The sequence below is a fragment of the Chamaea fasciata genome, unplaced genomic scaffold (genome assembly GCF_029207755.1).
Source record: "Chamaea fasciata isolate MVZ Bird 193981 ecotype frontalis unplaced genomic scaffold, bChaFas1.0.hap1 SCAF_31, whole genome shotgun sequence".
Taxonomy (NCBI): Eukaryota; Metazoa; Chordata; class Aves; order Passeriformes; family Sylviidae; genus Chamaea; species Chamaea fasciata.
The window spans coordinates 1,404,511-1,507,884 of record NW_027094116.1 but is presented as its reverse complement, the minus strand read 5'-3'; the positions used below and the strand labels follow the sequence as shown (position 1 = coordinate 1,507,884).

Here is a 103,374-nt window from a genome sequence, read left to right as displayed (position 1 = left end):
TGGGAGTGTCCTCCTCCCAATGCTCACACACTGCTTTTGTTCGAGCCCTAATGTGGATTTCAGTGTTTTCATGGCTTTTAAAATTTTTTTCCCCCTTCCAATTCTGATGAAAAATGTATTTAGGGAAAATAGAAATATTTAGACATTTCCCTGACAGGCAGCAGAGCTGGAAGAGCTGCGGTACAGCACCGTTCACGTGTGCTGATGAAAGCTCAACATGAAGAATCAGGCTGGGGGATGCAGCATCCTTGGCAGCAGGAGACCCACAGGGTGAAGTGTCAGTGCTCACCCATAGGTCACTCCTCTTGCCAGCAGTCCAGCACCAAGCTGTCTTCAAAATCTGGATAAGAAGACGGGTTTGAGCTGGTTTTCGGGAGGTTTTTCATGTGTACATATATCTATATATATATCTTGTGTACACAAAAATATATGTAGTACATTAAAATATACTATATGGCATATTAAACCTCACATAATAGGAGTTTTGTATGAAATAACTAGTGGTATATGTATTACAAATAAGTATTTTGCATTACGTTGTGACTCTGTCAGGGCTGGAAAAGGAGTTGGTGTTTGTGGTCCATACCAGCCCCCCCTTTTCCCATCAGAAGGTGTCTGGGCCAGACATACCTTGAAAGGGCCAGGGAAAACCCCATCTGGAGCTGCAGGATGCTGTGAGGACCTTGGGCATGTCAGTGAGGAACAGAGCTACTCTCCTTTGTGCAGATGGCTCTGGGATGCTCAGACCTCCCTTTCCAGGAGGCAGAAAAATCCTCAGCCCCGGAATCTGCCTTCCACACCCCATTTTTCATCTGCTCACACCCTTGGGTTTCGATGTCACCTGTGTCGTTCTGAGCAGAGGGCAGCCACCACACCCTGTGCTGGGGAAGTGATGGTCCCTATCCTGCACCCCACTCCCTTTGTCCCAGCCCTTTAGGCTTCATCTCATTGCTCTGCCTCATTCCAAGAGGGTACAGAGCCTCCTTCCACACCCAGTGGGGCTGTGCCTTCCCCGGCTGGCCCCTGACCCACTGCTCTCTCTGCTGGGTCCCCACTGCGTGATCTCCCTGGATGTGGATGCCACATGCACAGGGCACCTCTGCAGAACCAGGTGTATGGGGCTCCTGAACTGCTCCTGGGGGAGTGAGAGGGACCAGAGGCCAAAAACTCATAGAATCCTGAAATAGCTTGGCTTGGAAGGCCCTTAAAACTCATCTCATTACACTCCACTGCCACTAGACCTTCCACAATCCCAGGTTGCTCCAAGCCCCGTCCAACCTTGGACACTTCCAGGGATGGGGCAGCTGCAGCTGCTCTGGGAAACCTCTGCCAGGGCATCACCATCCTCATTGTAAAACACTTCTTCCTTATATGAAACCTAAATCAACCTCGTTTAGTTTAAAAATGCTCCCCCTTGTCCTATCCATCCTTTTACTTGGACTTAGGAAGAGGAGCTCAAGGCCTCTGTGCCCAGAGATCTTGCAAAGTCATTTTCCTGCTTGAATTTTGGGAAGTTTTCCTGCAGACCTGTTTGGTTGCCCCCTCCCCTCCCTTTTCTAACTTGTTGCTGGTGTGGGGGGAAATAAATGCTCTTAAAGAGTTCTGTGGCTGCAAAACCTCTGGCTTACACACAGCCCCGAACTGCCAGGGTGGAGACATGATGGTGTAGGCCTGCAGCAGTGGGATGAGTTGCCTCTGTCCCAGGCTCCAGCCCCTGCCTGGTGGAAAGAACAGGGCAGCTGATTTCAAACCACTGGAAAACTGCCTTGGTGTCCTCATGTCCCTTTGAGAGAGGTGGGGCAGGAGGTGCAGTTTTTGCCCCACAGTCTGTTCTGCCTGAGCCACCCTTGGTTTGGGTGGACACTGTGGTGGGGTGAGGGACCAGAGACCCAGACAAACCCAGAGGGGATGGGAAAGTTGGAGAGGGGAGGTGGTGAACCCATGGGATGGGTTCTGTGAGCTGTCCCATTAGTGGGCCAGGCTTGCACAGAGCACAGTACATCCCTGGGCCGTGCACACACCAAGCTGTGGAGGCAGTGCTGCTCCTGGGTCGGGTGGCTGTGACAGGGAAGCAGTGGTGGTTTTCCCAGCTGTCGATGCTGGTTTGGGGGTTGGGGAGCAGCGTGGGGCCATGAGCTGGTGGGAGCACTGGGGCTGGCTGCCCCTTCCCACAGCCCCCACACATCCCAGCTCCATCATCAGCCTGACCCCTGATTACACTCCACAGGCTCTGCATCGCTGCCGTTGCCCCAGCAACGTGTCGTCGCCACAGCAACCGTGACAACCTTATGCTCATTAATTTAAAAAGGTTCGCAGTGTAACAAATGAAATAGTTATAAGCTTGTCAGGGTGTTAAGGAGCAGGGGCTGACAACTTGCCCCCCTTGCCCGTGCCACCAGAGCAGCCTGGCTCTGCCACAAGGTCCTCACCCCAGACCCGGCTTCATCCCATCTTTGAGTGCAGTAATTCCTTCAGGCCAGTCCTTGGAGCATCTTGGCAGTGTGGCATCACTCAGTGACCTCCCCAGGAATGACCAGATGCGGGTGGGGGGCTGTGGCAGAAGTGGCTTTGGGGGGTTTTGAACCAATGACGCTTCTGTAGGGCCATTCTGCTGTGGTGTGGTTGATGTCTAGGATGGAGTCAGAGATGTCCTGTTGTCCTTCCCCAGGGTCAGCGCAGGGTCTGTCATGGAGGATAATTATTTTCATGCAACATGTAGCACGTCAGTATCTGCACTATTAAAATTAATATCTTTGCCTTTGTACCTAATACGATTGAGAGAGGGATGATGAACAGATCAAATATATGACTATACACACATATATTCCTTAGGAAACCTGGACAGATCACAGATACCCTGGATGTCCTCAGCTGGGGGAAGTTAATCCCAGCTGGCTGAGCGTGGCAGCTGAGGTAAATCAATGTTTCCCTTGAAGTCCTGGGCCAGGTTGCTGACAGGTACAAAGAGGTATTGGAAAGCTGAAGCCACTGAAGCCAGGGCAAAGGACACCAGTTGAGGATTTGGCTCTTGCTTCATTATATACCATTTTGCTGAAATCTCAGCGGATTTCAGTTGACCAAACCCCTTTAATCTCAAATAAAGGCCATTCTCTGGCTTTTTTAAAGTGGAAACACGAAAGGGACTGGTTTTAAAAAAAATCCTGCCACTGCAATTCTGCTTGGCAAGCTGAGAATAAGGTCATTTTTCAGCAAGAAAAGTGTCCGTTCAGTTAAAAATAAAAATAGTGAGTTCTGGGCCACATTCATTCCTAATGGAAGCCGGTACTGGGATTGCACTGGTTTCTGTTAGCTGGGACCCAGCATTTCCCAGCTCCAACACAGTCCCTTGTGCCAGACAAGTGTTGGTTTGGGAACAGGGCTTGTCCCTCCTTTCGGCTCCTGAGCCACTCTCCTCATGATCACTCAGCAGTTCCAAAGCCCAGACCCACTCCCTCCATCCCTACATCCAGCCCTGCAGGCCAACACTGAGCAGGCTGGAGCCGGTGTCAGAGGATTCCTGTGGTAAAGGGGAGGTGGCAACTGCTAGGGCTCTGCTCTCTGCCCCACGCTTCAGGAAGGGAAATCCAGTGAGCACCCCGGGTGCTTGTTTCCTTGCCTTCAAGAGATCCTTCAAAACCTTTCTCAATAATTAAACAAGCAAGGCTTAAAAATAGCACCAATATCTATTATATGTGGCAGAATAATTTAAGGGGAGAGCAGGGAAGAAAGTGTCCTCAGTGTCCCAAACTTCCCTCCGCAACCTCAGTGGGCTGGTGATGAGTAGAGGGAGGCTGCTGGATGTCAGGAGCCCCAGGGCCTGGTGGCACGTAGCTGGGATGCCTTCCAAAGCAGCCAGGTTTGGGGATGTTTCATTTCCTGGAAGAGGCTCTTTGGCAGCTTTTTATACCATGGTGGGTTTTGGAAGGGCATGGCAGCCTCAGCCGTGGCTGGAAGCATCTTGTCCACCCTGGGCACTAGCAGGGGGCACCCTAGGTCTACCCCAAAATAAGCTGGTGGCACAGTTGGCCACCCAGACACCGTGCAAATGGCTACTGTATGTGGCAGCCCAGGAACAACATCCCTGGGAGCAGCAGCTGGAGCCTTAAATCTGCACTCTCCTGAGCTCTTGCTTATCTCCAAAGCTCCCAGCACTAGAAGAGGGGCTGTGTTGGAGCAGATAAACCCATTGCTTGAAAAGGACTGCTGGAGCCTTGGCTTGAGAAAAAGGCAGTGAGGGGAGGCCCTAGACTGGGGGATCTTGGCCCTGGGGGGTGCCAGAATTCGGGGCTGTGCCTCGTGGTCCTTGGAGGGGGTTCACAGTGTTCTGACTCATGGGGAGAACCAAAATGAGACTCAGTGTCAGCAGTACCAGGGCAGTGCAGTGTGAAATGGGACTGCCACACTGAAGGCTGGTGATGATCCTGGATGGGAGCTAGCCAGGGTACCTGGGATGGCAGGCTTGGTCAGGATGCCATGGCAGGTTAGCCAGGATGCTGTGCCAGAGATTGCCAGGATGCCGTAGCGGGTTAGTCAGGCTGCCATGGCAGGGCTAGTAAGGATGCTGCTGCAGGGTTAGCTGGGGTGCTGTGGCAGGGTTTACCAGAATGCTGTGCCAGGGTTCACTGAGATGCTGTGGCAGGATTCACTGGGACGCAGTGCCAGGCACACTGTGAGCTTGAAGAAAGCTCTTCGTGCAGCATGGAGAAGCCATGTAGAAAGGGAGCAGGGCTGAACGCTGGGGGATACCTGGGAAGAGGAGAAGGGGAATGGATTAGGAATGGACAACAGTCCCTGGAGCAGATAGAGAGGGCAAACCAGCGTGCAGCTTCTCGATCCCCATTTGGGACATCCCAGGACCTGCCCATTGCCCGGACAGGGTAGCTAGCCCAGCCTCCCAAAACTCCTCACAGAGAAAGGCAAACAGCTCAGCCGTGCGTTGCATAACCAGGAAAAAAAGTGTCCTCGTCCTCGGAGCCGAGTGGCTGCCAGCCAACTTTGGCATTAAAGTGGAGCAGAGGATACCGGGAGGGGAGTGCGGATTAGGCGGGGAAGAGACGGGATCAAGTGAGCAGCAGCGAGGGCAGGCTGGCCGCAGCCTGATGGAGGGTCACGCTCCCCAGGGCCATGGCCAGGAGGGATCCAGCCTCCTTTCCTGGGGCACAGCAGCCGGATCTGCGGTGTGGAGCCCCAGGCACCTCCCATCGGTGCCAAGGATAGGTCGGACCCACAGTGGGGAGGCTGCCTTGACTCACGAGTGATAAGGAACTCACCCAGGAGAGGCTTTTTGTGTGCGATGGGCTCAGTTTGTGCAGGTTTAACTGGCTGGGCGATAGGGAGGCGCCAGGCCCTTTCATTAGGGCCAGGTGTGTGTGCAGGAATCACAGAGAGCAGGAATCACAGGGGAGGAGGGGATGGAGATGCTCCTGTTCACCACTGAGGTTCTGGCTGCAGAGACACGGATCTTTGCTTTCTCTGAACTGCTGAGCATGGAGCTGCTCTGGATCTTGCACTGATTCAGCAAGGCTTGTAACTTTTGGGAGTTCTTGGAAATTGGGCTGCTCCCAGTCGGCAGCTACTCCTACACACGGAGGAGATACACTTGCTTGGGGAGCTTCTGGAGCTCTACCCGCTGGCTGCCGCAGCCACTGCCTGCACCAGAACGGGGCTGCAGTTTTATGCTGGGAAGAAAAAGGAGAGATCAAGTTAATTTAAAATTGCAAGGTGCTCCAAAGTGTTCCCAGTCTCCATTAGCTGATAAGCATTGTGCTGGGCTTAAGCCTTCGGGGTGCTAAAATGTGCTAAAAGATGCTTACCTAGCTGATAAACCCCCAGCAGCAGGAGATGAGGGGTGCTGCTGTGTCTATTCTGCCCCAGGAACTGCTGTTGTCCCAGCTGGAAACCTCCAACACAGACCAGCAAACCTGCTGCCAGCTTGGGCTGAGTTAAACCCCAGCTGGGTTTCCTGCCTGCAGAATCACAGAATTATAGGCTTGTTTGGGTTGGAAGAGACCTTAAAGATCATCTTCTTCTGCGCCCTGCCATTGGCAGGGACACCTTGCACTACCCCTGGTTGCTCCAAGCCTTGTCCATTCTGGCCTTGAACATTTCCAAGGATGGGGCAGCCCAGCTTCTCTGGGTTACCTGTGCCAGGGCCTCATCAACCTCCACAGAAAAGAGTTTCTTTCTAATATCTCATCCTCTGGCCTCACTCCAGCAGCTCCATGTCCTTCCTGTGCTGGGGGCTCCAGAGTTGGAGGCACCTCTGCAGGTGAGGTCTCACCAGAGCCAAGCAGAGGAGCAGAGTCCCCCCCTTTAGGTGCTGCCCATGCTGTGGGATGACTCCCACATATGCGGGACAGCACTGTTTGTATTGGCTGCCAATTTGTATTGCCAGGTCACACTGAGCTTCTTATTCCCCAACAGCCCCAAGTCCTTCTCTTTTGGACATTTCCCACTAGGGTTTAGCCACCCTGTGGGTTCCCCCACGGAGCGTTAGCCTTGGTGAACAGATCCCACACTCTGCAGCGGGACGAAGGCAGCAGCATGCTGGGGTTGTTGGCAAATAGTCCTGACCAGTGGCCAGGCCGAGGCAACACCGATGCTTTGCAACAGCAGCGGGGTCCTCCCCCACCCCCTTGAATTTATCAGGTGTTCTCCAAGCCTAGCAGCCATGGTAGCCCAGCTCAGCACTGGTAACTCTCCGCTTGGCTCGGTGCCCTGAGTAGTGTGTCAGGGAGGATGAGGATGGTCTGTCCCCAGTGAGTGTGCCGCTGGCCCCGGGCATGCTCGTGCTCTGCCTGCTGCCCGCAAGGGGTGGCCCCCACTCAGGGGGTCTGCTTGCTTCCACTTGAGTTACTTTACTTTTTACCCCCTCTCTCGTGGCGTCTCCCGTTTGAGGGCTCACCACGATGGTTCCCACTCACCCATCTGTCTGCCTTTGGAAGCCGAGCATTCCACAGGCTGGGTGCGAGCTGGCAGCGCCGGCGCTGCTGGAGGCACTGGGCGGGGGCTGGGGATGCTCGAGGGGAGGAGATTCAGGGCTGCAGTTTGTGCCATGGGGAGTTGAAGGGTAGTGTGTTTGCGCTCAGCTTTGCATCAAAACCAGGGTCAGAGCCAGGAATCTTTGTCCCCCAAGAGCCCTGCAGTGCCAGCGCCCATGGCATGCTGCCCAGGCTTCCCGGCCTTGGGTCCAGGATCAGGGTGAATCCCGTTTTAAGGCAAAAGGTTATGGGCGGGAAGGAAGCAATCACAAAGCAGACACCACAGCCTTCTCCAGCCCCACACGGCTCTGACACAATAAATAGAAGGAAAGGACAAAAATAGCCCCTCGTGTTGCAGCGTGGACGCAGCAAGGAAGCAGGGCTGTGCTTCGGGGTGGGGGGTGTTCTCCCGCCTACCCCGATGCCCGGAGTCACGGCCAAGAGGACGTCCTGCAGCGCTGTGGCTGCCAGACAACGTCCTGGAGCAGAAACGATGAGCGGCCTTCAGGGAAGGTACCTGAGCCCTTGTAAGAGTCACTGCACTCCGTACCTGAGCCCTTGCAAAACTCGCTGCATCCCACGCCCTGGCAGAGCTCTGACACTTCCCCTGCGTGCAAACCCTGTTCCCAGCCCCCAGGACCCAGCTGAGCTGCACCGTAATTCGGGCAGAGGCAAAGCCCAGATGTGAAGGCACGAGGACTGGCTGAGGGCCCGGCAGCCGGGAAAAAACACGCGAGTCTGGCTCTGGCTTTGGGAGCGGGCTCGAGGAGCTTGCATTGTCGAATGCAAGCCGCCCTTCCTGGCCAACAGAGCTCCCGGTCCCCATTTGGGATGGGTTTGGAGCACGGCAGGGAGGAGGGGAGGAGGCAGGCATGGACCTGGAAGCAAAATGTGTTCACGCTCCCGTGCGAGTCTTGCGAGGGGCCAGAAAAAGCCTCATCTTCCCCCAGGCTCCGCTGATTCCCCCTGGGGTGAGCCAGGAAACACCTCCCGGCGGCACCAGGACCCGGGTCCCGTTTGGGTGGGGGGTTTAGCCGAGCGGCCCCTCCCCACACGGCCCCGCTGCTGGGGTGCGCAGCTGGAGCCCTCCCAGGGCCCTGCCGCTTTAACCTGCCTCTCCCACGTGCTGTCTGGTTGTGCTGGAGACGGTGACGCAGGCAGGACGTCAATGGACGCTGTGGGAGAATTTAGACTTGGAGAGGAAGGGGGGAGGGAGGAAGGGAGCGTTTGCAGGAGCGGGGGCCGGCGGGGGTGCACGGCCGGGGCAGGAGGGACCCCGCACCCAGCTTTGCAGGGTTGCCTCGGGAGCATCGCTGGCGGCTTCGTCCATGCAATGGCCCCCCGCCCCCACCACGGCATATGCTGGGGCCTCCGCCAGATGCGAGGGCAAATAATCCTCCTCCCGCGGCCAAGCCGGGATGGGCGGCGGGGGGGGCCCAAGGGCCACGTGAAGGCGGCGCCTCCCCGGTGCCCGGGCTGCCCCCCCTCCTTGTCACCACACGTGTGCCGCTCTGGTCCTCGCGCGGGTTGGGCACGCAGCGAGTGCGCTGTGCCGTGCCCTGGGCATGTCACCGCAGCACAGGCAGGAGGTCACGGGTGCTCCAGGAACAGGGCTGGCAGAGACCCTGGCGATCACCGGAGTTGTCCCTCAGCTCGGGGCTGGGGAGCTGGGAATGACCCCGTGAGCGCACCTCCGTGTACAGCTCTGCTCCTCTCCCTGTCCCGAGATGGGCTGTGCCACTGCCGAGGCCATCACCCCCACCCCGGACCAGTGTTCAGCTGATGTGGCATGACAGGACCCCCATCCCCTTCCCTCGCTTTCGGCTCTGCATAACAAGGGCACCGGCACTGTCAGGGACAAGCTGGGAGCAGCGCTTCCACTCAGGGAGGGATGAAATGTGCCACAAACTTTGATTCCTCCCTGCATCCAGCCCCAATCTTTAAGAGCTAAACTGATCTCCCCAAAACTCGCCTGGAACTTTGCTCCGACAGAGGAAGGAACACTGGCAGAGAGAGATAAAAAGTTGTGGCAAGGAGGCTGGAGACGCTGCGCCGCAGTACAAGACTCTTCTCTTGGCCTCTTGGCTTTGCCCCCAGCCCTCACCCCACTTCCCTCCCTGAGCTCTGTGCAGGAAAGGAACAAATGTCTTTCCCATTTTAGGTTTTTGGGTGCCTTTTTTTTTTCTCTGTTTGTTTTAATAGCCTGAGGGTGTTGGTGGCTGCATATCTCGGAGGACCCAGGAGTCCTGCCTCCTTCCTGCTGGCATAGGGCAAGGGAAAGCAGTTTCCACTGTCAAGAGGCTGTGCACCAGCTGTACAAAGCAGCAGCCTGGTGTGGGAAGGGAGTTACTCAGCATTCAGTTCCCAAGAGGCAAAAAAAAAAAAAAAAAGAAAAAAGAAAAAAAGAAAAAAGAAAAAAAAGAAGAAAAAAAAGGCAGCTCAAACTGACTTTCCAAAATACTTTGAGGTTCATAGTAATGTTCTTGTCTTTGTCTCATAAATATCCTGGGTTGGATCCTTCCCTCATTTTCATCCCATAACTCATGGAAAGGCACCAGAGCACGGCTGCTGTGTGTTATTCTGACTATTTTTATTTTTTATTTCTTTGGATACATGATCTCAGTTGATTGGAAAACAAACCCCAGAGAATCCTTGAGGAGAGACTGCAAACAGCTCTTGGTGAGATGACTAATCCCATCTCTATCTAAACCAACAGTGTGCTAAAAATAGCCTTATTTCTAACAATAAATATAATAAAATAACTAACTGACAACAAACAGCCCCAAAAAGCCAAACACACTGAAAAGTCCACTAGAAATACATAGTGGGATGGGGGAAGGAGCCAGCAGGAAACTGTGTCACTGAGTCAGAAGGGTGGTGGCGGCCAAGGTGTCCATGCCACCAGTGTGGCTTGGTCAGATCGGACCTCTCTGTTGAGGCCATTGTTGCCTCTTGCCCTTGTGCCTTTGCTTTCTTTGTCCCAGGTAAGTGTGAGGAAGGTACATGGGCACCAGACCCAGGCCCAGAGTCACCATCCTGGCCTGAAGCACCCGCTGAGAGCCCTGGAGTGGGGCCCTTTAGCCCAGCTTCAGGTGCAGGTCCATCACCCCCAGCTTGCTCCGTGCCCACCATCCTTCCTGGGCCCTGAGCTCACCACACACCTCGGATAATTTGGATAATTTGCCTCCTACTTTCCACACACCAGGAGCCTCCCACACCCAGCGTGTTGCAAAACAACCCCCTCAGCTGAGTCACTGGCATCAGGGAACTTCTTCCTGCCCTCCCGGCCTGGGATGGGGCTCAGGGCAGAGCTAGCCATGATGAACAGCCGTGATGGGAGCACATCTCAGCCCCATCCCATGTCACCCCAGGCCTTCGGGGAGGAAATCGGGTGTTTTGGGCTTGTACAGTGCCCTGTGTTGTGGACGCCAGTACAGGGGGACCATGTGCTGCTGCATTAATGGCTACGGGAATCATCTGGGTGAAAACACAATGACTCTGTCCCCATGCCTGGCAGCTTCCCTGTGCTGGTTTTGTGCTCCGGTGACTGGGAGCACTTATATTCCCAGTGCTCCAGCTGAATGTGACCCAACAAGGCTGGGACATCCCTGTCACTGCCCCCTAGCCCCCCTTGAGCTGGGACAGTGGCTTTGTATGTGACAGAGCCATCACTCAGTATTCTTAGAGGGCACTGGAGTTGCACCAGACTTGTACTGGCTCCATGTCACCAGCATGGAAGGTGGGCTGCATTCTGCCAGTCAGGGGAACCCATGAAACACCTACCGTGGAAGCTCTTACCCCTGGCACCAGTCTTTTTCTGCTAGGAGCAGTCCCGCACCAGCCTGATTTTTATTTTTACTGCTTTGTTGGCACGTGGGAGCCTGCCTAGGCCAGCCATGCCACATGTGTCCCTGGGAAAGGAAAGCCTGTGCCCCACGCTGACCCCCAGCCCTGCCATATGGCACTCCTCCACTATTCCCAGCGGTGGGAGAACTCATCTAGTGGGATCACCAGCTCCCACCATGCCACTCAGTGCAGACCTGGGGTGTAGGTGGGTGGTCTGCATCCCCCCAGCCCCAAGGATGCTTGTGCCCACCACCGACACTGCTCTGAGGCTGTGGATAAGCGGCACTGGACAGGGTGGTGAGACAGGAACAGAAACAGTTATCCAAATCCCCTAAAATCCAGATCTCTGCCCCAATTCACAGCCCCAAACTGTCCTGGCACAGAGGTGGTAGTCACTGTTTGACCTGTTGGATTTCTTGCGGGTAGCACGGAGCGATTCATCTGGCTTGCAGCTACTTTAGGAGCTGGGAATGTAGAGCCCCGGCTTGGAGCAGGGTCTGGAAGCCGTGGCCCTACTACCCAGGAGCACAGGGAGCCCAGTGCCATGTACTCGGCTGAGGATCTGGTGCTGTGGGAAGGGCCGGGTCAGGGCCGGGAGCCCCGGGAAGCCAGTGCAGTGAGGACGCCAGAGGCAGGAGCAGCCCCTGGGCTGTGCTCGGCCACACCAGACAGCATCGTGCCCAGGAGGGCTCTGTGCCGCTGCCGGACACAGAACTGGGACCTTCCACTGCATCCGAGCGCTGGATCCAGCGTCCTGGCAGCAGAACTGGGACCTTCACGGGCAGCTGATGTCACCTGCGTAGCTTTAGGGACACGTGGACCCCACTGACACACTGCGCTGAGCCCGACGCCCCATGGAAGCTGGGGCAGAACCCACCATGCCCGCACCACCCCGGCACATCTGCTCCGGCCGCGGGGCTGGGCCGGACATTCCTGCCCACCCTGGGGAACACGAGTGGGGCCAGGCCAGACCCTGAGGGTGGGAGAGGGGAGGTCCCGGCTTAGCACACCCCGCCGCCGGCTGCGATTCCCCCTCCCCGCCTCAGCGCACCCTCGGGCCTGGCTCGACGGCCGGCTCAGCGCCGCTAGGCCCCGGCTCCCCCAGCTCAGCCCCCCTTGGCCCCGGTCCCACCCCGGCCCCGCTCGCTCCCCCCCGCCGCGGCCATTGGCCGCCCGCGCCGCCGCCGCCGCCCCTGACGCTGGGCCGGGCCCGGCCATGGTCGCTCCCCGCCGGCTCCGCCGCAGCCCCGGCAGCGGCCGGTCCGCGCCCCGCTCAGGTGGGTCCCTCCCGCTCTCGCGCTTCTTGGCTGTCGGCTTCCCCCCCCCCCCCCCCCCTTCTAATTGTTATTTTTAATTATTTTTGATTTCTTTTAACGTTTCGCGATTCTGGCGCTACTTCCGAGAACCCCCCCCCTCCCCCCTTCCCCGGGCGGCCTTGGGGCGGGGGCGCGGAGCTCCTCTCCGCCCGGCTGTGTGTGAGGTGGGGGCAGCGCAGGGACCCCCCCGACCCCCGCGCCGCACGGAGCCGCCCCGAGGCGCGGGGATGGGCGGGGGCGGGAGTAGCGGCGGCGGCGGCAGTGGCACATCCTCCCCCCGCGCCCCCCTCTTTCCTCCTCCCCCCTCGGCTTCAAAACAAACCGTCACCAAAATGGTGCAGAGGTGAAGGAGGGAGCGGGAGGAAGGGGAAGAGGTGGCGGCTCGGCCTGGGCGCTGCGGGGACAGGTGAGGGCGGCGCGGGACGCGGGGGGACGCGGGACACGGGGCACCGCGGGGCACGGGGGGACGCGGGACAAGGGGGGATGCGGGTGCCGGGTGCGGCACACGGGGATCGTCCTGCTGGGTGCTGCCGGTGGGGTGGGGGCAGCACTGGGGGTGCCCAGTCCGCTCCGGAGCGGTGGGCAATGTCCCCGTGAGACCCGCGTGGTGACAGACCACGAGCCCACCCGCAACACTGCGTCGACCCCCAAATGGGACCCTCTGTGGCCTGGCGGCAACCAGGGAGAAGCAGGGCCCAGTGGATTTCGGGAGCTGGGGGGTGCCCTCCCTGGCAGGACATAGGGTGATGACATGGGGACTGTGGAGGGACCCGCCGGCGAGGCTGCGGGTGCCGGTGGGGGCTGCGGTTTGATTGGCAAGAGCAGATTTTGGGAGAGCCGGCGGTAACACTAGTCCCGGAGCGTCCATGCCTTGGCCGTGCGCCGGCTCCGGAGCCGACAGCTGGGATTGTTTGTCCGGGGGGGCGGGGGGGTTCAGCGCCTCGGCTCCATCCGACAGCGGCCGGAGCAGGGTGTCGTGGTGGGGCCAAACCGCGTCAGCACTGCCACGGCCTGCCCGGGGTGCCGAGCGCTTCCTTGGCCAGAGGGACGGGCGATGCTGAGCAGGGATGCGGTGACAGGGCATCCGGCATCTGCGGCTGTTCGGCATCTGTGGCCCCGGTTGGCCCGCAGCTTATCCCTTCCCTGCAGCTCCCAAACCCTTCCGGCTTTTTCGCTGGTTTTTATTTTTTTTTTTTTAATTTATTTTGCTTTTCTCCCCTGACGCACAAGAGCAGCACACCGTCAGTGAGACACACGCATATGCCACACACGCGGCTCTTCCCCCTGCACCCGTGGAGCTCCGTGGTACCCCCAGCTCTGCACGGCCACCAGCTGGGTTGTCTCCTCCTCTTCATCCTCCACAAGTGTCGGAGCTGCCACGCGGTTTTGGCTGGCGACTCCCCCTTACTGTGGGCAGGGGTCTGGGCAGGGACTGAGACACCTGTGCTGGTGCAAATTCCCCTGGCACTTCAGCTCAGCACCTCTGCCTGCCCCCACCCCGGGAAGGCCTTATCCTGTCCCTCCAAAGCCCCTCCTCCCGCAGTGTGTGGCTGTGTATGGATTTTTGGGCTGGCGTTGCTTCACCCAGGTGGGTGTTCTCAAACCGCGGTCCCAGGACAGCCAGCCTGAAATCTTGCTGCTGACGGGGAAGGGGCTGTGCTGGCCTCAGTGCAGCGGGGATGCTCATCAGGCCAGGAGGGCAGGTTTTGGGTGTAGGTAAGGGTTATTCTGATATGTTTTTTCCTTCCCTGAGCTGATTTGGTGCTGGTGACCCTGACCTGGGAGTGCTTAGCTGCCCCTGTCTCTTTGGAGCTCCAAAGTGAGCTGCTTGCCCTGCCCTCAGGATCACTGCCATGGGCTCTTGAAGGTCACATACCTCTGGATGGGCCTCATGGGTTCTCCTTTCCACCCCCACCACCTTGCCCTTCAGCCCCTGCAGTTGTCGCAGCTTTGCCAAGCTGAGGCATCTGCACTTGTGCCGGCTCTGAGCAGGTGGCCAATGTCCCCTCAGTGGTGGGGGCCACTGCTCAGGTTTCACTGGTGCCTTCGCCGCAGCAGGGATTTGACGTGCTCATGTTGAAGGGGCATTTAGCTCCCGTGTCAGGTGGCTCGGGGCTTCCACTCCTGCCTGGGCTCTTCCCTGGCACAAACCGGCTTGGGGGCTCCTCATGCTGAGTGGTCACGTCCCTGTGTGTGCTCAGTCCTGCTGGGGGGCTCTTGGGACCTTGGGAAATGCTGGCTTTGTCAGTAGGTGACCTTGGGCATGTCCCTTTGCTTCCCCACGCCTTGGTGTTCTCAGAATGGGGGAGGTGGTTAATGTGTTTAATCCCCCCCTCCTCACTGCTGTGGGGCTCTTGGCTCCTCTTGGGAAGTGCAACTGCAGAGCTGGAAAGGGCTGTTGCTATTTTGTGCTGTCCCTGAGCGGGCAGGGCGGAGGCATGGACGGTACTGGAGTCACCCAGGGTAGATTTTTCCCAGGCTGCCAAGTGAAACAAGTGGGGTCTGAGTCTCATTTAATGCTGCAGCCCTTTACTGTGACTCTGGCAACATAAAGGAGCCTAAATATGGTCATAAACTGCATCCACTTCAAGGTCCCTTCGTGCTGCCAGGGCAGCCTCACGGCGGCTTTGTGAGAGGGAGAACAAAGCCGAAAGTGTTGGATGAAGAGTACGGGAGTGGGACCCAGCTGCCGTGGTGCTGGCGTGTGCCTGGAGCTTGGTGCCGGCAGCTGCCTGGCAGGGAGGTATTGATGCTGGTGCAGGCCCTGGCTCACGAAGGAAGGATGGATGTGAGGGTGGGGGGGAGATGCTGCTTGGCACATCCTGAAGGAGCAGGAGGGCTTCAACTAGGTGTGGAGGGCTCAGCTACAAGCTATGCGTCTGGCACCCTGGGCGAGTCATTCGAACCTAAAAAAGCATCTGTGGTGAGGGGCAAGAAATTGCTTTTCCCAAGCCAGAGTGCTTCCCAGGGTCAGGTTGGCATCGCCTGGAGCGTACTGGGAGGAACCTGCTGTGGGGTGCTGCGTGGCATCTCTCCTCTGTGATCGATTGCAGGGATGTAACCATTTTGGGAACGAAGGGGAAAGAGGGAGAGGGGTGTGGGTTGCTGACATTGACTCTGCTCCCCCGGAGCACTGCTGCCCCCCTGGGTGCCCCCGGCAGTGGTGGTGAGATGCCGTGTGGAGCTATGATGGTGTGAGCTGGCCTGCAAGGTGGTGCCTGAGGCTTAGGAAGTGAGCAGGCAGCATCCCATTAAATCCTGGTAATACTCGGGAGTGCACACAGAGGTGACCCAAGCCACGGTGAGCTGCACGGGTGGTGATGGGGCTGCCGTGTCGATGCTGTGCTGGACTTCCCCATCTGCAACTAGAGCTAAAAATATCCCCCTGCCTCACCCCGCTGCCGTCCCATCTGTTCGGAGGGTGAACTCCTCAGGCCAGGGGCTCTTTCTTATTTTTATCGCTATTTTGGCACTTCCTGGAGGCTGAGCCGTCCCGAGTTCAGAGGTGACTCTATTGTAGATGACAGTCCTGCTCCCGGGAAGGTTTGGCTCTGCTGCTGAGCCCAACGCAGTGAGCAGAAAGCAAGTGAGGAGGAGGAAGGGGGGGAGGAAGAAGGCTGGGGAGGCACGGAAACGTGTGGCCGTGCTGGTGCCATGGGGTGAGCGCTGGGTGCCCCTGGCTGTGCTTGCTCTTCCTGTGCCAGCAGGACTGTGGGGTGCATCACCCCCTCACCTCCCCCCAACACTGGGACTTCACCACTCAGTGTGAATTTTGGGGGTTTGATTTTGTTTTTTCCTTTCCTTTTTTCCTCTAATTAGAGAAGCTTTCAATAAAAAGCTGAGATTTGTTAATCACTTTGTTTGATCAGAGCTCAGGCAGTGCTGAAGACCTCTAGGTTTTTCCCTCTGCCTGTGTGAGCAGCAGTTTGCTTTTGCTTTCAAGATGGATCTCGCCGTCTGCCTGCCAGCAGCTCTGCCTCCCCGGATCTGTCGGTTTGCATCTTGCACTCCACTTTGCTTTGCTTGTGGTTCTTCTTTAATTTTTCCTTTCCCCTCACTTTTGGTGTCTCCCTTCTGTAGCTCCCCACTGCTTGCAAAATAGACAAGAGCCTGCATCCTTCAAAAAATCCTAAAAAAAGTGCCCACGTGGAGAGCAAAATTGATAAATACTCCAGTTTGGAGTGTTTTATTTTGGGGGGGTGGGGTCTAGGTTTGCTTTCTCTTAAATGGGGTCTCAAAATTTGAGGGACTTGAGTCTCTGAGCTGCATGGGAACAGTTTTTTTGGCCTCTTATCATGTGGGTCACGACAAGGTTGGGGGGACACAGCAGCTGCTCTACGATTCCCAGGCTGCTTCTGAGCTATAGGTAAGCACCTTCCCATGTATAAAAGGGGGCAGTGAGATGAGGTGCATGCAGTGGTGGTGGGTCCTTGCTGCCACCATCTGTGTCACCCGGAGGGGCCTGGCCACGGTGATTGTCCTGGTTATGATTGAGTGCTGGAATGCTGGAGCAGCTGCTGGGGCCTGTTCCCAGTGCTGGGTACTGCCATGGTGCCCAATGGGACTTTAAATAGCTTTGTGCCCCTCCAGTCCCCAGCGGAGCGGGCGTGTGGTGCTGCTCCTTTGCTGCCAAAGGCTAAGCCCGAGCAGCCAGAGCACTGCCAGGCAGGTGTTCTGCTGTGCACGGTGAGGACAAGCTGGAAGGGCGGGATGATGCCTGTGCTGGGGTGTGTCAGGCTCCAGCCACCCCCGAGGAGCCACCGTGGTGTCCCATCCCGAAGCAGCTGGACTGGACCGGACCATGGCAGGGCGGCACGTTTCACTCTTTGTGCCGAGCAGGACACGTAGGATTTCCCAGCTTGCAATTAGCCCTTGGTTTTCCCGAAGGCGGCGCACGGCCCTGCCCGTGGCTGCGTGTGGACGGGGTCGGCAGCACCCATGGCCCGGCCCTCCTTGCTTTAAGTGACCAGCACTAGCTGGAATGCAGAGGTGGGGAGCTGAGCCCCTGCCATCTGTGCTGGCTGTGCCCTGACAGCCCAGTCCCGATGGCACAATGGCTCAAGGTCAAAGCCGTGCACAGTGGCTTTGGGCTGCTGCTGGGCATGAGCCGGCGCAGGGTGGAAGCACTCCCACCTCCTGTCCTGAGTCAGTGGCGGTTGGGATTGGAAAGGGGGTAATTAAATGACCTATTTCTGGGCAGGGAGGAAGAGGAGGAGGAATTGTTTCTCTTTCCAGAGCTTCAGACAGCTTCCTGCAAGCGTCCGGCACAAAGCCCAAACCGCTTCCAGGAGGAGGTGCCTGCAGCCCCCCCAGCTGAGCTGCCTGGGGCATGGGTGGGGAGCTGGGGGCTGTGGGGAAGGGTGGCCTCCTACTGCAGCACTGCTATTGCATCAGCCTTTTTTTTGGGGGGGAGGAGGCAAGACAAATCCATGGCTCCTGAATTATTTTTTTACCTTTTTTTCCATTCCCAGAAAGTAGTAATGAGATTTAGGAAGTGGCACCTGCCCGTGGGGCCAGGTCCCTGACCCGAGCCCACCCCAGAGCTGCCAAGGGATCATCTTAGGATTCCTAGTGGGATTCCTCCTTCTCTCTCCTCCTTCTGCCTTAGGGGGATTATCAGCATCTCCTGCGTGATGGATCCTGCAGCTTACGGCCCCGGGGCTGCTGAACCTGTGGGCCTGGGGTTAGCTGCTCCGGAGGATGTGGTGGAGCTTCAGGTGTAAGGTGTTATTGATGGATATAAGCAGTGGTAATAAATAGCCCTGCTTGGAAGTTTTCATCTTCTTTTTTAAATAGAAGTACCTTTTGGAACAAAGTGACTTTCCTCCATCCTTTTTGAAAGCATCCTTTTTCTTTTCTTTTTTTTTGAAGATGAAATTTTTCTTTTTACCCTTAAATTTTTTCCCTTCTAATTATTGGAGGACTTCAGGGAAAAATCGCTAGGCACCATATTCAGGAACACATCTCATGTCATGCAGGTGGGGAAAATATGTGGGGTCAGATTCATCTGGTTTGGTTTTCCTTAAAAAAGAAATTGAGAATTTGAAATATTAATGGCATCAGTGAGAATTTTCTCTCAATGCAGACAAAATTTGACGGGCTGAAAAAGATGGAATTTACTTAAACCTGCTGCATTAAGTGTAAAAAAAAAAAGTTAAATAAATTAATTGGATAAAGAACTTCTGTTCAGTGAAAGACTGGCAACGTTTCTGGGTTTCTGTCTGGAATTTTTCAGTTGTAAAACCTGAAATCCTCCCCCACCCCTAGCAGTAACCTTGAGACATGGTGCTGGAGCAGGAGTTTCCACTGGCAGGGAAGAAAAAAATCACAATAAAGAATGTGGACAAAATATTTTGACCGACCAGCCTTTTTTTATTTTGCACGGGCAGTCACCAAGACCATCCTGCCCCATAGCTGCTGGGCTCAGTGCTGGGAGCAGGAGATAAACTACTGTCATGAGGGGCTGGGGCAGGGAATAGCAGCAATGGCGAAGGACCTTCTGCAGGCTTGGGACGGCCAAGAAATGGGTGTTTTTCACCCATTTTGAGCATACAGAGGCAGAGAGTGGCTGTGTGTCTGTGTAACTATAGGTGAAGGTTGAGCTGTCGTGCTTTGTCCAAGTATCGTGATAAATGTCCCTGTGGACCTGGTACCCGCAGGCTTCTTGCTGGCACCTGAGCGAGCTGCCAGCCCTGGGAGGAACAGCATGCTTCGTCCAAGTGCCAGTGGTTGGGAATGGTGTCCATGCCTGGGTTGCGGTGTCCTGTGGCACCCGTGACACCTCCTCTGGGTGGGGACCCTGGTGCTGCTCGGCTTGATGATGGGTGGCAGGTTGGAGTGGCTGAAGACCCCACAGCTTGTTAAAATCCCCGTGTTGCTGGAGGCTGGCTCTGCCACAAGCACCCTCCTCCTGCTGGGAACGGTGTGCGGATTTTTTTGCCTTTAGAATTCCCCTGCAGGGAGCTCTGGCTTTGGCTCTGTCGGACATGGAGCCTGACACGCAGCGCTTGGACCAGTTCAGAACTTGCTGGAAGAACCACGGGGGAAAGGGAAGTGTTTGTGTGGCACCAAGTGTCTCTGGTGCTGGCACCACTGGGGAGGTCATGGAGATGAGGAGGTGCCTCTAGGCACAGTTATCACAGACTCTTGGAATGGTGTAGGTGGGAAGGGACCTTAAAAATCATCTCATTCCAGCCCTCGGGTTTATCCCAAGGGATACACCGCATGTTCCCTGGAGACATGCCTCTGGCCCGAGGAAAACCCTGCGGTAGCAGCAAATTTATTTCAGTAACTGGAACAGGATGTGGAAGGGTTGGGTGAAGGCAGGGCTTACTTGGATGTGGGCTTGGGGCAGTTTTCCGTCAAGTGTTCCGGTGAGGAGTAGCACTTGGGATCACATGGACAGTGTGTGCATGCCAGCTCTCCTCTGAGAGCATGGACTAGTGTGGGGGCTCCTAGAAGGCTCAGGGGGTTGGCATGCAGCCAGAGTCAGGCCTCATCTCCAGCCTCATCCCTTGGGTGCTACTTTCCCAGAGAGCTCCATGTGCCACTGGACATCTTGCTTTGCATGACTGAGGAGGATTTGACGCCCCATCTCCGGGGTTTTAAGCACAGGGATCAATCACGGATCCATCCTCAACCTTCCCTGACTCGGTATGGCCGTCCTTCCTACGCGCCGGCAACGAGCCGCCGGGGAAACTAGCACCTCTCGGCTCGCTCGATCAAAAATATCCCCAGTCCTGCGTGGATGCTGCTGCCAAGATGGGGAGTGGAGCTGGTGTTACCTCTTAGCAGAAATCTGTCGCCTTGCTCGGCAGTGGGGAGGCTGGGAGGGAGGCTGGGATCTGTGGAGCATTGAGCCCCAGCGCTTTCGAAAATAGAAGCAGAACAAATGGTTGGAGCAAGATGCTGGTGGTGAAGGCAGCCAAGGCCTCTTCCCGCGGCAGCTGGTGGCTGCTTCTTGCTCCTCCATCAGTCCTCTCCCCTGAGCTGGCGTTTCCTTGTGGGGGGGGTGAGAGGTGAACATCTGGCTCTTGGGGCGGCCTGGGGCACAGCGATGCTTTATTGGGTTCGTTGTGATGCCCTGGGGTTTTGGTACGGTTGAGCTTTGAATGAGCTGTGGGGATGGAAGGGCAGGAGGGGATTCAGTTGGTCTGAGATAAGGAGGAGACGGGGAGTCGGGTGGCGCCAGTTCCCGAAGGGACTTTGTCCCAAAACAACGGGACAGGTGCTGGGCTGAGCTGCGGGCACAGCGTGGCAGCAGGTGCTGACCTCGTGTCAGACAGCTGAGCACAGAGCTGCTGTGCCTTCCGCCTGCTCCCGTGGGAGGGGTGGGGGTCCTGCTGGGGTGAGCTCCTGGTTGCTCCTGGGGGCCCCAGGGGTCGTGGGAGCTGCATTCGGGTGGTGCTGGGGGAAGGCCAGGGTCTGGGTTCCTCGCCTCCTGCTTCCCCGTGGGCACTGCTCCTGAGGAGACAAAGCCTCCTGTCCTCGTGCCAGCCACTGGCACCCAGGAGAGGAAAATGGTGAGCCCAGCTCTCAACACAGATTGAGAGAGTTTGGAAAAATCCTGTAAGTTGCCCTCAGGTTCTTCAGCTTTAGGGCCAGATGTGAGTGTGTGCTTCAGTGAGCAGGATTTCACACCTGCCTTTGTGCTGGAGAGCGCTGCTCCAGCTGGACCAGGTGGAAGTGGGAAGGTTGGGAAGATGCTTTCCTTATGAGAAGATGTTCTTGCCTTGTCTTTTCCAGTGGAGAGGACCAGCCACGGTGAGCTCAGCATCTGCCTGGGTGACCTTCAGCGCCTTTGGTTGTCGAGAGAGGCTGCTTTGCATGTCCTCTCCCCTGCCAGCAGCGCTTGCACCGAGCATCATCGGGGTCTTTTTGTTATGCAAATGCAGCTTTGGTTTTAGCTTCTCAGAGATAAATACCTTTGAGGCTAAATTTGGAGCTTGGGGGCACGTCTGAAAGCGCCCTGATGGCCCAAGGCCTGACAGGTCAGATGCTGAAGGTGGTAGTTTGGGGGTTTGGCTCCTCTTCGGGCACGGAAACAAAACAGTCACGATATTTTTTCCACTGGTATACGAGATTTTTTGGCAGCGAGGAGCGAGCGCGTTGAGCCCTGGTGGGGGTTCCTTGGCACTCGCTGCCACCCTGGACCTGGAGCTCCCATTTTGCAGTGATGTGCTGTGGTTTTATTTAGGCTTTTAGAGCTCAGGAGACCCTTTTGTCCCAGCATCACGCTGCCCTTCGAGGATCCGCGCTGAGCTGTGCCCAGGCACCAGGGCTCCAGTGCAGGACTGAGACAGTGTTGCCTCAGTGCCCCTGACACTGTCCACCTGGGTTTTGCCGTCAGGATCTCACTCCCACCCCTCAGAGAGGCTGAGAGGTGCAGGCTGCATGGCCAGAGAACGCGGTGCCAAGCGCTGCGCACCCGACCGGAGCTTTTTCTCACCTCCCCACTTGCGCGTGGTGTGGACCTGGCATCCCCCAGGGCGGCGTGGCTTCCTTTGGGACCCCGTGAGTCCCTGGCAGCCCGTCTTTCTTGTGATGGGGTCATGGGCTGTTGGTCTGGGTTTGGGCAGAGGTGTTTGTGTATGATCTTATATTTATTTGTGCATCTTTCGGAAATTTTTCGTCACAGCAGGTGCCGGTTCAGTGCCTGGCAGTGGGGCGGGAAGGGGTGCAGGCAGGGTGGAAATGTGGCTAAAACTGGTTTGGCTTCTGTTCGAACAGTTTTGCTATTTCTGTGCCACTGGACAGCTTGAGGTCCCTAGGGTCTGGAGGGGCTGAAGCTGTTGGGTTCCCGGTTCCTCCCTCCTGTGGGATCGTAGGGCACCTAACCAGCCTGAAAACTCACAGACACCAGCCCAGGGGCTCTCTAGGACTGAACCAAGGTGTTGTGATGTTAAGAACACCCAGAGGTATATCATGCCCTTGCAAAAACACGGGCGGTGGTGGGTTTTATCCCAGCTGAGAGCTGGACAGGAACACAGCGTCTCCCACATCCTGCTCGCGATGGGATACCTCGGGAGCCTGCTCTGGGCAAAGCAGGGAAAGGAAAGGTGGTAGGAAATAGAGGTACAAAGGGAAGGGCAGCTCTTTTGGAGCTGCTTCTTTGCAAAGTTTTGGCATTGGGTGGGTGCTGAGCTGTGGTGGGCCGGGCTAAGGCCACCCCAAAATAGGGTGTTCTTGCTCAGGGCCGCCTCGGGTTCCACAAGGTTTTCTGAGGGATTTAGGACTCATCACTGTGTCCTGGCAGGGTGGCAGCCTGCATCCCCCAAAGCCCTGTGGGATCTGGAGTATCCATGCCCAGGGAAGCTGCTGCCCCTGTGATGCCCCAAAGTGGGTACTCTGGCTGAGGGACAGGAGACAGGTCCCCATTCCAGGGAAGGGAAGGCTCCAGGTAAACCTTAGAGCCATTTCCAGTGCCTAAAGGGCTCCAAGAGAGCTGGAGATGACTTTGGACAAGGGCCTGGATGACAGGACAAGGGGGGAATGGCTTCACGCTGACAGATGGCAGGGTTAGGTGGGATATTGGGAAGATTTTCCTCCCTCTGAGGGTGGTAAGACCCTGGCAGAGGTTACCTAGGTTGCCTCATCCCCGGAAATGCCAAAGGACAGGTTGTACAGGGCTTGGAGCAACCTGGTCTAGTGGAAGGTGTCCCTGACCATGGCAGGAGGTGAAACAAGACCATCTTTATGGTTCTTTCCAACCCAAACTATTCCATGATTCCATGATCCCCTGCGTCCCATCAGCTGTGACATGGCTCTGCTCCTCCAGCCTCTGCTGCCCAAGCCAAGGTACTGCCTTGGTTCTTTCTTTCTTTTTTGTTTAATTCTTTTTTTCCCCTAGATGCATTACCAGTGCACCTCATCCATATTTCCACCACCTTCTCCCTCCTGTTCTCGCGCTGAAGTCTATAATGCTGAAATTATAGCATCCCCCTCGTCACCATGGCAACGCTCAGGGATGTATTTAAAAAAAAAAAAAAAAAAAAAAAAGACCAGAAGCCCTCCAAGGATTATGACTTCAGTGAGGGATCAGGCTGGAGGGGAATCTGGGTCACGGCTGGAGCAGGCTTTTCTTCCAGCCTGTCTTCAGTAATTCCCCTTACAGCACCCGGGGCCACGTCAGGGCAGGGCAGGGCAGGGCAGAGCTGCTGCTGGCACCCATGGGTGCCCTTGGGGGGGTCCAGCTGCTCTGGGAGGTGCTGCCTCTCTCTATATGAGATTGCTTATTGCCCATGTAGAGTCTGGGAAAGAGCATCCTCTGCAAGCTCAGTGTTCCCACCCAAAGCTGAGGTGTTTTAACCAAGCCTTTTTGATTCCCAAACGGGTGGTGCCTGCAGGAGTGCCAGAGCCTTGCTCCCCCTCCACCCCGCTTTGTGCGAGCTTTTTCTCTCATCCCCCAAAATAAACAGGACTTTTTTTTAATATTTTTTTTTTACTCCTCTTCTTTTTTATTTTTTTCCTCCCTTTTTCCACACCCCCAGAGCCGCTGTTGCTGGTGGCAGGGAGCCCAGACTCTGTAGGAACTCAGAAATGCTGTGAATCCAAGCCCTGGCTGCCCTCTCAGTTTCGCAATTCTTTGGAAAGGGGGAGAGAGAAGGAATAAAATGGGAGGGGATTTTTTTTTTTTCTTTATTAGAGATTTATAGACTTTCCCACCAGTAGGGACAAGGAGCTGGAGCCGAGCGGCCAATTTCCTACAGTAAGTTTCCAACACTGCTCCTCTCTGGCCTCTGCAAAACCCTCTGCAGCCTCGCCTGTGGTGGGTTGGGTTGGTTAAATTTTTGGAAGACCATCGGAAATGCTGGTGGTGGGGGGTTGGCAGGGTGAGGGGCTGCTAATGCCGGGAGTGGTGGTGCAGCTCAGTGGGCCGGCACCTCTCATGGGCTAGGTGATGCTAAGGGCTGGGAAAAATCAGCTCAGGTGGTGTTTTTGAGCTGTTAAAGCCTTTCTTCTGCCTATTTTTTGGTTGCATGCGAACCCTTGGGCTTGGGCTTTGTGGTGGTGCTGTGACGACCGCTCATGGTTGCTGGTCCCTCCAGCCAGGCTTGGTACTGCTGGGGCATGTTCCCTGCCATCCTCATCCCCCTCAGCCGTTTGGCCTCTCGAGGTTTGTGGTCCGTTTATTTTTAGGTAATTGCAGTGTCCGGGCGCTGGAGAGGCCAGTCGGTACCACGCAGCCAGACAAGGGAGGAGTTTGTTGGCCAGTGTATTTTAAGCAGTTGGTTTCTTACAGGCGAGAGTTTGTCCAGCTCCTTGCACTGGTGCGGAGGGGCTCGGTGCGGAGGGGCTCAGCCAATGCCACGGTGGCTCCTGTCCTCGCAGATGCCACTTTACCTGTGCCTGGTGCTGGCCATGGGGCAGCGTGCAAGGGTTCAGCTCCTGGCCCGTCTCTGCACCCTTGTGCAGGATCTGACCCTCTGCCAGTGCTCCTGCTGGAGGAAAAAAATCCTGCCTTAAGCTGTGCCTGGATGAGATCTGAGTGCTGGCAGCTCTGCTCCCAGTATCCAGTGATTAATGGGATTAAATTGGTGCCCCTAGTGAGGTTTTTTTATTTTGCATCTGGTTTTCTCAAGACTTTTTAAGCAGGGGGAGGCTGGGGCCATGTCGCACTGAGATCTGATTAGATAAGGGAGAGCTGCCTGTGAACAAAATTCCTACCGGATAATTATTTATACCTCCATGTGCGTCACTAATAAACATCTGGATCTGCTCCAAACATCTTCATTTGATTTGTTTTGTAGTCTCTCAACAGGGATGTTTCTCAGCTCCCCACCTCCCTCTTGTCGCGTGGCTTCTGAGGACTTGACTGAAATGAGGCTGCTCGTGGGACAAGCCTGTCCCCCAGCACCAGCCTTGCTTGCCCATTTTCCCCTGAGCATTAGCACTCTTGGGGCTGGTTTAGCAAATTCCCACTCCTGGATTCCCGTGATGGGGTGACAGTCACGTTGCCCTTTCTCAGGAGGAGAAAATTTGTGGTGTTGGTGGTTGCAGAAAAAAATATGAGTGGTCTAAACAAGCCAAAAAGCAGCCCCAGATGTGTTGCCTTCTATTTTAAACATCCTCGTTTGATTTGGGGGCGAACCAGACTCCTGACCTTTCAGAGCACGTGGGGCTGGCAGTCACGCCAAGCTCTTCCAGGCCAGGGCTGACTTCTTGCTCTGTTTGCGTAGAGCCAAGAAATTACTATTAATAACTTTCCCTGAATGAGAGTTGAGTACCTGCTTCCCTGGGGCTCCTTGGAAGGCTCTGGCTCGGGCGGATAACATCAACAGTCATTATGAGCGGGACCAAGAGTATTGGGCGCAGCTGGGATGCAGATGGGAAGGGACTGGTGTGGGAGGAGAGAGATGAAGGAAGCCTCTGGCTGGCTGTGAAGCGCCTTGGGCAGGGCTTGCAGGCGCCACGAGCCATTTTTTGTGTGTTCCTCCATCCTTTTTACAGCCCTGGCCTCTCTTTGCACGAATATGATATGTGATGCAAAAACCATCCCGAGTCTCTGGAGCCAGTGGCGAACGCCAGCTCTATCCATGTTGGCTGTAATCTGTGTCTCACCTCTGCTAGGTTCTCAGGAAAAAAATTAAATAAATAAAAAAGTTTCAGTGCTGCACCCAGCCTTAATCTCTTTAAACTGTATTTCGCTAATCCTTCATTAGGATCTCATTGTGAGCTTGTTATCCCGTTAGGGCTGAGCCGTGCGTGGCGGCGCCTGCGGAGCCGGGTGGGAAGGGGCTGTGTCGGCCCTGCCGAGGCCACGTGCTCCACCGGGATGTGCCGGCAGCACCGGTGAGGTGGGCTCAGCTCTGCGGGGAAGTGTGTCTGCTCCATCCTGCTGCTGGGGTGGCTGCTGGGTGCTGGAGGTACAGTGCGAACGAACTGTGGGGAAGTTGTTTTTGTTTACCTTCCCCTCCATGCCTTGGTGTGCCCATCAGGAGCGTTGGAGCTGGGATGGGGGGTATCTTGTAGAAAGTGCTGGTTTTGGTTTGTACCAAGGGTTGGTCAGTCTTTGGAGTGTTTCTGGGGCCACCTGCAGCGCTGGGGCCAGGTGCCTGGGGCAGGGTTTTAATTGGGGTTATTATCCAGGAAGCTGGCGAGAGGTGATCCCAAGAGTCTCACCAGGAGCGGGACAAACTTGATGTGCGCTGAGCCCCCTTCCCACTGCCACTGTAGAGTTGGAAAAGGGCATCAGTTGGACCCGGCATGCCCAGGCAGATTCCTTCCTGTAGTGAGAGGTGCTCTCCTGCTGGGAGGCTGCGCTGGTGCCCCGCTTGGTGCTGCCAGTCCCCTGTCCCAGGGAGCACAGCCGTGCCAGCACTCTGCAGCACCCAGCCTTGGCACCCTCCCCTCCAGGCATGGACCTTCTCGGAGTGACTGGCAGCTCTGCTGCACCCAGAGGGCTGGGATACCTGCAAGCCATGTTTCTTGAAGTTCTTGGAGGAGGAGAGTGGCCCCGCATGAGGCTGTAGCTGGAGAAGTGGGAAGTCCGCCCTGCCAGATAATGGAGCTGGGTCGAGCCTTGCAGGCTGCGATCAGCAAGAGCAGGAGATGGTCTGCAGAGCCGGTGCAGAAAGCAAAACAAAACCCACACACCCACACATTCCCACATGCGCAGGCACACACGGCAGTGAGCAGGCAGGGAGGGGATCTGCCAGCAGCCAGAGTCGAGACTCGAGTTAATTTGCTGGAAAATGAAAACCATTGCGGCAAGCGAGAAGGTTCCTGGCTTTTCTTTTTCCTGTCTCAAAGAAAACATTAGGTGGGATTTTTACCTTCCCCAAGTTTTGTTTTGTACAGAAATGTGGCTCTGAAGAGGTGGTTGGTGGTTAAAAGAGTTGCTGCCTGTTTTGTGCTTTCCTGCCCAGCCTCCTCCCTGCCGGAAGGTCTCGTGGGCACATGTGTCACCATGTCCTTGTCCACTTCTGCAGCGGGTCGGGGGAGGGAGGTGGCTCCTGTGACATTGCTCAGCAAGTGACAATGAACTCGGCTCTAAGCCTGCACGTGGCTTTGCCTGAGAGCCTTGGCTGGCGTTTAAATTAATGCACGTTTATTTGCCTCCAGGTTGGGGAGCATCTCTGCAGGTCGTGCTTTTGGGCAGTGCTGGGGCACAAGGGCACATTGAGGGGCTCATGGCATTGTTCACCTTTGGGAGAGGGGGTCTTTGCAGGGAACCCAAGCCATTCAGGTTCTGGATTTAGAACTAACAGACTCTGGTTCTTGCTGTGGCTGGGGCGGTGCTGTACTGACGCTTGTCCTGTGCCGGGGCAGTGGGGGTCCTGCTCCACCTGAGGGGCTTCCCCTCTACACCAGAGCACTCTGGAATTGTGAAGTATTGCGAGACGAGATTTATGCTGGCTTTCATCTTTCCAGAAAATGAGGATAGTGAAGTCCAGGAGGACTGGATCCCTGGGATTCGCCCTCCTTCCCTGGTTTTGCAGCGCTTTGGGGTGTTCTCCTCAGGGGCTTGGCTGTGGCCGTGCTGCCCTGTTCCCCTGGCTGGGAAGGTAGAGTTTTTCCAAATGCCTCTCTCCCCTTTTCCTGTGCCTATAATTAGCCTTGGCTCCCTGCCACCATATACTGTATGATCCTGGAAAGAGGTCATGGCTTTGCTGAAATTCTTGGGAACAGAGCTGCCTTTGCAGCTGGGAAAGCAGCGCAATTTCCAAGCAGATAAGAAATAGGGCAAATGCAACTCTGTTCCCTGCTGTAATTTATGGGCTCTGGGGATGGCATCCAACGGCCTCCTCCCTCCTCTGATTCTCCACGTGCTTGGGAGAGTCTGGATTGGTGAAGAGGTTCCAGATGGTTCCCAGCTCCGGTGTGCTGTCTGGTGGTGGCGGGTGAGGAGGGTCCTGCCTTCTCCTGGACTGCTGGGTCTGGTTTTCCCCTTCTGCTGGATCCTGTCGAGGTCTTGCCCGGGGCTGGAGAAGGAAACAAATCCATTTTTGAGTGTGCATAGTCCTTTTCACTTCGAAAACTTCTCATTTTTATGAACTTCCCCAGAATGGAACTTCCTTTGCAGCAGGAAAAGGATCATCTTGATGATCTTAAAGGTCTTTTCCAACTAAAATGATTCTACAGTTCTGTGATTACATGATCTCTGGGCGGGTGAGGAATAGGACTTGGATTTTCTCCCAAGGAGGGCAAAACCCACAGAAGCAGAAGGATCTGCAGGGGCTGGGGAGGGTTTTCCCACCTCCAAACCCTCCTGTGCAAATTAGTGAAAAACTCAAAGTGAAAAGAGTATTTTGAAAAGAGAAAACTCCCCTCTTCAGAAAAGAGTGACAGAAACACAGCAAAATCCCCTGTTCAGAAGTTTCCCAAAGTTTTGCTATTGTTTCTCATCCCCTGTACAGTCATTCTGAGAAAAAAACAGGATAAATCCACCCAAAAAGGACAGGACTGGAGAGCAAGGACTTGAGTTTCCATTCCAGCTGGGACTCCACACGTGCTCTATCCCCCTAGCAGCATCCTGCTGCTGAGCTGATTGTTCCTTTCCAAAGGAGAGATTAGCTAAAAAAATCACGAGATTAAAAAGCAAAACACTTTCCATTTGTTGTAACTGGCTTCTGGGCCAGTGAGCCCCTTCCCTTCCCTTCCCTTCCCTTCCCTTCCCTTCCCTTCCCTTCCCTTCCCTTCCCTTCCCTTCCCTTCCCTTCCCTTCCCTTCCCTTCCCTTCCCTTCCCTTCCCTTCCCTTCCCTTCCCTTCCCTTCCCTTCCCTTCCCTTCCCTTCCCTTCCCTTCCCTTCCCTTCCCTTCCCTTCCCTTCCCTTCCCTTCCCTTCCCTTCCCTTCCCTTCCCTTCCCTTCCCTTCCCTTCCCTTCCCTTCCCTTCCCTTCCCTTCCCTTCCCTTCCCTTCCCTTCCCTTCCCTTCCCTTCCCTTCCCCTCTGAACTTTGCCTTAGCAGCTGAAGGGTTTTCAGGGGAAGAGGCACCGAGGATACTGAGGTCCATGCGCTTCTGCTGGGTCCCCTTTGACAGCACTACGAGTTTTTCTGGTCATTCCAAGACTTGATAAACCCCCTTTATTTATTTATTTATTTATTTATTTATTTATTTATTTATTATTTGCATTTGCTGTTGCCAGTATGTTCAAACTGGGAGCAGCATTTGGGATTTGGAACTTTTCCAAGGGCCACTGCTGTGGTTCTGTTGGAGGGAGGTGATGCTTGTAAGCGGCCACGGAGGTTTTGTTGCCCCACGGGCGACTGAGTTGTTTGGGGAGTGCAGGACAGTCTCCTATGGATTCATGCGGTTCGGTTGACTGATTAACCAAATTACGCAAAAATCTTATTTTTTCTCTGTAGGTGCCTATAAACCCCCCTTCTGCTCCCCCCTTGCAATGGTGTACGTGGGGGGTGGTGTAGGAGTTGCTGACGACGGCACCGAATGTGCGAGTGTTTCTCTCTGCACCTCACTGGGGAGAAATATTTTAATCTTTTGTTGTTTTTTTGTTTTTGTTTTTTTTTGTTTTTTTTTTTCAATAGTGGATCTGAAGTTTGGGGAGTAGGCGCTCTCCCCACAGAGGTTTGCCAAGGATGCAAAGGGAGCTGGGGCTTGAACTGGGAGATTTGGGTAACCCCAAGAATGATTTTGTCTCTGGCTTGGGGTTTTCCCCTGTTGGGTTTTCAGAGGCAGCTGGGTGGCAAAGCCTTGCTCCATCAATCTGTGACACCTGCTTTTCTGGATGCAACCCTGCCTTTGCAGCCAGTCAAGAGCCATGCTCAGCCACGGGACTCTGAGTTTGTGTGAGGGGTCAGGGTTTGCACACTGGCTGTGGGGTGAACACCCTTTTTGCTTTCCAAGGCCGAGCAGCCCTGACTCTGGCTCAGATCTGTCTGTGCCAGGTGATTTTCCAGCTGCTTGCAGGGGTTTGTCTGATGGTGCTGCTGTCGTTGGCTGGCACTGCTGGGCTGGGTGCTGGGGCAGGGCCAGGAGGGGTTGTTGAAGGGTGCTGGAGGCAGCAGCCCTGGCCGTGGCTGGCTCCACTGCGGACACACCAGAGGGGCCATAGCACGACCCAGAATGAAGTGTGAGTCTCCCAGGTGCTGGTGTTTGACCATGGAGCCCCTCCCCTCCCCTCAAGGAGCTCTCTTTTCTTGTTTTCGAGTTGCCCTTATAAACAGGTTTAAAAAAAGCTCTCAGCTTCCAGCAAGGGCCACAGGGCTGAGCCAGGATCTGTCCCTGTTCCCTGGAGTGAGCACAGCAGCAAGGGGCAGGGGGAGGTTTGCCTGGTGCCCCTACCTCACATGTGCCCACCTCCTCCTTCTGCCTTTGCAGTGGTGTTGGAAGGGATTTTGGGGGATCATCTGGCAGCCCACACGGGGAAAGCCCTCTGCCAGCTCAGCATGTCACCCAACTGCAGCTGAGAGGTGTCTTAGGACCTGCCACCATCTGTCAGAGCGGGGAGATGGATGGGCTGGAAGTTTTGGACACAGGTGATGGTGTTTGTTTGGTTTCCATGGGGAGAGGCCAGGCCGAGTGACCGGTGGTAGCCTGAGCCACCTGCCGAGGCCGCGGCAATGAACAAGGTCCCCATGGTTGGCGGTTCCTGGCTCAGGTGATGGCAGAGCAAGGCCATGAGGGGCCTGGGTGTTGCTCTTAGTGATGGTGATTGTGTCCTGTGCTCTCTCCCACCTGGCTCAGCACATGCTGCTTGGCCACACCTCACCCTGTGGCCCTGGAGTTTGGACCTGTCTGGCAGAGCTAGGGTTGGGGCTGGGGCTGAGCTGGACTCAATGCCAGCAAGGGTGGAGACACCCAGAGTGGCTGGCTTCCCAGGCTCTGGGAGGGAGAAGTGCTGTGTCTGCCTGGGGCAACTCCCATGGGGTCCTTGGAGACCTGCCCAACGCAGGATCTTTGCCAAAGCGGGAGGTGAGAGGAGCTGGCACCCGCTTGCCAGGGCGCCGTGTGCTTTGCCCATGCTGTGCACACACATGGCAGCTCCTGGTGCCTTCCATGAGCTGCTCACATGGATCCATATTGGTGCTGCAAACGTGTGACCCCTGCCTGCAGCGAGGCCATTGGTGGTGGCCAGGCTGGTGCTGATGTATGTACAGGTGTGCTGGGATGAGATTGTGGGTGGGGTCCCTTCCAGCATCACACACCTGCTCCTTTTGCCTGTTGCCCATGCCAGGGCCTCCCAGTCCTGCTGCCCTCCAGGGACAGTGGCGGCTCTCGATGTGTGTGTTGAAGAACCACACTCTGTCTTGATTTTCCTCTGGCTCTGATTGTGTAACTCATGGGCAGTTGTGTTGGTCAGTGGCCACGGAGTGTCAGGAATGAATTGCTCGTGTATGTCAGCATGTGTGCAGGTGGGATTTCCACTCCCCGTGCCTCGCGTGGGGTTTGTGTGGATGGGAAATGTGGATGGCTGGATGCATGGATAGCTGCAGAGCAGTGGCAGTGGATCAATCCCCCCATGTGACAGAAGAGAGAGCATGGCCTTAGAGACAGGTGGGAATTGGATCCCTGGCCTCTGAGGAGAGGCAGAGCGGACAGGAGAGGTTTTGGGGCATCAGAAAGGCTTGTGGGGACTCTGAGGGGCAAAACAGGTGATGGTGCCGTGTCTGCTTTACCTCTGCCTTGGAAATGCCAGCAGGAGCTGGAACTGCAGATCTGGAGCAGCTGTCACTGCTGCTGTGACGTCTCCTGCATCCCTGGAGCAGCACTTTCACATGGTGCTCCAGAGAGTATGGGGGTGTGAGCACCTGCAGCCCCTCTTGGCACCTCTAGGATGGGTTTGGCTTGCACATGCACTGTCGCAGGTTGCCATGAAGTTGGATAAAGTTAGTTCAGGAAAGTGAGCAGTGGCTGCTCCAGTTTGATGTGGCAGTGGCCCGTTGTACCCGAACCTGGACACAGGCTTGATACCCAGCACAGAGCCACTTGCTGTCCCCGTCAAGGAAGGTGCCAGTGCCCTCGGCCCCCAGGGCTGGTGCCAGCAGGTGGCAATGTGGCCTGAAGTATTGTCACTGTCACCGGGGTGAGGGCAAGCACTAGGTGCTCTGAGTACGGGGCACCCACATCTTGGTATCCCTGTGCTCTCATGGGAGCTCCCGTGATGTCCTTGGGGGTTCTGGGGTCAGTTTTGAGGGTCTTCCTTGTGCTGCTGTGTCAGCAGGTTGGGACAAGGAGGGAGGTGAGTGGCTTGCTTGGGGGGAGGAAATTGGGGTTTGGGGAATGCTTGTGTGTCCAGCTCTGCCGTTTGCTTCCCCCCTCTGTGCCTCAGTTTCCCTGTGCTAGGAGATGCAGGTGGTGCTGCTGGTGCTGGGACCACTCCATGCAGGCAGTCATGGTCCTGCTGAGCAGCACTTGCCCAGTGGACTGGGATTGCACTGTCCTGCAGCAGTGTCAGCCCCTCGACAGGCTCGTGGAGTGGGGACATGCCAGCTGGAGCTTGCCCAGGTGTGGGTATCTGCATGTCCAGGGGTATTTCTGCTCCCACCAGATGTGCTGGGTGCAAGGAGATGGGTGGCCCAGCTGAGCAAAGAGGGCAGAAGCAAGATGGGCACTTGTGAGCCAGAGGAAATCCCTGTCTGCCTCTCGTCTTATGCTTCCCCTGGTTCCCCCAGCACCCCTTGGTCACTGGTGTGGTGGTGCGTGGCTTTGCTCCGAAAGCTGTGCTGGTCCCCAGCCCTCCTGCACCTCCAGCCACCCCCACGTCCATACAGCTGGAGGTTTCAGTTCTGCATCTCTGCTGCCCAAGGGGAACTCAGCCAGCGAGAGTGAAACTCGGCGGCTCCAACGGTTGCTCTTGTGCCGCCCCCCTGACACCCCTTCATGTCCCCTAGGTCCTGGCAGGACCAGCAGCCACTGCTGCAATGCTTGCAGTGGCAGCTGTTCCACTCGGCTGCTCTGACCTTCCTGGAGCGTGGCTCAGCGAGCATGGAGAGTGACTTCCAGCTCCCCTTCCCAAATCCAGAGGCTGGATTTGGTGCCATGCTGGGACCCTTGTGAGGCAACGCCTCTGCAAGGTGGCCTGGTAGAGCAGGGATGGGAGCCCCCACAATTCTTACCCTGCCTTGATCTGGGGTACCTTCACCCCATCCCTGTGTGGGGTTTGGAGGAGCTCCAGTGGTGGAGCCCTTGGCACAGCTGGCCTGTTCCATGGTTCTTGGTCACTGCTCGCCGCTGCACTGTCGCGCTGGGCAGCTGAGCCTCCCATGCCAATGGAGGTGGATTTCCTCCTCCTGGCCCCCACCTGTCCCGCTTTCCACAGCCCCTGGTGCTGTGCTGCTGTGACTCTGGCACCACTGGATGGTTGGGAACTGCGGTTCCTCACTGTGTTTAACTGCCAGCCTGTCCTGCCCCATGCTCCTGCTTGGAGTGAGACCTCTCCCAGTTTATTCCTTTCCACCTCTTGGTGTCAAGCCAGAGGAAACTCAACTAGAAAAGGCTCAACAGGTCTAATTAAACCCTGGGGATATTCCCAGTGGCTGGTGCAAACTGAAGGCTGGGCCATGGCTGAGATGCTTTAGTTTGTCTGCTGCGAAAATGGAGAAAAATGGAGACGGGCTGGTTTTTTTTTTTTTCCCTTTTTTCTTTTTTTTTCTTATTTTAATATTTTATTTTATTTTTGATTTTGTCTGCTCCTTGCTGTTGTTGGGACTCCTTGAGACTGACATGGCACAGCTCTGCTCAATGGGGTCTGGGCTCTGCTTGGTTTGGGGTGGGAGTCCATGAGCACCTGGCAGAAGAGTGGTGGGCTGAGTTGGCAGCCTGAGGTGGGGAAGTTCGGGTTTGGCATCCAAATGTTTGCAGCCCCAAGCCCGTTGCTGGAGGAAACATGAAAAAAGAGGAAGGAGAGATTGTGGTCGCGGCTCTTCCCCTCTGCAATCTGCGCCTCCCTCTTGGCCCCTCTGGCTCCGCAGCTGGTTATTCTGCCCATCCATCTCCCGTTGACTTTCCAGCTGTATGCTTGGAAGTCTCCATGGCAGTGGCCATGGATTATTTATTTGGGAGTATTATATGTATATATGATGTAGGTAGAGGTTGTATCTATTTGGGGTTTATATACATTGGGAATAAATATATATTTGGGGGTTTATCTATACATATGGGAATATTTATGTATATTTGGTGGGTACAGTTACATATATGGGAATATGTGTATTTTGAGAGGACTATGTGTATGGGAATATATATATTTGGGGGAGTTACAAATATGGGAATATGTACGTGTTTGAGGGGGTAAGCAAAAACTGGCTGTGGCACAGGAGTTGCTAAGCATCAGCTAAGCAGATATCTAGGGAAGTCACCAAAAGCCATTCCTGCACATCCTCCAGGATGGAGGATTTGGGCTGGTTGGAGCAGCTCCCAGCATCTGCTGCCTTTGCATGGCAGGTTGTGCCAGCCTAACTGCATCAGTTAAAAATGGGGGTTCCAGGAGGTTCCCCTCATTCTTCTGCCTTCAGGAATTTTGGTTTGTTACTTGTGAAACCAAAGCTTTGGTTTTCAAGTAGGAACAGAATTTCTGCCCCAAAGCTGGACAAAAAGATTGTCTTGTCTTTACCCCTTTCTCGTCCCTTCTTTTTTCACTCAGAAAGGGGATTTCACTTACCTTTGCTTCTTCCATCCCTCCTCTAGGTGTTTTCTTCCTCTCAGCTTATAAAATAACAGAACATTTTGAAAACATAATACTTTTCCTCTTCCCTGGGCAGCATTTCTCTGTTTATAACAAGAAGGCTTTGAAAGCATGTGTGTGGTGTGGTGAGACCTGGGAACTGCCCAGGAGCCCTGGGGGCGGCCAGTGGCCTGACCAGGCCCCCGCCCCTCACGGGGGCCTGCTCTCACTGTGCAGGTCACCTTTTGAAATACTCCAGAGTTTCTGGGAGCAGTGCCAGGATGCTCACTTGGCAGGGCAAAGGACGTGCATGGACAGACAAGGGAGCTGGCAGTGCCAGTTAGTGGGGGCTTTGCTCCTTTGTACCAGCTCAAAATGTTACAAAATAGGGACTTAGGGGTTCACTGGGGTTTGCTGGTGTTGGATGTACCACTAGTTCCAAAGGGCAACAGCTTCTGCAGCTTGGGCAGGGCGTGAAGCAGCCCTGGAGCTGTTGGGCTGGAGAGGGTTGGGGCCTCAGGACTGTCACCCCATGGGTGCTGTTCATCCCTGTCTCAGATGACACTGGGCTGCAACCCTGCAGTCAGAACTGCCTGCAGGCTGAACACCCCAAGACCAATCCTGCTCCCCCTGGAGTTCCCCACCTTGGCCCGACAAGGTGCAGCTCATCTACCGGATTGGGTTGGCAGCGGCACTGCTGGTAGTTGTCACGATCTGGGGACTGAGGCACGGCCAAGGGCTGCGTGGGGTCAGGTATTCTCCAGAAGTCACTGTCCTCATGGCCTGGTGGGCTATGGGAGCCAGGAATGTGGCTGCTGCCAACCACCGGCCATGGGCAGTTCTGTCAGTGCAAGAGTCTGCGAGTGGTGACTGCGTGGCTGTACCGGCTGTCCCATGGCACCATGGACATCCTGGAGCCTGTGGAAATGGGCATTCCTAGCTTATCTAGCGGCGTCTCCCACTGAGAGGAAACAACTCTGTGTACAGTCATATGAGATCTTGCCTGGCCACATGTCCCCCATTGCATCCTAGTGGGCTGTAGAGCTGACCCCAAGCCCTGCAAAGCAGAGCCAGCAGGGGCACAGACCTTGGCCACATCCTCCACTCAGCCTAGCCTGTGGTCCCCGGTCCCCAAGTGGCTCTGCCACCAGCCCTGCAAGGCACTGCGGTGCTGGGACCAGTGAGAGCTGCTCGGACACCAAGAGGAGGTTCAGGAACCCGTTGAGAAACCCTTTGCAATAAACACCACTTCCTTCGACCTGGCTGGGAGTTGTGGCACTTGCAAGGTGGTGCTTCTTCTGTGGGTGTCCCTGTCTCCAGGTGGTCAGTCATTCTGCAGGACACTGTTTTATTCAGGGAAATAAAAGAGTGGTCCTGGGGGGTGACAGGTTGGTTTGGGAGTAATGGGTACAAGTGTAGCAGTAGCTGGAGCTCCCCATCCTTGTCCCTGCTGCTCCCCCGTTGTAGAAGACAGACTTATCTGTCTGTCCTGATGAGGGAATCCTCGTGACTGGTCCGTTCACAGCAACCAGCCCAAGTGCTGTGAGGTTTGAGGCTGGAAAGCTGCTTGCACCTTGGCTCTTCAGGGGTGTCCCTTCTGCTTGGCTCCTCGGGAGCGAGAGGAAGGTGCAGCCCCGGACGGAGCCACGCGCTCCTCACTCCGGATTTGTTCAGGCTGAATTTTGTAATGTCAGGAAATGAGCTGGCTGTGGGAGGGGAGGCAGCCGGGGGAGGAAGGCTGGTTTTGTGGTTGGAGCGGAGGATGAGGACGCCGGAAAGCTGAGCACAATTCCTCGCTCTGTTGCAGGTGCTGGGGGTGAGGCTGCAGCTTGGGAGCTCGTGGTGCGTTTGAAGAGTGGGTGCTGGCCTCTGTGCCTCAGTTTCCCTTTTGTTCAGCATCGTTCCTTTCATGGGAGTGTGCTGTGGTGATGGGGTCTGCACAAGTGCCAGATGGTTGCGACCACCAGTAGATGACCAGCACGAGGCAGCTGAAGCTGCTGGCCTTTGCCCCATGGGTCTCCTCCCATCTCCCAGTGGTGAGTGGGATGAGTTCAGGAGCTGCATTTCCTTCTGAGACATGGCAGTTTCTCCTCAGGCCAAGCACATTTGCTGCGTGCATTCCCTGGGAGAGTGTCCGAGCAAGTGGGTCAGTGCATTTTCTTGTGGGATGTGCATGGGAATCTTCCCAAAACCCCACAAAGTTCACCTAAACTTTGAGCAACTTTCTGCTGGCCACACTGTTGTCCTGGGCCACATCCCCAGTGTTAACTTGGTTTATGCTTTGTTTCATTCCTGAACTCTTTAATTTCTTTCCCTCTGGTGTCACTGGGATGCTTTCCACATTGCGTAGCCCCAGGGCTCCTGGTTCCCTGGATCCCTGTAGGTGCCTGGCCAGGTCCACCCAGGCTGCATGGCCCTTGCAGTGATGCTAAGGATCAGGGCAGTGCAGGGCGGGACCCTGCAGCCCCTGTCCCATCAGCCAGCTCTGCAGGGGATACTGGGCTCCCCTCAGTGTTCCCTCCATCTGGCTGTGCTTGGATGGGACATGTGGGGAGTCCTGTTCTTGCCTCTGTCCCCTCAGCCTGACAGCTGCTTGCTTTGTCTTTGCAGTTGGATTGAGGAGTGGTGGCTGCAGCTCATCCCTGGCAGGAGCAGAAGATGCAGGAGGCTGCGTAGCAGGTATGGGGGAAATCTCAAACTCTGGTTTCCTGCCTTCCCCTTGGGTTTGCTTGGCCGCATGTGTCTCCCCTGCTGCAGGCTGGGAGTAAGCAGAGGGTCCCACAGAGGATGCAGCTGGATGCAGCTCAAGGGTCTCAGGCTCCCACAGTGGTGCCGACTGGACCCTGCAGCCCTGCTCCAGGGACAGAAGGAACAGTGAGGTCTGGTGCTGGAAGGGCACAGGGAACACCCTGCTGCACTGTGCACTGCTCAGCTGCTCTGCACAGGTCCTGCTGTGCGGGATGGGACAGCAGAGCCCCCAGAGCAGGGCAGGGAGGTGGCACCCAACAGTGGGTGCCACTGCTGTTCTCCACTGCCCATCTTCCCCTTCACTTCCTCATCTGGCACAGCTCTGATGGCTCCCAGCTGTAGCCACAGCACTGATTTGGGGCTTTTTGGGTGTTTTGCAACACAGCCCCGTGTATCAGTGCAAAGGAGGGTTTCCCTGCCCTGTTTTCTCCCAGTGTAGCCAAACCTGCTGTTATTTTGTCCCTTGCATTCCTCTGAAATAAGGTGCTGCTGGGAGAGGGCCTCATGTCCAAGTTTTCTTCCTCTTCAACCTTCTTGGCCTGTTTATTGCTCTTACAGTAAATGTTTTGTGTCTCCTGTGTCTGCAGTGAGGTTGTGGTACAGACACTACTGCGGGCTGGTTTATGAGGGCTCTATGGTTTCATGTAATGCATCTTCTGTACCTGAGAGTGAAATCAATAAAAGGAAAGATTTTTAAAAATAATATGCCCAGCTCCTGAACGGAGGGGGCTCTGTCACAACTGCTTAGTGAGCAGTTTTGTGAGGTTGTGATGGCTTTTAGTGCTGGAGAGGGGGCAGGTAATTTATTTGGAGGCCTGGTGATGGGAGATGGGGGCAGCATCACTTTGTCCTCTGCAAGGTCAACCAAGGGCTTCATCTGCCGATAGAAACCAAGAGCAGCTCCCCACGCCGGGTGTGGGGAGTGTTTCAGTGGTGCTTGGTGTGTGCCAGCGATGGGCCATGGTGTGCCAGGGGACAGGAGGGCTGGAGGGCTCGGCCGGGTCTGTCCCACTGTGGCTGAGCTGACTGCTCTGGGAGTGTTCTGGGGGCTGGTTTGGGACCAGCTCTGATTCACTCACTCTGGGCACAAATGAATACTAGCTAAGGGGCTCGTGTTTCCGTGTGGTGAATCATTACTTGGAGTGTTGGGGAGATGGGTCTGTCTGCCGTGGGGTGTGCGTGGAGGGCAGGACCTTCCTTGGCTCGCAAACACCGCGGTCCCGATGGACTGTGCACATTCCGTCCCCCAGCCCGGATGCTGGTGGGTGGTGGCAGGAGCTCTCAGTGACTGCGCTCTCCCCCACATCACTCCTTGCTGCTGGAGACATGGTGCTCAGCTCCGCCAGCTACGTCCTGAGCAGTGACAACAGCTCCTTGTTTTTGAGTTTCTCACAAATTCTTGGGTTTTGGGTTGGCAGTGTCCTCCTGCAAAGCCCTCGTACTGCCACTGGTGCCAGCACGGAGTTTTGAGCGGGGAGGAGCAGTTTAGTGATTTCTGCAACTGCAGAACTGCTCGCTCCGAGGAGCAGTTCAGCAAGTGGTGCGCTCGGGGAGGAGGATTTTGAAAAGCATCTCTGGGGACTGCTTTAAGATCTGTACCCTTCGCTCTGCGAGTGACAGGAGCTGAGCAATTAGAGGAGCAATATCGACCCAGCCTCGGAAGCGTGTGACGGCCGGCACCGGGCGATTTAATCCCAGTGAAGCCACGTCCTCGCGTCCTGGACGTGCAAGCATCGCTGCCTGCGATCAATAGGCATTTTGTCTGAGGCCAGCCCTGTTTGAGGCAAACCAGGCAAACCTTCTTCTGTGACAGAAGACTCTTCTAAGGCCTGTGACCTTAATTGAATCTACTCTTTCATGTCCTGAAGACGGTCGCATCGTCTTGCTGCAGCCATGCTCAGTAAATCACGTGTCCGTCCCTGCATGCAGAGTCTGTGCCACCCTGCTTCTCTCCTGGTGAGATTTTGCAGCCTGAGGCTGATTTCCAGCTGCTTGGGAAGAGCCTTTGGGTCACCAGGTCTGTTCCTCTGCTGTCTGAGGCCTTGTCTGTGTTCTCTTCAAGGTTCATTGGCAGCTGGAGTTTGCAACTTCCAGACTCCCACTGTGCCCGAGGTGTGAGTGTGCCACCTTACCTGGCACCTGGCTCTTTGCATGTGGCAGGATCCTCCCCATCTCCAGGGAGAGTTTGTAAAATCCAGCCAGTGGGTGCACTGAAACCAAATCCCCACTCTTGACCCTTTTGGAAACGGAATACTGAATTTGGTAAAGCAGTGTGTTCCTGCTGTGTTTGCCGCAGCTGAAATGTGGCTGAGTTGCTGGAGGTCACCTTTCCAGTCCCCGTGGAGCCGGGCGGCCTTCTCTGGTCAGTCATGGCTCTGCCCTGCACTTTGGGTTCTGAGCTCATCCGCTATTTTGCCACTGGCGGGGGAAAAAAAACCAAACCTGTCTTCAAAGCCCTTTTCCCTTGGGGAAAAGCCAGCTTGGTCAGAAACGTCCGCGGAGAAATGTCATCTGACCCAGCAGCTGGCTCACGCCTCCCCGGGGGTCCTGCGGCGTCCACTGCCCGTGTCCCAGTCCCGCCGCGGCCCCGGCTTTGGGCTGCTGGAGGAGGCGAGCCCGGCCGCTGGTTTTGGCAAGCTCTGGCCGCTCCCTTCCCCCCGCAGGCTTCACCACCCCGCCTGCCTCCGCATCTGCCTCTGCCCTTCAGCTGCCGCCGTGCAGGCCGGCGGCCCCGATCGGGGTTTTGGGGGGCTCGGGGGCCGGCCGGTGGCCGGGGCAGCGCTGGCGGCGGCCGGGGATGGCGGCTCCATCCTGCGCTTCCTCCCGGCCGCCAGCGCGCTGCAGCCGTGGAGAAGGACGCAGCCACCCTGTCTCCTGTAAGTACCTCTCACTCTTTCCACTGGAGAGTTAAAATTAGCAACTTCTTTTTTTAAAGCAGGCGTCGCTTTAAACCTCGCCAGCCCAACTGGGTTTCCTTTTATTTCCCCTCTCCCCCGGCTCCTTTTCTCTTGAATTTTTTTTTTTTTTTTAATTTTGTTGTTATTGTTCAACGTGTGCATGCACTTTTCTCCCTTTTTATTTCTTTATTTCTTTTTTATTCCCCCCCTCTTCTTTTCGTTCCTTCCTATTTTAAACACGGGTGACGCTGCAGTGTCGGTGCGGAGTTTGGAGCCAAATAAACAGCCCGGCGCTCCCCCACCCCGATCGCCTTACAGAGCCCGGGGCCGGAGCCCAGCGCTGAATTTAGACTCTTATCTATTGTCAGCCTCCGCGGTCGGCGCTGCTCTGCCAGGGGGGGTTGCCCCGGACCCCCTTGTTGCTCCTGACACAGATCCTCGCTGTGAGTTTGCCGCTTGTTGTTTTTCCCTCTCCTTTGTTTTCGTGGTAAAGCACAGAGGTGCCCGTAAATCAGGACCCGTTGCCTTTTTTTGTTTTTTTTTCCTAGGGCTTGGGTGGGCAGGGAGGGAGAGGGGGGTTCTTAGTGATGTGGGGCTCCCATGCTGGTGAGAGGGGGAAACTGAGGCACAGAGGGGAGCATGGCTCCCTGATGGGGAGTGGGTGAGCTGAGATTTCCTCTTTTTAGAATCAAAACAAACATAGACCGGGAAGGAAAAGGCAGCAGGCACGGGCTCATATGCAGGATCAGTGCCTGTCCCGGGGGATAAATCCCTTTGGGAAGCTTGTGCCCATGGTCCCCTGTGGCAGGGATGATTCCGGGGCCTGACGTGCGGGTGGAGGGTGCCACTGCTGGCGCGGTGCTGCGGCCAGAGCTCTGCTGCGCCAGGACGGGATGGGGCCAGCAGTTGGAAGTGGATGTCCCAGCCCGGATCTGCGAAAGCAAACAGGAAGGCGAATGGGGAGCAGCCGCTGTGTTTACTCAGAGGTTATTTATTGTGGTTCCTCAGAGGTTGGTGCTGGGGACTTTTAACACCTTCCTGCTTGGTGCTGGATCCTTTTGGCCAGGGCTGGATGCCTGGCGGGAGCTCGTGGCCACATCGGAGGTGAGCCAGGTACCAGACACTGGATGTCAGGCGAAATGTCACACTGGGGCTCTCTCTCCAGTTCCTTCTCCTCCCTTGACTGTTTCCTAAATGTTTGTTTTGCTCTAAAGCTCAGCCTGGCCTGGGGGATGTGGTGGGGATGGATGTGGTGGGGCTGGGAACAGTGAGCTTGGCTCATCCTAGGAAAATCTTTTTCCATTTGATTTTTCGGGGGTTTTATGCCAGTGCTGGTTTGGGATAACAGTTAATAATGCTGGTAATCTTCATATCCATGTCTGTGAAAATGGAGGTGCAGAGCCCGTAGGAAGGGAATCTTTCAGAAGTGCTTTTAGTCTTTCCCTCCCAGGAGGGAGGGAGGGAGGGAGGGAGGGAGGGAGAAGTGTTTCCCTTCCCAGGCATGTGCTGCCCTAGCTCTGATGCTCATGGATCGGGCTGGAGGATAAACTTCGGGTGTGCTTTGGGTTAAACCCAGCCTTCTACCCATTCCTGGGGGTGGGTGAGGTGGGTTCTCCCCTCTGCTTGACTTGGAGGGACTTGTCACAAGGTGGTCTCCTTTGTTGTGGGGACTACTACAGGGTCCCAAGGTTTCTGCTTTTGGAACTGAGTGGCTGCCCTCAGTACTGCTCTAGGCAACAACAGCTGCAGAGCCCTTTCCTCCTCCTCCTCTTTTGGGCAAATAACTCATTTGGGTAACTCTTTATTGATGTATTTTTACATCCCCACCCTTCAGCAAAGATTGTGACTGAAATATTTTCATTTCGTTCTACAAACTCGTGCCTTACTTTTTCTCGTCCCACCTTTGCATGGGGAGTATTGACAAAAAACTGTGGTATTTGATTTTCTTCCCCAATATTTTTCCTTTTCCAAGAGGAATTGTGACTGGTGTTTATCCGTGACATTCCTGCACTCATAATGGCTCTTACCTGCCCTCGGGGTCCATCTCCTCTGTGTTGCAGGAGCATCCCAGTGGCTTTTCTGCCATCCCTCTGGTAACGTGGCTGGGAACCAGGACAAGCCCTTGGCTTGAGCTATGGCCATGTGCCAGTGATGCTCCGGCACAGGATTTTGGAGTTTGTCAGACCCAGGAGGTAATAGTGCTTCTGGAAACAGCCAAATGTTGGCATTTCTCACAGTGTCTGGGCATCCCCGTTGCTCTCCTGAGCGTCACCCTCATCCTTTGCTGCGATGTCCTGGAGGGGCGTGTGGGCATCATCACCCCTCTGGCATGTGGCTTTTAGTGCAGCCACAGAGAAGGGCTCAGCTGATTGGGGACCTTCCCCCACCACCTAAATCCCCCTTGCTGAAACGCGAGAGTTTGTGTTAAAAAATCCCGTTTAAAGACAGAATGCTGTTCCTGGAGGATATGTGCTGGGAATGGGCTCTGGATGGATCTCTCTCAGTGGGAACTTCCCAGGTCTGTAAGTAGCTGCCACGGGGTTGGCAGACATCATGGCCTCACCGCGGTGGCCCAGCCAGTGCCGGGGAGAAGGAGGACGGGATCTGTGTGCCTGGGACAAGAATGTGCATCCTGTGAGTGAGCAGCAACAGCTGAGAACCAGCTGTCCTGGTGGATTTGAGCTGCCTGATGAGCTGGGGCCAGATTCTCACCCCTCTGGCTCATTGGCGTGTGGCTCAGGATGCATGTGAGTACAAGCTGTGGCTGAGCTAGGGGGTGAGGTCAGTCCTGGCTGATGGCAAAGTCTTTGTGGCGCAGTGAGTATCCCCTGGTCCCAGCAGTCCTGAGTCACGCTGGGGACAAGGGACCTTGAACTGGTTCGTGTCTTTCTCCCTGGCCTGGCTTTGGCTGCAGCAGCTCTGAGCACCCTGGGATGCTCCAGTGGTGCCCTGCTTGGGCTCTGGATAGCAGAGTGCTGGTGGTGGCTGGTGTTATTTATGTGCTGGGTTGGAGACACTGTGTTTCAAGGCAGCACAGGGGAAGAGGAAGTTAAATCAGTCTTTGCCATGTGGCATCTTGTCCCAGTTCCTCCTGTTTGCTTACAGTGAGTTGGGTTGGGGTTCAGTGGCAGCCAGACCATGATCCATGCCCTTCTGGTGGGATTTGGTGGCTCCTCAGCTGTAGATCTTTGGGCCAAGGGACAGGTTCTCATGCCCAGGGCCTTGATCTCTGTTTCTGGTGCTTTTACAGTCCCAAATAACTAATGCTATGTTTGGGCCTTTGTTTCCTTTATTAAATGAAATAGCGATGTCTGGTGGTGAGCTTCCAGCTGTAGTATGGCAGTGTGCTCTGAGCACGAGCCTGTGGCTGTGGACCGAAGTGGGTTTTGGGGAATGTGTAAAGATGGGTGGGCATGTCCACCTCTGAAAGGCAGATGGCCAGGATGACTATTTTTGTGGCTTTGTTTCCAGGCTGGAAGTGCCATGGGCAGGTGGGAGCTGTGATGGTGGAGTCTGAGCACTGGGATGGAGACAGGAGCATGATCCTGCCTGATCCTGTTGGTGTTGGCCAGATTTTTTTCATCCATTTCTGCAAGGGACTCTTCTAGTGAGCTCTGCTATGGCATCAGCCTCACAGTAATTAGCATTGCTGTATGAGCGACAAATTCAGATCTTTTGTTTCTTATGCTTTGACTGGTCAAGTGGAGCTGGTGACCACCATCTCCTTCCCAGCAATGGGAAGCTCCTGACTTCACCAGCTCCTTTGCACACTAGATGAGTGCTGGAACCTGCAGCCCCTTAGGAACCCGGTGCTCCCTTCCCAGGAGCTCAAGACATGTAAACCCTGATGGAGAGTGTGGCATGGGACAATGCAGGAGCAGCATCTGCTTCTACATTGCCTGCTTTGGACCCGATGGAAGTGATGGTTGCCTTGGCCATGAATGTAGTCAGCAGTCAGTAGATGCGAATCAGCTCAGCAGCCCCGTGACTTTGGGCACCACGGCTGTTACTCGCCAGTGCTTGGGGGTGCAAAACCGACAAAGAAATGATTGTGGGAGGCCGATTCGAAAGATCTTGGTGGCCCTTGGGAAAGGGCTGAGCCTTTGGGAAGGGCACTGCTGAGGTTGGGCACTGGGAGGGAGGATTGTGCTCAAGGGCTGAGTTCCGGGGTGGCACCGGGGACCTCCAGCCTCTCGGCAGCCCTGGCTCCCAGGGTGAGCCCACACTGGGCTTTGGGTGCTGGAGGGTCTGCAAAGCTGCTCTGGGGTATCCACTCCTGGGTGGGGATGGGACACAGAGTCACTGAACATGTGTCTGGGCTGGGGATGGAGATGAGATGAAGATGGGGCTGGAAGAGCTGATGGGGCTGTTCAGCCTGAAGAGGGGAAGGCTCCAGGGAGACCTTCGAGCCCCTTGCAGTGCCTAAAGGGGCTTCAAGAGAGCTGGAGAGGGGCTTTGGACCTGGATGGGGAAGGACAAGGGCCTGGAATGACAGGACAAGGGGGAATGGCTTCCCACTGCCAGCAGGCATGTTTAGATGGGATATTGAGAGGAAATTCTTCCCTCTGGGGGTGGTGAGGCCCTGGCACAGGGTGCCCAGAGAAGCTGTGGCTGCCTCATCCCTGGAAGTGTTCAAGACCAGGTTGGATGGGGCTCAGAGCAACCTGGGATAGAGGTTGGAATGAGTTTCAAATTTCCTTCCAACCCAAACCATTCTAGGATTTCATGAGCTGTGCCACAGTGCCCTTGGGCAACGGGGAGTAGGATATCCCAGGCTGGCTGCAAAGGACATATCCCCAGTCCCCATCCCACTGACACAGGAGGGAAGAGCAGAGTTTCCCCGGGACAGTTTCACTCTCAGCTGTGTCCAGTGGGGCTGCTGTGGATTTCCATTGCTCTCACTGATGGCCTGGAGCAGCAGTTGAGTCTCATGGAATTTCCCCTGGGTAAAACCCACCAGGAGGAGAGAGTTGTCCCCTCTGCTACTGGAGGAAATCCTGTCCCCTTCATGGAGAGCCCCTAAATTCCCAGCAGGGAGGGCTTTGCCCTGATGCAGCTGAGCTGCCTCTGGGAGCCCCATTAGGTCCCAGCGCTGAGATCCTGCCCCCTGTGCTGGAGCTGAAGGCAGTGATCGTCCCCCTGGGGCATGTTGTGTTTTGGGACATGTAAGTCATCAGTGTCCTTGGTGACCGCAGGGGTGGCGGTGACCCATAGTGAGGGTACTGGCAGCAGGGTGCTGGCCGGGCTGCACTGGGGGATGGGTGCACCCTCAGGATGGGGGTGCCGAGGAGAATGGAGGTAATGTTGGGATGCTACTGTACGGTTCATTGAGAGAGAAAAGCCCTCAGAGTGAAACATTGCTGGCGTTGGGTGCTGAGGCTTTTCTTGGGCTCTGATTCCCCCACCCCAGAGCAGGGGGCAGCTCCGTGGGGAGCAGAACTGGATGGCTCCAAAATCTGTAGCCACGTCCAACCCCTCCATGCCTCCCCTTTCCTCGCTGTGGCCTCAGCACCAGTGAAAGTCCCTAGTGTGGGGCTGGTTTGGGGTCAAGAACTGCTCCTGCTCCCCACCAGTGTGGGGTCGGCTGTGACAGCCTCCTGATCTGCCGAGTGCAGGATCCGACCTCGAATTCAGCTCCCTCTCCTTCTCGCTCTTTTTTTTAATGAGTCAACCTCTCATCTGTCATATTAAACCTCCTCATTACCAGGTATCTAAATTTTGCTCTGACAATAGTGACAGGGGAAGCTGCGATCTCATTGCCACGGCGCGGGGCTCCGGGGAGCTGGCAGGTGGTTATTTCATGCCCTGCAGGGAGCCGTGGGGGTGGGCAATGGAGCCGGATAATGGGATCTTGCTTCCCATCATTTAGAAAACCCTACTTAGTGCCGAGGGAAAAATTACCCCCAGTCTCTGACTCTGGAGCTGGTGATAGATAGAGAACATGGGGGAAGGGGAACAGCTTTGGGGGTCCGGCTGCTCCTCTCTGGGCATGGAAGGGTGGATTGGGAGTAGAGTTGTTGGGGATGGAGAGTAAATGGGGATGAAGGGTGGGTGGGGATGAAAGGTGGAAGGAGATGAGAGTGGTTGAGAGTGAGGATAGATGGGGGTGGAGGGTGGATGGGGATGGAGGTGGTGCGGGGCTGCCCTGTGCAAGCAGTTGGTAGCAGCTGGGGAAGGGGATGCTGTGCACATACTGGGGAGCCCCCGGGGCATGCAGGGTTCCCAGCTTGGATGGGCACATCTGGGGAAGCTGCTGAGCCACCTGGGAGACCATAGTCAGGCTCAGGGTGGTGAATGACCCCTGCTGCAAGGATGCCACCACCAAGGTCACTGCTCAAGGTCAAGAGGCTTTTTTGGCAGCTGCATCAGCCTTTGGTTGCTGTTCTCAGGGTGCTCTGAAGGTCACTTTAACAGAGGGCTGTCCAAGCCCCCCCGTTTAACACCAAGCCCTGCAGCGACTTGTCCCTGCCAGTCCCTCCCTGTAGCATCTTCAGGAGAGAGAAGCAGCTGCCTCTCTAGGAAGCCACGTGGAGTGAGGGGCTGCAAGTCTCTGCTTGTCCTGGTCCCGCAGGTTTTTCCTTCCTGAAACTGTGTCCTTACCTTGGGTGAGGGTTCCCTGGTGGACTTTTGGGCAGCACCAGGCAGGGCTGTGGGTTTGCCAGTGACTGCCTGGAACTCCTGCCCAGCCTGCTTTCCCCTCCAGCCTCTGCTGTCTTTGGCCGTGCTGGCAGTGCAGAGAAGGTTACCAGCTGTACCTGCTGACACCCCACCTTTGCAGAACATATCCCCAGTCTAGGATGTGCATGCTCCTGTGGTGCTGGATGTGATGGCATCCCTGGCTACGTGTGGTGTGGAATGAAACTGTGATTTGAGGTGTAGGGGGCCAGGGTTGGGTGCTGCCTCCAGTTCTTGTGCTGATGTTGGGACTGTCATTCTTTCTTGAGGGTGTTGTCTGACTCCACGCTGGCACACAAATTGCAGGGGAAGAGAAGATCAACCCCAGTTTAATAATTTCCCCTAAATCTTTTCTTTCACCCACCCTTGCACAGCAAATGCCAGTTCTCCAGCATTATGTCAGGGCTGTGCTTTTCCTCAGCCTCTGCCAGGCTTGGCACGGCGCGAGGTTTTGTTACAGCTCAGCAGAGCTGGTTGCACTGTTGGCATCTGCCTTTCTTCAGAGAGTGCCTGAATCTGGGTCAGGAATATATGTGTCTCTTTCAAATTCCTTCGGGGCCTGACTCAATCCAGCCTCACTCCTGCTCCCCTGAGCTCCCAAGGTTTTCACCTGCAGCTGGCGGGACTGATTCCCTTCTGCAGGCAGGAGGAGCTGAGTGCTGGTTTGGCTGCCCATCCCAGGGAAATCGGGGCCCTGACGTGGGTGTCAGGTTTGCAGGAGGGATGGCAGCTCAGCACTGAGTTGGCACCTGCCTGGCGAGTGGGATTTGGCCCCAGGCAGGGTCAAGCAGCTGCGTTTCTGAGCAGGAGATTTGCTCTGAAGCCACGTTTTGGCCACCTTCCTCTCCCCTCCCCCTGCCTGCATCTGGAGGTTCGACACAGGAACCCAGATAGCATCATCCTGAAACCAGAATAGAAGCTTTGGAGGAGACTTGAGCATGTTTGTGCGGTTTTTATCTCGGTTTTGAGATAAAGAGGTGCTAAACAATGCTAAGCTGGCGAGTTGGAGTCCCTCACGGTGCGTGCAGTGGGGCTGGGGACTCGCTGGCACCTGCCCTTGCTGCCTGCTGTCCTGCCAAGGACGTCCCCACATACGTGCTGCATCCCTCCTGGGTGCCACATTCCCCTGCCAGCACTGCCCCCCATCCCGCAGCAAAGCAGGGGTGATGGCCAGCGCCATGCCAGTGGCTTTGCCAGAGGGGAAGAGCAACATTAACATGAATACTAGCACTGTGTTTTAGGGAAGGGGGCTTTGCAAAAGAGAAGGAAGTCAGTCCTGCTGATCCAGAAACCACACAGAAGGAAACTAAAAGTCCTTGGTGTCAGCATGGAGGATATGTTAAAAAAACAATGATTAACTCACAAAAGGCAGCGAGAAAGGAAACAGGAAGGCAAGAACTGCAGTTAAACAGGCAGGTTCAAGAGGTGACTTGAGCTAAATCTATGTCCTTAAGGGATGGGATCCAGCCTTGGTCATGGGTGGGGAAGCGACTTGGTCTTTGTCAGTGCAGGACTTAGTATCCTCAAGGTGAGGCTCAGAGACCTCAGCTGCAGTTGCTCTTCATTTGCTATTGCTTTTGTAATTCTTTGCAGCAGGCGGAGGGTCACAGCTGTGCTGGGGGCTGCTGGGCCAGTGCGGCCACGTCGCCTCTCAACGCAGCTGCTTCTCGTGGTAAAAGCTGCAGGTTTGTGGCAGGAGCGATGCAGCAGAGCGAGGGCATGCTCTTGCCACCTCCAAAGCATCATTTACCACCTCAGGAGCTTCATTGCTGCCTCCCTTTCTTGGCCCGTTCCCCCCACCCAGCATGGGCAGTGAAGGGCTCGTCAGAGGCTCGGTGTGGTGGGTGCAATCCACTTCCTATTGCAGCCTGAGCTCAGGGGCTGTTTTGCAGCACAGCAGCATTTCCTCACCTGGGCTCTCCTGTTGTGAGTGGACAAACAGGATGAGTTGTGGGTGGACAAGAAGATGGACATGACCAAGCTATCAGCGCTGGTAGCTCAAAGAGCCAGTGCTGTGCCCAGCTGATCCCACAGCATGGGCAACATGTGAGAGGCCGGGATTGGGCCCCTCTGCCCCACTCTGGTGAGCCTCCAGCTCTGGCGTTCCCAAAGCAGGAAGAATACAAATCTCCTGGAGTGAGTCCAGAGGAGACCATGCAGCTGCTTTGAGGGCTGGATCCCCACTGCTCTGGGGACAGGCTGGGAGAGCTGGGGTTGTTTTGCCTATAGAGGAGTCTGGGGAGACCTTAGAGCTCCTTCCAGTGCATGAAGGGGCTCCAAGAGAGCTGGAGAGGGACTTTGGACGAGGATCTGGAGTGACAAGTGAACAAGGCTTCCCACTGCCAGAGGGCAGGGTTCGATGGGATACTGGGAAGAAATTTTTCCCTGTGAGTGGGTGACAGAGAGGTGGGATGAGATGAGCTTTAAGACTCCGTCCAATCCAGACCGTTCTACAGTTCTGTAACACCCTGCACCTTGTACCCCACATGCCTGCTGGTTGTGTGCTGAAGCTCCCTTGCAGTGAACTTTTTCCCCACAGAGGAGGTGCAAGACTGGGGCATGTTATTGCTGTCATTTCTGTATGTGGATAAATCTGACACCCCACAAAGTGTGATGGGGCTTGGGTCAGCGAATTCAGTCGTGTCAGGTGCTCTGTTCCTTGGGGGTGGATAGTGGCAGGGAGGACTCTCCTTTTACTCTCAGCCAGCCCCTTGACTTGATGGAGCCTGTTGAGGAAAAACACATCTTGGGGAGCATTCTGCAAATCTTGGGTAAAAGATGGGTTGGTGCTACAGCGAGAGCATTGGGTGCCTGGGGGGAGCAGATGCTGGGATGGGCTGTGGTCTGCCATACCTGTCACCTGCATTTCTCCCTTCAAACTGGGACTTTCTATGCCTCCATAAGACAAGCTGCATCTTCACAGGGTAGCATTTGTCCTTTGAAGCTCCTTTTGCAGGTTTCCTTGCAGCCGAGGATGTCCCCATTGCAGCAGATCTGTTTTGGGGATGGAGATCAGGAAAACATCCCATGAACTGGTGGCATGTTGAACCCATCCCAGTTTTGCCATCACTTGTGTCTCTGGCTCTGCTGTGTGTTCCTGCACAGGCACGAGTGGACTGGGGAGCACAGTCCCACATGCTGGGAAAAGCAAAGAGCTCCAAAGGAAAATACATTTCTGGAAAGGATGCATTTATTTGCCTTTATTTATCTTCCTAAAGCTTTCAGATTAATCTTTTTGATCTTCCTTCTGCAGCTGCATGGCCAAGGTTTGGCTTCTTTCAGCTGACATTATGCTGAGAGCACACGGCGTTGCAGGGCGGGTGTTAAGGAAGGGCAGCTGAATTCCTTCGCCCTGGGGAGGGGCGGTGTTTCAAGCTAACTTTAGTAAGGAGTGACTAAAAAGGGATGCAATAAAAGTATATTAAAAATAGCAAATGGCTGTAGAAAGTGGATGTGAGACTCTCAGTGTCCCTGCTCGTGCCAAGAGGAATGTGGGGCTGTTCAGTAGGAATGGAAAAGGGACAAGTTATGGAGCAGTGCAGAGCACCCCGCTGCTTGTGCAAAGCAAAGGTGAAACCACTTAGAAGTAAGTGAAATAGATCAGAAATTTGTACAGTAGATTAAAAAATACAGAAATAAAGATGTGAAAGAGAGATCAGCTCCTCTGTGTCCCCAGCTCTTGGAGCTGGGGATGCAGCCCCCCAAATTCCTTGTTTTGTAAAAACATCTCCCAGCTGAGATTCCTCTGCGCTTTTTCTTTCTTCCCCCATTTGCAAAATGCTAACTCTGCTCTCTCGCCTGTCTCTCCAATTTGGAGCAATTTACTGGGAGCCGGGGATGAATTACTCAGCACAGAGTTAACCAGCACCTGCTCGGAGTTAATTGGCATGTGTGCTAATTGCTGTGATAGTCACACTTGTGCGAGCGGAGCGTAGGGAGGGGGAAGCGGGTGCTGGCGGCTGCCTCCATCCCAGAGCTTCTCATTGCCTCCCCGGGCGATGTCGAATTCCCTGATCCTTGTTGAAATTCCTGGGAGTGGAAGAGGATCAGGGTGGCTTTTTTCCAGTGCGCCACCCATCATTTGCTTTCCAGTGGATTTGTAGGTTCTTTTCCACGCCCTTGGACCGTCCTTGTCGGGGTGTAGTAGCTGGGATGCTTGGCGGTTTCCTTGGAAAACGAGGCTTAGGAGAAAGAAAGAAGCTGCTGTCTGAGAAGGAGGAGATGATGATTTAGTGAGTGGGGTTATTGTATGTGAAATCATTTGAGACCCTGAAAGTTAGAAGTTATTTAGGAGTTCAGCTCCTTGTAGCAGTCCTGTGCTCTGTGTGCTTGGCTATGTGTGCGTTCAGGTGCTTAAATTCCACCTGATCATGGAGGAGGGTCATGGGTGATCTTGGTGCCTCAGGCTGGGCAATCAAGGAGCCAAAACCATTTGGTGGTGAAGAAGAGGGAGCTCCAGGGGCACATGGCATCCTCCTGGGTTGGGCGGAGCTGCAGCAGCACTGCCAGCGAGAGGGACAGGAGAGATGAGGGCAGCTCTCCAGGTTTCTTGCTCTTCCAGATGCTGTTCAGAAACTTGAGCCAGTGGTCAGACTTTCTGAAACAGCCACCTGGGCAGGAAACATGAAAATACCTGGGTTTAAAAATATGGTGGGGAAAAAACCCAACCTAAAACCAAATAAGCTCATCCCAAAACCCCAGTTCCATGAAGAGAAAAGGGAGGGGTTTGAAATCACCTCTGTCAGGTGCATTCAGAGGGCAGCAAACATGCTGTGCTCTTCTCCATTGCTCCTCTTCACCCCATCCAAGGGCTGCCCTCCCCGTGGGGTGTTTCCCTTCCCATGCAGGTTAGAGGGGTCAAGAGCATCACATGGCAACTCCTTTTCTCCCCATGATGATGAGCAAAAACCTGTTAAGTCACCTTATTCCTGTGGAAAACTTTATCCAGTGGCATGAGCAAACCCTGAGGCTGCAACAATGGTCCCCATCCTTCTGAAGCGCTGAGGATGCAGAGTCAGGATTTAGAGCAGCAGGAGGAACCTGGTTTGGTGGTTGAAAAAGGGGATTTGGTTTGAAACGCTTGGGGTGTATTTGTGGCCTGGGGAGAGGAATGTGGTTTGAATCCCACTGCTCCCGTGCGAGAAACGCCAGCTCGTGTGGAGCTGAGGGCAGGGATGAGCAGCAGTGGGGTTTTTTCCTCATCCCTACAAACATCCCATGTCTTCGAGCGCTGTGGAGCTTTTGGCTGCCATAGCGTCCTGTGAACAAGTCCCGCAACGAAATCGTGTTAAAATATGTTTCCTTTCACTCAGTTTAAATTTACTGCCTGTTGTTCTCCAGTGTTTATTGTTGCTTCTGGAGAGTTCCTCTCTGGTTTGGACAGTAAATCTGCTGTCTTTCAGAGGGTTTCTCTGTCCAAGAGCTGCAGCACACGGAAAGAATTAGCATCTTGCCCTGGGTCTGATTGCAGAGCTGTTGCTACTTTGTGCTGCTGCTGGTGGTTTTGAAGATGCTGAAGGTGAATATTTTCCAGCCATTTTGAAGAAATGGTAACTCCAAAGAGAAAAGCAGCAAAGCAAACCTGACAAAATTTCCTCCTCTTCCAAAGTTTCTTTGTGTGTGCAAAATCCTCACCTTGGTTCCAAGCCTTTGGGCTCGGTTCTCCCCTGTGTGGGCTCACAGTGAGGGAAACACGGAGCGCACACTCCAGGTGGATGAAATAAAAATCCTTATTTTCCTTCTGGCTCTTCCTGTATCACCGACCTTTGGAGGATACTTCACGTGGTGCAAGCCAGAGCAGTGATGCTGTAGAACCGGCGATGCTGTGGAACTGCTGATGCTCCAGAACTGGCGATGCTCTGGGACTGGCGATGCTCTGGGACCTATCTTTTTGGGGCTGCCCATGGTGGGATGGGGAGCAGCAGCCAAAGGAAATGTCTCTGGCACTGGCCCAGTGTTCTCCATGGTGACAGTGCTCCTCAGAGCTGGATGGTTGCTCCTATTTGCTGCTGGGAGGGAAACATGCACCTATTTTGGTAAATAAGGATTCAGGAATTAAATGCTGTCCCTGTATGGTCTGTCCTTGCAAAGAGTCTTACTTTTGCAAGGGATGTATGTGTAAAAAAGCCAGGTTTTGCTGCCCTTTCTCTCTGGTCGTCTACGTGGCTTCCTTATACCTCATCCTCCCTGGAGGGCAAATTGTGGATGTCAGGATGGGAAAAAGACTCCCCATTCTCCTCAGGGCTCCTTGAACTTGCACTGAAACCACATAACATGATGCACAATGAATAACTTTACCCAAAAAAAAAAGCAGAGAAAAAGATTAAGTGACTCACGTGACTCAGTGAACCCCAAAACAAGTGTGGGAGTGAGACCATTAGGGTTGTTTGTTGTTGCAGCATGGTCTGATGAGGAGGCAAAGTATGGGGCCGAGGTCTTCAGCAGGATCTGGGGGTGGTCTGGGTGGGAGAGGAGCAGAAGAAGCTTGGTCAGGTTGACTGTGGCTGCTGCTTTGAATTTGGGATGATGGTTTGGGAGACGAAGCTTTTGGGGTTTTTTTTTTGCTTTATGTAACAAGACCGAGGGCTAGGGACTGCCAAGTTGAGGCAGATAGGAAGCTATTTTGGGACTGGTTTTTCCCTATGCCTGGGTCTTGGCACAGGCCACCTCGCCTTAAATGCAATGTTATCACTGCTGTTTCCAGCTGCTCCGAGAGAGAGCAGGGAGAAAGACATACCTGAAGTATGTAATGGCTGAAGTTCCCTCTTTGTCTCCTCACTGCAGTGCAGGACATGCTGGGAAACGGGGTGAGATGGGCTGGGGGCTGTGGCAGGAGGTGCTCTGGTACATCTGGAGCCTTTGGTGCTGGGGGATGCAGATTACTGTAGGGAGGCTGCAGTAAGAGCCCCGGAGACCTACAGCACTCGTCCCTTTCGGGAGCGTTTTGGGCACAAGATACCCCTGAGTCAATCGCATGCCCAAGATCCATGGAAACATCCAGTGTCCGGCTGCAGCTGAGCCCAGTGGAAGGCCAGGCTGTCTCAGCTGCCTTTGCGGTCCTCCTTACCCATAAAAATTAGGTTTCTGTGCCTGGTTACAAGGTTTCTTTCAAGTAATCAAATAAAGACATTTTCAAATTCCAAATTGAAGATTAGTGCAGAAACTGGAGACGGATTTAAATTGCCCAAGCTAATCACCAGCCACTCGACTGCTTATGACTTTATTAAGAGAATAAAAAAGTCTGGAGTGTCACAGAGGAATAGTGATTCACTGGCACATTGCTGCCGTCTCTTCCTCCTCGCCCAGCGTTGCAGTGCCCGGCCCACACATGTCCTGTGGCACAGGTGTTCCTGGCCTCCATCCTTGGGCTTCTTTGAGACCAGTTTGGATAAATCCCTCTGCAGCTCTCCTGGCCCCAGAGCTGGGTGGGAGAAAGAACCAGAGACCACCCTGGCCTCAGGGGTGGGATCTGCGCTGGCAGTAGGAGGATGCCGGTGGGGTGCTGGGTCCTGGATGGTGTTTGGGAACAGAGCATCTCACTCCTGTCTCTCTCACTGTGCAGGTTTCTGAGCAGCTGCTGACATCTCAGCCCCACTGGATCTGTCCGCGCGTGAGGGTACCATGAACTGAGCACGGAGCCACGCAAAACTCTTTTTTTTTTTTGTTTTGGCTTTTTTGGGTTTGTTTCCATCGGAGATAAAAAGCCCCCCACGCTCTTTAATGAAAGCGTTTTAAAGTGGGGTTACTTCTCCCCTGAGCCGAAGTCGTCCCGGGTGCGGTGAGGATTTCCGGAGAAGATGGGGAGAAAAAAGATCCAGATCCAGCGGATCACGGACGAGCGCAATCGGCAGGTCAGTGCTGTCTCTCCCTGCTCTCCCACCTTGTCCTTCTCCTCCCAGTGGGGGTTTTAGGTGTCATGTTTCAAAATGTCCCATTTCCATCCCATTTTGGGCCATCAGCGCTGTGTTTTTCCCAATCCATAAAATGAGCAGATGGACAAGACTTGGTGCTGAGGCTGGATCCAGGTGGATCCAGGACCAGGCAAACGGCCCCATTGTACTGCCCCATCCAGGCATTGCTCCTCGCCCTCGACCTCCTTGAGCTGTTTCCATCTAAGTGCTTTTCCAGAAGAAAGTATCTTCTCCACTTAGTTAGTTCCCCCCCCTTTTTTTTTTTATTTTTGTCCTGCAGAAAATATATTTCAGTTGACATTTTCCATGTGGTTTTTCCAATAAAAAACAGCCACAACAAGTATCTATTTTGCTGAACGCAAACAACTCAAATTATTCCTTTTTTTTTTTTTTTTTTCTCAACTGTAAACTTAAATGACTCCAGGGCTTTTTTCCTTGGGCTGTCTTGAAGCCAAGCCCAAGACACACACGCATGTGCATGTGTGTAGGAATGCGTTCATGTATCTCAGAGTAAAAACAAAAACCAACAATTTTTTTCCCAAATTTCCATGTTCCTTAAACTGGAGTGGTGGAGCAGCAGCACTTTGCCAGCCCAGGTTTGCTCTGGGATGGCTATGTCAATGTATTTCCCATAATCACAAGACTTCCAGGCAGGTCCTTTTGCTTTCTGTGCTCCTGGAGATCCAAGCCTCTGCCTTTAGTCCCGCCACTACTGCACCCCAGCATGACCTGCCATACTTCTTTCCTGCAACTTTCACTCCAGAAAAAGAGAAAAAACAGTAAAAAATCATGTGGATTTATTCCTAATCCTTAACAGAACTGGATGAACCACTTTATTACTCTGCAGCAAAACAATAGGACATGGCAGGTTTTCCTCATTATAGCTTCACTTGGTGGTGGGGGCTGGGATGGGCATCAAATAGTTTTTGCTGATGTCCCAGTTGCTCCTGGGGCTGTTTATATCCATCATGAAGAGGAAACAGGACCTTAGGCATTATTGAAGGATCCAGAGTGTATTTTATGGGGCAGTGCTGCAGAGGGGAGTGAGGGATCTGTGGTGACTGGAGCCCTGCTGGAAGTTCAAAGAAATGGAAAATAATTGGTAGTGCTGGAGGAGGATGGCACAGCCTGGCCCTGATGGATAGACCTTCAGGAAAGGAGAGAGGCACTTCTCTGCAGAGGCAGCAGCCGAGTGATGGGACTTTTTGAGAGGGATGAGCTGCTCTTTGGCAGTGGCTGGAGATAAAAGACCGTTGCTGAAGGTCTCACTGCGTTGGGTGGGATTTGGCAGCAGGAGTTGCTTTGCATGGCCAGGTGTCATGGCTTTAGCGCATCTCTGTTGTCAGGTGTCCCCAGAGCCCAGTTCCCTGAGCTGGGGGACGCTGATTTTCCCCTGGCAGTAGCTGCATCCTTGGCTGGGCTGGTTCTTCCAAAAGCCAGCATGGGAGCACTGCTCCCCGCCCCAGTGCAGCACATCTTGCTTTGCTTCCCAGAAACCAGCCCGATCAAATCGGGTGTCAGCAAAGCAGCAGCTGTTTAATTGGTCACCAGCACAGCTTTGCAATCAATTTTCACTGCTCCCTTTCTTGGGGAAAAAAGGACATACCAGGAAAATGGGACATATCATGAAAAAGAACTGCTCCAGGCAGTGGGATCTGCTCTATCCACTGTGGTAGGAGCTGTAAAGAGGGTGAGAGCCCTCTTTCTCCACTCTCCTGGTCCATGCTGTACATGCTCAGTGCCAGGATCCACTCCCCAGGGTCAGAAGTGTCCCATATTGCTTTATCTCATGGAATGATTTGGGTTGGGAGGAAGCTTCAAAGTCCATCTTGTCCCACCTCCCTGCCATGGACGGGGACACCTTCCACTAGACCAGGTTGCTCCAAGTGCCATCCAACCTGGCCTTGAACACTTCCAGGAATTGTGCAGCCACAGCTTCTCTGGACAACCTGTGCCAGGACCTCACTGCACTCACAGGAAAAATTTCATTCAGTGTCCCATCTAAATCTCCCCTTTTTCAGTTTAAAACCATGCCCCTTGTCCCCTCACTATGTGCCCGTGTAAAAGCTGTCTGCTTGATAAGCCCCTTTAAGTGCTGGAAGGCCGCAGTGAGGTCCCCCTGGAGCCACCTCTGGCTTCTCACTCTCCTTCCCTCCCTCTCCTGCTGTTGCTGCGGATCAGCGACGAGGAGCATCCATGCGTGCCTGCCTGCCGTGGCTGCAGGCTGTCGGCTAAGCTGGCTTAAACCCAGCGTCTGGGAGCATCCTCAGCCCACCCCTGCCCCCGCGGCAGCCCTCCCACTCTGGCTGGGGACAGAGGGCACGGTCGGCTCTCCAATGCTGCACCCCAGAGTGGAGCAGCCCGGCATGGATGAATTATGGATGGGGCTTATTCCAGCAGCACTGCTGCTAGAACGTGGGGCTGGCTGCCCTGGGCCAGTGCACACCGTCCTTGGCATGCCCGGGTGGCTCCAACGGCACCTGTGTCTGCTGGGAGAGGAGTGGGAATAGTGCAGGGATGCCCTGAGAATGAGGGGTTCAGCAGTGGTGATGCAGGAGGTGGAGGCAGAGCTGCTTTCGACACTTGCATTTCCGCTCGTGCTGCCAAGTTCATCCTGAGCGGTGGCTTGGGGCTGCTGAGGCATCGCGACCCTCAGGGAGAGCTGAGGCTGAGCTGGGGCTCTCCAGAGCCTTTGCTGTGAGGTGAAGCTCTTTCCCTGCATCTCACACTGAGCTTTCGGCATCAGCTGACCCTGCTCGTGTCCCAGGTTTTGTCTTTCGTGGGGGCACAAACCACGAGCCCACATGGAGGCTCCAGCAGGATGTGGAGCTGCTGGAGTGGGTCCAGAGGAGGCTGTGGATATTCTCTGAGGGCTGGAGCACCTCTGGTCTGGAGCCAGGCTGGGAGAGCTGGGGGTGTTCAGCTTGGGGAAGAGAAGGATCTGTGGAGATCTAAAGGAGGCTCCAGGAAAGCTGGAGAGGGACTTTGGACAAGGACCTGAAAGACAGGACAAGGGGGGAATAGTTTTAAACTGAAAAGAGGGGAATTTAGATGGAATATTAGAAGGAAATTCTTCCCTCTGAGAGTGGAGAGGCCCTGGCACAGGTTGCCAAGAGAAGCTGTGGCTGCTGCATTCCTGGAAGTTTTCAAAGTCAGGTTGGATGGGGCTTGGAGCAACCTGGTCTAGTGGAAGATGTCCCTATCCGTGGACAAGATGGGCTTTTCGATCCCTTCTGACCCAAACCAGTGTGTGATTCTGTGAATTACAGTAGCAGCCAAAACCAAGGGAGGAGAGCAAGTAAGAGTCACTAATGTCATTAGAGGAATTACTGGAGAGGATTTGCCACAGCAGATCAGGCCATCATTTCTTCAGGGCCAGGCTGCTGACTCTGGCAACTGCCAATATGGTTTGCATCAGGGGAAAGGCAAAAAATCCCCTGCTAGTGTGGGGCAGTAATTCCTTCCTGACCCCTTTGGTGATCGGCTTATGCCCTGAAGCATGAGATTTGATTACCCTCTTAGACTTACAAGGTTAATTCTTCTAGATGAGGCTCGTGCACGGTGTGAGGGGAAGCTTTGAGGTTTCTGTCCCATGTCGTGAGTGGATGCACAAGGCAGTGTTAGGTGATGCTTTTGTGTGATATGGTGACTAAATGGCAAATCTTTGCTTTTCTCCGCAAGATGCAGGGGTGCCAATAGAGAGGGATGCTCTTGTGCCCTGTCTGCAGAGGGATCATCCCCTCATCTCTAGAGGGATAATTTGGTGTTTTGTGTTCTGCTCAGCTCTGCCCAGGTTGCTGGTTGATTTGGGGAAGATGACCCCCACACTCTTCACTGCTCAAGGGCAAAACTCAAACTGTGCTTGTCACTGGTCTTCAAGGCCACAAGCTGCCCCATTGTTCAGCCCCCACATCTCGGCCTTGCCCTATTGCCTCCAATCGTGGTGGCTGAGCCTGTCGTGGTGCCTGGCAAGGTGTGTTTTGGCAAAGTGCCCCCAACACCAGTGGCTGCAGAAACAACCACCCTTGGCTTGTCCCTCTGTTCTGGTGGAGACCGTGTTTTCCTCCCGGGGACACCTCGGGCTGCTTGGAGGGTGAGTCAGAGCCCGGAGGCCACCCCAGCAGGGACAGTGAGACAGGTCATGCTGGGGCAGGGGGCACAGAGACAGGTCGTGGTTTTAGAGCCTGTCCTGCCACAGCTGCAGGGGTGGAATGGCAGCTGGATCCCACCTGAAGTCACAGTGCGGCCACAGCTGTGCTGTGGCACTGTTGGCTCCTGATCTTGGGAGCAGCCCTGCACAGCACCCAGCAGCAGAGGTTTTGGGTGGCTGAGAAGTCTGGAATGCTACTGGGGAGAGGGAGTTTTTGGTGACATGGGAGCTGGCCCTCAAGTAATTTAATTTTCACCAAAGTGTGCCGGGGCTGGGGCTGTACTGGCAACGTGAGTGGCCCGGCCACAGCCCAGCCGTGGCCAAAGCAGGTACACGTGGCGGTCACAGCAGCACAGGGTACCAGCCCTACACTTTCCAAGGGATGAGGCGATTAGACCTGAATCTCGTTACTGCTTAATCATCTCTGGGAGATGGTGGGGAGGGGCAGCAGCTCCCCTTGCTAAGTGTGCCCAGAGCTGCCCCTGCTCTGCCCTCCCATCACAAGCAGGGCCATGGTTCTGTCTCAAGGGGTTCAGGACCCTGGGGGTGCATACTGGGTGCTGCTGGTGGCATCAGGGTGGCACTGCTCCTCACCGTCTCTGTGAACTGGGAAGCTCCATGTTGAGCTCTTTGGACCGTGGCTGTGATGCCACTGACAGGCTGAGCAAAGGCAGCGGCTTCATTCGCTCTCCTCCCTCAGCTCTGCAAATTAAAGCTGCTCATTTCAAAAATTGATGATTTGGTGGAGGCCCAGAGTGGCATCAAGCCCTCCCATGTGGAGAGGGAGCACCCAAGGTTCTGGCACCCAAGGACATCGCAGCTCATCTCCAGCCCTTCCCCTGGAGGCTGCTTCACCCCCAGAGCAATGCTTAGCACAAAGCAGTGACCTCCTGCCTCTTGCTTTCTTTTTCTGCCTTTTATTTGCTGAGAGGGCATAGGCCGAGCATCGCGCCTTCCCCATCAGTGTGCGGCGTGTTCCGGGGGGTGGGGGACTCTCAGCTGTCTGCGCTGCAGCCGGGACAGGGAGCCCCAAACCAGCTCCCTCTCCACCAGCTGGGTCCTGTTAGGAGTGTGGTAGTGAGCGCTGAGCGTGGGCTGGGAATCGCAGCCCAGTGTCTGCCCGGCAGCTGGAGCTGGTGTTGGAGCCAGCACCCAGCCCCAGTCCTGGCCCCAGCCCCCAGCCAGCTCTCCAGAATCAGTCCTGCAGGAGCTGCCTCATCAGCCAACAGCTCTGGTTACAGCTCAGGGCAGGGCTGGGGAGACAGGGACCCCAGTTGGGCAGGCAGTGTAGAAAAACACCCCAGTGAGGTTACACAAAGGGGGTCAGCAAGATGAAAGTGGCAGCTGGGCAGGCTCCAGGCACAGGGGGGCTCGTGGTGCCCTGGGGGAAGCACAGCCTACCGAGATAAGTGGGGTCTGGTGAGCAGGAGAGTGGGTCACGGGTGGGGTGGGCACCCCTGGGCAGTTTTGGGGTGCTGAGCCCCAGCTCTATAGCCCCCAGCGTTGAGCAGTCGCAGTGCAGCTGCAGCAAGCAAGGACAAGATCTCCATCACTTGAATATTCCACTTAAAAGCCCGCAGCCCCCGGACAGATGGCAGCTCTGCTGGGGATTTTGCTGAAATTTATTTTCTCTTGATTTGGCAATATGTGATTTCCAACGCTGATAATCATCTTTGTGCTTGTGAAGTGTCTGCCTTTGGAGGATCCCAAAATAGGCAGCAATATGAACTGTTTGGAAGAGGGAGGCGAGCTTGGGGTTGGGTCCAATTGGGGAAACTGAGACAGAATATTCCCTGTGCGTTCCCCTTCCTTTTGCTCTTTCTCCAGTGGTCATTCCATTTTTCTCTGGAAGGTGTTGGGTCTGTGGCAGCATGGACACAGCTTCTCACCATGGCTGTCCTTGCTTTCAGGTGACCTTCACCAAGCGCAAGTTCGGCTTGATGAAGAAAGCCTACGAGCTGAGTGTCCTGTGCGACTGCGAGATTGCCCTCATCATCTTCAACCACTCCAACAAGCTGTTCCAGTATGCCAGCACCGACATGGACAAGGTGCTGCTCAAGTACACAGAGTACAACGAGCCCCACGAGAGCCGGACCAACGCAGACATCATCGAGGTGAGGCTGCCCATCCGCTCCCCAGCTTTGCCACTGTGGTAGAGGCAGGGCTGAGTCTGGTCCCACACTGGATGCAGGAGGTTGGTGCAGGGTGAGGATGGAGCAAACAGATCTCCCGCACTCGGTGCCAGATGGATTTTGCATGGTTTTGGTTCAGCCTACAAAAAGACTCTGTTCTGGTAGTAGAGCGGAAGCTGTGTCCAGTTGTGTGTTGACCTACTGCCTTGAAACTTGAGGTGCGGGTTTGCTTTGTGGGACTCCACTGTGGAATCCAGGCAAACCACGACAAGATGGATTTGGAGGCAGCTCCTGGGACTGCTGCACTGGAGTGCCTGGTGCAACTGGTGACATTGTTCTGAAGTGCCTGGTACAGCTGGTGGCATTGCCCCAGGCTGGATATTCAGACAGGCACAGTGAGGTTGTGGGAGGGCACCAGAGGCTGAATCGCAGAGGAATTCAGGTGGGATGGACCTTGTGCCTCTGGTCCAGTGCCTGCTCAAAGCAGGGCCAAGCTCATGGGTTGGTGGGTTTGCTCAGGGCTCGTCTGGCTGCATTTTATGGGTCTCCAGGGATGGCCCAACCACATCCACTGTTACCCATCCCTGCAACTGGCACCATGCCCAAACTGCACTCACTTCAAGGGTGCACTCCTCCAGCCTGCTGGCATCGCAGGAGATGTTCAGATGCCATGTGGTGGTGGTACCCCCACGCTGGCCCTCTCCTAAGCTTTGTCCTTGTCCCTGGTGCTGGCAGAGCATTGCTGGGCCGGAGCTCAGGGTCCATTTGGCTGGTGTGAGGGTGCCAGCAGTGCCTTGGTCATCAGTCACATCTTCTCCCTCAGCAGTAGCTGTGCAGATGGAGCTGTGGGGTCCTCAGCATGGGGGCAGCTGCCAATAAACCTGGACAGACAGGCAAATGAAGGGCTTGGTTTTGTAATTAGTGGCATTATGGGCATCAGTTAATGCCCTCAGAGCCACTGGTGGCAGAGTGGGGCAGCACGGCCTGCACTGCTGGAGGAATTGGGCTTCTGCTTCTGCCTTTTGAGTCCCTTTGGTGCCCCTTGGCCAGTGTGCTCAGGCTTTGATTTCATGAAGGAGAAGGGAAAAAACCCAGACTGCCTTCGCCCCCAAAAATCTTTCTTTTTTTTTAATAGTCTGTAAAATGTATCTTTTGGAGAGTTTTGGACTCGAGGCTTTCACCCCATGGCTGAGCCATGGCCAAGCATCTTGCAGCATCTGCCGTCCTTTGCTGGGGTTTGGAAACTCTTCTGCCACAGCACACTTTTGTAGGGGCCTTCAAAATGGTTCAAAAACGTCCTTTTTGGCCTCTTTGAGTCAGGTAATGCAGGGGCACTTCACTGTGCAAATGCCAGCGGTTCCCTGCCACGCTTGGAGGCGCAGCCTCTCCGGGATGCTCAAACTGCGGCGCTCACAGCATTGAACAGATTTGTCTTGGCCTAAAAATACCGTAAACATTTTGGGCAGCGTTCTCTATTCCCTTATGGTCCAAGATGCAAACACTCCCAAGCCGACAAGTTACACACAGTCCTTGGCACCCAAAGAAACACTGTGTTTGCACCACATGAAAAGCTGGATCTGCATCCAGAGCCAAGGAGAGGAACATCGGGAGCGGAAGGATATTGGTGGATGGCAAGAAAAAGAGCCCAAATGCGCTGGGCTCGGCATGTCTTGCTGGCAGAGCTGTCATGGAGCAAAACCTGCTGGGGTGCAGGGAGGTTTGGAGGCTGCTCAAGCATCCCTCCTCATCCTTGTCTTGTCTGGGAGCAGGGTTGAGGCTGCTCTAAGATTTTTACTGTTTTTTGAATCCATGCCCCCAGGGAGACCATTGCTGCTCTTGGTGCTGATTTCCATTTCCCCTCACCCAGATCAGGTTCCAACAGCCCAGATGTGTCCCCACTGCACACAAATCCAATTTATCTCACGTTTGTTGGTGGCTCCCAGTTGAACTTGACTCACAAAAAGTATCTTCTCATTCTGGAAGCTTCCCCACATTGAGTATTTAGAGACTGTGAAAACCCAGACTGGGAATTTGCCACCAAATATGATTTTAAGTGGATTTCAAGGAGCTGCTGCATCAACCCATCTTCCCTGCGATGCCCATGGCCCCTTCCTGCTGAGGGACTTAGCCCTGAGTGGCTCTGGCAGTATCCCAGGAAGGATGAGGAGCAGCCAGGACCTGGAGGAATTGAGGCAGAAGCCTCTTGATTTTGTTTTTCTGGTGGAAGGGGAGCGAGCAGTGGCTCCAGAGGGCTAAGCCAAGCACTGCCTGGAGGATGAGTTGCTCTGTCCAAATTATGTTTTAAAACAGCATGAGATCTCCTGGTTTTTGGTCCTGGGGAAGTGCATCTGATGGTGGGACTGCGGGCACCCCGTCCTATGGTGCACAGGAATGTCCTTGGGGAGTTTATCCCCTGGATATTTAGTGAGGGGCAGAGCTGCTCCATGCTGAGCACACGCAGCCCTAGTTCAAGAGGGGTTCCACACCCCGGCTGCCTTTTGGGGTCCATTCCCTGTGGGGACACCCTGTGTTTCAGCTGTTCCAGGGCTCAGCAGCGGCTGTCAGGGGTGGGATTCAGCCACGCAACCCCCGCGGCTTCTCTGTGCCCGGCAAAGTCCTGGTTATTGCAGGCTTTTAAGTCCGAGAAAATCTCTCTAATGCAGAAAGGGGGGTTTCCTTAATCAGGCGGGGGACAGCTGAGCCCCCAGACAGGCACGCTGGGTGCCACGTGCACGCCCGGCCTGGGATCACGCCGGCTTTGGTCCTCGCTGTCGCTTCTCGTTTCCTCACAGCCTGGCTGATGTGCCAGTTCCTGATAAGGGACTTGGAGGGAGCAAAGCTCGCCGGGCACCAGGATGCTCCACAGCCAATTAAAGCCACACAGCCGTTTCTGCCCTTTCCTTGGCTGAATGTCCTGGAGGGGCTGATGTCCCCCTAATTCTCCTTCCTGGGGTTGTCATTACCCAGGATGTGTTAAATCAGAGATTTTGCAGGATGCTGGGGAGGTGGTGAAATGCAGAGGCAGCTGCCAGTGTCATGTCTTCATCCTCATCCTTATCCTCATCCAGACTTCTCCAAAGCCCCGAGTGGTTAAGTCTCCCTCCTCTAAGGGAAGTCAACTGCATCCTGGTTGAGCATCGTTTCCTTTCACATGTTCTGCATTTCCTGCTGCTCTCTTACCCTCTTTGGGTTGGAAATCTGCTCCCGTGTGAGCTGGGATCATGGAAGTGAGAATGCTGCCTGGCAAAGCAGGATGTGCAGTATGTCCTGATAGAATGGGGGACCTGAGTGTGTCAGGGAGAGGGGCAGGTGATAACTGAGGTGGGTTTTTGCTATGGGAAGTTCACACTCTGGTTTTCTCTGAAAATTTTCTCCTGGAAAGGAATTATGTTTAAATCTCTTCCATATGAAAAACTGTTGTGTTCCACTGGCTGCAGCCCAGTGACAGAAAGGTTTCCTGAAAACCTCTTTGCATTTTCTGTTTTTTCCCTGGCAAAAAGAAAGAGGAAGAATGAGAAGGAAAGTTCTTTTCTAAAAGACGTTGCAGAGATCCCCAAAACAGGAATCTTTGGGTTTGATTCCCACTCCAGCAGAATTGTTTTCCTTTTGCATCATCTTGACAAAAAGCAAAAAATGTGGGACACACTTCTTTTTTGGTAAAAAATCCCAAAAGAACCAGCAGCCAAACGCCTGTATGGCTGGAAATGGCATTTTGTTGTCCCAAACCTCTTGTTGAGCAGCAGATTGCTGCAAGCCACGCTGCCTTGGCTCATGTCCTGCTGCGACTCCGGCCCGCTCACTCCCCGCCGCCGGTGCTTCCCGTCCCACCGTGCTGCAGATCAGCCCCATGCTCAGCACTGCCAGCTCTGGAGCTCGTCCTCATCGTCTTCCCTGCAGCTCTGGCAGCCCCTCACAGTGTTACAGCTTACAATCCCAGCTCCAAGGTCACAATTCCAGTTTGGGGGTCACAGTCCCAGCTCACAGGTTTACAATCACAGCTCACCCTGCTGCCTGTAGCGTCTGGGAAGGGCTTTTTCCCCATGCACAGCTGGCTTGACACTTCCTGGGGCTGCTGGCAGCTTTCCTGCAGGAACAGGGATGGTGGCATCACAGCTGCCCCTCAGAGCTCAGCTGCTGCGGACTCACCCCTGCGAGGAACTGTGGGTCTCATACACAATGAAGTTACGACTGATTTTACTAAGTTGGTGGCTGGGGAGAGCAAAGAGACCAAGGCAGAGCTGGGACATCAAATGTTCTAGGCCCACAGAGAAAGACCTTAGGGAAAATGAAGGGGTGATGCTGTGAGCTGTTTCAGGGTCTGGGTGAGCAGAGCCACATCCACCCCATTCACTGCTTACCTTGACAGACTTGTTGAGGGAACAATACCCAGGATGATTTTGTGTGGACTTAGAAATGGCAAAATGCTGTGATTGGTGGTGGCAGCCCCTCGCTCATCCCTGTGCGTGGTTCAAGCATCAGATACGGGCAGAGCTGAGGGCACTGGGAGCTGCCTAAAAACCTCCCTGGTGACAGCGTTGCTGCAGCTTCTAGAAGGAAGAGTGTTGTCGCTTGGCTGAAACCTCTTGAAAAATCCTGTCGTGAGGTTCCCTCCTTTGAGGGTCCTGGGGGATGGCAGTGGCTCATCCATCCCCAAAACTTCTGAACCTGCCAGCAGCTGTTGCTGAAGGAGAGAGGTTTTCAGGGATGTGAGGGATTATCTTCGCAATTCCCAGGGAGGGATGGGAGGGCAGAGGTGAGAGCTCCAGCTCCTGTCCCTGCAAAGGGAATCGTGTTGAGAAGGGCACAGCCCCATCTTAGACATCAGAGAGTCTCTTCAGTGCCTGAAGAAAACCCGGCCTCATTGCTTCACTGCTTGTGGAACAACTTTTTCCATTTTGCCTCTGCAAGAGAAAAAGGAAAAACTTTTTTTTTTTTTTAGAGAAAAGCTCAACTTTCCGTCTTTCAGCTGTGTCGGCTAAACAAAAGGTTTTGGAAAAAAAAAATCCACAAAAAGCAGTTTCAAAAAAACAAAAGGCAAAGCTGTTCCTTCCCCACCAGCAGCACCTCTTCCTCTTTTGGGCCATTCTGAGAACAAACAAGGACAAGTACAAAAATAGAAAAATAACAGGGAAAAGTCCTCGGGAAACTGCAAGAAAGAGCCCTGGGAATCTCCCATTCATTGCAGTGACTGATTCCCACTGCTTTTCTCTATAGAGAGTCAACACAGGAATTAGGGATACCAGAAATTATTATTAGGTGTAGTATTAATATTAGGTGTAAGAATTATTCATAATCATTCTAATTAGATAATTAGTTAATAATTATTAGGTATCAGGAATTACTGGTGACACCAAACAGGGCATCAGATGCCACCATGGTCAGGAGTGAGCCAGGTCCTTCTCTTGTGAAGCTGTATGTGGACGAGGACGTTTCCCCTCTGCAACTGGATCCAGTAACGAGAGTGAAAATGGCGCCTGGTGCCCAGGAAGGAGTAATTTTAATGGAAAATAAAATGGAAAAGCTTCAGCTAGATGGAGAACAGTCTGGGGTGGGTGTGGTGCCCATTGCTTGGCCGTGGCTACCTGGCACGAATGTCCATCGAGCCCGACCCGTGGTGCGGTGTGCGGAGCAGTGCCGAGCAAATCCCGCCCGCGGTGTTCCCAACTCTTCTGGAGACATCCTGGGTTTTATTCGCTCCAGCAGCATTTCCCCCAGAAGCCCTGTGTTTCCTGGAGCTTGCAGGTAGTTGAAGAGCCACTCCCAAACACGCTTTGGCCTCAGAACGAAGATGTTTTCGCTGTTTAGGAAGACAGAGAATTGTCAAGACTTTTTTTTTTTTTTCCCTTGCTGAATTTGGCATGAAAAGGGATCAAGACTTCCAGGAAATTCTGTAGCTTTGACTTCTAAAAAAAAAAAAAGAATTGGCAAGTGTAGGTCTGTCATAACGCTTAATTACTTTTGGTATGTTGAAAGTAGAGGGATTCAAAGTGGACCTCAATTGGCTGCTGAATATGAGTGAGGGACTTTGGGGCGTCACCATGCCCTGCAGTCATCGGGCTCCTCCTAATGAGGATTGGTTGTCTCACCTCGTTACCTCAATGCCGCAGTGCCTGGGACCTTTCCTGATTGTGATCCCAGTCTTGGTGTGGGGTGTGCTGCCCAGTGTTGTCACCATCACCCCCCCGTGTCACCCCCAGCAGGGATCGCAGCTGTCTCTGTGCCGCATGCGCTGTCATGTGATTCTCTTCCTGTGGCACCTTTGCATTTGGCAAATGCCACTTGTCTGGTTTTGTCAGGGGATTCTGACAAATTGGACAATTTGCCTATTATTCTGGGGTTTATTTTCCTATTTGGCTGTTTGTAAGCAGGTTTTCCCTGTTTTTTGCAGGACAGCAAAGAGCATTACGGTTTTTTTCCCCTTCGTGATGTTGTGGCACCTGAAAGTGACGAAGATGCCTGAGTTCATGCAGGGCCAAATTCAGTCCTGGTGCAAACAGAACCTTTGAAAACAAGGAAGTTTCTCTCCGTCGCTCCCCATGCTGTTAATTCCTAAGTTAGAGACACCCTGGCATCAAAACCCGGGGGCTGTATCCTGACTTTTTAACCCCTTTGAGGTCAGCGACATCTTGGGGTGATGGTGTTGATTTGTACAGGGGCAAGTCCTGGTCTGTCCAGGCCAGGGGATGTTCTTGGGGGGACCTGCCCGTGTTCCCCATCTGCACTCCCCGATCTCAGACTGTTCCGGTTGTGTTTTCAGACATTAAGAAAGAAGGGTTTTAACGGCTGTGACAGCCCAGAGCCCGACGGCGACGACTCCATAGACCAGAGCCCTTTGATGGAGGATAAATACCGCAAAGGCAGCGAGGATCTGGATATCCTGTTCAAGCGATATGGTGTAAGTACCTGCCCGTGGCTGGAAAACCTTCATTATATGTTCTTTTCTGTTTTGTTTCTCTTCTGTTCGACTTCCCCTCAACCTCGTCCCCCGCTCCCTCCCCGACACCCCCGTGTCCCCCCACACGTAACAGGCGCTGAACAAGAAGCACAGGGAGTGCGAGAGCCCGGAAGGGGATGAAGTGTTTGCGCTGACCCCACAGACGGAAGAGAAATATAAAAAGATTGATGAGGAGTTTGATAAAATGATGCAGAGTTACCGGCTCGCAGTGAGTAGCTGGTGGCCTGCAGCCCCCTGGTCCCCTCCCCGGTGCCTCCAGGTGATGGGGGGGTGGATTTTGCATGGCTTTGCTTCGGAGCCGTGCCATGCCTTGGGAGCCGATGCCAACAGCCCCTGCAGCCCTGAATGCACCTGGCTCTTGAGGGCCTTTCCTGTTTCCCATCCTTGGGAAAATCATTCCCACTAGCTCTGGCGTTCCTGACCCTCCTTGGCTCTGGCCAGACAGTTCAGGAGCGTATTGCTTGTCCCCTCTCCTCTACTGCAAGTACTGGATTAGGGCCTCCTTTTTTACCCTCTTTTCCTCAAAAAAACAGATTTTAGTCTGGGTTAAGATCTTAGTGTTCATGAGAGCTGGTTGTGGGTGCTGACCTCTCACATCCTTGCAAGGCTCAGCCTGGTTTGGGCTATTCCACATTAATTCTCCCCAAATCCACCGAGTCCTCAGGACAACTGGTGGCCGTGGCAGAAATCCAGGGAGGTTTTAGCCTGTGATCCTGGAGCTGTCACTGGCACCGGGGTGGCATCAGGACAGTGCTGAAAGGGATTTGTGTCAGGAGACGGGAGGAGGAGGGGGGCACGTTTCAAATTAGTTGTTAGTTCAAGGGAGCAGAGACTATTGATGCAGGCAATGGCTCTTTGGGGGATTAGCCCCGAGTCGCTGCAGCCGTAGTTAATGCTGTGGGAGCACGGGGGGAGGCTCCTTTTTCAGGGGTGGATGCAGCGCAGCAAAAATTACACACACAGCCCTACCCGAAAAAATCTGCCCTTCTGTGCTTTGCAAGCCCCCACAAGTTAAAATTCTGGCTTTTCTCAAGAGCTGGGCCTTGTGAAATCCTCAGGTTTTATTTTGCTGAGTCAGCACTGTGTTGCTCCACGAGCCTCACAAAGATCCTAAAATCTGCATTTCCGTCCCTGAGATCTCCGGGTGGAGGGGGTGGGGAAGCAGCCCTGAGACCTGGGAAGGCTGAGGAGGTGGAGGAAAATGGGGTGCAGGTGGTGATGATCTCTGGCAGCTCTGCTGTGAAAACGAGCTCAGCCCCACAAGAGGGGTTCAGGGCAGGATTTGCTCTGTCAGGATCTGGGTCTACCTCAGCCTGCCTGGTTTTGCTGGGGGGGGTACAGGTTCTCACCCTACCAGGGTGTATGGGTGGGAGTAGAGCCCCAGCAGGACACGTACCCCCCTAGCACCTGGCACAAGCCCTGCCACTGGTGGAAATAGGCTCAAAAGCCACCTGAGCTTTGTCCTTAACGCAGAATACCCTCATGAGGAGGGGCTGCTCAGCATCAAAATGTGTCTGCTGCAAAGGGAGGGCCCCAGGTAGGCCCCCCATCATCCAGATATGCCAATCCAAAGGGACAGTCTGTGCCCAGAAGTCCTTTCAGCAGGTGGCATTCAAGTACTGGGTGTCTCCTCATCAGGGCATAGCATCTGGCTCCCCCACTAAACCTCCCTGGCAGTAAGGGGCCGAGCAGTGCAGGTGGAGCGTGTGCCCTTGAAGAAGATGCTTTTCCATTTTAACCGCTGGGTTGGTTTTGTGTGTGACCAGAACTAACCCAGCGGGGTGGCCGGGGCAGCCTAACACAGCTGCATCTGCTAACGAAAGGCCTTGGCGGGGCTTCTGCCTCTGGTGTTTGCCCTCACTTCTAACGAGAGCAGAAATCGTGGATTTTGGCTGATGTGTGCATCTTCTCCTCCAGACTTTGGACTGATGTGCAGTGCCCTGTCCCTTGTTGTGCCTTCTCCGGGGCAGGGGGGACCGGGTGGCCTGGATGTGCCGGGGCAGCGTCAGCCTGACGCTTGTCTGCTGCTGCAGTGGGGTGGAGCTGGATTAAGGCAGACCTCGGCTCTCAGGCGGGTGTATCCAGCTCACGGCTCTACCATGGCATTGCTCATGCTGTGGTGTGGAGGAGCTTTAGCTCTTCCTCTCCCTCCCTGGGAACGTTGCGCACACATGGACGCGTTGGCAGTGATATATTACACAATGCTGCTCCGGTGTTCGTGCAACGCCCAAGAAACCTTCCTCCTCCTCCTCCTCCTCCGATTCTGCTGCCATGCAGGATGAGCTCCCGGTCTGAGGAGAGGAACTCATGTTCCAGCTCTCCCTGGTGGTGTAGGAATTGCTGAGCCTGTCCCTGTGAACGGCAGCCCCAGGAGCTGTGCCACAGCGCAGGCTCAGAGCCGCTGTCCTCGTGGTTTGGCTGTGGCCGCAGGATATCTCTGAAGGACAGGATGCCCTTGGGAGGCAGGTGGGGAGAGTTCCTGGCAGCGAGGTGTGGGTGAGCACTGTCCTACTCCTTCTTCCCATCCCCCTCTCTCACCTAAGGAGCAGGACCTATTCAGGAGCAGATTTCTGGAGGAGAAGGGGCACCAAGGCAGTGGGGAGATGCACCAGCTGCAGTGGGGAGACCTCGGCTCCCTCTTCCCTCGCTGGTTCACCCTGTGGGATTCCACCTCTGGCCCCATGATGGTCCCATTCAGTGCTGGGCTACTCTCCCACTCCATCTCCCTCTCCATTTGCTCCATCCCAGAGCAAATTACAGTGGGACTTTAGCAAAGCCTGTGCTAAAGCCTCTAAGCAGGTGCCAGCTCCTGTTACTGAAGAGCAAATCAGTGACATAAGACAAACGGCTGGGATAATCGCAGCAGGTCTGGCTCCCATGGGAGGCTGGTAGGTGAAGCTGGTCCTCAACCTGCAGCCAAGGATAGGGCTTTAGCAGTGCTCCTGCATCCCTGGGGGTCAGCTCCTCCTTCCCAGCAGCTCCCAGAGGAGACAGGATGGATCCCAGAGTCACTCAGAGGCTCTGTGCAAAACTAGTCTTTCCCGGGTGCTCAGCCATCAGCAGCAGTGCCAGCCCAGAATGGGGATCGACTACTGGCTTCTGCTGGCTGAGAAATGGACTCATAGAATCCTGCTGGGGCTGAAGGGTAGTGCCAAGCTTGGCTGCTATCGATGCTGGTGGGGGCAGACCACCAGGCTGGTGCCCACCTTCATGCTCTGGGCTGCTCTCAGCCTCTCCTTCATGCCTGCCCTAAAAACACAGAGGTAAATAAATACAGCCTGAACATGAGGCTGAAGCAGTCGTTTGCAGAGCGCTGGTGTTTCCGAGGGAATAGCCCATTGCTCTTCCTGGTGGTCCCTGGGGGAGAACTGGGCTCTAGTGTATCCCCCGCAAGGTGCCAGTGTGGGTTTGAGTACAGCACTGCAGGTCAGCAGTGGAGGTTTGAGGAGGTTCCTCACTGTCCCCCCTTGGTCAGCAGCTTTGCTGTGCTGCAGGAACTCAGCTCCGGCTCCCCTTTACCCCCTGCTCTCTGTTCAGTCCACAGTGCCCGCTCCGAACTTTGCCATGCCCGTGACGGTGCCGGTGACCAACCAAAACACGCTGCAGTTTAGCAACCCGGGCAGCTCGCTGGTGACCCAGTCCCTGGTGACCTCCTCGCTGACAGATCCCCGGCTCCTGTCACCACAGCAGCCGGCGTTGCAGAGGAACACGGTGTCCCCGGGGCTGCCGCAGCGGCCAGCCAGTGCAGGTGAGCCACACTGCATCCCTTTGCACCCTCACCTTCTCACCTTTCCTGCCTGGCTGGGCTTGAAGCACTGAGCATGGGGTGTCTCCCTGAGGGAAGGGGACACCCCTGCTGCTTCCATCCCCTGTCCCTGGGGGGGGCCCACATTCCAGCACCTGTGGGTGGCAGAAGCATCCTAGAAGGGTTGCTGCCCCTCGGTGTATGCTCCTGCCCTCCTGCCAGACACTGATGCCCTCTGTGCCTTGGCCCCAAACTCAGGGCAACCTGCCCACCTTACCTAGGTCTTTTTGAGGGCTGGATCCATGTAGGGATCTGCTTGGGGTTAGGCAGTGCAAGATGAGTCACCCGGCACCATTCCCGGGCTTGGGGGTGGCTGCCGGCATCCTGCTCGCCGGTGGCACTCTGGTGACATGGCTGCCTAAAAAGGGCTCTTCTGAGTCGGGCCATGCTGGTTGCAGTTGGCCGTGGGCGATTACTCATGTGGCTCTGCTGACAGATCGGAGGAGCAGTCATTTCCAGCGGGGACTGGTGATGGGTGGCAGAGGCAGGGTGAGGGAGAGGAGTTGTCACCCACGTCCCCTGCAGTGGCAGGGGGGGTACAGGGACGATGTGTGACCACAGCCCGGCTCTCCCATAGTATGATCATAAATAATAATAGTGTGCAGAAAGCCCCTTCCTGCTATTTTGGATGTCACAGATGGTCTGTAAAAGTCGCCTGGGCTGCAAATGGCAGAGCTGGTGTCAGTGACCAGCCGGACATCTGGGCCCTCAGCCATGGCCCCTGGGGCTCTGAGAGCGCCAGGGAGCTTTGCAAAAGGGATGGATTTGGGGAGAAGGGCTGGGAGGTGCCTCCAGAAGCAGGTGGTGTGGTGGGTCAGGGTGAACAGGAGGAGTGGCCTGGCTGGGATGCAGCAGGACTCATGGTTCAGAGACAGCTTGTTTGCTCACTGCTCTCCCTGCAGAGTCTCCAAGGTGCCTCAAAGTACTCAGGTATCAGGATGAGGCCCCAGACCTCCAGGACAGGGAGCATTCTGCTCTAGGAGTGGTTCTAGGGAGCGGCATCTCACTCCAGGCAGGGTGGCAGAGCCCTCCTTGGGCACAGGCAGCCATCGTTTCAGCTGCAGGGATCTCCTGCCCTCTTGTAGGCCCCTCAGCTGAGAGCAGAAGAGGCTTCCTGGTAAAGCAGACCCCTCTGGGGGCTCGCTGTTTCCAGCTCACTCACTGCTCGTTTGAGGGGGATCATTTTGTGGTTGTGAGCACAGAGGTGTTCCAAGTCTGGCCATCTGTGTCTCATTCACTCGCTGCCTGGGACATGGAAGAAATCCTGTTTATAGGAGCCAGGGCCTTGCATGTTAGAAAAACTCCTTTTTTTCCCTAAATTTTTTTTAGCATTGCACCAGAGCTGGTTGTGTTGTTTCCAGAGCAAATGCACAGCAAACGCTGGGTGGGTGCCTTGACAGTGCCTGGTGCTGTTGGCTTGGGGATGGTGTGGGAGAAGAGCAAGGAGTGGTGTATGGGACTGGGAGCGGGGTTGGCATCACTCACCCATGGAAGTGAGCCCCTCTTTGGCAGCGTAGGCACCAGTGCCTGAGGTGCAAGTGGGGTCCCACAGCAGGGCACAGCCACAAAATCCTGGTGGAGTCCCTTCTCTGGGATTTTGGAAGCACAGAGACCTCTGGCTTTGCATCCCTATCCCTTGAGGGGCGGGTGCTGTGGTGTCACATTTGCCGCATTTAGTGGGTCGCTTCACCCTTTCTCAGGCTCTACAGTTTTTTGGGACCCCTGCTGTTCCTAATCCTGCGCCCATATGGGGAGCAACTGTGCTTCCCTGCACGGCAGCACCTCAGCCCTCCTACCCTCCTCCAGCTTTCAGGGGCTTGCTGCAAGCCCAAAGCTGAGAGCCACGGGCTGGATAAAGGTTTGTGTCTCAGGTTTCCCCATCTGGGTTGAGAAGGGTTGGGCAGCTGTTAGAGGTGGGGTTTGGCATCGAAAGCCCCTCGCTCACCAGCCCAGGGCTCCGGGTTGACTGCGGTCACAGCTCCGGAGCCTTCGCGCCGGCTGTTGGCTGCAATCTCTGCCCGCAGTGTGGTCAGGCAGACCCGGCTGGAGAATAGGTGGCTTTCAGAAATAACTTCATAACAAGGCAGAAAAAAGATCAAGTCTTCTTCCAGGCGAGGCAAAACGTTCTGTTTTTTGGGAATAAAAAGGTCTAGTTTTTCCCAGTCTGGTGGCGAGCGTCGGCGCTTTGCTGCAAGTACTGGGACCATGGGAGTCTGGATTGCTGTGGCATCCTGGCAGTGTGGGATGGTTTCCAGTCAGTGTGACTGATTACAGGGGGGATTGTGTTTCCCGTCATGCTGCTGGGGCTCTCTCTTCCCCGGCAGCACCAGACCTGTGTCCCCCAAAGGGGGGCTTGGAATAAAATAGCTGCAGTGTTTTCCAAGCTGCCTCCTTTGGAACAGGTTCCTGTGCACCTGGCTCCTTCCCAAAGGAAACGGATCTGCCTGGATAACATTTCCCAACCTGATCACCAGGAATGCTGCTCATTTTGCCCAGGACTTTCTCCCCAGGAAGGCAGTCCTGCTTTATTTCCTCTGCCTTCCTCCACTGTGCTCCCTGCCTTCCTGCTCCCCAAAAGCAGGGATGCTCACCCTGTTTCTCCGTTGGTGGTGATCCCATCTCTCCGCTTACTTTGCAGGGGCAATGCTTGGGGGAGACCTGAACAACACGAATGGAGCCTGCCCAAGCCCTGTGGGTAAGTCAGGAGCCTTTCAGCCCTGCACCTCTGGCTCCATGTGGCCGTCCTGCCCTCAGTTTCCCCACATGTCCCATAGGATTTTGCTTTGCTGTTGAGCCCTGCTGGTCCGTAGGGAAGGGCTGGGGAAGATTTTGCTGCTCTTGGCAGTGGGAGGGGTTGGCATGTGGAGCTCCAGGCCAGCGCCTTTGTTGGGGGTGCTGGTTTCAGTGACCAAGGAGTCTCCATGTACCCAGGATCTTGGAGAGAGCTGCAGATCAGGGAGGTGACCCCTGAAGACCAAGATTTGGGTAGCTCTGGGTTTAGCTCCTGGTGCTGCAGCCAGTTCTCTGCTGTCCTCAGGTGATCAATTAACACACAGTTCCTCCTTGCACTTGGGCCCTATAAAGGAACTTTACTGCAAGGAAAAGCTCATTAAGGGCCTTTTCCACTGTGAGAGCCTCAGTGCTAATGAGGCTCAGGCCTCGTGGCTCAGCTCCTCAGCTGTAAAATGCACTAACAGTATCTCCATCCCCACATCTGCCTCTGCTGTCTGCAGGCTGGGGATGTTGGGCCGCTGCTGGTGTAGGCACAGCCCAAAAGCCAGCAACGGCCCTGGGTCCTGCTGGGAAGCAGCTGCTGCTGTCGCCACTGGGCTTGGCAGTGGTCCCAGGCTTGGCAGGGTAGATGCCATCCTTCCCAGGGCAAAGGCAGCTTTGCTCCAGGAGCCTGACTCCTCACCCCTTTTGGGCCTTTCTGCAGTGGGTGTCCAGCCGACAGCACGGAGAAGGAGTATGGAGTTCCACATTGCCCCAGCTAAAAGCAAATTGGAGCCAGGTCCCACTGGTTTTTCGGTGGGGTTGGTCCAGTTGTGGTTCTGCAGCACCATGGCCACCCGACCCCATCCCCTGCACTCTGGCTACTGCCAGGAATAGCCGTTTCCCTGTGCTGGGTACCAGCCGTGCCAGTGCCAGAGGGAATTCTTCACAGAGCAAAACCTGCCAGGGTAGGTTGTGGGGCAGTGTCTCCCTGGGTTCTCACAGCACCCAGCGCGGAGCTTTGCTGATCCTTGAGAGCAGAGGGAAGGGGCCATTGTGCCGTGGCCCCCAGGCACCTCTGTGGCCTCCATTCCCCGGCAGCCGCCCCCATGTCAGCTGTCGGGAGCAGCCATGGCGGGTGCAGAGCTTGGCAGGGCCCCTGAATGTCAGCATTGACGTCACCGAAGCATTCCCTGCGTTCCTGCTGCCACTGCAGGAAATGGGTGTGAGGAGCAGGGACAGCCCGGCTGTGGCCAGCCCCGGACCCCTGCTGTCCCCAGACCCCCGCCCTCCCTGGGGCTCCCCTCGTGGCTGCAGGAGGGGACTGTGGCTCTGGCTCAGGCACTGCACTTGCAGTTTTCAAATGCGTGCTACATCTCTTCCTCCTCCTCCTTCTCCTCCTTCTCCTCCCTTGCAGTCTCTGCAGCACTGAGTGATCACCTGCTGCCTCTGAGTCATCAGCTGCGGGTGCCTCTGGCCGGATCCTGCAGCGATGTCTCTCTATCCCTGCATCCTGCCCACGCTCCATGGCATGTGCTATCCTCAGGATGCAGCACCCAATCCACCCCGCGTGGCCCAGGGGGGCATGCTGAGCCCTGACTGTCCCTGCTCAAATTCACACCAGGGTGGTACAAAGACAGGCCAGAGTGCTCCTCTTTAAGACTCTTTTTCTGGTGGGGGCCCTTGGTTGGGAAGTCCTGGTGGGAGTGTAGCCCTTCTTTCTCTGGCTCACAGAGGTGGCCAAATCCATGCTGGGTGGACATGGCAATGACAGCAGCAGTGACAGCCCAAGGCCACCCATCTTTGGGGGTGAGTGGCAGCACTGGAACCACCCTGACCCACACCCCAGGTCACGCATAGATAACGTGGTGTGTCTCAAAATCACCATGAGAGCCCCATGTGCATCCATGCCCGTGGTGCCTTGGGAAGGAGAATATCAAAGGGTTTAACATTTCTTTTGGCTTTTCCGTGGCCACCAGCACTGCAGGGAGCTGTGGTCACCTGAGGAATTTCTACACCTTCGTTGTTAATAAATCTAAAAGCCAGTGGCCTTGTGAGCAAGATTCCAGCAGCTCATGGTGCACAGAGGTGCCAGGGCCTGATGCACCAGGCATGTGTCTTGTGCACGGCTGCTCACGGTGATTTGGGACTGGGAGGACACCTCGCTGGGGACAGGAGGGCTGGTTCTCTCCCTCCATCAGGGACATGGATGCCACAGTTGCCAGCCTGCAGCAACCCAGCCACCATGGATGTCCCTGATGGTGGCACCCAGGCACCCTGGGGCAGCACCTCCCATCCCTGGTGCCATCTGTGAGATCAGAGCTGCGGCTCCCAGGCAGCGTGGCCGCCCCCTGTGCCTGGTTCAGCCCATCCTGGCCGTGTCCAGCCTGGGACAGCTCTAGGGAGGCAGTGACTGGCGCTCGGCCCCCACACGCTGCGGCTGCGGCGTCACTGCCACCAGCCGCCTGCTGAAATGCAGATGCAGCGCAATGGTAGATGTGATTAATAATGCAATCAGCGACCTATTTTCCCGGTCTAACGTGCAATGAATATGAGGGCTGAATCCTGGTGATTGCTGAACGCCTTTCTATCTTTGGGGCCTATTCATGAAAAAAAAACCAACCCTCATCAGAACAGTAATCTGATCCAATTTATTCCTTTCCTGATGTTCATCAAATCTTTTCCTTTTTATTTTTTTTCTTCCTTTCCTTTCTTCTTTTTTTTTTTTTCCCCTCTCTTTGCACATAAAATCCTTAAGTGGGGCAGCAGGAGGAGAAGGACGGAACCTTAGATCTTCAAAGGGGCAGTGGGAGCAGTGAACTGAGTCCTCACTCTGCCACAGCCCCTTTTCACTGCCCCAGTACCATAAACAGACCTTACAAGTGAATGTGCCAGTAATTACCCATCTTGGCAGGGCTGCGGTGCCTGGCCAAAGCACGGAAAGAGCCTGGCTGCAGATCAGGCTCTGAGATTTGCTGGGTGTTACTGCAGGAACAAGGGGGAGTCGCTGCAGGTTGAGGAGCTGCCCTGAGTGCTGTGGGCTTGGGGCTACCGCCTGTCCTGGTTTCACCCCGCAGGCAGTGAGCCTGCCGGGGTTGCAGGAGGGTTTTGGGGAGCCTGGGGGGATGTGGTGCTGCTCTCCCACAAGGAGGAGCACTGATGGAGCCTCACTGCGGCACCACTCACCATGCATATGTTTACCACAGCTGTGTACTCACCGTCACCATGTATTCATCACCATGCATTCACCATTGCACCATGTTCACCATCACCATGTGTTCACCACCGTGCATTCGCCACTGCCATGCATCCAGCTGTCGCCATGCCTTCACCTCCTTCCTCTCTATCACCCGTGTTCCTGCAGGAAATGGCTACGTCAGTGCCAGAGCCTCTCCGGGTCTCCTTCCCGTGTCCAATGGCAGCAGCCTGGGCAAGATCATCCCAGCCAAGTCCCCACCGCCACCGTCGCACAGCACGCAGCTCGCCGCCAACAGCCGCAAGCCAGACCTGCGTGTGATCACCTCTCAGAGTGGGAAGGGGCTGATGCATCATCTGGTGAGTGCCCGCAGGTCTGCTGGGACACCAGGTGGGCTGGGAGTGGGTCCTCTGCCAGCGGACAGGCCACAGGGGAATTTGATGCTGTAGTGGTGGGAGCTGGCTGGGCCATGCTGGAGGGATAGATCTGAGAAGGAAGGCTTGCATTCCTGCCTGCACCACCCTGGACGGTGCAAACCCTGTCCCAGGCAGCACTCTAACCTGTCTGTGCCCCATGGAGGCGAGGGTGTGGTGCCAGCGGGCACAGTCGCGGCGGGGATGGGGTGCTTGAGTTAATGGTGCCTCTCGATTCTCTCCCTGTTCTCTCACGGACAGACCGAGGACCACTTGGCTCTGGTGAGTTCCCCGCTGAGTGTGCATGGTGGTATGGTGGGACATGGGCTGCTTGTCCCCTTGGTCCTGCCCTGACTCGGCGAGGCATGGGGCACACAGAGGGGGTGGACACTGCCTCCCTTGTGTTGGGAATGCGGCAAGATGTGGGCACCAGTATTACATCCAATCCTGCTGCAGAAAATAAATCCCAAGAAAAACATGCTTTTAGGAAAACCAAGTTCCCTATGGAAAAGAAGGAGCTGACATGACCTGCAAAGTGCCTGTTTCTCCACCAAGGCCAAAATTGCTGTGTTGGTCCCCCTGGGGAGGTCAGCCAGGGTACCTCTGGGGACTGTGGAGCTGGGCTGAGCACAGCCACTGCCCTGGACCTACCTACGGGGCTTCACTGGAGCCACCACAGCTACAGCACAGGAAGACCTGGCCCATTGCCAGCACATGAGAGACAGGGAGTAAATCAGGCTCTTCCCATATTAAAGATATTATTTAAAGCCTGTGTAAATCCACTGGCTGGCTAGTGCACTCCCTAAACCTCCCTTGTGCATGGGGCAGTTTTTCATGTTATTTTTATGGCTTTTTTTCCTCTTCCCTGCCAGCAAAGTGAATGCCACCTTGTTTGTGGCAAGGATTCACTCTGCTCTGTTGCTATTCTGGTGCAGGGCAGATGGCAGACAGGTCAGTGCAGCAAGGGAAAGGCAAGAGCTGCTGCGGGATGCAGGTCATGCAGCCAGGAAAAAGCTCTCCAAAAACACAGGAGAAAGCAAATCCCTCTGGCAGCCTGCATGGAGACACTCTTGGCCAGGGCAAGGATGGGCCAGAGCTTTGGCAGACATGAATTCTGCTGCTCTTCGTGTCCCCAAACCCTTCATGCTTCGTGGCCCCCTTCCAGCATCTCCATTCCTCAGTTCCCCATGTGTGGAGGGACACCAGTCCATCCCCACCTCCCCATCTGCTCATTCCTGATCTCACTGCCTGGGGCATTCCCTGGCTACACACTGCAGAGGCATTAGGTAAAAATCCACTGGGGTGGCATTTGCAGTTTTAATTGTTGGTCTGAATTAATTAACCTGGTGGGCTTTTGCCTGAAAAAATCATCCTCGCCCCAACCGAGGTGGCAGCAGAGGGGTGGAGGGTGATGAAATGTGGGCAGGGTGGGACAGGGACCTTGGCGCTGCTGGATTGGGAAGGGGGCTGCAGAGTGTTGTCCCTGCAGATCTCTCCTGCCTGGTGCAGATGCCCCCCTGCTCTGCTAACCTTCTCCCCAGATTTGCTCCCTCCATATTGCTCAACCTACAGACCAGATCCTCTCTCCAAATGGCAGCTCCCACCTCTTTCCAGGCAGCTGCAAGATGAGTCAGCAGCCCCTCCACTGTGTCCCCACTGCCCGCAGCCCCAGCCCTGCCACCCTCGGCGCTGTTTCTGCAGCTCTGAGCGTGCTCTCCTCCCTTAGAGGGTTCAGAGAGGCGTCCCCCCATTTCTCTCCACACTCCTAACACGCCAGGGGCAGCAGGGTCCATTCACTGGATCCATTCCCTGGGAGCATGCTGCATGGTGTGTTACCAACTGGAATGGCAACTGGGAGTGTTTGTGGGCACGGGGTGTGAGTAGCACGATGTGGGGGGAGAGCTTGCACACCTCCTCCCTGCATGGATTGTGGTGAAAGTCAGGGTGCTCCCCTCAGCGCAGCTGGGGCTGACATCCCCACACTCACCTTGTGGTGTCAAGGAGGTTCCTGGGGCTGGCACACCGTGCCCAGCTGATGTGCCACCAGCCCAGCCCTGTGGCACGGCCGCACTCGTCCTATGCCTGTGCTCTCCCAGGAAAGCCGCAGAGCCCTGGAGAGAGGGACAGAAGGGGTGGAGCTGTGGGGGCTGCATCCCACTGGGCTGGCTCAGGGTCTTGTGGGGGCAGGACAGGGACAGGGCTGTGTCTTGCCTTCTGTGAAGACATTTCTTGCCATATCCTTAACCCACAGCAGTGGGCACAGCCAAAGGTCGCTGCCAGCAGGATGCGTGCCTGGAAAACCCACTCCTACAGCCCCCCAGAGCTTTAGCAATTAGAGCCCTGGTAATCGCCTTCCCCGGGCCACAGGAGGGACCTGCAGTGTGTGGGCGCAGGGTGAGCAAATCCTACAGAGCCAGGTGCTGTTACCCTCTGGAGGTGGCCAGGGCAGGGTTTTAGCCTCCAGCCTTGTGCCAGGGGAGTCTCCCTGGCCATGGGGAAGCATTGCAGAATCTACGCCCTGCCCTGCAAGGCCCTGGGAGCACTCAGTTCCACAGGAAGGCTGCTCACTGTGTCCCAGCCAGCCTCGTGCCAGGCGTGATTTAAGCTGGGCATTGCCCCAGTCTTCACAGGGTGACGTGTGCTGGGGTGCTTCAGATTAGAGTCAAGCTTCTTGAGTCTGATTTAAATCAGATCAGCAGAGACAGCCCAGATTATCTGCCCTGTAAACAGGGCTGAATCTGACCTATAGATCCGCCCACGTAACTGCCTGGAAAACCCTGGGGGGCGGTTGGTGTGCACTGGTCCGAGGGCAGAATTTTTCCACAGTGGACCTGCTTGTACCTGAGTCACCAAAACCTCGTGAGGGTGCTGAGCCAGCAGGTTGCCAAGCACTGGACTTCGAGTTTAGGGATGGCAGAGTCCCTTTAAAATGTGAGGCGTCCTGCTTAGCGTCCTCAGCTTCCCTTGAGGCAGGGGCTTGTTCTTGGCTACCAGAGCTGCAGGGAGATGTCAGCTCTGTGCTGCCTCGGCCGGTCTTGGTTTGCTTTGGTCCCTTTATCACTCCTTGGAAGCTCAGCAAGCCTCACATGCAACCTCTGGAAAGCAGTGAGGACTTGTCTGAGGCTTTCTGCTGATATTCCCTCTCCATGCACACATGGATGTGGGTGGTGCTGGTGGGTGAAGCCCAGCCCTGGGCAGGAAGGGGACTCAAGGCTGCGACCTTCAGATAAGTGTCACAAGGCCCAGAATGTTGGTAGCTGGTGTGGTTTGTACTTCGCTTTTTTGCAGTGTGGAATGGCCAGAGGATCAATCGTGCTTGTCCCACCGTCTCCATGCGCAGCCCCAGTGCATGCCCAGGGGGCCTGGGGGGGGCCACAACCCATGGAAGCTACCCAGTCCAACCATCTGCGCTTTAACTCCCTCCCTGTTTGCTCCCACAGCAAAACACACAGCGGTTGGGTGTCTCTCAAGCAACTCACTCTCTGACCACACCAGTTGTTTCTGTGGCAACTCCAAGTTTGCTGACGCAGGGGCTGCCCTTCTCGGCCATGCCCACAGCGTACAACACAGGTAAGACGTGGCCCGGGCAGAGCTCTCGGGTGAGTCAGTTAACACGAGAGGGAAATGTGCTGCTGCAGGCACGTGCCTGGTGCTCACCGAGCAGCTGCAGTGGTGCTCGTGGAACTTGCCGCTGCAAGATGTGGTTGAGTCCAAGGGTTCCACAGGATTAAAATCAAGGGGGAACTCATTATATGAGTGGTGAGAACTCATTGTCATAGCCAGAAGGGCTGTGAGGGCTGATGTAGCTCATTGCACTGTGCAAGTGGATGCTAATTACAGCTACACCCATCCCCGGGCTCTCAGAGCTCAGGGGATGTCGTAATAGTGACAACAAGCACAGGCCCCCCAAAAGTTTGGGAAGAATGCAAACCAGCCTGCTCATAGGCACATCTGATTTGGGATGGTGGATTGAAATCAGCCTGAGGCGACAGTGACAGTGCACTTGCCCAAGCAGAAGGGTTGTTCATCTGCCACCTGTCAGTCCTCCACCAAGACTTTGAGGACTTGCTGGCTGCCTGTGTAACTTGTTCTGGCTCAGAGAAAAGTTTGCAAAAATGTAAAAAGCTGCTTGTCTGGAAGAACCCAGAACTGGCATGTTGGGAACTCCCTCTCCTAATTAGTAGGTGTAGCCCCAAAGATGCCGGTTGTGCGTGATGAGGCTCCTCTCCCTGCGTGACCATGCGGTTTACCAGCCAGGCTGGGCACAGCCAGAGTCCCCAAAATAGGTTTTAATTGAGCCCTGTGCCGGTGCTCAGGGTGGAGGGGCCTGAATTTCAGCTCTCTGTAGTTATTTTTTCTCACAGCTGACCATGGGTAGAGCTGTGTTCCTGCCCAAGTCCCAGTGGTGTCTGTGCTGAGGTGTTTGCTGTGGGGGGTAGCAGGGAGGGCGCCTCTGTCGGGTGCAAACTCTGAACCTGGCAGAGCTGCCTGGGTAATTGTATAAGAATTGTCTTGATTTGTGAAGGGTCTGGAGCACAAGGAGCTGAGGGGGTTCAGCCTGGAGAAAAGGAGGCTCGGGGGACTTTCTCACTCTCCACAACTCCCTGACAGGAGGGGGCAGCCAGGTGGGGGTTGGACTCTGCTCCCAGGTAACAAAGGACAGGACAAGAGGAAACGGCCTCAGGTTGTGCCAGGGGAGGTTTAGGTGGGATATTAGGGAAAAAAATCTATGGTGTTCAGGCTTTGGAACAGACTGTCTGGGGCAGTGGTGGTGTCACCATGCCTGCAGGGGTTTAACAGACATGTAGCTGTGACACCTGGGTTAGTGGTGGCCTTGGCAGTGCTGGGACTGCCAAGGACTGCCGTCATTTGGACTTGATGGTCTTGGACAGCCTTTCCAACCTAAATAATTCTATGATTCTGTGATGCTGCAGAGGTGATCATTGTGTGTGTGGTGGAGGGGTGCAGATGCCCTGAGCAAACTGCTAGCCTGGAGCATTGCCCCCCATCCTTCCCAGGACTCACCTGTTAATTGGGTGGAGATTGCCTGAATTTCAGGCTGGTGCAGTTGTGCTGAGCTGCCCTCTGGCCAGAATTATGTGCCCTTTCCTGCGCTGGCTCTGCCACTGGATTCAGTCAAATCATTCCCAGCTCTGTGATCTGGGGCAGCTCCAGCTCAGGTCCTGGTGGGGGCTGCAGGGGCAGCCACCACCACCAGTGAGTGTCAGGAGCTCCCAAACCAGAACAGCCAGTGCAGGGGGTGGTGGATGGTGTGGAGCAGGGAACCAGCTGCCAGGATATTGGGTGGGGTGTGCTGGGGATCCGCCAGTGGTGTTGGCAGCAGTTCAGCACCAGCACAGCCACATCTGTGTGTGCTGCTGGGGTGGGGACAGCTAAAACCACAAGACACCCAAAATTAGAGAGAGAAAGGGGGAGGAGAGGGTGCCAGGAGGGTTTGTTGGGCGTCTCTGTCAGGCTGACATGACTGGCCAAGGTTTGACCATCTGCTGAAGGAGCAGTACTTTTCTCCCTGGCTTTCTTCACCAGCATTCACACCCTTTGTAAAATTCCCACCTGGTGTGAGGGACACCACTGGGATTTTCGGCGCCTCTGAGGTTCTGCATGGGAAAAGGCATTGCCCTGCAAGTTTTGGGGGCGGGGGGGAGAGAGTACCGGGGCGTGGGGTGCCCATGGAGGGGCTGGGAACAGTGGCTGCTGTGGGGAAGGGAGTCCCGGGGTTTGGGGTGCCCGTGGAGGAGGAACACGGGGACAGTTGCATGTCCCCATGGCGGGCGGGGAGCGCCCCCTGCTGCCACCCGGGACACTGTGCGCGTGGGGCTGTCCCAGGCATGGGTGGGGCTGTCCCAGGTGCGCCCCAGGCACAGGTGGGGATGCCCCAGGCATAGGTGGGGATGCCCCAGGCACAGGTGAGGATACCCCAGGCACAGGTGGGAATGCTGCAGGCACAGGTGGGGATGCCCCAGGCACAGGTGGGCATGCCCCAGGCACAGGTGGGGATGCTGCAGGTACAGGTGGGGATGCCCCAGGTACAGGTGGGCATGCCCCAGGTACAGGTGGGGTTGCCCCAGGCACAGGTGGGCATACCCCAGGCACAGGTGGGAATGCTGCAGGTACAGGTGGGGATGCCCCAGGTAGAAGTGGGTGTCAGCTGCCAGGGTTCACTGCCCCAGGAGGAGAGGAAGTGTGTCTGTGCTCTGTACACCTGGCTGGAGGTGGCTCTGGGGGTCTCGCATACTCATGGCCCTTCCTGGGGGGAGCCAGACACAGCTGCGTCATGAGGCTGATCTGGCCACTGCTGTGCCTGGGGGCAGGGGCACTGGTGGGTGGTGTGGAGGGTGGAGGGTGGAGGTCCTGCCAGCAGCTCATGCCTTGAGCTTTGAGGGTGGAAAACAACTGGAGATAAGGAGGAAATTGTTTACACTGAAGGTGGTGAGGGGCTGGCGCAAGTTGCCCAGAGATGCTGTGGCTGCCCCATTCCTCGAAGTGTCCAAGGCTGGGTTGAACAGGGCTTGGAGCAACCTGGGATAGTGGAAAGTGTCCCTGCATGTTGGACTAGATGGCCTTTAGATGTCCCTCTGGTGGCATTTAGTTGATGTAGCATTTGGTCATAGGTTTGACTGGATCTCAGAGGTCTTTTGCAACTGAATTTGTTCTGTGACTCCGATACGAGCCATTCCACACACACTAGTTGTGTCTTCTGGCCAACATCCCTGTGCTACACGAGCTGACATTCCGTACCTTGTGTATTTGTGTCCCTTGTGGGTCTCTGTCCTCCCTCAGTGCCCTGGGCAGTGTGGGGGCAGGTTTAACATTGAAATGACTTCTGGGCTCCTTCCCTTCCAGATTATCAGCTGACGAGCGCTGAGCTATCCTCGCTGCCGGCGTTCAGCTCACCTGGAGGGCTGTCCCTTGGCAACATCTCTGCCTGGCAGCAGCAACAGCAGCAGCAACAGCAGCAGCAGCAGCAGCAGCAACAGCAACAACAGCAGCAACAGCAGCAACAGCAACAACAGCAGCAGCAACAGCAGCAGCCACAGCCGCAGCAGCAGCAGCACCTGGTCCCGGTGTCACTAGGAAACTTAATGTAAGTGACAGAAGAGGGAAATGGGGAATTCCTCTGAGGGTGCCAAACCTGCAGAGCCCCAGCTGTGACTACTCTCTGCGTTCTCCAGAATCCCAGTGTCAGGCCCTGGTGGGTTCACGCTGTCTTCCTAGGGGCCAGGAGCTGTGTGCCCATGCACGGCTGCCAGAGGGCCCAGCACAGCTGGCTTGTGAAGTTTGGGGAGTCCTGTCCCTGTCACTGTAGGAGTGACCCAGAGTTCCTGGCTGAGATGAGGGTACTTGGGGATACTCCGAGAATCTTGTCCTGCTGCATGTCCACAGTGGGACTGATCCCTGCACTCACCTGGGGGGACCTGAGAATCAGCCAGAGGAGTGTTAGATGGGATGGACAGTGCAGGATGAGGTGCCTGGAATTGTGCCCTGCTCATATAGAAGAAGGTGGCTCTTAGTACTGCAAAGAGATTGCTTTTCTCCAGGGCAGAAAATACAAACGCTTGCATCTTAGAGCAGGATTTTTGAAGTGGATCTGCTTTTAGTTTGGAATGAAGCATCCACACACTGAATTACATAGTCAAAAAGAAGATTTAAGCCACTTGCCCATGATCACATTGAGACCATGAGACAAAGAGAGGCAGGAATTGAAGAGAGGGGTTCAGTGATCAGCCTCGGAGTCAATGACACTGACATTTCCACCATGAAGTGCCAGATGGATGGATGGATGGATGGATGGATGGAGAGGTGCCTGGAGAGATGAGGAGGGGATGAATAGAGGACTGGAAGGATAGATGGACAGATGAAGGGGTGGGATAGATGGATGGGTGGAGGAATGGATGGAGGGGTGGATGGATGGACCAGGTTTCTGTGTAGGAGTTAAGTGTTTCCTCACTGCCTGCTGCATGTTTTCAGGCAGGGCAGGCAGCAGCTTCCTCAGTAGCTGCCTGGGCCTGCTGCGCTAGTGGGGCCACGGGATGTGTGGAAAGCCTGGACAAAATTTTGTGTTGTAGTAGAGGTTGAGGAGGTTCCCAGTTTAGAGCAAAACCACCTGACGGAGCCCTGTGCTGGGTCTGTGCAGCCCACAGGGATGCTGAGGCAGAGCCATTGGAACACCCATGGGACAGGGGTGTCACAGCCTGTCCCTCTTCTCCATGCATTTGGGTCACTGCTGAGGGACAGTGGGTGGTCTTGGAGCTGGATCAAAGGATACTGGGGGAGGAGGGATGCTGCCCACAGGGTCTGATCCCAGCTTGGTAGTGATGCGTCCTGGTGACTTGTCCAGATTATGAATTCTGGGGTCACAGTTCTGATTCTGAAGTCATAATTCTGCTTATGAATCCAGATTAATAATCTAATCCAGGTCTATAATCATGGGTTCATTTGGCTGTAGCGTGTGCAGGTTCTGAATTCTGTGCACTGTAGGGTAAAAAGCTGCCAAAACGATAGTAATGAGAGATTTCTCATTATGTCCTTCTCCATCTTTTTCTCCCCCTTCCTCCCCTTCTGCTCTCCTCCTTCTCCTCCTCCTCCTCTCCCAACCTTTTCCCCCCTACCTTCTGGATGCCCAGACAAGGGAGTCACTTGTCCCACACCACCACTTTGACTGTCAACACCAACCCCAACATCAGCATCAAGTCGGAGCCCGTCTCGCCCAATCGGGAGAGGAACACTGCCACCCCGCTCAGCACCTTCCCCCACCAGCCCCGGCACGAGCCCACCGGCCGCTCGCCCGTCGACAGCCTCAGCAGCAACACCAGCTCCTACGAAGGCAGCAGTGAGCGGGACGATCCCGCCCGCCCCGATTTCGGCTCATCCCTGGGCCTCCTGCGACCCACCAGCGAGCCCGAGGGGGAGAGCCCCTCCGTAAAGCGCATGCGGTTGGATACTTGGGTCACATAACGGGTCCCCGCCGTCCCTGAGAGCTCCAGCAGGGCCACGGGGAGGGGCTGGGAGGGGCGGGGGGGGCGAAACGGGTGATGGGGATGGGCTGGGGTGGGGGGAAATTATCATAAACTGCCTGAGAAATAGCTTTAGGATTTTGTAGGCATTCATTCTAGCGCAGCAGGCGACGCATGCAGTACATACGGCGCTCCTCAGCCGCGGGCTCGGGAACAGCCAGGTGTGTGGGAATGGGGGGCTGGAATGGAATATCCGTGTCCTCACCAAAAGCAGCAGCCCCTGGCGATGCTCCCCCGCGGGCGGGCGGGCTGGGCACTCAGTGCCCACTGGCTGGCAAGACCCCCTGGGAAGTGGGACCGTATCCCTACGGCAGAGCGCCTGCAGCAGGATGGGCTCCGGGGGGAAACGAGGCACAGAGCACCCCCAAAATGCGCTTTCCTGGCTGTTCCTGGGTCCATGTGCAGGAAAGGGCAGTGCAGACATGACCCAGCTCTCTGGAAGCTTGAAGGGCTTTGGTAGGCACAGGTTTTCCTCCAGAAGCGTTTTCCTATACCAGTTTTCCTAAAGCAGCTGGGAAGGGAGGGTAGGACGTCTCAGAGAGCCCAGCTTTGACATTAAACAGGATGCAGCCACATCCACAGCCTGCTTGAGGCTCCTGGATCCTGGAAAGCTGCATCAGGGGAGTAAGAGGCAGATTTTTAAGGCTTAATCATGTTTGCATGACAAGTGGATGCAGACAGCATTCTTCTTACCAGAGCAGGGGACTCCACTGTTTCTGACCGGGGTCATTGGAACACTGGAGTTTCCATTTCCCAGGAACGCTGCACCTCCACCTGGGCACAGCAGGTGTGTGGAGAGGGGATGCATTAGTGCTGGTTTTGAAAGCAAATTGTGGATTTTAGCAAACGACATCCATAAAAGCATTTTAAAAATGCGTTCCCATTGTACATGGGCCAAAGCTTTGAATCAGGAAAATGGGAAGAAACTATTCCTTTACTGAAAGATGCAACTGAAGAAAGGATCCTAGTGAGATTTTGCCTGAAGGTTTCTAGGCCTGAAAAGGCGACGGTGAGCTGTGCAGAAAATCTGCTTGAGCCTTGAGTAGTGGTTTAGTGGAAGAAAAAAAAGAAAAAATGAGGAATTTCCTCATGTTGCCACATGCTCTGGCAGTTTCCCAGGAATGGGTGTCAGCGCCCTGATCCCAAAATGCATCAGCCTGCTCATGGTCGGAGGGTTTGGAGGAGAAGGGACCGTTCCTGGCTGGCATAGCCATTAGGGATGGGCTTTCTCCCTGCAGGCGCTCTCCTCAGGGATGCTGGTCCTTTGTCCCCCTCCCAGCCTGCTGCCCTGTCACCCTGTGCAGGGACACCCCAGCCCCACTCATCCCAGGACTCGAGGTCCCAAACTGGCACAAAACCTGCCTGGATGCCACCTTAGGCAGCTGGAGCCTGGCTGGCCATGGGGGGCTGTGAAGGAGCTGGGAGCTGCCTGGGGTTCAGCTCTACCATGAAACAGAGCAAAGGGATAGGAGCTGAGTCATGGTGGGCTTTATCCCCCTCCTGGATCCCTCTGCCAGGTGCCAGCAGCCAGCTCAGCCTCGGAATGAGATGGATGGCATAAAAATGTCCCAGGATGAGGGCAAACCAGAAGCAAATTTGTGGGGTTTTATAAACTTTCCCCAACCAAGCATTCATCACAAAGTTCCTGATTGGAAAAACAAGACGAAAAAAGCTGATGATTATTGTGAAACGGATAGGGCGGCCTAAAGGGAGTGGTTGGAGGAGGAGAGGAAATCCTTCAGAAATCGGGTGAAAATTAGTAGCTGTTTGTGTGTGGAGACCCAGCGGAGGGTTCAGGGTGGTGGATGCTCAGCAGTGTCAGTGTTCTGGGTACCTGCTCCTCACCAACATCCTTGCTTGTGGATCAAGGCATGGAGAGACGTACCAGATAAAATCCCCCTCCCCAGACCTTGAAATACCAAATTCCTGCCATAAAGGCTTTTCCAAATGATGCTTTTATTCTTTTTCAATGATCAATTTGGAATTCCCTCTCCTGTTCTCATGCTCTGGAAAGGCCTTGGGTAGGCAAGGGGAGCCCCGTGGTGGTGGAAGGGACCCCTGGCAGGTTTTGTGCAGTTAAACCCCTCTGTCTCCCCTCCCCGAGCCAAACCCAGTGAGTACCACCGTGTGCCAGGAACACGCTCGGGTCTCACCTCCAGAATGCTGGCGCGGCACTGGCGGCAGAAGCGGATCTCCCTCCCTCCATCTCTTTTAGTCCTTTGGGACAGCGGGAGAGATGCTGCGGACCGTGGTCTTCCTCGCCCATGCTGACGCCGCAACCTGGCGATGCCGGATGTACCGGACGCGCACCTGAGCTCTTTGCACGGCCTTGCTTTGGAAATTAGGCGGGATAATGACGTCTCATCGCTCTCGTTTTGTACTTTATTTTTTTCTTCACAAAACAAAACAAAACAAAAAAAAACAAAGCTCAACCCAACGAACCGGGGTCTGCCCCATTGGGAGCGGCGTGGTGGGAGAGCCCAGCAGAGCAGCTTGCTCCAGAGACCCCGGTGAGGAGGCAGCAGCGCAGACCCCCGGGCACTCGACGCCATCGGTGCAGAGCAACCGTGAGGGGGGAAAAAAACCAAAAAAACATTTTTACTTATTAACTTCATGCCCTGACTCCCAAGTTCACACTTCTGCCTGGAAGCTGAGAGCCTGGAAAACACAAAATCCAAGACACAAACACTCTGGGTTGCGTAGATGCAGGTTTAGATCTGCCTGGCGGGGAAGGCGCCAGTGGCTTGGCGCCGTTCCGGGCCGGGCTGTGCCGGAGTGGATCTGCAGCTGCGCGGCCGCGGGACTCGACGATCCCTGGGCTGGTGCCACGGGCAAGTACGGCTCGTGGGGAGGCGGGGATGCCGTGGGTCAAACACGGCGTTGGCTTCACGTCGCAGTCAAAGGGGTTTGGGGGCTGTTTGTCGGGGTCTTTATTTTGTTGGGGGCTTGGGGTTATTTTATTATTATATTCTATTTTTTTTTTTTTTTTGTCCGGGTCATTATCCTTTATTTCCCCCCAGACTGTAGTATCTGGTAAACTCCTCCTAATTTTCAAAAGACAACAAGAAGAATGACAATCTAAGAAACCAACACCCTCCTTTGTGCTTCTATAAATATGTTTCTGATCTAATTTTATTTCTCGTGCTCATCTGTACTGTTGACAGTTACAATTGTGTATAATTTTTTTTTTTAATTTGGAATTTTTGCGTTGTATAGGGTTTAGTTTTAAAATATATATATTTTCCATTTTTTAAAAAGGGGTGTTGCAAAAAAAAATTGCACGATTTAAATGACAATAGTTAAAATGCTGCAGTTTTTAGAGATGTGGAAGCAAAATGGAGCTTATTTATTCTCAAAGGCTATAAAGGTGTAAAATGCATGAAGAAAAAAAAAACATTTACAAAAAAAAAAAAGACAAAAAAAGTGTAACCTGAACAAAGTGTAGCGTTAAAGATTTTAAAGGATGACAACAACAAGAAAAAAAAAAGAAAAAACCAACAAAAAAACAGCTAATATATTGTGTTTGGGCTAGTTTGCTTTTGTTTTTAATTGTTCCTTTTTTGGAGAATGAAATACATTTGTGTATATTTTCATATAAGAAGTATGCACTGAGATGTTTCCAAACTGATATATTCCTTTCTAAACGTGTGGTTAACTTACCAAAGTCTGTTTCTGATCTTTACCTTCTAAACTCTCTGTGGATCCTCCAGCCCGCACCAGTCAACAGGTAAGCTGGGGTGGGGGCACCAGCCTGGCCCCCTCCCCTCCCCGCAGAGTGCCAGGGGGTGCCCAGCACCGGGCGGCTGAGCTGGGGGGCTGGCAGATGTGGGGGGCTGTGACCCCCGGCCCGGGAAGGCTGGTCTTTCCCAGGGCTTGGCAGAGCTGGTTTTTGGGGTGTTTGTGCCGGCGGCGGGGGGCCGGGGCTGTTGGGGTGGGCTGATGCTGGGGGGGCAGTGTTGTGGGGGGCAAAAGCACAGCCAGGGGTTCATCCCCTGCCGGGGCACGGAACGGGAGAGGCTCAGCGTGTGCTGGGATGGCCGAGGTTTGGTGCAGAGAGGAGGAGGAGGAGGAGGGGGAGGATGGAAGGAAGGAGGTCACGGGGTGTGGTACAGGTGACGCCGCTGCTGGCAGCTGTAGGAGCAAGGATGGGGTGGGAAGTCGTCACCTGCTCACCCTTGGAGGAGATTTGGGGAGGGAGCAGGACCCTAAACGATGGATAGAGCCTAAAATACTGGGAAGGGCTGCTGGGGTGCAGTGAGTGTGGTGATGGGTCAGTGAGGATGGTCCTGCCCGCTCTGGAGGCTGTGGAGGTGATCAGCTGGGATTATGTGGTCAGCAAGGGGACAGGGTGACTCCCTGCTCAAGGGGTTGTTTTGGGGTGTAGCAAAGAGCCTGGCTGGGCTGGATGTTCGGATGAGGGCATTGGTGTTGAGGGGAGTCTGGCAGTGAGTTGTGGTTGTGTGAGGGGCACCCGAGCCCCCGTGGGGGTTATGGCTGTGGCAGGGAGTCTCTCGGGGTCCCTTCGGGAAGGGGTTTGTTGCTGTTGTGTGTTGGAGGCTACTGCCAGGGTTGGGGTCTGAGGGCCGTGGAAGTGTTAAATCCAGAGCTGGTGGCAACAGGCCAGGTGTGGGCCTGGGGGAAAGCGGGGAGAAGAGGAAGAACATGTTTCCTTTTCCTTCCCCCTTTTCCACTTCCCTCTTCCTCTCCAGAATAATTCCATCAAACCAAGGAAAAAGCAAATTTACGAAAAAACCTCACCTTTTCCTTGAAAGTTTCACCTCCTTCACTTTTCCCTCCCCTTGTATTGCTTGGTTGGGGGATTCCCCCCATCACTTTGGGTGCAAATGGGGATGTTTGTCACCAGTTCTGGGGAAAAGGCTGTGAACTGCTGCTGCCAGCCCAGGGGCACTTGGTGCTCTGGGGGTCCCCTCCACCCTCATAGGGAGAGCGTCCATCAGGTGGGGAAGGAGCATCTTCCCAGCCACTCCTTAGCTCTGCCATCCTGGATGCCACTTTCTGCCTCCCATCCCTCCAGCTGAGGGCACAATTTGGGGATGTTTTGGGGATTTTCACCACCCAAAGTGGTGAAAATTCACCCCCATCCACCTGTCTCTGGGCTGTGGGAGAGTCTCTAACAGCGGGCTTCAGCTGAAGGTTTGCTCTGGTTTCCCTTTTCCCATGTTCATCCTTTTCATCCTTTTATTCCACCTTCCCCTCTCACTTCACTTCTCTCTCTCTCTTTTTTTTTTTTTTTCCCTTCCTCCTGTTTCTTTTCCACAAAAAAACCCCAACCAGACCCATAAACCAAGTATTATGTTTTCACTACCTCCATCCATCACCCTTCCTTGTCCAATGCAGGAAGCCACGCTCGGGATTTAAGAGGGCCTTTCCCCCTTTATTTTTCCCTTTTCCCTGGCGATTTTATCTCCCTTCTGTCCCTCTGCCCCTCCTCTCTGTAGTCTCTCACCTGTAGTATTTTACCTGGCTACTGTAATTGTAAATAGCGAGTTTCAATCTGTTAGCAATGGTAACAGTACAGAAAACTGGTTTTGGGGTTTTTTTTGTTGTATTGATATGAAATGAGATTATATTTTTGTCAGAGTATATTGTAATAATACTGACTTTGGACATGGCCGAGTTGTACAGCGATTTCTTGTTTAACCCTCTTGGCTCTTCCCATGCACCCCCTCCCCGGGCCTCCCTGCTCCTCAAGTTTCCATGTCCCAGACCCAGACCTTGCCAGGGTCCTGGACAGGAGCAGCCACTTTGTACCAGGCAATGGTTTCGTACCAGGGCTGCTTTTCCACAGGGTTCCCAACACGCCGGCGTGTCCCCCGTGGGTCCGGAGAGGTCAGCAACACCCAGGAGTGTCTTTTAGTGAGCCTTGGAAATGGGGAGGTCGCAGGTGTGCAGGGATGCTCTGGATCTCTGCTACGCTCCCGGCAGGAATCGGGCACCTTGGAGTAGTTAACAGGGTCGTTCCAGCTCCCCTCTTTCCCCTAGCGAGGGGAAACCTCAGTTACTTCCCAGTTTCTTCCTCCCGAGCTCCGTTCTCTGGAGCGATGCCTGTTTGAAATGTGCTTTACTTAAGCCAGAAGAGGGTGGTGTGGCTCAGGCTGTGCCAGGACCGTCTCCAAACAGGCTGGGATGGTTTTCCAGGAACGGAGGTTTCTACGATATCCCCAGGCCCATCGTCACTGGGTGGGGATGGGCAGCTGCTGTCCCCCCCCCAGCCCCCCACATCCACCACTGGCCACGGGGAAACCCCAGCATTGTGCTGGGGGACAGTGAGGGATTTCTTCAATTCAGATGGGATTTCAGAGTGAGATTTTCATGCTGGTGCCACTGAGGTGTAGAGACTGGCCCAGCTCCTCGCTCTCCGGGCATGGACCCACCTCAGAGCTGTAGGGACATCCTCTCCCCAGGGAAACGCTCCTGTGAGGTGGTGCTGGCATGTCCCCGTGGGCTCCTGGCATCTCCAAGGCTGAGAGGTGAAGGAGTCCACCTTGGGCCGTGACTCCCCTCCTCCCCACGGCTCTTTCCAAGCATTTGCGGGCAAATCAGATGTTGAAGAGGTGGGGACCATCGTAACCAAACTGCTGCTCCCGCCTCCTGTCCCCCATGGCCTCTGGATCGGGTCTTTGTTCTCCCCCATCCCCTTTGCTCCCCTGGCTCCCCATAGCTCAGTTAAGCAGGTAGGTGTTAGCAAACTCTGGGGTGTCTGCAAAAACCTTTGTAAAATAGAATAGACCCTTTAAATGATGCACTAAAAGAAAAAAAAAAATGCCCCCCCGTCAGCTTCTCTGTGTGATGGTTCGTTGGATGTCCCTGCTCAGCCCGTCTGTACCAGCACAGGCAGCTCTGCATCCTCCCCCCAGGGTGCTGCACAGGTAGAAACAAAACAGGACGTGCACTTCCCCCCGAGGAGTTTTATTTATTGTTTTGAGAAGCAGTTGAAAAGGGAAAAAAAAAAAAAAAAAAAGAAAAAAAAGAAAAAAAAGGAGAAACTGTATCTATAATATATATATATATATATATATATTTTTAACCTCTTTTTTTCCCTGATGCTCCTCCACCCGTGTGTGTGGGTATGTGTGTGTGTGCGAGTCAAGGGATTCGGTGCCCGTGAGTCGCAGCTCGGGGCCGCCGTGGGGCAGCCGCGCTTGTCCCACGGCCGGGGCACAGGGACCAGGGCGTTCCCTTGCCCGTGTCCAGCTCTCCGGGCCATGCCGTGGGAGCCCAGCAGCAGCAGTAGGAGGGGAGGGAGGATTTATGTCGAGAGCTTGCAATGTTTTAACCGGGATCTTTGACTAATTCTATCTTTCTCTGGAGTGTTTGCACCCTCGGGGTCTGGCCTGACTGAGAACCTCCCGCGCCCTGGGGATGCCATCCCCGCTCCCTGTCCCCATTCCCTCCCATCCTTGCTCCCTTGACAATCAGTGGCTCCTTCCCAGGGACTGCAGCACGTGGTTGAGACGTCTATTTCGTTTTTTCAATATTCCTTTTTTTGTGCTGTATGGTGATGCGTTATTGTATATTCCACAATAAGAAAAAAAAATATATTAAAAAAATGATGATAATAATAATAATTACCATGAGAAATTCTTATGAGTTTTGTTTGGAAACTCTTTCACTATATTTGTTGTAAAGAGGTTTACTATTAAAAAGAAAAAAAAAAATACACGTTTCTGATAATTTTCCACGCCTCTGGCTCTTTCTTTCCTGCTCTCTGCATGGCAGGGTGCAGCAGGGCGTCACTCGGGGCTCCAGCTCCAGGTTCTGGTGAGGTGGGGATGCTCTGGTGTCACCTGGTCTCAGTGGCTGCAGGTGGTGCTCCTGTCCCCGCTCCCACGTGGGCAGGAACTCAGGCGGGCGCACGGCAGTGGGAGGCACCCGGAGCAGCTGCAGGGATGCGGGAGCAGGGGTGACCCCGCTGTCCTGCTCAGGGCTTCCCAGTCTCCCGTCCCTGTCCCATGTCTGTGAAGGATCCGGCCAGGCTGTGGACCGGGGCGCCGCTGGCTCGGTGGCGAGGCTGCCCCAAGGCAGAGTCATGCCTGTCCTGGGATGCTTTTGGCTCCCTTGGGATACTCCTGGTGGAGATGGTGATTCCCGCTGCTCAGTTTCTGGTGCCTCCCTTGGGCTGGGATGGACACCCCAAGATAGCCCAAGACATCCCATGCTGTGTGTCCCACAGGTCCTGGCAGCCTTTCTACAGGTCGGGCACTGCCCTTCCCGCCCGAAGCTTTTCCTGGTGGGGGTTGGACCATCCCCTGATGCCCAGTGAGAACCATGCGGGCTGGACTTCAGACCGTGGCCTCCCTCCAGCTGGAGGTGGATCTCTGGGGGCCTTCAGTGAGGATGTCATGTGAGTGTGATCCGAGGACGTGTCTCTGGGGTGGGGGCCCTGTTGCACAGCCTGGCTGGGGACTTCTGGATTCAGGATATGCCCAGGAATGCCATGAGGATGGTGCTTGCAGGAAGGGCAGCAGGGCCTGCGTCCTGAGACCCTCACCCCAAGTCCTGGATTCAGTTTTGGACCCCTCATGACAAGAAAGACATGGAGGGGCTGGAGCATGTCCAGAGAAGGGAATGGAGCTGGGGAAGGGGCTGGAGCACCAGGAGCTCCTGAAAGAGCTGGCGGGGGGGTGAGGGGCAGCTCAGCCTAGAGAAAAGGAGGCTCAGGGGGGACCTTCTCACTCTCCACAACTCCCTGACAGGGGGAGGCAACCATGTGAGGGCTCTGCTCCCAGGGAGCAAGTGACAGGAGCAGAGGAAATGGTCTCAAGTTGTGCCTGGGGAGTTTTAGGTGGGATAATAGGAAAATTCCTTCGTGGAGAGGGCGGTCAGGCACTGGCACAGACTTCCCAGTGCTGTGGTGGTGTCCCCGTTCCTGAAGGGGTTTACCAGGCATTTGGATGTGGCGCCTGAGGACTTGCATTAGTGGTGGCCTTGGCAGTGCTGGGAGAACAGTTGGATTCGATGACCTCAGAGGCGTCTTCCAGCCTTAAATATTCCATGGTTCTATGATTTCAACTAAACCAGGCCAAGAGGTCGCTCCCAGCAAAAATCATCTTTTCACCCCAGAACTGATGCGGGGGAGGGGGAGATCCCCTTCCCCCGGGGTTCAGCCGCGATGCTTTATTTCCTTTAATGCTCTCAAAGCCGAGTTACTCCCGCTGCTCCCGGTCCGCGTCCGGAGGAGCGGGGGGCGCTTTCTGGGGGTGGGCGCCTTTCGCCATGGCGGCCGCCAGGTGGCGGCAGAGCGCAGCGCGCCGCGGCGCTGATTGACAGCTGTCAATCACCGCGGCCGGGGTGGCTGGAAATGGGGGTTCGGGAGGTCCGAGGTTTTGGGCCATCCAGGAGCTGCAGGGTGGAGCGGTTTAGGTCCCCGGCCGTGTCAATTTTTCATTGTCTCGTGTGGTGCATGGCTGGGGAGTTCCTCAGTCTGGAATGGATTCCTTGGGAAGGAGTAAAACCACAGGGATCCTTAATATGAACTGACCACGTGCATTGGGAGCTCAGAAAGCCGGCGCTGTCCCGGGGACATCCACAGCAGTGTGGGCAGCAGTTGTGGGGGGAATCTGCTCCTCTGTTCTACTCTGCTGAGATTCCCCTGCAGAGCCGCCTCCAGCTCTGGGGCCCAAGCACTGGAAGGACATGGAGCTGCTGGAGCAAGTCCAGAGGAGGCCACGGAGATGACCCGAGGGCTGGAGTCCCTCTGTTCTGGGGACAGGCTGGGAGAGATGGGGGTGTTCCACTTTGAAAAGAGAATGCTCTGGGGAGACCTTAGAACCCCTTCCAGGGCTTAAAGGGGCTCTGGACTTTGGACAAGGGCCTGAAAGGACAGGACAAGGGGGAATGGCTTCCCACTGCCAGAGGGCAGGTTTAGATGGGATATTGGGAGGGAATTCTTGACTGTGAAGATGGTGAGACCCTGGCACTGGTTGCCCACAGAAGCTGTGGCTGCCCCTGGATCCTTGGAAGTGCCCAAGGCCAAGTTGGACACTTGGGCTTGGAGCAGCCTGGGATTGTATAAGGTGTCTCTGCCCATGGCAAGGGGTGGGACAAGGTGAGCTTTATGTTCCCTCAAAACCCAAACCATCCCCTGACTCTTTGCTGACCGAGACAATGACAGCAGCCTGCAAGATTTCCACCCTGTGCAAATGAGGCAAGGACCTGGACCATCCTCTGCCTTCCCTTCTGAGGCTGCATTTGGAGAAACCACAGGGCTGACAACACCCCCTGAGATTAGTTTCTCAGTCATGGGAAAAATGGTTTGAAGAGTGGGATCAAAGCCATCCAACTCTGAGGGGCTTCTCCTTGCAGGGCTTTGTGTCAATGTGTCCTGTTGGCTGAATTCTGCCAGCCAGCCCCAAAATACCTACCCCACAAAACATTTTTGCTGAAAGCGCCATTTCAGGCAATCTGCTTTTTCGAAGGAGCGGGCTGGGAGCTGTGGGAGCCAGGCCCCTTGGACAAAGCTCTCGCTCTTCCCTGGCCAACTGGAGCTGGAATGGCAACATTGAGGGTTTATCAAAAGACACTTTTGGGAATGGTGGATGATTCTGTTTGTCTCACGCTCCTTTTGTACCAGAGGTGCTCTCTGGCTGCGCTGGGAAGTGGCTCTGCTCGCCAGGGATGTGGCAGCCAGGGGAAGAGGGAGGAAAGAAAGAGAAAATCCTTTGCTCTGCTCACTCAGCTGGCAGCCTGGGAAGGACCTGGAGCTTTTCCTTGCTTGTATTTCCAAGTTTCAGTAACAGAGGAGGGTGGAAGTTGAAGTTTGGTTCCTCCCTATATGTACGGGGTGACCCTTGGTTACAGCCTCTTCCAGCTCCAGGTCTAATCACTCCCTGCAGCCACAAACTGTTCTCTGTGTGGTCAAAGAACAGTAGAAGAATAGAAAAAGAGTAGTAAAAGAATAGTGAAAGAGTAGTAAAAGAGTACTAAAAAAATGAAGCCCAAATTTACATTTTTAAATTTTTAAGATGTGGTCTCAGCTCCGGAGGAGGAACCTGGAGTCAGTAGTCTGAGGAAATAGAGGTCATTTCAATCTCTTTTCGACTGTATTTGGTGTGAGGAGGATGCCTGGGAGAGCACCTTTCCAGAGTGCAAAGTTTCTATCTGTGGAATCAGATGCTTTGCACTGGTGTGTGCACTTACACCCCAAGATGGTCCAAAAGCTCCTGGCTGCTCCAGAGTGTTTATTTTACACCCACCCTACTCACACTTTGAAGTAGATTTAAGCAACAACAACAAAATTATAGGCCCAGTATAAATCTTTAATCAGAGCATGTTTCCCCCTCCGAGCCTGCACTGCTGTGCACAATCAGAACGCAAATCAAAAGAAAGTGGAGTAAATTATTCATTGGGAATCTATTCCTGCTTTCCCTACATGGGAGACTCAGAGGCAGAGTTTGGGGTGTGTGGCTGTCTCGGGACTGTTAATATTCACTCCAGTAAATGGAGCTGCGGCCACAGTGTCGAGGGATGGGCAAACCCCAGCTCCTGGTTTCTCTCTGCCATCCATGGGGTTGATCCATGGCCGGGGTGACCCAGGGGTGGGAGCTCCACCGCTGCCTCCTCCAGCCCTTCCTGCAGGGCTGTTTCTTCCACCCAGCCTGTGGGATGACACTTGTGTGGCTACGCCTTCCCTCACAGCAAAAAGTGTCTGCACGGATTTACCCCTGGGGAAATGAGTCCCCTGAGCCAAGCCAGCATCTCACCAGCTCTTCCCATCCCTCCCTCCTCCCGCTCATTGCACCCACCTACACAGGCTATTTATGGAACGCCCAGCAGACACCAAACCACACCTGCCCACCATGCTGCTCTTTGCCACTGACAGGACATGGAGATGTTGGGAGGATCTGAGCATTTAGGCAGGGTTACCAAAGATGTTTGGAGAAAGGGCTTTTGGATGTGCCAGTATTACATTATTATTATTAATAATATTATTATTATTAACCTCACAGTATTTATCCAAGGAATGCCTGGGCTCATCACGGCTGTGTGTCTGACAAAGTGCATTGTTCTCAGCTGTTAGTGGAATCAAACCCCTTTTTCTTGAGTTGTTTATATTTTTTAAATTTTATTTCAGAGTCATGCTCCATGGCACAAACTTTAAAAATAAATTTTAAAATGGCCAAAACAGACAGGTTGGGACCTTTCTGCTAACAATCCTCCACCCCATCCTTGAAATCTAAAGTAGTGAAGGATTTTGCAGAAAATAATGGATCATTTTCCCATTTACCCATGATTCAAGGATTAATAACTAATCCCATCAAAGGACATCTGCTTAGATTGTTCCTTGTCAGTGAAAGTAAATAGAGCCTTTTAGTCTTTAGACCTAAACTCCTCTGAGGTTATTATGCAGAGGAACCTCCTACAAGCGGTTGCTTTCTCTGTCACTCCTGCTGTGACTAACCCTGGAGGGAGAAAGCAAACTTTGCAAGTCCCTGGACATAAAGGTTATTTGCTAGAATGGAGGAGACTTTTATGAGAGGCCGGGTAAGCTGAGACCCTCACCCTCCCCTAAGGCTTGGCTCGGGCAGGGGGCTGCAGCCCACCGAGCCCTTTGAGCTGCTTTGTCCTTCCTCTATGGCACATTCCCCGTTTGGGGTGGGAATGCTGGGGCTTTGCTCTCCTGAAATCTTCTCCCCCACTTACGTGCTGCTTCAGATCAGCTCTTCTGGGGTTAAATGGGAAAATGAGGGACTGTTTGGGTCTGGGTCCAAAATCCCCAGAGTTGGCAGGAAAAGTCTGGGAGGGGGGTGGATGTGGGAGGGGTGAATGGGGTTGGGACTCCATCGGTCCTTGGGGCTGGCAGGGGAACGGGGACCTTGGGGGAAGCAGGGAGGGCGTGATACAGGACTTGAGGAAAAAAGACCTTGGAAACAGTGAGCTACTTATCAAACAATGGCCTGTCAGAGCATGACTTGGGTTTTCATCAGTGGGGCTCCCAAAACTGCTTTTTGGGGGGATGGAGACTTTTCCAAAGGGCAGGAGTGACTAAGCCAAAATGTGAGAAAAATGCCCCAACTGAGAAGAGCCCTCTCTCCTGCCCAGCAGCTGCTCTCTATAAATATTGATGACTGGCCCTGCCCAGGGCAGAAAGGCCCCCAGAGGAGAGATCCCTTCGGGTCACCTGGGGAGAGCCTGGTGCAGGGCACAGCAGATCCTAGGTCCCTGTTCTCTCCTTCTGCTGGGGTGGAAATAACCACTGGCGCTCGTGCCAAGCCGTTGGAGGGATGCATGTTGTAAGCATTTCAGAACATCTAAAATTAGACTTTGTCTTTTTTTCCCCCTACCAGAACATGGCTGAGTGTCTCATCCATCAACACCAGCTGTGGATTTTTTTGCTATCGCTTTGGAAAAAGCTTCCTCAGAGATACAGACAAAAAAGAAATGCTGCTCCACCCTCTCCCTGGTGCACACAAAATATGAGAGTAATTACAAACTGGGGCTGTGGGCCTCAAACCCAGATCCTGCTCTGGGCTATTGAGGGAAATCTTTCAAAATCCAAATGGAAACCAGCCCCATCAACCTTTTGCCATGTGGGGAAGCTGGTCCTGCTGTGCTCAGCCCTCCCAGCCCTCCGGACCCGCAGCCCCGATGCTGCCGTAATCCAGACTCGGCTCCAAGCTCCGGCGAAGGGAACAATTGCAGGCAGAGCCAGTGGGAGTTCAAAAGGAGCAATACTGAATTAAACGATAGCAATTTCCCTTATTTTCTGCCGCTTAAAGGTGCACGCTGGGAATGTTTAAATATCCTTGTTATCCCCTTCAATACCTAGGGAACATTTTTTTAACGAGCTGGGCTGTAATCAGGCCGTGTTCGTGCCAGGCATCCCTTACAACAGCCATTCTCCAAAAGAGCTGTCCAGATCGAAGCCCTTTGAGGCAGAAGAAAAGGCACCTGCTGGACGGAGGGCTCCAGGCAGCTGAGCCAGGGTAGGTGCTGGGGGGACACTTCACCCAATTTTACCCAGACAAAGCAGAGCTCCCCGCCAGTACAGAAAGAGGGAATTTTGGTATTCAGTTTCAGTTTGGGGTTTGTGGGTTTTTCCTGGTTTGTTTGGGTTTTTTATTTCATGTTGGTTTGGAGGTGAGCTGAAGCTGAAATAACATCACATCTGAGGCCAAGATGGTCTGAGATAAATTAATTTATAAATTAATTTGCTTATTTTCAGGCTTCAGCCCCCTTCCCCTCTGAAGCTACTGGGTTACATGGGTGCCTTTGAAGGCATCGAGCTACTGTTCAGCCTTTGGGTTGAATTATTAAAATATCCTGAATTACTAAAACCTCCACTTGAGGTAGGAAAGCACTTGCTGGGGAGAGCCAGGAGGAAGCGATGAGGCTTTCCAGCCCTGAGGCAAGAAGGGTTTGTCTCACTGTGGGGTTCTTAGTCAAGGATGGAGCAAAAGGTACTCATACCCGGGGCAGAGGCTGTGGATGCCCAGGACAGAGGCTGTGGACAGTCAGGAGTTGCCTGAACATGGCTGGCACAGCCCTGCAGGCCTGGGGATGGCTTTGGAGCTTCTCTGCCGCTGTCCTTCAGTGTGCACCCACTTGTTTCAAAATGCAGCTTTTGTTGGCATTTTCTTTGTCTGGAGGATGCTGAAGGGTGGCACCGCATGGCCCAGACAGCAGTGAAAGTGCCCAGCAAAGGCAGAAAAATGCCATCCATGGAGAGGAGGTTGACTCTAAGACAAAGACATTTACTTAGAAACCACCCGGCTCCAGACCCTTTCCCCTTCCCCCAAACCTACAAGCCACTAATCTGTTCAGGCAGCTGTACCCCAGATTTTGAGGTGACTGGGACTGCTGGGAGAATCTCAGACAAAAACCTGTGTCTGAACGTCCCAGGGCAGCAGCCACACACACAGAGGCAGGGCCACTCATGTGAACGTTGTCTACAGAAAATAACCCACGGCTTGTCTAAAGTCAGGCGTCCGTGTGGACATCTCAGTGCAAACGCTTAAAAAACCAAAAATCCTCTCTGACCCCTATGTGGCATTTCTTACAGAGGTCATACATCTTCCACATGGAGCCTCTCTGAGCTGGCAGGCAAAAAAAGGAGGGAATTTTCTTTAAAAAACTCAGCGGGGAAGCTGCAGGCTCCCCTGCACCCTGTGTCCAGCACCCACCAGTGAGAACAGGGAGCACCCATTGCTTTTCCCCAAGTAGGGACGGGCTGCAGGCAGGGCATTTTGCAGAGGATATTTTGCCCCTCCACATGCACAGGGGCACGGAGAGGATCTCCCTGTAGGTGCCTTTTGTGGAGGGAGCCGGGAGCTGCTGGGGTGAATGGAGTTGGTGTCTGCGTGCAGCTGGATGGAAATCCCACTGTGCTCCCACCCTGCCCGCACCTTCCATGTGCCACCCGTGGGACACACACGCTGCATGCACAGGGCATGCATGGACAAGGTGCACAAGGACGAGGTGCACACAGACAGAGCACACACAAGAAGGGTGCACCCAGATTTAGGCACAGCCCGGGGGCTTCTGGCCAGTTTTGGGGTTGCTGCTGCTGAATCTTCCCCCCCCGCCACTTCCCCTCTGATGTGCATAGCCTCTTCCCGAGTCTCATCTTGGCAGGGGGCTGCGGGTGGGGTAGGGGCTGGGGGGGAGAGAGCTGCACCCACAGCACCGCGGTGCCTTGCAGAGGTTCACCGGGATAAACCCCGGGGGGCTGCACAGCTGGGAGACGTTCCTCCCCTCTCCCCTCGTGCGCTGCAAACCAGACCCTTCGGGGGGGGAGGATTATGGGTTTGCTTTGGGTTTCCTGGAGGGTTTTTTTTTAATTTTTAATGGGTGCAGGGGCTGCGCTGCTCCGTGCGGGGCGAGGGGGTTGCGCTGCGCGCAAGTAGCGCGGGGCTGAGGGCAGCGGCGGGGGTCCTGCGCATCCCTGCCCGCCTGCCTCCCCCGGGGCACCCACCGCCCAAAATCCCGGCTTTCCGAGGTAAAAATCCTCCTGGATCATCTGAGACTGACCGCCCCCACCGTCGCAGCCCGGGATTTGCCTTCCAGCAGAAACTCTGT

General features: G+C 54.8%; 1 protein-coding gene across 8 annotated transcripts; it reads left to right on the top strand.

Annotated features, from left to right (window-relative positions):
• The first annotated feature begins 12,021 nt into the window (after positions 1 to 12,021).
• Positions 12,022 to 87,328, top strand: MEF2D (myocyte enhancer factor 2D). Of its 8 annotated transcripts, none has more exons than XM_066206776.1 (13): positions 12,022 to 12,103; positions 37,319 to 37,387; positions 54,590 to 54,878; positions 60,999 to 61,202; positions 67,978 to 68,115; positions 68,249 to 68,383; positions 71,713 to 71,923; positions 74,619 to 74,675; positions 78,057 to 78,247; positions 78,563 to 78,583; positions 81,742 to 81,871; positions 85,166 to 85,406; positions 86,947 to 87,328. In XM_066206776.1, the coding sequence occupies exons 3-13, from the start codon at positions 54,825 to 54,827 to the stop codon at positions 87,275 to 87,277; spliced, it is 1,713 nt and encodes a 570-aa protein (XP_066062873.1). In that variant the 5' UTR covers positions 12,022 to 12,103; positions 37,319 to 37,387; positions 54,590 to 54,824; the 3' UTR covers positions 87,278 to 87,328. The 8 variants fall into 8 exon arrangements, with proteins under 8 accessions (XP_066062873.1, XP_066062877.1, XP_066062879.1 ...); XM_066206775.1 differs by lacking the exon at positions 12,022 to 12,103 and adding an exon at positions 12,280 to 12,548; XM_066206780.1 differs by lacking the exons at positions 12,022 to 12,103; positions 67,978 to 68,115 and adding an exon at positions 12,277 to 12,548.
• Positions 87,329 to 103,374: the final 16,046 nt, after the last annotated feature.

Bases quoted from the DNA above. Each gene is read 5' to 3' on its own strand.
- MEF2D (XM_066206776.1), top strand. From the start codon at position 54,825: ATGGGGAGAAAAAAGATCCAGATCCAGCGGATCACGGACGAGCGCAAT. The intron at 68,384-71,712 runs GTGAGTAGCTGG...CTCTCTGTTCAG, and splicing joins TGCAGAGTTACCGGCTCGCA to TCCACAGTGCCCGCTCCGAA. The intron at 71,924-74,618 runs GTGAGCCACACT...CTTACTTTGCAG, and splicing joins GCAGCGGCCAGCCAGTGCAG to GGGCAATGCTTGGGGGAGAC.